The 144,179-nt window shown below is 46.3% G+C and overlaps 1 long non-coding RNA gene across 2 annotated transcripts; it reads left to right on the forward strand.

Annotated features, from left to right (window-relative positions):
• Positions 1 to 18,851: 18,851 nt before the first annotated feature.
• LOC120375494 lies at positions 18,852 to 112,264 on the forward strand. Of its 2 annotated transcripts, none has more exons than XR_005586578.1 (2): positions 18,852 to 18,924; positions 111,475 to 112,264. It is a non-coding gene; the product is annotated as an uncharacterized LOC120375494 (long non-coding RNA). The 2 variants fall into 2 exon arrangements; XR_005586579.1 differs by lacking the exon at positions 18,852 to 18,924 and adding an exon at positions 109,162 to 109,213.
• The last annotated feature ends 31,915 nt before the right edge of the window (positions 112,265 to 144,179 follow it).

Consider the following 144,179-nt stretch of genomic DNA (forward strand, 5'->3'; position numbering starts at 1 on the left):
ACAGAGTCCCGCAGGCATTCTCCATTCTCCACATCTCTTTGTCCTTCCCATTCAGGCGCCATGGACTTTCACACATTCCACCTCCCCGCCCCTCAGCTATCTGTCAAATGGAACAGCCATGAACTTGTTATTTACATAAACAGTCCCTTCTGCAAATGAACGTTAATTACTCCCCTATTGAAAGGCGGATAAGCACTCATTGATTGATTGATTCCCTCCAGACCATCACTTGCAATCATACAATTAGTCATTCTTCAGGATCGTGGTGGGATGTGTAGCCTTCTGAGGAGGTTAGTCCTTTCTCCAAAGGACAAGTGTTAAAACTACAATTAGCATAGGAAGATCAAATATTTCCCAGCAAGCTATGCAGTAAAATAGTGCATGGTATTATTGTATTTCTGGTCGTGCCATGATTCCAAATAGCACCGTGTTCGACAGGAATTGGCTGGGGCCAGTTTGCGTGGTATTCTGAAGTATCCCTGTTGTATATGCCCAGAAAGATGCATCACATGGTTGGGAAGCTGCACAGCTGTTCACTCTTACTCTGTCTGCTGCTCTTTGTCTTTTACTAAAGTGGCAGAAGCTGGAGGACTTGAGTTCTAACCCCACTGCTGCTGTGAAATTTTGAGTGTCTGTGGTGTGCAGAATAATGATAGATTTCAGAGTAGCAGGTGGAAATGTTAAGTGGCCATGAGTATGTTACACTTTGGTATAGGATGATACAACTCTAGCTTAGACTAAATTCCCCAGGTGCACAGTAACCAAACAACTTTCCTCTTCTAATGACTCCAGGCACCTCTTGCCTATAGGCCCATAGGAGCTCACATGAACTGCAATTTAGACCATGCACATCCCATGAGAACTATCTAGGGCTGGTTGAAAATTTTCCATCAAAACTATTTTTCAATGGAAAGTTGGATTTTTGACCAACTACCATTTTTTTGTGTTATGTGTCTGCTTTCTGAGGACAATTTCTACTTTTCATTTTAAAAAAATCATTCTAGGTTTTATTTTGAGCAAAACCCAAAAAAATTTCAGTGTGAACCCCAAAAAGTTCAGGTTTTGTTTTTTGATGAAAAAAAAAATCGGTGGAAAACAAAAACTCTAGCTCTAGCCAACCCTTTCTTGGCTTGAATGAATGCAACACCATGCAAAGCATGGGTTCTAGAAACAATCACGGGTTAAAGGAGGACAGGATTAGCCTATTTCTTCCGTGCGTCATGTTGATCAGAGAACCTTCCTTTGGCATTCCCAGTATGTGTGTTTATTCGAGCCAGACACTTAAGTGTTCATTTACTGCTGAAGTTTTGTATTTAGAACTCTTAAAGAGTTTCTATCTTTGGCTGACTAAAAAGCACTGAAAGGGGGAAAAAACAATTGAGGGCAGCTCATAACTTAGACAGGAAAACTGATTTGACATTATTATGCCTTCATTTATTGGCAGCTCACAATAAGATGTAAAGAAATGTCAAAAAATCCCATGTGCATGTTGGTTCGGTTCAGGAAAAATTGCTGTTTGCCTCTGCCCGGAGGCAACGAGTCACTCCATTAATGCACAAGGCACTAAAATGACCCCTTTGTTTTTCTTACGATCATTTCTGATAGCGCACTCTGCCAGAGATATCATATCTTTGATCTCTCAGCACTGATGTTAAGTCTCTCTTGAGTTCAATAGCATCTCCTTGAGATTAATACTTGATGGCATTCTCAGCACCAAGCTGTCCTAACCCATACATCACAAGATGCCATGCCTAGCGCTAGCCTCCTGCCTCAATGACTTCATGCTGGCGCAATAAATAACCCTCGGCCGGCTCCATTCTTCCTTGTTTGTTGTGTACAAATAGTTTAACAAGGCACATAGAAACACCCCATAAGAAAGGAGAAAGGGAAGTTTCTTCAGTAGTGTGACAATGAACAGACCGATGTAGAAAGCGATGGTTAGAACCATCTTACATTCCCAGGCTTGCTTCTGTCTTTAAACACAGAGAATATTTAACCGCTGATGGAAATTTGCAAAGCTTTATTTTTTTTCCCCCTTCTCAGGCAGGAGAGGTGAAGTCATGCAGTGGTTTCTCCGAGATGCCTTATAGGGAGTGACAAACCAATGTACCTCTAGGGTTCCCATCTGCCAGCTAACTCATTTCATATCTCATCCATTAGGTGAATGAGTTATGAAAATCACTTTCCGCTTTGGCTTTTAGTTTGGCTCGCGTTTCGTTGTTTATTTTCCAAAGGGCTGCCAATCAGCTGTTTCCTTTGCAAGAGTGGCTGGGCTTAGAAACACCTTCCTTGTTATTTTAGGAGGGTGGGTTAGGCAGACCTCGTTTCTGCAGGTTGGAGTCTCTGTCAAACCACTGTGCTGCATCCATGTAAAAAGAGTAAATAACCGCACACTAAGCAATTCCTTAAAAGGAATTCTGGCTGCCATGATGCACAGAGGCACATCTCTCTCTTCCCTCCCAGCTATCTGACTGGAGGATAGCACACTGAGATAAATTAGAGGTAAACCTTCATTTCAGTCTCTGGGAAAATTAAAGGTGCCAAATCTCTTTAACTTCCTGCAGTTGTACCTCCAACTATGCCAAGCTCACAGAGTGATCTAGTTGGATTTCCTAAACTAATGAGGTTTGTGACTTGGATGGGAGACCTCCAAGAAAAGAAAAAAACAAAACAGAGTGTTGCAGGAAGTGAAATGGAAACTGAAGGCTTGAGCCAAAGTCCTATTGGAATCAGTAGGAACCTCTCCGTGGATTTCAATAAACTTCAAATTGAGCCCTAGATCAGTGCTGCTCTGAAACCCTCTGTGTTTATATTAACCCAGTGTACTATTGGATGGTGCCTTTAAAGTCCTAGGAAAATTCCAAATCACATAAATTCAGTGCTACCTAATTTTCCTCTTTTAATTTCAGATATTTGAAGGATGTAAATAGAACTAGATGAATAACTGATTTTTCCAAACCAAAGAAATCATTTTGAGTCAAAGTGAAATCAACAAAAAAAAATTGTTTTGGGTCAAACATTATTTAATTGTTGGATTTTTTTTTTTACCCTTTAAAACACATTAAATCCAGCTAAAGTTAGAAACCATAGACAGTTTTGAAGCAAAATGTCGAAACAAAAGGTCGTTTTGAATATCGAAACAAAAGGTCACTTTGAATATCGAAACAAAAGGTTGTTTCGAAACAAAATGTTTCAACTTTGAAAAAAAAATCCCATTTTTTGAAGCTGAAACTATTCACTCAATTTGCCAATAGTTTTGGTCGACCCTAAACTGCATTATTTAGTGAATAAACTATTCATCTGAAAAACAATGCCCAGCTGTAAATGTATATGCCAAGGAGGAAGAAGGATTAGTTACAGAGAGGAGAAGAGGCATAGTCAAACACAATGGAATTTAAGGGATTGTTTAGACAGAACAACAGAGAAACTTACCAATGGCAACATCTTTTAGAGTGAGGAAGAGCTTCCCAGGAGACATAGTGGAAGCCCTTCTATTTGAGATATTTGAAACTAAGTTTTAGAAAATACAGCACAGAAAACATTCCAGTATGGTCTGTGTCAGGGTGGAGGTGATGGCATTCAGGTTCATTATTCTTTTTCAAGTCTAATGTGGATGAATCCCTGATTCTTCACTTCCTGGCCTAAACTCTGGTGTGGTATTATTGGTGCTGCAAAAAAAAAAAAAAGAAAAAAAAAAAGGTGCTATGTGACACCCGAGAGCTAACTGTTTCAGTGGTGGGGAAGTGACCCATGCATAGTCTGCAAAGCACCGTAGGGTCTGGTTCTTCTGGATGAAAGGCGCTCTACAATTGCAAAGGGAATATCACTGTGGGAGAAATCTCCCCCATTAACTCACACCCACACAAGCTCCCAGTGTGTTTGGTGAGGGGGAAATAACCCCAAAGGGCTTATCAGATTATTGTGTTAATGGATTTGCCTTGGAGTGTAGCTTGTGTGATGCAGCATTACACCACATCCGATGTGTCATCCTGCATAACACAACGCATGGAGGGACTGAACTGCAGAATGCCCTTGTTTTCCAGCCTGATGGGTTTAGACAGATATTCGTCCTGGGAGTGGGAAGTTTATCATTTCTGCAGGACACGAAGGAACTTATTTCACTGTGATAATTGAAAGAGGAAGGATGAAAATCCCAGTACTTGGGCCTTCTCAAATTAACCTAGGCTAGTGTCTAAGCATTGTTCTGTGGAGAACAAGCCTGCTTTGAGAGGCAGACTGAGTAGATGACCTAATAAGGCCTTCCCCATCCCTGATTGAAGCCCTTTTGGCAGTTAATGTCCAGGAGTGCATGTGAGAGGACACGGAGAGCCCTCCTTTGTTGCTGCACCTGCATGGGGAGCGACTGGCACTCAGCTGGCTGTTCAGTGGATCATGGTGTTGGGAGAGCAGGTAGTAGTGCTGTCAGCTGGGAGAGAAGGAACATCTAGGCTGTGGGACCATAGCCCTGCTGATTAGAGGTCTGTAACGGTGTGAAAAGGGGGTGACCGGGAGAGGATGGGGCCCCAGTGAACATGATGTACCAGGGCTTCAAATTTCTTTTGGCAGATCTGTAGATGCCACTGTGGGAAGCACTGGTTACATCTCTTCTGAGATGCTTCACAGCCCATTCATTGCTCTCTTAGATCCCAGAAGTCATTAGGTCTTACCAGACCTAATGCTTCCAGGCACCCCTTCTGGGAGAGTGCACATCTTCCTCCTTTTCCTCCCTAGGACATGGTGTGCCTGCAGTGAGCCAAATTCTCTTCTTAGCTACACTAGGGCAGCCCCTGATGAATTCAGGTGGGGTTGAGCTGTTGTAACTAGGGCAAGGATTCAGCTCACACCACCCACCTGCCAGACATGGAACTTTTCACTGACAGATCAGTCGTGCCAGTTCCCGCGCATGGCAGAGCCTACCACGTTGTGAACAGCCGCCAGCAAGGCTGTGTGCTGTGTTCATATCATTAGTGTGTCAGTGGTGCTGAAGTGAGAGCAGGCCCTGTTGTACTAGGTGCTGTACAAACACATCATGAGAAACGGTCCCTGCCCCAGAGAGCTCACACTCCAAGGGGACATCTGCATTGAAGCTGAGGGGTGTAATTTTCAGTTTGAGGAGACATGCTCATGTGAACCCTGGCGGCGCAGGTGGAGGGAGGGGCTAGCTGTCCCGAGTACAGTCCTGCCTGGCATCCAAGGTACTTATTCTGGCAGTCACCTCTCCAACAGCCAGCACACCCACGGCTACATTTGGATTTTTAGTGCACTAGCTTGGTCAAAGTTAGCACACGTACATCTAACTGAGCCAGAAATTACATCTCCAGCTCCAGTGTAGACATACCTTAAATAGACAAGACAGACAAAGAAAAGCCTGTTTTACCTGTTTAGTTGGTAGTGAAGTGAAGCACAGAGAGATTAGGTGATTTATCCAATATCCCACAGTAAATGCTGTAAATTGAACCCACATCTGCTGTATCCATGCCAGTGCCTTAAGCACAAACACGTTCTCCCTCTTGTAAACCCTGCTGCAATGAGAACACAATACTGATAGGGAGAACGGGCTTGGACGCTCTGGTAGAACATGCACATAACCGACTGGGAGACTGGTAATGAGAGGGGACGATGCAATTAGAGATGAGCTCTGGGTTTTTTTATTTTTTTGTTTTTTGATTTATTTCCACTCACTGGCCTCTGGGGAAAAGGGTTTCAATTTTTAAAGTTCTGTCACAACAGGTTAGAGTATTAGCAATCATGGTTCACTGCCATCTGTATTTGTTCCATTTGTGGCATTTATGATGGTTATCCACATTAATTATTTCACTGCTAAAGTCCCTTCTAATTTCAGAACACTGTTATTTCTAAGAAAGATGGATATTAAATATGCCACACATCAGCGTGGGGTGGCATTACACCATGCTATTAAGTTCTGATGCAGAGGCTTGGCAAAAAATAACTTTGCTATTTGTAATCACCGTGAAGTGTTTTAGTGTTGTGGCTCAGAATAAGAAATAAAGCTGATGACAGGAACTGATTTCTTATTAGTACGCCGTTCAGGAGTTTACATAAATCAGAAAGGAAATCGGAACGTAACCCTTGGCTGGCCGGCTTCCCTTGGTGTCTCTGGGATTGGGGCAGAGCAATGGATGAGTGTAGCATGGTGATGAGTCAAGGGTTCATGAGGATGTCCCAGCCCACCCTTGAAGCCTTGTGATGCAGAGATGGGTTAGAAGACGGGCCTTTGGTCCAGGGTTTGGATAAAATGGGATTTTGCTCCAAAGCAGCCCTGACTTTGGTTTTGCAAAGCCTGACCAATGAGGCCTGTGATGACACCACAAGAACTCATGCCATTATCATAGTATCTGAGCAGCTCCCAAGACCCTTGGGGCATAAGGCAGATCGTTACCCTCCTTCTACAGCCTGGGTTCTGAGACACAGAGAAACCAAGTGACTTGGCCAAGGTCAGATAAGGAGTCAGTGGTAGATGTAGGAATTGAACTCAGACCTCAGGAGCACTCTGATCATCCTTCCTCTGTCTGATCTCCGTACCCCAAAGCTTTGAGGCCTTGGCCCCTCTGAAGCCCAGTGTGTGAGCAGCAGGCCATGGGTTCCCTGCGCCGTCCAGTTCAGATGTGGCTAGTGAATCATTGCCACAGGAGCTCCCCCAGCTCCCAGGAACTGTCCCACTGAGTCACTTGCCACCTCTCCTTTAAACTGTTCCATTGCCCTTCGCCTTCCAGCTGGCTCTCTTGGGGAAGGGCTCTGTGATGTGGGGTATTAAGGATGCGGCGCCCTCTTAAAAGAGCAGGGAGTGGAAGGACTGCAGGATTTTACTCCTCATTGCAAAATACAGTTATAGGAAGGGGACTTTCCCTGCCCACTCAGAGCAGTGAGCCCTTGCCAGGTCTCCTCTGGGCCAACTGCAGGAGGTGGCTCTCTCTATCCGGTATCGCAGTGTGTCTCTCTTCTTCACACGTTATCTGTCATCAGTCTCTGACTGGCACGGTGCAGGGGGCTGGAAATCCTGCCTCATGTGCGGGGAGGAAGAGGAGCTCAGTGTTCTCTCATGGGATTGATCCTGCTGGGCTGGAAAGCTCTTTCTCTGCCCTCTCTCTGTGCCAGCTGTGAGATCCCTGCCTGTCTCTCTTACTGACGGTGTGTCTCTCTCCCCCTTACTGACTGGCAGAGCAGCTGGCCTTTCCCTGCATTTCCTTCCTGTGCAGCTGTGATTCCTCTCGCCTGTCACCATTAAGAGCCCTTCCATCTCCATTTGGAGCCATTTGTCCCTTCCAGGTGACTCTGTCTGGTCGCTGGCTGTCAGCCGGCCCCTCTGAGACACTGGCAGGAATCCACTTTGCTGCTGGAAATGTCAGCGAAGGTCCAGGGGCCAGCTGCGCAGGCCTGGGCTCAGCCCCAGGGGCCCCAGTGCTGCCATCTTGGAACCTGTCGTCCATTCCCAGAAGCTGGGAATGAGCAACAGGGGATGGTGAAGGGGCTGCCTTGTTCGGCACTAAATAGATTTGTAGCCATTTCTTCAGCCTTCATGTGCCCAGGTTAGAGCCAAAGACTGTTAGTCAAATCCAGAGACCAATGCTGGTCCTTCGCCATCACTGGAGGTTTGAACAGCAGCTTCAGGATCTGGCTCAGTAGCTCCAGAAACTCACCTTGTGCTTCTCCCAGCCATCCAACAACTGGATGAGAGGGGCAAGCCCTGGGTTAACAGCCCTAGGCCCCAGACAAAGTCATGGAGCAGCAGTGGATTGTCTCTGGTTGGCCCTTCACCAGAGATGGAAAGAAGTGGAGAGGTGCCATGGTTCAAATGTCTGTGAGCTTCTGGGGTCCAATCAGAGAGGAAACAACGGAATAGCTGCAGCAATAAACACACTCACAGCACACCTCAAATCTGCACTGCATCCTCTGCACTGTGCCCATCCCAGCCCTACACCTGCACCCATATCCACACTGTTCTGCATCCACCCCATCTCTGAACCCTCACTGCGTCTGTCCTAGCCCCACACTGCATTGACCCCCTCCCAGTCCTACACCTACACTAGGGTGACCAGACGTCCCGATTTTATCGGGACTGTCCCGATATTTGCTTGTTTGTCCCGCATCCCGACCGATGTTCAGTTGGGACACTGGACAAACAAGCAATTTTGCCCTCCGCTCCGGTGCATAGACGGAGCCCGGAGGGGCTTTCACCCCCCACTTCCCCCGACCATCCCCCTCCTTCCCCCATTGGACCCCTCCCCAAATCCCTGCCCTGGACCTGCCCCAACCCCGCCCCTCACTGCCCCATTGGATCCCTCCCCAACTCCCCGCCCTGGCCCCACCTCTTCCCCAAGCATGTGGCATTCCTCCTCCCTCCCAGGTTTGCACACGGGCCATGGCCGGGGCTGGGAGCGCAGCACGGAGGCTGCTCCAGCCCTGCAGCCTGCAGGGCAGCGCAGAGCAGGCAGGGCCTGGGTGGGGGGCGGAGACACGTGTGGGGCCGGGCCCGGCTGCCTGGTTCGCCCCCTGCCCGGCGGGGGGGTCCCCGAGTTCCCTGCAGTCGGAGCGGGGCTGCCCGGGGCGAGTGTCCCGGGTGGGGTAGAGTGGAGCAGCCTCTGCTGTGGGGCTGGTGCAATGAAGCCCGGGAGCGGCTGGGCCGGGAGCTGCAAGAGGGGTCCGGAGCGTGGCTCGGCTGCACAGCTCGGGGCCCAGGAGCGAGGGGATGGGGGAGCTGGGAGTGTATTGGGGGTCAGAGCTGAGAGTTGGGTAGAGACGGGGCTGTGCCACTGCCGCCTGGTGGTGGGGGGCACTCTGGCTTTTTTTTTTTTGCCCCCCCGCGTCCCGATATTTCATGTTTGTCATCTGGTCACCCTAACCTACACTTTGCTGTGCCCATCTTAGCCTTATAGCCACACTACACTGCACCCATCCCTGCCCTACACCTGCACTGCTCCTATCCCAGCCCTACACCTACAGTGTTCTGCACCCACCCTGGCTCCGAACCCACACTGCACTGCTCCTATCCCAGTCCTGGATCCACACTACCTTGCCCCCATCCCAGCCCCGAACCCGCACTGCGCCCACCCCAACACTGAACCTTCCCCTTCAATGCACCTCATCTCACCCACCACACACTACACTGCATCCACCCTAAGCCAACACTTGCATTGCACCCAAGTTCACACAGCACCCACACTGCACATGCATCAGCTCCCACAGCTACTCTGCTACTTGGGCTGCCCATGTTTCTCTGCCCTCGTGCTGCACCCACACCTATAACTGCATCCACATTATGCACTGTACACGCCACTGCACCCCCCTACCTGTAACCACACCCACACTGAACACGCAGCTGCCCTGCACCTGCACATGGAATTGCACCCGCATTGCATGACCCCCACACCTTGTGCTGCATGAGGCTCTGATTCACCTTCTGCACCATGTGCAGCCAGCCACATGCACTTGCACTCAGATCACCTTTCACACCAAATCTGTGCCAGCACTCCAGTGCCAGCCCACCACAGAGAGCCCCCATAGCCTATCCTGCACCCACAGCCAGAACTGCTAGCCAGTTCACACCCATGCTCCCTCCTGCACCCAGACTCCAGTCCTTGCACCCACATCCGCACTGCGCCTTCAGCTTGGCTTAATTACTAATTAACAGACTCGTTACAGCTCTCCACTTAAAACAAATGCCTAGCAATTTGTTCCTTGATTCAGGAGCTCCATTTGCATTACCATCTGCCAGATCTCAGGCACCAGCTCCTAACATCAAAAACTGCCCGAGTGATGGCTGACAGTAGCCCCCTCCCTTCCCGGTGGGAGCGTGAGGCATGCACACAGCAGAGAATGACAGGGTAGGAGCTTCTTCTCTATGAATATTCAAAGCCATTTCAGCTCTCCAAGTGCCACCGCCACTCTCGAGCTATCTTACATGTCCCAGTAAAGCCTCGTGCTCTCTCTCTCTACCTAGGAACTGTTGTGGGAAGCTCAGCCTCATGCTGATGACAGAAGAGGGAGCCCAGCCCAAGTGCTGTCCCTTGTCCCACCTCCTGCTCCCCCAGATGTCGTCACATGGAAAGTAATAGATTGCTTCCATCCTGGAGACATGGCTTCCTTGGAGCTCCTTAAGCGTATGCTGCATTCCCACCAGCCACGGCCCTTCTCTACTATCCATTCGGCACGGGAGGAAGCTCAGTGGCTAATCAGATTAGGTGGCCCTGATTGCAGTTGAAGGTTTGTGATGTGGCTGCATTAAGGGACTGGGATGAGGAAGCAACAGCATTTCCCATGCCATTAGCACAGCCATCTCTAGGACACCTGGCGGCGCGGCAGCACCAGCATCTCAGACATTCAGGTTGGGATTTTCTTTTTCTGACACTGTCTTCCCTTTACACTGGGATCTAAAGTGTACACATGGTCAGGCTCCTGTGATCAGCAGTTTAACAATCTGCCTCGAACCTTCCTCAGACCAGAACTGACTCTCATCTCCCTCCAAACTCAGTGGGGGTTCAGAATCTGCCCCTGGGTGTGGATCCAGATTTCTGTTGTGTATGCACCCATCAAAGAGAACCGGGTAGAAAATGGTTTTTCCATCCCTCAAGAATTTTCAAGACTTCAAAAAAAAATACCATCCTAAATCAGGAGAAAAAGTGAAAATCTCAGAAATGTTCATGAACCAAAAACCTGGAGAATGTTTCACATCAGGTCAATCAAAAGATTTTGTTTTGATCATTTTAAAAGGTTTTTTTTAAAGGTTGAAATACCTTTTTAAAACAATATTTTTACATTTTTATTATAAATTACATTTTGAAAGGCAAAGCTGTTTCAAACTAAAAAAAAATACCCCAAACTTGTCATTTCAAAAAATTGTGCAACAGGGCATTTCAAAACGTGAAACAAGGCATTTCAAGTTGTGGTTAACTGTTCTTATCCAAAAATATTGTGAAACAAGAGTTTTTCCCAACCAACCCTTGCCCACAAAGAGGTTTGGCTTTGATGAATCAGCATTTTCTGATTGAAAAAAATGTTTCAGAAAAAAAATCCTGAACAGTTCTCCCATTGGGCAGTGTCGTCTTCTGCCAAGAATTAATAGGAACTGCTTGCAGAGGAAGGTGCCCCTTCATGGGAATACAGCAGGCAGAATATGGCTCAAAATAGTTGGACCCAAAACCTAGGAACTCTGAATTCTGCAGCAGGTTCAAAATCTGTATCTGAGTTTTCCAGCTGAGGATCCCAAAGCTTCACTCTGGAATCTGAGCTGGCAAACCAACACCCAACGCAGAAGGGTGAAACCTGTGCCAGTCAATCCTGGGCTTCTGTGGAGATACAAGATTGGCATATGGGATGCGATCCAGACACCTGTCCACTAGGAACTGTAAAGGAATTGACCAAATCAACTCCCAGAGAACATGGGCCAGCCCTAAGAGCAATGGCGTTCAGTCCCTGGGCTAGCTTCAAAGCTGGGATGGAGCTACAGGGATTCTGTCTCAAGTAGACTAAGCTCCAAACTTTGCCTGCCATAAGCTCGTTGGCATCTGCTGGGGAACACCATCCAGGTTCCAAACTGCAAACCCACCAATTGTCTCCACCGTGCTTTTAATGTAGTCTCTTTAGGTAGGACCTACAATATTTTGAGATTTGTTGCTGCTGATGTAGCCAGTGGAAGGCACTTAGAGGTAGTGTTTCAATTAATGTACTAGATTGGGGCTCAGCAGATGTGAGTTTTCTTTATGCCTTTTCCAGAAACTCCCTGTTTGATCTAGGGCCTGATTTCCAGAGATACTGAGCTCCTACCTCTCCCACTGAGGTCTCTAGTTGCAATACAAATAATACAGAAAATGCTATTTAATAATGAGCCCATTCATCTGCTATCTCAGAAAACTTCATCAGCTCTAGCACTGTTTAGGGAGATGAGTAGTAATATGCTAATGTTACAGATAGGGGTCGGGGGAATATTCCTGATGTAACCTCATTGACTTGTGTGGAGTTGGACCAAAAAGGATTTTGGATCTGGGAAACTGAGGCACGGAATGGATAAGTGACTCACCCAAGGGAACCCAGCTGCTCAGTAGCAGAGCCAGGAATAGGACTGAGGCATCCTGCCTTGCTGCTACAGGGGTCTGAGCCAACAGGTGCTGAGCACCATCATTCTCTGTTGCCTTCAATGGAAGTGGAGGGTGCTCAGCAGTTGGCAGGCTCAGGCCCCTTAATGGAACATCTCTGACTCAGAGGCAGCATGTGAGCTGCGCTCTGCTCCATGTAGCAGTCACATAGTGTGAGTCATATTCAGTGTGCGGAGATACATCAAGGTGCAGCAGTTATTCACTATTAATTTCATGCTAATCAATTATTAAAAGGGTATTTATTGAGCTTTAACAACTCTGCAGTTGAAGAAAAACCTGGCCGTGACAGGGGTTGCACGTCAGTAATTAGGTTCTTTATAATCAATTGGTATTTGTTTGACTTGGAATAAATTTCTTATTAAATCTGAATCAAATCTTTACTCAAGACACTTAATTACAAGAGGGTTATTTCCCCCCCTCCCTCTCTTGGTGTGTTGGGAGTTCAGGGCTCATGCCAGGAGTGAAGCATTCCATGGCCCAGGACACAGAAGAGGGGGTCTCCTCCTTAATAAATCTGCAAGGTGATGGTTATTCATGGGGAGCGCCACTTACAGAGCTATTTCCCCGAGCTCCCATATGCACTCATGTTAACTGGAGCTTTAAGGACTCATTCTCATTTCATTAGGAGAGTTGGCATTCTATGGAGAGTTACTTTATTGATAGTGGACTATGCCTGAGACCTCCATCTCAGTCCTTTTTATTCAGAAGCAGGTACTGTCACTTCTCTGAGTTAGGGGGAGAATCACCAGCTTTCCCTCTGTTGGAGGTATTCCTTAGAAACTTTTTAAATCCAGATTTAGTTGTTCTGCAGCCCCCGAGATTCATGGAGCAAGTGTACGCTAAACAACTGTGTTACCAGTGCCAATGTGACTGTCCCCTTTCACCTAACAGAAATGTCTCTAAAGAACCAAGGCTGCTTCAGTATCTGTGGCCCATGTGATCAGTGTCTTCTCTGCTGTGCCTTATGGTCTGGGGGCCAATTAGTGTCTGTGATGATGAGGATGTATTGTGGAGATGCTCATGCCTGGATTTGGGTCTACTACCTCTATTCAGATGAGTCACTGAATTGCCATAGCGACTGATATGGGTTGGATTTATTCCAGAGATAAAGGGCTCCATATCCTGTTCCCAAGGCCTCTGGGCTCTTCAGTTCATCCAGGGTCATCTTTGTCCTTTAAAATGTTGATTATTTTTAATATATTGCAGAGTGATAGATTTAATCATAGTTTAATTACTTCCCTGTTTATACATTTTTAGAAAAGAGAAATAAGAATCCCAATGGGGCACTCGTTTTAGCGCACACACACACAAAATCAACGACAACAAATGATCTCCACTATTAGCAAATCATTATTCTGATATTATTTATTTCAGACTTTGCGATACTCTCCAATGCTTGACTTCACACGCTCATTTAATTCCTTTCAGACGCGATGCAGCACTGCAATTTGCCAGGGAGAAAATGTGATAACCATTAGCGAGGAGGAGAAAAAAAAAATATATATATATATATATATATATATATATTTTCTGGCTGAGTGTCTAGTGTCTGTTTTATGGCTTCATAGCTGCAGGCTACTGCCGTGCAATCTGGGGCAATGGATCAGGAGGTTAAAGTGACGACTCTGGAGACAAAGGCCAAAAACATTAGTAGCAATTTTTTATAAACAAAACAACCCATTATCAGCTTGGATTGATGACAAGAATCCTGAGATGAAAGCTCTTAAACCAGATGCCCCATTATATCCTTTAGCATCACTCGTCTGGGGACTCCGGAGACACAGAGGTCCCCAGATCTCTCATTTCAGGAAGGCTTGTCAAACATGTCGTAGTTAGTCTTCAAACTGCATCTTGGATCACTTAGTGCAACCAAACAACATTCCTGGGGAGCATGCTGTGGTCCCAATTCTCTCCTGCACCGATGTGAATCTCGAGTGATTCCACTGGAGTCATTGAGCTTGATTCTCCTCCATCCTGCTCCTTCTGTCATCGTTCATACTTGCACCAAGCAAGGAGGAAAGTAGACTGAAGAATGGGAGAGACAGGTCTGATTTGGTAGCATTTTACATTCACTGCACAGGGTTGTAAACCCCAACACACAGTGCAGGGAATCCCCAGGGATTTACACTGGTGTACGACTGGAGGAGAGAAGAATGAGGGCTTGTCTACACTACCAAATTAAGTCAACTTTATCTAACTTGACCTCGAGCCTCCGAATAAAATTATGTTGAGTCTGCGTGGCCACACAATGCTCATTGTCTCGATGGAGTGCATCCTCACTAGCAGTGCCTGCATTGATTCATAAAGGAGTGCATTGTGGGTAGCTATCCCAAAATGCAACTTGCCTCAGTGTGTTTTGGGAAGTTTGTGCAATGCCTCGTGGGACCAAAACATAACCCCAGAAGCATGGAGCCTGCTCAGTTGTACACTCTTGCTGTGAGCATCTCAAACACCTTGCACTTTCTCCTGCAATGTTTCCAGAGCCAAAGTAGGGTCTGCTGTGCGGAACATAGCACTGTCCTGCAAGCAGCCCTGCTGCAAGCCGTTGAAAAAAAACAATTCTCAGTTGCTGCTGCCAGTCACAGAGCAGCTGCACTCTGTTGAGCACTGTTTCTGGTCCCATGAAACAAGCACTGACTGGTGGGACAACATCATTTTGCAGGTATGGGATGATGAGCAGTACCTGCAGAACTTTCGAATGCGGAAGGCCACCTTCCAGGAACTTTGTGTAGAGCTTTCCCCTGCTCGGCAGTTCAGCAACACAAAAATGAGAGCTGCTCTGACAGTGGAGAAGCAAGTGGTGGTCGCTATTTGGAAGCTTGCAATTCCAGAGAGTTACCGGTCAGTGGGGAATCAATTTGGAGCAGGTAAATCAACCATAGGAACTGCTGTGATCCAAGTGTGCAGGGCCATTAATCGATTTCTGCTATGAAGGGTAATGAGTCTGGGAAATGTGCAGGACATAGTGGATGGTTTTGCCATGATTGGATTTCCCAATTGTGGTGGGGCGATAGATGACATGCATAACCCCATCTGGGCACCAGACTATCTTGCCAAAGAATACATAAACCAAAAGGGATACTTTTCAATGGTGTCGCAAGCGCTGATGGATCACAGGGGGTGTTTTACTGACATCAACATAGGTCGGGAAAGGTTCATTCCACACACATCTGTAGGAACTCGGGTCTGTTCAAAAAGCTGCAATCTGGGACTTTCTTTCCAGACCACAAAATGAACATTGACGACATTGAGGTGCCTATAGTTATTCTGGGGGACCCAGCATACCCCTTGCTCCCATGGCTTATGAAGCCATAAGCTGGCTGTCTGGATAGCAGCAAGGAATGGTTCAACTGTAGGCTCAGCAAGTGCAGAATAGTGGTTGAATGTGCCTTTGGTCATTTGAAAGGGCGCTGGAGAATTTTACTAACAAGGTTGGACTTTAGTGAAGAGACCATCCCCATGGTTATAGCTGCCTGCTGTGTACTCCATGATATCTGTGAAAAAAGGGGGGAAATTTTCCACAGAGGTGGGCAGTTGAGACAGATCGCATGGCAGCCATTTTTTGAGCAGCCAGACACCAGGGCAATAAGAAGAGCACAGCAAGGGGCCCTGCATATCTGCGAGGCTTTGAAAAGCCGTTTCAATAAGGAGTCACAGTAATGTGAGCTGCTTTCCCAAACCTTCACCTGCTTTGTAACACTATCTCTGTGAAGCCAACCCCCCGCCCAAGACCACTGCTTCTACTCAATAAAGAACATTTATTTCTCAAATCCATTTACTTTATTTAACAAATATAAGTAAAGAGGGAGAACAGAAAACAAAAGATAACCTCGTGGAACATGGGTTGTAAAGTTGGAACAGGAGAAACATTTTCAGCTGTGTAACATAATACTGTATTCCAGACCATCAAAGGTCTGTGAATGGACGCCTTCTGTTCCTTGTACCCTCCCCCTAAGTTAAGTGAAAGGGATAATGGACTTTTTGCTTACGCCTTAGGGAATACTTCTGGGAAGGCAATACTGTGCCAGATGAAGCTGGCTGGCTGTCCACCAGGGTCTTCAGAGGGACTCTATCCCCCTGCTTCTGTTCCTGCAGTTCAGCCAGATGCCTCAACACGTCTGCTTGGTCCCTCATAATCCGAAGCATCTCATCCTGCACTGCATGCTCTTGCTCATTGGAAGCTTTCCTGATCTCCGTGTCCATGTCTAACTTCTCGGACAGTGAAATCCTTCACTCTGTCAGCTGTCCCAGAGGCGTTCATTATCTGTGTGAACATGTCCTCCTGTGTTCTCTTTCTCCTCCTTCTAATCAGCAAAAGTCTGCTTTCAGGTGTTGATGACACACCGAAGGACACATTTCCAGCTGTCAGTCATGGGAAAAAATAAAGGAGCCATTGTACCTGAATAAAATGTTTCCATAGCAAGGCTGTTTTCAGAAAGAAAAAAAAAACAAAAAAAACTTATTACACTAGGTGCAAACCATAACATAATCAGAATCTGTAACCATTCACTGTGCTGTTTTGCTGCTCCAGCTATGGGGAGTAGGCCCCGCTGGGTCATGAGTGACCACATTTTTAATGGAGTTTGTGGCAGGCTCCTGTCGAGAGCAGAGGTGGCTAGTTGAACAATGGCCCTTCCCCGTAGCACCATGGGAAGCTGTTTACGAATAGGGCGGTGGGGGGGAATGTTTTCACTCCCAAATTGTGGAATCTCTCATGGGGGGCCCCAGTTTGAGACTCTGAACTGGGCTGGACCCTCCCGAAGGAGGCCAGCCTGGCAGTTTGAGAAACCCTGCCGTGCATTAACTGCATGGGGTGTAAGAGAAATGCTGCAAAATTCAAATCTGGACTGTGTGTGTGTGTGTGTGTATTGGAGGGAGTGGATCAGACTTTTCTATCTTCCAACTCATGGTTTTTCAGTGCATGTGTATGCAGCGAGAGTGCCTGAATCCCTTGGCTTTGCACTCTGTTAGGTAATTTACACCTGTGCAAAGTAGGTGTGAAACTGTGCAAAGAATGGTGGCATTTAATTTCCACATTGCACTGCTGTAAATGACTATGCAAGGTGCAAGACAGTGGGGATTCAGCACAGAGAGGAAAAACTAGTGGGGTCTGATTCTTTTGTTCAGCCAGGCTACCAGAGACCACTCTGGCAGTGAAAAGAAGCCTTAACTGTACCCAGTATAATTCACACCCGCTTAGAAGCCACAGCAGAGTCAGGGGACCAAAGCAGAAAGGCTGGAGATGAGGGTGATGTAGTAGTCGAGGTAAGATATGATGATGAGGGCCTGGATTTTCTGCAATGGTGAAACTTCCCCTCTGCAGAGGGCCATCACAAGGTCTGTGTGAAACCACATCCGAGCAGGGTTTGTTATCAGTGGGGCTTGAACCCTGGTCTCTGGATCTAAGAAAATCACAAGCTGCTACTGCTTGAACTAAAGTCACAGTCTCTAGTCCCCTAGCAGCAATAGCAGGCTAATCCATCTCTATACGTGGTTTAGCCACGAGAGGGAGACAGAGAGCCTCCCTGTGTTAGCATGGGTTACGTACACACCACTTCTGCTCTCAGAATAGGCTGTAAGTGGGATTTAAGTGTGCTGGACTTGCTGGGTGAGGTGGGAGAAAATTCACCCTATTGATCCATTCCTGCTCTCTCATGCTTGCATGCTGTTCTGCTGCTTTCTTGCCATCAATCCCCTTCCCTTGCCCCTTTCTATACAAATGTGAATGGTGAGATTTCTTTTCCTTTCTTAACCTTCTGAAACACACAATGAAAAGCTGCCACAGAGAGAGAGAGATGGCTTGTATCCCAAGCCATCCTCAGCGCAAGCTCAGGCCCCATGTCTCCACACAGCTGGCATGACACTTTTTGTGGAGTGTCAGGGGAGCCTCGTCGCTTTATGAAACACCTGTAATCCGATGACAGGATGCTTTGCAATGTCCCCACACAGCAAGGTGCCTTCCCTGAAGCTTTGCAGCCACCAGCTGCTAAATTCTACTCCGACAGTGTGAGAACAAAAGGACTGAGGTGAACTCTGTAGAGTCTCCACGCTGGTCTCTGGGAGCGGGGTTGTCTGGCCTGACTGTGCATGAGATGCACCGGCAGTCAGGATCTCAAAAGTGATGAGACATTGTGACGGGGTGTTCATCCCACTCTCACTCTGAAGGGGTTAACATAGGCACCAAAGGGGGCCAATTAACCAGGCAGACCATAGTGGAGGGGTATCGGGTGGCTTAAGTAATCCCCTGATGGAATGAGGAAAGCCAGGTGAGGAGGACCAAGCTGAACAGGATTATAAAGGCAGGTAGCTGAGAGCAGCTACGCGGATGCAGAGAAGTAGGCTGCAGTCATTCCTGGGAGAGGGGAGGTGTGTCTGGAGGCAAATGGTCTACAGTTACTCCCTGGGAGAAGAGAGTGTGACCTGGCAAACCCAGAGAGTTGAGGGGAGCCAGAAAGGTAGGAGAGGGCTCAGGGAAAGGCAGTGATGATCAGGAGGAAGCAGATCTTGGCTGCTGGCTAGAGGGTCCCTGAGCCAGAACCTGGAGTAAAGGGCAGGCCTGGGTTCCCTTGCCAGCCACTGAGGGAGTGGCACCATGGAGCAGTCAATGGGGAGACTGCCTCAGACAGCTGGAGAGAGACAGTGGAGAGAGACTTTGATAGCCCACAAGGGGGTAACACGCATAGTGACATGGCCAGGCCGAGTCACAAAGAGGAAGCTGCCACTTCTGGAGTGAGAGAGGACGACGGACGGAGAGCCTGCCAGAGCACCTGGAAGGAGCTAATCTACAGAGTGACCAGGAGGAGGTGCCCTAGCGGTGAGTGAACCCGGTGACAGCCATCTGTGTGGACAATGAGAACATCCAGTTGCATTAGCACCATTTGGCATTTGAATTCTGACCAACTTGCTCCACCCTTTTGGTCTCTGCTGAATGTGCCCTATCTTTAGCATCATCATCTTCTTCATCATCATTCTATTGAGTTCTGTATCGGTTCCTACAATACCCTCATCACCAGCGGGTCTGAGCACCTCCCAGTAGTGCATTAAGTGATGTAATTAACATCTAATCACATGTGGTTTGTTCTTCCCCTCCTCCTCATAGTATTTTTTTTATTACATACATATTGATGTAGCATCTAAACATCAAAACCTGGTTGGGCCCCACTGTGCTAGATGCTGTACAAATACATGATAAATGACCTTCCCTGTCCCAGAGAGCTTATAGTCTATGGACTTGATCCAAAGGGCATTGAAATCCGTGGAAGAACTTCCATTGACTTCATCAGACTTTGGATTAGGCCCTGAAAGACAAGACAACAGGTGGCTGAGACAAATAAAGCGGGATGGGTTGGGGAGCAGGGAAGGCAAGGTGACAAATCTAGCATTATCCATGTTTCTGATTTTTCCTTGGGCCTGATTCTGCTCCCCCATTGCTGTCATTCAGGAGGGAGTGAACTGTGCCCTGCCCAGTCATGTACGCCTCTCTGGGCCTGTGTAAATGACAACATGAGCTGGGAGGTGAGGAGAATCAGGCCCAGTGGGTGTCACACTGATCTATAATTGGTGTAAGGAGGACAGTCAGCTCCAGTTTCTGTTGTACTAGGAAAAGGCTTGAACAAACTGACTTGAACAAACAAAAACTCAGAGAGTGAGAGAGAGGGGGACTGTGATTGTGTTGGGTTGTTAAGTGTGGCCTCCATAGGAACACTCCTTATGCTGAAAAGCCAATGGACCACAGCCAACGGTGAGTCTAAGAGAGGCTCTTGGGACCAGAAGTTGAAGAAAATTATGCTTTCTTCCAGTTCCCCTCAATGTGTCCCCAAATTTGCCCCAACTTGACACCATCTGGACTCCCTTTGATGGACTGGCACGCACACACACTAATGTGTAATTGAGCGCTTGTTGACCCCCCGTTTTTCCATCCTTTTAACTAAATCAGTCTAAATGACTTAATTCCATCAGGGCAATCTCTTCTCCTCCCCCACCCCCACCAGTGTGGACACCTGTGTTCATTTCAAAGTGTTAATACGGGTTTAGTGTGCCATGGTAAACTTGCTCTCTGTGAACAAATCCTTACACCCGTTGCTCACATGTGACCTTTGAGTTTCGCCCAAGGAATTGACATGTAACAGGATCCAAAGCAATAGAAGTCACACACCAATGGGCCAAAAGGAAAGACTGTAATCAAAAATGCATCTAGGGCCTTCTGTGTATGGGAAAGTTTTGCCAGTTATCCTGGTGTAGTTATGTGGGCATAGATATACCAGTGTAACCCCCATTAATAGTCTACACAGAGATTAAATTCACACCATAGGTTATACTGGAAACCTTTCCCATATAGGGCACGTGCTATACACAGTCTCAGGGTGTGATTGCTGCTTGTGTAGATGTACCCCAACTACCTTTAATCTAGCTAGCTCAGGTCCCAGAGCAGTAAAGCTGCAGCAGGTCAAGCTTCAGGACAGTTAGCCCCATAAGTAATTACCCAAGGTTCCAGGCAGGCTTGTGCAGTCTGCTGTGAAGCACATGTTGCCATAGCTTCACTGGTCTGGGGCCCGAGCTAGCTAGATTAAAGCTAGCTTGAGTATATCTACTGGAGCTGCAATCACACCCCAGGATTGCCCTATAGACAAAGCTCTAAATTCCCATACACATCAGTGTCCCAGGGTTAAAATAGATCTAAGACTACTAGGGAGTCTAACCCTGTTTGGCCCATTGACTCAGAATGATGGCAGCCGTCAGGCAGATATTGACTTCCATCAATATGTGTCCTTCCTAGCATGAAAGAAGTCCCTCATCTCCTCCTCAAGTGGCTTCTCCTGCAGCATGCAAGAAAATCAGGAGGTCAGTGTTTTTCGACCTGACATCTTGATATTTTGGGTTTATGCAGATAGATGGATGGATCGCTTTTGACATGCCTCACCGAGAAATTCATCATGAAAGGGAGTTTTTAAAAAACCAAATCATGCAATTCATTTATTGTCAAAAGGACCATGATATTGAAAAATTAGCCTTGATGTTGAGAAATGATTGAAATGCATTGAGATAATTTAACTATAGCTATCTTGTTCAAACAGTTCTTTTATGCCCAGTGCAACGTGATTTTTTTTTGCAAAGAGACACTGTCACACATGACGACGTTTTCAAAGGCTATTTCGGGATGAATGTGGCTTTTGTGGGTTATCTTTAAAATGAAATGAACCTGGAGTCCTCTTCTCTGTGTTTCATCTGAAGTTTGTGGGCGAGGGTTGTAGAGCAAAGCTTAAAGGGACCAAACAGAGAAGTCCTCATGTTACACTGCAGTAGAGGTGATACTGACGGGCTCTTGCACTCCTTGCTCAGTTGTGGCCTGGCATTTTGTAGGGGTGGGAAAAGGCATGATTCGCTTCCCACTCCCCCCCCATATAACTCATGCGTAAGTGTCGCAGACTAGCTGGGCTGGATCCTTGGTGTAAACACGTGACGTTCCAGCAAAGTCAGTGGAGTTACTTTGATTTACACCAGCTGAGGATCTGGCCCAAACTGGCTTCCACTGGGACAAAAGAGATGTGAAAGGAGACTCACAGCCTGTTAGCCCGGGGGCCTGGGCGTTGGGAATCATGAGTTCTCCATTCTGCTAACATACTTGCCATGTGTCCTTGCCAATCATGCCACCTTGCCATGCCTCTGTTTCCCCATGCTGCACAGGGCAGAAGGATAAGTTACTATTGGTAAAGACCTTTGGAAATGCCAAGCATTAAAAATTTAAATGTGGAGTATGCTAATTAAGGCATAGCTTTTCAAAGCACCCTAATCAAATTAGGCACTGAACTTCCATGAATTTCAGTAGGATTTGGGACGCTTACTCCCTTAGGCTGCTTTGCATATCCTAGCTTAAATCTTCTGACTTCAGGACCCCAGCCAATCAATCAGTTCTGCTGGGCAGTTATCCCCCAAATCCATGCTCACAGCCTTTTATTTTTTTACTTGTATTTTAGGAAGGGCTAATGAATTCCACTCACCCTCTTTACCAGGCACTTCAACCCTGTACGCCCCCAGGGTTTTGGCACAAGCAGAGCTGGGAGAAAAATGGACTTTTTCAGTTCATTGGAAATTTTAAAAAATTGAGGGAAAAGCTTGTTTTAGGTCAGACCAAAAATGAAAATATTGGAAATTTTCAGCCAATTGAAATGTTGGAAAAAACGATTGTGGGTCGAAGGAAATAGTTTGTTTCTGCACAATCAAAATGTTTCGTTTCAGTTCTGAGCATTTGAAAACAGTTTTGAGTGTTTTTAAAGATAAAGGAAATTTTGAAACAATGTTGGAATTAAATGTTTTGAAAACTTGCAGTTTTTTCCCCCCAAAATGAACAATGTGGCAAAACCAACACAAATTCACCAAAAGTTTTGGTGTTGCTGAATCTGCATGTTTCATGGGGGGAAAAAAAAGTTCTGTCTGAAACATTTCTCCCACGTGTAGTCACAAGGGCTGGCGAGTGGTGTACACTGACTGTATGTTCATTCTCTTTCTGTCCCTCTTTTCCTTGGTTTCTTATTTTCACGTCTCGCTCCTTCCTCATGAACAGCTCCAGTCCCCCTTTGCATGGAAACACCCAGTGCAGGATTGCTTCACCACTCTTCTGAATCCAGCCCTCACCATTATCCCTTCTCTTCCTTGTTGTATGGGGTAAACACCAGCCAAGCCTAGCTACTGTTAGCGACTTGTGCTTTTTCCAGGGCAGCCTGGCTGTGACCTACTGTAGTCAGGGCAAGGGAAGCACAGACTGGAGCAATTTCAGCCTGGCCTAGGAAAAGGAGCAGGTTGCCACCAGTGAAAGACACCCTCTAGACCAGGCCCACTTCTTGCACACACAACTCATGGCACTGCCCATCTCTGCTCTATTCAGCCAATCATGTGTGACCTGATTTGCATATTGGTAAGACATCATTTGCAAGATGTGTGCGTGTTCAGTGAACTGAACATGTCTCTAAAGAAAGAACCCTCCCAGCTCCTGGGCTATTTGAAAAAAAAACTTGTCCTGCTAGTGGCTTCCATTGTGTGTATATATGTGTGTGTATATATATATATAGCTGCATGGGAGATAGCAAAAGGCACATGGCACTTCAGGCTATTATTGATCAGCCAGTTTTGCCGGGCTATGGAGGAAGAGCCACAATAATGGTAAGAAAGGAGAAGAATGAGGAGAAAAGAAAGGGTGGGGAAAAAATAGCCCCTTCCTCTTCCATATCTCCTGTTTTGACACCATAATGGAGCTCAGAGAGATTATATGACTTTTTTAATAGAGTCTTAGCAGGCCTAGAAGAGGGATTTGCCTCTCTTGAGAGCCTTGTCTTTGGGATATGTGTCAGAAGGATTCTTAAATCTTCAAAAAACCTCGTCTCGCTGCGAGGAGGAGAGTGCAGCAGCCGTAAGGAGCTGTAAAAAACCTGCTGATAGACAGATGGAATGGTGTAATTATACGCAGGAGGGGGAGAGGGGAGCATTCTCTGAAATTATTACTGTGGGCAGACAATTAGAGGTTTTTCCAGAAGATTACCCTTCTCCCTCCCATCTGCGCTCCATTTAGGAGTTTTTACGCTCGCGATGCTATTTCCTTTCTCAGCTGGGCCATTTGCCATTTTGCCCAAATTATTATTGTGTTTGACTTTGTGTTTGTTCAAACTTTACCTGCATCTCTCCCCGCCCATACACATGCCCCCCCACACACACTTTCTTTCCAACAAGCCCTCTAACATGTCTGCCAGGTTTTACATCTGCCTGGTGGGTTTTTTTACACCCCTTGCCCCCGCCCCCATCCCTGTCCTTTCTCTGCCTGGGCTGGACATAATCTAATATGAAGCAAGTGGAAGGAGATAAATTTAATTGGTAGCTCTGCTCTCTGCCTGTGGGAGCTGGAGGAAAGCAGGAGTCTGAGGCGATGCTCTCAGGGAAGCCAGCTTGGCCAAGCTTTTTCAGGGTTTCATTTTCCTCACCAGAGAGAGTGAGACAAACGAGTTTGCAGACTTTACCTGAATCCAGACAATGTGAGAGCAGAAGCTCTGCCAGTTACCCAGGGCGGGAAAGGCTGGAAGGAGGATTCTGCCTGTGTTGAGCTTGTGTTTGGAATAATGAGTGATTTTCTCCTGGCAAGTGAGAAGCTGTTATTTACTTCTTCTGACTGGAGCCCTTGGTGAAGGATTTGATGATGATGGAGAGGGCTGTTCTTCAGCTCCAGGGTCCACCATTGCCTTGCCGAGCCAAAGGCATGCGTGTTTGAAAGCACGGTCTGTTCCTCATGCACGCTGAGTGGAACGGTGTCCTCCCCTCACCATCACTCCCTCGGACAGACTGTCACACCCACACGGGCGCACATACAAGTCTCACCGGTAGTAGGACTACAGTCACACCTTTGGAAAGACAGCTGCATTGAGCACACGGCTCCCCCAGCACACCTGCGGAGTTGCCAACCTGTCACAAACAGCCACGCTTGCCTTCTCGTGGCCACAGAGACACGCCTTTACATGATGCACACTCTCACGCAGGGATGCTCGCTCACTCACACAGCTCCAGTCACATCTTCATGCACACCCAGTCACACACACTGACATTCTGCGCAGTCTCTCACAGGCAGAGTTTCATCCACCTGCACACCCACAGAACAGCCTCTCGCATACAGCCATGAACGTTCTCACACACGGGTTTAGACACACATTTACACTGACCCATATTAAGCACATGCACATATTCTTATAGATCCATGTGGGCAGCAGTGTTGCCTAGTGAGTAAGGCCAAGCATGGGCCTGAGGTGCCACTGTTCTGCTGGCAACCATGGAAAGTCACTTCCCTGCTCTGTGCGTCAGTTTCCCCATCTGCAGAGTGAGGTAATGATACTGACCTCCTTTGTAAAACACTAGGTATTGCTAGTAACACTGAGTACCCCATGCACAGATTAAGTGATTCCTGGATTCTCTTAAACCTTCTGCTTTTTTCCGTAGGCAGCACGGCCTTTTCCATTCCCTCTGTCACGTATTTTTATATTTACACAATGCCCAGTCCCCCAGCCAGGTGACATGAACAGGATAGGCCCACTGGAAAGGAGCAATCCACTCAGAAAACCCTCCTATATAAACAGTTAAACAGCTGAGGGAGGCCGCACAGGTTTTGTTTTGAAGACTTTGCTTGACTGACATGAACCCAGGAAAGATCGCAGTGCAGCGGAGACTTTTTTTCATCTCAGACAAGCCTCCACCACCAGGTATGGATTTCCATGCCCTGCTTCCCACCACAGCTGAGACCATCCCTGACTGCTTTATTCTGTGTTTGTTACATAAACCTGCCTGGCTACACATGGGCTAAAAATAAAGGAGTAGGTGGACGCTGTCAGCGCCTGTCTGGGGAAATGTACCCTCCCTGGACTGATCCTGGCTTTGGCCTGGCAATTGCTAGGACTGTCTGGTCTCCTGAGGGCACTTCAGAAATGTATGTAGCTGACAGCCTATCTGGAAATGGTGGGCAGAGCTTACCAGAAAGAAAGGCCTGCCCCTTCAGGTGAGGGTGGGGCCTCAGAAACCAGACTGAAGCTGAGAAGAGGGGAGAAAAAATGAACAGTCAGGAGTGGGGGGTGACAGGGTCCAAACACAAGGAGAGAGAAGGGGACACCAAGCAGAGAGCCTCGGATCATCCCCAGTGCTGTACTGACATCCCGGAAGTCCTCTGTGTAGCCAATGAAGCATGGTCAGTGGTGATGCAAGGCTCCACCACAGGCTTTCGGCTTGCCTTACAAATGGTATCTTTGGGTGGAGAGCAGAAGTCACCTCCCATCCCCCTGTTGATTATTAGTCTCTCATGTACAGCTGATGAGGGGTGACTCTGACTTTTACCAATTGCGGTGGCAGTTTTTGTGGCATGGACAACACTCCGCCAGGAACTGGACAGAGACCCACCTGGTGCATTTCACATATGCTGCTGACCAGCCATGAGTTGAGGGGCATTTAGGAGGAGGAAGGGCAGCCATGTGGTGAAGGCACTGCCTTGTGATTCAGAAAAATGAACAGGAAAGTTAATTCTATAGCCTGCGCTATGCAGGAGGTCAGACCAGATGATCACCATGGTCCCATCTGGCCTTAGAATCAGGGCTGGCTCCAGGCACCAGCGCAGCAAGCAGGTGTTTGGGGCGGCCAAGGGGAAGGGGTGGCACATCCAGCTCTTCGGACGAAGTGCCGCCGATCGCGATGGCGTTTTCCCCCACACACACACCCCCCGGACGCTTGGGGCGGAAAAAACCCTGGAGCCGGCCCTGCTTGGAATCTATCAGGATTCTTGTCTTGGCCACAGAATTCATCTATTACTTCGGGCAAGTCACTTGATTTCTTTGGGCCTCAGTTTCTCCGTCTGTAAAAAAGAGGTAGTAATACATTCCTACCGCAGAGCAGTGTTACAATGATTGATGCATTAATGTATGCCAGATATTATAGGCACTTCGCTAAGTATGGGCTGCTGAATTGGAACTGGTGGCCAATGAAAGACTCCTTAGTCATCTCTTGAAATGATCACAGTGGTCTCTTCTGACTTCGATGAACAGATTCATAGATTATCTAAACATCCTTTGCCCCTTTCTCTTATATCTATCTCTGGCCTTCAGGAAAACTCTCACACTCATTCATACCCTACATAAAAAGATCTTTTGATACATGAGCCCAGTGTTGTTCTTCACAACCCTATCAAGTTCCTTTGCTTCACAGCCACCCAAGCCTAAGAGGCAATCCAAACTCCGAGGGCTCGTTTCTGTCCATGAAAATATATACATGGGGGGATGTATAAATAAATACAAATTCAGTAAATTGCATGGTTTAAGTTGACATCGAAATATGCTGGCAGCAAAGTTCTGGAATGCAGGAGTAATAAATAATCTAGGAAGTGGGTGGGGGGGGGAATTTATGAAGATCTTTTGATGAAGTCGCCTATAGGTACAGTCTGTTTACAGGGTAAGGGTGACCTTTTACCTTTCACCACAGGCTTCGCCGAGCATGTATATTTTTATCAGCCCCGATGATCTGTTTATCAGCAGATTCCTCGTCTGAAAGTCAGAGCCAGCAACTCTCCTGAATATTTCATGGGGAAAAAAGCCCCAAATAGGCTGTTTAAATTGCAGCTCTACTCTGAAAAGTGGCACTATAAAAATGGCATCCTAGGGCTTCCTATGAGCCTCTCAGCATCTCCACAGATAATAGTATCAGTTTAAAACACACTGTTGTTTTCTTTCTAACCACTTGCTCTGCCGACTCAGCATGGGATCTGACAGTCAAGCTGGGTCCTCCCTGGCTTGTGTGCCATCATCACTTATAAACATACTGCAGGCCAGAATCTTCCCTAGATGGCACCTGAGCATCCCCATTGAACCTCAGGTCCTGTCCTCGTGACACTGTTAGGTGACCCCACTGAAGACTGTGTGGTTGCAGGCATGTTGCTTAGGGCAAGTTTAGCCCTGGCAATGAAATTTACTCACACATTAGCCATACTTTTAAGATTTGAGCTGGGATTAAGGGCTCCAGCCCACATCCCGTATCAGGAGTGGGGAGCTTTCCTCTCCACATGAGAATTAACATCCACAGATAATTGCATGCCCCTTTGTTTTTTTACATCACCAGGCTGTTCCTATGTGTGCCTTTCCTCATTTGTGCCATTCCAGGAATGATAGAGAACAAAAAGGCAGCCCTGGGGTTCTGTCCAGTTCTGTCCAGTTGTGTAGCTGTGGGGGGCACAGAGATCTGTAATACCCTGGGAGGATACCCCTTTCCCTCCACCCCCGATTCTGGTGCCTAACTAGGGCTTTGGAGTAGCCAGAGAAGAGACTGCTGGGTCCATCCCAGGAGTTGCACTGAGCCCAATGTACAGGCCTTGGAGAGTTTAGTCACTGCCATGCAGATGCACAGACAGGGCAGATGGGACCAGTAAGGCCTTGCCTACACTAGATAAGGTTTGCTGGGGTAGCTATACCAGCATCCCCTCCTAGTACAGATTATACTGATAACCCAAGCAAAATAAGCTATGTCGGCAAAAGCATTTGTATGCTGGTTTAACTACATGTGCACTAGGGCTTTTGCTGGTATAGAAATGTCACCAGAACAAGCACACCCCTAACCAACATTGCTGTGTCAGCAAACATGGCTAGTGTAGCCCTGATTTAAGTCTCATCAGCTCGGAACTTTGCTCTTGTGACTCAGCACTTTGACACAGGGCCTGACTGCATAACCCTAGGACTCAGCCAACTGTGGGCACCTCTGCCAGGGGTCTGTGGGCACCTCTGCCAGGGGTCTTTCCTCACTCTCTGCGACAGAGGCTGGCCTGGGAGCTACTGAACCTGCGTGGGATGATGGGCCTTCCAACAGAGCAGGGCAGCTGCTTGCATTGCTTGTGTACACGGCCAGCCGGGGTAGCCCCTCATGGAATCCTGAGACCCAAATGCCCTGGGAGCACCTCTGACATACAGGAAATTCCCCTCCATTCCAAGTCACGCTGTCAATGCAAAACTGTTCTGGCTCTATCCACTGCAGCTGGGAGACACCCCGAATGTGGCACAGTGACTGAGTCACGGCCTTCCCCTTCCTTTACAGGTGGACAGAAGGCAGAAAAATGCAGAGAAGGATTTAGCAAGCCCATCTCCTGCCTCCCCTGTCTCTTCTGTCTCTCTAACTAGCTTTCTAAGGTGCTACTTGCCATTTTCAGTTAACAGCAAATGTCTTTCTGTATTTATTCATTTTACCTGTCATGGGGGGTATGTATTCCAAGCGCAGTGGTGTGAAATCTGACTACCAGATTATGCCTTTGGCGCTTAACTGTCAGTCCCAGGATATCCTGTGCACAGGCCTGGGTGATTGCAAAAATGACAGGCAGATAGGTAGATAGTTGCACTGATTCATAGCTCAGCTAGCTAGAAGCAATGGTCGCTTCCAACAGAGTCACTGCCTCGCAAGCCATCTCCTCCAGTCTTGATGCTGAGTCTTGATGGAATGATTAGACGTGTTTACATCACTTTGAGGCCGTAACAAACATACACTGATAGATCTGACTGTGGGATGACATTTCTGGAATCGCAGCGCTAGCATGGACTCTGCCGGCTTTCAGCGTCTGCGAAGAAATACACGTCCCCTTTTCCTGAAATAGAGAGAGCTTAAATAGAAGGAGAGCTGAGACCTGAATGTTATTTCAGGACAGGCTCATTTTGGCATGATTTGGTCTGGCAACATCCAGTTTTCTTTCAAATCCAAGATGTACAGAGGGAACGTAGGCGGCGTTATTTATTTATTTATACATGATGTTATAAATGGATGTCTGGAGTCCGCTGCCATTTTCCAAGAAAGAGAGAATGTCTCGCACATACGTCTCTCTCTCTCTCTCTCTCTCTCACTCACACACAGACACATACACACACACACACACACACACACTCAGACTCAGAATTTGTCAAGAGGAAACAAGTAACTTTACTCTTTCATTCGTTTTGCGCTTTGTTTTGTTCTTTCTTTCTTTCTTGGGGCCAGGAGCATTTTAGGTAGTACTGTATTCAATTTCTTCAGCAGAAATTTCCTCCTGCTATCACCTATGACATTTCAAAGACTTTTGCTCCAGATGGAAAAGCCAACTGCAGCTCCAATAAATCATCCTGTTGTTTATGTCCCCATTGTGGAAGATAGTCTTCCTCTCCCCACTCCCCGCTCGCCCCATCCCACCTCTTTTCTGGTTTTTGTTTATTTTGGGGGCAGAGAACAATATATCTCTAAAATTTAATTAGGGTCAGATGCAAGAGAAGTGCTACTGGCTACTGCATGACAGTTTATAACCAGTCAAGGGCACGCTCCCAGCACCAATCATGCCTGCTAGGAAAGTCAGAATTGTTTTTCCTGTTTATGTTTTGTTTGTTGTTATTTTCCTTTGCTGGGCAGTAAATGTTGTATTGACATTTAGCACCCCAAGGGGTAAGAAAATCCCTCCAACATTTCTAGTGCTGGTTGGTTCAATCCATGAGACTGTATTTCTTTATTTACATTTCTTCTTTCCTCCACCAATCTTTTCCCTACATTTCCACAGAGGCTTGTCTGCCAGTCAGACACGTATTAGCAATCAATATTATAGCGCATGCATGATCATGTTAGAAATGGGGAAAGGGAGGATTTATTGAAAGTGGCCACGTGAAAAGGAAAGGGAAAAAAAACAGTGCGTGATTGCAACATGAGTGTGGGAGAAGTTTGACGGGACAGCCTGAAGGCACGGGAATGGGGGGCAGAGAAGGATATAAAATTATCCCTTCTTGCACACCTAATTTACAACACTGACAATATGATGCCGTTAGGGCACATCCATCTTAAAGTATTTTAAAAAAATCATTACGAGCCTTTCAGCATTGACCAGCCCGGGGAGACAAGAGTTATTCTTAAGAGAGTAATGTATCTTCTTTACCTTGGCATCACCATAAATACAATTATTTATCTCTCCAATTTAAATATACTGTACCTTTAGTACACAGTAAATCCTTTGCTTCCTTTCTTGTACTTTTTTATTTATTTACTGTTGCATGCGTGGCGGAAACTGAATAGCTTGGTCTGTATGAAAGTGACAAAATCCAGCCCTTTCCCCTTCCCCTCTCCCCATGCACAGAACTTAGAAGTAGTAGGATTGATAGATTATAAGGCTCAAAAGCACTGTTGTGATCAACTTGGCTAGGACGCGTTTGTTAATTTCAACTAAAGTCATGTTGGGACAAGAGGGCCGAACTGCAAAAGGTAGCTGGTTCTTTACCATGATTAGGATCCAGGGAGGTCAACTATATAATTTCAGGTTCGGATACAAATGTTTCCCGAAGTACTTGGGGTTCTTTGATTTGGGACCGACTTCTCATTGCACCAAATTGGGCACTAGTTACAAAGACACTGCTTAAAGATAAACAAACTGTTTATTTTAAACAAACCCAGGCTTTCATCCTTCTCAACAGCACAGAGGCTGTCAGACTGGGGGTGGGACCCTCTCCTGTGTCCTGGAAATTCTCATCTGTGCACCCTTCTGTGTCCCTTAGCTCCTCCAGTTCAGCCCCTCTGGTCTCAAGAGCCTGTACTTAGTCTCTGCGGGCCATGAGAATGCACACATACACCACCTGCCCACCAGGCAGTAATTGTACATGCTGCATTCAGTGTAATAAACTGGATAGCCCCACTCTGGTGCTAGACTTCTACCTGCATTATTATTATGTTTTACTCCTGCTGGGATCTGTAGGGGGGGGCGGGTGGTTACTGGCCTAAGTTTAGAGAATGTTTGTTAGGTGTATCTGGATCTCATGCTTCCTCTCTAAACTCTCCCGTTTGCTGCTTCTGTTCATTAGCTCCTCTGGTTGCTTACGAGCAGGCTCTTTAACCCTCTGTTCTACCTGAGTTAGACCTAGCCCCTTGCCAAGGGATGCTAAAGGGGTTAGGAATCAAAGGATGGCAGGCTGGAGCCTCATTAGGAAGCTCTCAGCTTTGCCTAGCAGGCTGCTAGGATCAGCACATGACCCCCCAGACAAACCACACTATAAAATTCAGCCTATAATAATACATTCAATGGCCACCGGTAAGAGGTTGGCATTTTCCAACAATTACTGCACATTGGAATCAGAGATGACCACTATTTTCCCCTATCCCACACTGGGGGTTATTCTTTTGTCCATTTAAGACCTCAGGCATTTCAATGGAGCCTGTCATCGTGGTATCTGGTAAATGGTGCAGAAATAGCCTGTGAATCTGCGCTTTCTAATGTCACTATTTCACAAGGGTGTCGCAGGCCCTAATTAACGGTTTCAAAGTGCTTTGCAATTCTGAGATGAAAGATGTTACAGGCCAGCACCCTTTGCCAGACTTTGCCAGACTTTGCCAGACTGATCAGCTGTATAATTGCATTGTCAAAGATCCTTCACCCCAAACAACACATCTTGTTCCTTTCTCTCCCACTTTCCAAGAGGGGATGCCTAGTTCAGCCACTCCCTTCCTCCCGTGGTGACCCAGCCTCCACTCTCTGACATCCGTGAGCCCCGTCTCTCTAAAATGTGGATTGACAGGATTGGTGACTTCCCCATGCTGCAGGTGATCCGTGACATTTTATCATTTGTGTATTAATTGCTGCTCGAGATGGCAGCTGATGGCGCGTGCTGCCCGAGCGGGGAAGCCCTCATGTTGATGTGCCGGCAATGGATGGGTCTGGTCTGCCGTCAGCACTTTTCTCTTCCTTGATGTCTGCAATCAAAAGGATTGTTGGATCACTTGGGCTGACAGAGGACAGGAATAGAACACAAAAAAAGGCCTCACAAACATTGCATCCAATCTGCCTTTCTCTCTCCTTGGCACTTCCTGGTTTTCAGATATTATCAGCTTTCCCCCTTTGCTTTCTCTCCTGGATTTAAAAAAAATCCTGCAAGTCAATTCATTTCCCTGCCCAGGCAAAATCATAAAGATTTTAATGGTGACCATTGTCTAGGAGGGGGTTGCAATCACCCCCTCTTTAGTGTAGGATTGTGAATTAGTGTGACTATTATTAGCATCCTTCCTGTTGCAAGGGGGTGGCTGGTCTAGTCACTAGGTTGGGAGCTGGGGAAACACAGGTTCAAAAAAATGCTGTGAAGCAGAATTCCTGCTGTGTGAGCAGAGAAGAGTCCAGAAGCCACCAATGCACTGCATGTTGTGCAGGCACATAGTAAGGAAGCATGGTCTAGGGGTTACAGTGCCAGCCTGTGACTCAGGCAACATTTTCAGTTCCCTGATCTGCCACAGTCTCCTTGTGTGACCTTGGGAAAGTCTCTCTGTGCCTCAGTTCCCCATCTGTAAAACAGGAATAATGGCACTGATGTACCTGGCAGGCTATGAGTGAGGATAAGTCCTTTAAAGAGTGAGAGGTGGATAGATGAGATGGTAATGAGAGCCAGAAAAGCACAATAGAAAAATATTATGGTAGCAGTTAGGGGCGCCAGACATGCTTTAAGTTGGGAGTGCCAAAGGGATTTAGGCACCACTGGAAATCAATGGGAGTTGGGTGCCTAATTCCCTTAATCTGCTTTGAAAATCCCACCCACAAATGTTAGGTCATTGTTCTGTTTCGCTGGAGGGCTTTTCTTAAAAACTGCATTATTGTTACTGTGATCACCATAACAATCACTTAGGAGCTCTGATTCAGCTCCTATTCAACAAGTTACATAAGCAGACTCCTAACTTTAAGCATTGGTGCAATCCCACTGGACTGCTTATGTGCTTAATAGACTAGCATCATCAGGGCCTTATCACAGAACTGTGGCTGCTGCCTTGTTCCCAGGCAGAGCCAACTGGAGTTCTGCCATCGGCCTCAACGGGCAGCAGGCTCAGAGTGACCACATCGCTGGATGCTGTATTGTTTGCAGTATGTGCATAGGCTTCTCTGTTAGACAGTTTTGCTTCTCTCTCTTTCATGACTTGTAAGTGCTTCAGCAGGGACTGGGTGACATTTTTCAAGCGAAACTCTTCTCTGTGAAAAATCACCAATTCCGGTTGACTGAAACATGTAGTGAATGTGTGTCAATTTCAGCAAATGTTTTTTGTCAAAATGGGGAAAAAAAGAAAAATAAAATTAAAAACATTAAAAAGTCAAAAAAATAAAATGTTTTTATTTGGGGGGTGGGGGCTAGATTCCAGTGGGGCCAATTAATATATTTCTTAGGGGGGGTAAATTCCGGTGCAGAATTTTCCCCCTCCCCGTTCATTGCCCTTGCAGGGACCCTATGTCTCCTTCGGCCAGGGTGTCCCTCCCTCCCCACTCTTATCCACATGTTGCATTAACTGGTGCCTCCAGGAGTCAAATTCTTGGCAGACTACCCTGCGCTACACCATACAGAAACTAACTCCCCATGTGCCAGGTCATGCCACCATTTGGTCTGCATGGAGGGGTGGCCGGGTTAAAATTCAGTGGCGTGGTGACCTCACAGCTGGAATCATGTGGGGACTGCTCTGGCAGCAGCCATACTGATTTAGTACAGGACCCCTGCTTAAAAGTGGTCAGGCCATAGTCCCCATTACCGGCTCTGTGGCCTATAGAACTTTGAGCAAGTGCAAAAACCTTGCAGGTGGATGGGGGAGTTTGCCCCTCAATCACTCCCCACCCCCGGCCCCCTCCCCCGGCTAAATTAACATGGGCTTTAGGTGCCAATCACAAAATTGAGGATGTGGTGGTGTCTGCCTTTTAGGCAAAATGTAACAGTTTCGGTATTCCGCATGCCATGTAAGTGCGCTAACCACTGGACTGCACAGCATAAAAGATGCACCTTCCCCCTCCTACCCCGTGGTTTTATGAATCTAGCCCTTCATTTCCTTTGCTTTTATTTAAAAAAAAAGAAACAAACCAAATGTTTTCCATTTTGTCTAAAATCCAAAAAAATTCTTTTATTCCAACCAGAACCATTTCCCCCCCAGAACTGCCAGCAAACCAAAATATCAGTTATTCACTCAGCTCTAGCCACAGCCCCTAGGTCTTGAACTGTGTATGCTTTATGGATCTCTCCTGGGCAAAATCTTTCTAGAGTCATTAAGATTGTGTCTGTATTTATGCATAAGGAATAGAATAAATGGCAAACTCTTTGCTGTGTGTAAACAGGCTGAAGGGCCGCTGGAGTTTAGATCCTTCCCTGTTTGATCCCAATAGTCTGAGGAGGCCTAACTGATTAAGGCTAATAAGGCATTCCTTGTAGATATAAAACCCAGCTCCAGCAGTCTGCAGCACAGTGCCTCTTCCAGCTGAGCCCAGACATTGACTGTGCTGCCATTCAAAACATTTCCATGCGGAATTCAGAAGTGCTGTGCTCTGAGCTCTGACATCACCTGAGATGAAAGGTGCATGAAGTGACGATAGAAAGGCCCTGAACTGAAACCTCCCTTTGGAACTCCCCCCAAACTTTGGGGGACCCCAGAGTCACACTATATAACAGTATATCAGCTGCTACCTGAGGCTTAATGGACTGAATTAGAACTGGCTTGAAAACCAAAATTTTTCTCTCAAAGTTTCTAATAAAAAATCTTGGTTCAGATTTTTAAGTGCAAATTTGGAAGTTTTGATTCAGGCTGAACATTTTTATTTCAGATAGATGCTTTCTTTCAAAATTCAAAATTCTTTTTTTTTCATTTTGGCTCGACTTAAAATGTTAATCTTCAGTTTCTCAGTTACAATGATGTTGAGGCTTTTTGAAAGTAGAAATGAAACAAAATTTTGACCTAAAAAAAGTTTTGTTTGGGTTTTTTTTAAACTGGAAAACAGCAACAAAATGTCATTTTGAACCGCAATGAAACAAAAATTGTTCATTATATGTGAGAGTCCCACAATGCATGTGGAGGCTGAAGTGGTGGGGAGGTTGTGGTGCATGATGAGAGATGTAGTCCTACTAGGAACCTGGACCATTTTTAAATAAAATTTAGAGATTATTAAAAAAAAATCAAATTTCAAAATTTAAGCCCCCTCCCGTAAAAAAGGCATGGACATTTTCCATAACATTTTTTTTTAAAAAGGACCAGCTCTGCTTGTGTGACTTTGAGCATTGCTTTGAATGAATGAGTGATGTTCTCTAGTGGCTGACCCACAGAATGTATATGAAACATAGCTACCATTAGTGGTAAGGGAATCCTTTCTTACTACGTGTGGCAGAGGCCTGGGGTTTGGGAGCTAAAGAACTAGGTTCCCAGCCCTTGTTCCATATAGGTGTGAATAACTTATCTGTTGTATCTGTAGCACATGACTGTCTCACACCATGTATCTAATTCCCCTCTCTTATTTTCCCCTATGTCATATCATCAATGGGTCCGCCTGCCCCAACCAGATCGCCATCCCCTTTCCTGGTTGCTCACAGAATTTGGTCAGATTTCTCCTGGTTACAGGAGATTTCTTACAGATACTGGCAGATGGCTCACCAACAGCAGCATATGGGAGACAGAAAACTCCTTTAGTCACTTTTTTCCAAGTGAAAACATTTTGACATGAACTTTCATACATAATATGGGTTAGTTACCAAAATCAACACATTTTCCTTAGTCATTTTCATTTACTACTCTTTTTAAAATTATTTTGCAGCCTTGCAAATCTCCTTATGATAGACAAAGCCAGAGAGAGAGAGAAACTACCAAGTGTTCATTTTTTCATATAATATATTCCAATCCTGTTAGGTGGTACTGGTGGAGGTAATATTTCTGGCATTCATTTAATAAAAATGACATTGATGAATGTTTAATTATACAAATTACATTCTTATTAAATCCCCTGGAATCGGTGCCTTAAAGTCTTAGCTATGGGCTGCTCTAGCTAAATACATATATTATTTTTTTTGGCAAAAATCTTTAATGCTAGCTACTGTGAAACCTTCTTCCGGGAAACCTTGAAAAGCATTAAAAATCCCCTAGTTTAAGTCAATTACTGAGATACGTTAATCTTAATGGGATGTTTAAACCCCTATCCTTGCATATGTTTACCTTTTTCTCCTCTCTCTCTCTCTCTCTCTCTCTGTAAAACTGGCTTCAGCTCCAGATGGGCAGGAGAGACAACTTCTCATGGAATTCATTGTGCAGAAGGGTAAAGAATAGATGGGAAGTGCGGCAGGTTGAAAATTTTCTATCAAAATTGTTTTTAAATGGAAAAATTGCGGGGTTGATTAATTTTTTTTTCATAGAACAAGGTCTGCTTTCTATTGGAATTTCTTTGGGGGGGGTCAAAAAATTGAATGTCTGAGAAAATCAAAATGTTTCAATTCTAAAATGTGGCCACGATGCCTCATGGGAATCATAGTTTGACTGCCTTGTGGTCCCATTCTCCTGTACTGGCCGGACTCCCCAGCTGGACTACATCCCCCATCATGTCCAGCCCAAGCAGCCACTATGGTGCTTGGCCTTCCCTTCCCAAGAAGGGAGACCATTATGCATCATGGAAGATGTAGTCTGACTACAGAATCTGGCCTCTAGACACCTGAACTGCAATTCCAGGAGGCATCTTGACAGCCTTTGAAAATCAAAATACTTCACTGTTTGCTTTTTAATGAAAACTGAATTTTCTGTAAGGGAAAAAAGAATTCCAACCAGCACTAATGGGGAAAGGAGAATGATGTGATCATATAAGCATATTGTATTTTATTATCTTCATATTATACGCTTAATATTTAGCACTCAGCTGGTACTTTTCATCCATGGATCCCAAAGCATATTGTAAATATGGATGAGTTCCAGTATTCCCAGTTTACAGCAGAGGGAGCACAGTCATAGAAATGGTAGGATGACTGGTTCTGTGACAAAGGCCTTGGTCTAGCACTCAAGAGACCTTAGTTTAATTCCAGTGTTTCCTTGGGAGGGTCTAAACCATTCAGCATACCTGTTTGCTTCACATTTTCTATGTGCCTTTGTCCAGGTCACCGTGCCTCAGCTCCCCATCTGTAAGATAGGGACAACAGCTCTTCCATTCTCCCACTATTTGTCTATTTAATTGCAAGCTCTTTGGGGCAGGGTCAGCCATCTTACTGTGTGTTTGTACAACACCAAGTATAATGGACTCTGATCTTGGTGCTGTGCTTCCTCAAGGTCACACAGCCAGTCAGGACTGGATCCTAGGGCAGCTGGCTCATGTGCAATTGCTGTGTCCACCAGACCACAACACCTCCCCTGGTGCAGGCCTAATAATGTGTTGTGCTCTGCTGTGCATGTCAGTGACAAAGCTGGGCACCCTTCAGGTTCTGTAGGCTCTCGCCCAAGCCAGCTTGGCTTTCCCGGTGTCTGGGACGAGAGCTGTCTTTGCAATACCAAGTATAGAATGAGTCTGATGTGGCTCAATTCCTGAGTCATTGCTGCAACCTCTTCCCGCAAGTGGAAGGCACAAACTCTCTCTTCAGAGGTGCATCTGTGGCTCTAAAACTGGATTTTTGCAGCAAAACCCTTCTGCTTTTCCAAGCTCACATCAGCTGCCAAACTACTCACAATACTGTGACCTCCTTCCCTTACCTATATTTTCTTCCATTAAAAGTGGGAAATCTCTCAGTCCTTATACCATACAGTAAAGTCCCATCAATTTCAGCAATTTACTACCAACCTGATAGATTGCTATGTGTGGTACTCATATGGTCCTGGTTACTGTAGTATCTGAGCACCTCCGTCTCTAATGTATTGGGCCTCACAACAGCCCTGTGAGTATTCCCATTGTACAGAGAGGGAACTGAACACACACAAGCTAAGTGACTTGCTCAGGGTCACAGAGGAAAGTCTTGGACAGGCAGAAAATTGAATGTTGATCTTCAAGTAGCACCGTAACCACTGGATCATCCATCGTCTCTGTAGCAGGTAGCACAATGGAAAAATGATGACAAGACTCAGCTATTACCTGGTGCTGTTCATCCATAAATCATAAAGCACTTTACCAAGGAGAATAAATATTGTGACCCCCATTTCACAGATGGGGAAACTGAGCCACAGAGAGGAGAATGCACAGCAGCTTAGAGTCAGAGCACTGAATAGAACCAGGCCTCCGGCATCTGATTCCAGTGCCCTGTCTATCTGTTTTACTAACATCTCTATCTCTGCGGGGCCCAAAGTCTTGCTGAATTCTCTCTGTAGGACCTAAATTCTCCCCACTCTCTCCTTTGATCTGCTATGCTAAGTGGGATCCAAGAACATGATTGGGCCATTGATTATCTATATCATTTGCAGCTTCTCTTCTGTCTTGGACCAGGCCATGTAGCCTCTGCCTCCTTCCCTCCTATTAAGTCCTGCTCCCTTCCATGCCAAGACCTGCTTACACAAGTACATTCCCTAGTTTTAATTCTACAGCATGGAATGAGCTAGAAGATATTAATCGGGCCCTGGATGCTCAGGGAATAAATGTAATAAATAGTCTATTAAGTTAAGCAAGTTTTCAGCATCAGCAGTGAAAGCGCCCATCTATCTTGTGTGGCTTTCTGCATGCTTCATTACCACATGTAACCACACTGGAAAAAATATGCTTTATCCTTTATAATTAGATGATAAGTTCTCTAAGATATACGTTAGCGCTGCCAGGCGCCTGACACTCCTCAGCGGCTCAGCGGCTCCACTTTCCAGTAGCTTCTGATTAAATTTATTACAGAGCTTCATATTAGGCTAAGTTAACATCATTTGATCATCTTACTTGGCAGGGGTATGTATGTCTTGAATTTAGGGACTGTAAGGAGAGTGAGCCATGCCCCGGTGCTTGAGTGGGATCTTGCTTCCAAAGGTACATTCTGATGGGTGATTGTGTGCTGTTGTTATCGGTATTGCAGCAGCAACCGAGGTCAGGGCTCCGTTATGCTGGGAGCAGATGCGTAGAAGGAGATATTCCATGCTCCAGTCTACATAGACAAGACAGGCAAAGGGTTTGAGGGGAAACAGACTAAGAGGGATGTAACAACTTGCCTAAGATTCCATGGTAGAGTTGGGTACAGAATTCAGGTCTCCTAGGCCACTGTCCTGTGCTCTGCCTACCAGACCACATTGTCTCCCTACTACTACTGACTTCACAAGGGTCCAGATTTTTTTCTGGAGGTTCTCTCCCACCGCCGCCCCTATCTCCCATATCGTCATCAATCTTTACCATGGGTTCCTAAACCCAGCACAGGATCAGAGAAATTAGAGATGGGAAAGAGAGAAACTCTCCTAGATCAAAGGGACCGAATCGCTCAGGTGGGTAGCACTGAGTGTTGGGTGGTATTTATAGAGCAAACATATGCAAGGACAAGATACATATTGAGCGGGACAAGATTCTGCAACGAGAGAGAGAAGAGGAAACGAGTGACAGAAGGGAGAGAACTGGTTCTTCCTGACTCCGTTGACAGGAGCGCAGTCTGGGTGTTCTCACTGATGAATGTGTTTTTGCTATAACTACAGTCTGGGACTGCCTTGCTTAATACAGATAACAGCAGCAATTAATAATTAAAAAAACAACCATGACCTCTTCAGAGCGAGAGGAGAACCCAGAACATTATTCAACACAGGCAGAATGTCACGGAAGGCAAGAAATACTTTCCTCTGATGATGTGAACTCGAAGAGCCAGAGCCTGATAGATCAGACAACTGTCCTGACCTTACCTTCCCCTCCAAAGCCAGTCTGGGTTGTGGCCCTGTCAAATGTGGCATGCTCTGTCCTGGTGTCAAGCTGGCCTGCAGTGGCTCAAGAGCATGAGTACCAACCTCAGGGCAGATTAAGAACCAGAGCACAAACCCTAAATTGGTTGTGAGATCTATGCTTAGATTGCACCCACCAGTTATCAAGTGTAAACTCCTTAGGCAATATAACAGCCTAAACATGGAGTCACAGACAGTCCCCTTGGGTACACCAATCTGTCTTGCCACCCAGGTGAGCCTTCCTTTGTGATAGATGGTCCCTTATACCAAGAATCAGAGCAATATTCATGTTATTTGCAGTCCCAAAGGACCAGTCACTTGCCCCAGGACAATTGTATCTTAGATCTGACACCAAAGACAACGCTTACAGCCAGTCCTGTACTAAACTATCTACAGATTTATTATTAGGAAAATGAACTAAGAGAGTTTTTACAAGGTTAAAGCAGGTAAACAGTACATACACATAAGTTTCAATCTTAAATTTCCAAAGTAATAGAAGCTTCTATGATAAGCAAACTTTGTATGTCCTTTAGAGTTATCCCAGGCTAAGCAGCTGGGAATCCCTTTCTTATGCTTAGAAACATTGCCTCAGAGTCCAAGCAGCACACAGATCCAGTTCCTTCTTGTTAGAGGTTTTTATTCCCTTCCCCTGCATGTGCTCTGAGCTGCAAACTCAACTGATGGGAGGAATCCACTTGCATGGCTCATCTTCACGGGGAGGGGGAAAGAGCAGAGCACTAATGTCTTTTGTCCTCTTTAATGTTCCACAATAATCCAGCTGGTGTCAGTGGACCTTCCTTGTTGGCCATAATGTTTGTCTTCTGTCTGGCGATTTATGCAGTTACAGAGGGCTCACAATACAGGTACTTAAGTATCCCCTTATAATATTGGCTACAAATGTTATAAGTGAGATTAATGGATGGAGCAGGTCACAAGCATTCAATAAAGTCTATGCACATTCTTATAATTCTTGTACCTACAGGCGAGTCAGACTGACTTTGGCTATATAGTATCAGAGGGGTGGCTGTGTTAGTCTGGATCTGTAAAAGCAGCAAAGAGTCCTGTGGCACCTTATAGAGAAAGCTCATGCTCCAATACGTCTGTTAATCTATAAGGAGCTGCAGGACTCTTTGCCGCTTTAGCTATATATTTTGTCAGTGTTCAGTTGGGACATGGGGACTTTGTCATGAGGTGGCATCTGATCTGCCAGCATCACACCTGGCCCAAGCACTCAGATCAGGGTACAGTTGTTTGAAAAATGCTTCACATTTTCAGGGAAAAAAAATCAAAATAAAAAAGTTGTCAATTGATTTTTTTTCTCTCCAAATTTGTCAAATTACTGACAAAAAGAAAACCAACTTTTTCCGAAGACTGGAAAATGTTCATTTTTCAGGGACCATTTCTTCCCTTCTTGGTTTTTTAATGGGAAATTTGGACCATAAAATTTTCCAGAGGCTCAATCAGAGACAAAGACAAGTGAAGTGACTTAGATAAGTTCATAGATTGAGACAGTGGCTGAGACAGGAATAGGACCCAGGAGTTCCAAAGAGACCCATATGAAAACTTGTTTGCTTTCAGGGTTTGTTGCTAATGCAAAACTAATCCCACATATGTTGAAAGGTGCAATGGACACAGAATGAAATGTTTGCCTGAATCTCATTATAAAGTTACTTCCCCGCCCCGCCCCGCACAGGTTTTACACAGCTGTAGGCCTGTCATCCTCCTCCCTGTTCTATCCAACAGGTTTCATATCCTCATCGCAATGACTTCCTTCTTCCAGAAGGACAAGAAAAGCAGGAAAAACTTTATGATCAAGTTAGAGCAGGAGACTCCATCACCAGCTAAGACTATTATTATAAAGTATTCTGGAAGTTAACTCAATAAAAAAAAATAGTAATGAGAGAAACCATTTCTCCCTTTGTTTATAGCTTCTTTAAGTGTATAAATAAGCATGGTGGTGATTAATGAGCATGCTTGGAGAGAGGAAGATTTGCAAGCAAGAGCCTGAATTATTACCTTATTGCATGTGCTTTTAAGGCTTGGTGTTTATTGTGCTGCTCAATACAATTTAATACAGGAGGGCTAAAGTTATGAGGTCCTATTTATTCCACCCAGCATTGTCCCCTCTGCCAGCTCAGCCTATGGGAAAGACAGCTCATTCAGAATGAATTCTGGAAATATATTAAAAAGCAATTGTAAACTCCTTGCCTTTATTGTCCCATCTCATTCTTCACAGCACACCCTCCGAATTAGCATAATATCTACAGGCTCCCGGGGAGTTATCAAAACATGATCAGTCTGTATCTAACTTTCGGAGCTGACAGATTTGTAAGTTACAAAATGCCAAAGGTCCTTGTGACTTTTTCCCCCACCTTCCATGCAACTTGTCTGTATCGTCAATGATGCCTTTCAACTAAAATCGCCCTGTCATAAACCACACAATTGGTGGTGGCAGCCCAAAAGATGCTGACGCAGCATGCATTTCTTTCATTAAGCCATTTCCTTTGCTCTTCCCACTGCATATGCTTTATTAAAATTTGATTCTGTGCATGGACTATTTTAACTATCATATTCTGGTTTATAGACTGCTATAAACCTCTCAGTGGAAAGGAAGAGAACTCAGAGAGAGAGAGAGAGAGAGAGAGAGAGAGAGAGCAATTGCTTATGTGATTCTGAATTTTTCTTTGCCTTACTACTGAAGTCAAGAGAGAGAATACCACTGGACACTGGATTTGGCCCTTAATGTCTTCTCTCTCCCTGATCCTACTTGTTCAATTATGATTGGTTTCTGTAGGAGCCAGCTGCTGGACACATCTCTTTAGGAGTTGGCCAGATGTTTGATTTGTCCTCAGATTAGTAACACAGGAGATAGTAGCCAGAGTATTCTATAAGTCTGTATGCGTGTGTAAGAGAGATGGACACAGAGCATATGTGTATAATTGTAAACTTAGCCTGACAAGGAGGCTTCCTTCTAGGCTTTACATGTGTTAACATATGTGTAGTGATTTTTGAGAGCACCACCATGAAGGGATCATATGAACTCAAGTTGGAAAAGACCCATTGGATCATTTTGGGGGGAATCCATGAGGGTACTTCGGTGCCTAAACCCCAGGCTTTGGTTTAAATGCCTAAGTTCTCCAGGCGTCTATATTTCTGCTTCTGAGCATGTGCACTGCTGCCCCTCATGAGGCATCCAGAGGCCTGTCACCTGCCAAAGCCCCAGAGTAATTCACAAACCAAGGGAAGACAGCTCTTCAGCTGCCTTTGTTGCGTATCAGGTGGAAAAGTCTGTATCTCTGAAATTTTCCTGATCCAAAAGTTTGAAAAAAATATATTAGGTCAATGGAAAAGTCTCATTTCAATCATTTCTAAATGTTTTGTTTAGTTTTCAACCATTTTTAATTTTTTTAAACCATTCTTAGTCTAAATTTACTTAAATTTCAAAACAAAAAGTCATTTTGACTCGAAAAACTGAAACATGCGAGTTCAAAAACGTCAGCATTGGCACATTTTTTGAGTGATTGTCCGGTTCCTGTTTCATGGGGTGGATTCCATCCTAGCCCTTTTACTGTCACAAATTGCTTCCCACTTTGCATTGGCTCTGGGCTGTGGGGAAGGGGATAAAGTCCAGGCTGCCCACTCCCCACCTACCTGTGTGGGAGCAATCGTTCTCCCCACACAAGCTCAAGTGATGTGAGTAACCTAGACGGGGGAGTAAGGGAGTGGGTCTTCCTTCCATTCCACGATCCCCCCGCATAAGCATATATCAAGTCCATGATTGAGTGTGTAATACAAAGCATATTTAAAATGCTGCATCAAATACTCAACTGATGAAAATTGGCATAGCTCCAGTGAAACTGGTGGAGCATAGCCAGCCTACACCAGTTGAACATCTCACCCAAATATCTCACTCTTTGTATGAATACCTTATTGCTCAACAATATATTTATATGCGGCAAGTATAAGGTACCATTCAACCAGGTAGTACTTTCTGTTGACTGGTGTGCCTTTAATTATGTACAGTCTTTTCAGATTTGTTCTAACTACATTATAATTCCCTCCTGCAAACCTCACTTAGGATTTTGACCCACTCACAACACACACAGTTCATTTCCTTGAAATAAAACACACACAAAGAGACTCGGTAACTGTTTGAAAGCTTCATAGCCCATCTTTATCTAGAAACTATTTGTCCAGTATCTTAATACAGGACAATTTGTATACTCTGAAAACACATTTACACTGTAAATTGTTTATAGAAAAAAACTGCCGAAGGAAATGGGCTTTACTGCCATTGAATTCATTAGCAGCAAACTACCTGATTGCTTCTATTCCCTTCAACTTTCTGTTCTCTGTTTTATTTGCTTGGCTGCCGGTGTTATGTGTTGGGTTGATCCTGCTCTCAGTTACATTAGTGTAAATCAGGTGCTGTTTCATTGGAAGCAAGCAGAATTATATCAGTGTGCATGAAATCAAGAATCCAGCCCTGTTGCTGCCCATGTGCTGTTTTTGTTTGAATTGGCATGTGGAGGGGGGGGGGAATAAAAGGAGACGATATTGACAAATTAAATTATCTTGTTTATCTCTTCTGAGTCTGCTCCAAATGTTCATAGAAAAACCATTATCCTCTGCTTGTCTGTGCACCCCGGTATCCATCTAAAGGTTGTGAGTCATGTTTGCTTTGAAATGTGGTACCCGAGGGCTGTCAATCATGCCTTTTGTTGAGAGAACCAGAACTTCAAGGAGTCACTCGGCTGTTATTTACCAGATGCAGAAAAAAAACTCTCTGAAAACAGCTTTTCTTGGCGTGTCTTTCACATGAAATGCCATCTAACCCCCCTTTATTCACCCATTGAAAGGCTGTGCTGTAAAATACAATGAAATGTGATACTGGAGCAGACTGTTGCCTACCTCCAGTGTTAATGCTGTCCATTGAGGCATAACAAAGCCAGGGGAGGGCGTAAAGCTAGGCAGCATGAAGTATGTACTTCACTCCTTGGTTGCCAGAAAATTTGGACTTTGAAAAGTTTTTTTTTTTTTTCCGGGATGGCCAAAGTGTATCCTTCGGGCTGTGTGCAGTTGTCCTTCTCTGTAGGGTAATAACATGCCCACCTGTGGAATGGCTGAGTGTTAGAAAGGATGGTCCAATAGCTATGGGGCTAGTCTAGAACTCAGAAAATCTAGGTTCAAGTCACAGCTGTACTTGTGTGATCTTGGGTAAGTCACTTAACCAGTCTGTGCCTTAGTTCTCCATCTATAAAGTGGGGATGCCAACACTTCTCTACCTCATGGGGATATCTGTGGAGACTGTGATGGGCTCAGATGATAGGTGATGGAGACCATATAAGTAGCTATGATAAATAGTATGTTGGGGGTACCAATAACCTTCCCCATTTGTGCCTCCCACAGAAGAGCTATGTAGGGGGACTGCTTCCTCTTATAGCCCCAAAGGAATCAGGGCCCACCCAGTCCACAGAGGTGGCCTTGGAATACAGGATGAAGGAGGATATACAATCCAGAAAGTGAGGCAATTCCATGCTATGAATCTGGGCCTAAGTAGTTCACCACAGAGTTCACCTCTATACCTCTATGTCCCCATCACCTAATATCTAATATTCCCTCTGCACCTGAGTGAATCAGGGTGGTGAATCAAACTCCAGGCCTTGTGTTGCCCATGAGCCAGACCTATGTCTGAAGGCCAAGGCGACCTGCATGCCACCGCAGATGTGGCTCCCAGCCAATGTGCACTGATTTCCATGGTTGATAGGTGCACTGTGAATGGGGAATGTCACACTGTTTGTGCCTCACTCAGTGATATTGGCAAAGCTTTGTGGCCCTGAAGCTTGTCTCATTGAGCACCGAGAGACCCTTTAGTCTTGCACAGGCACTCAGTCTCTTTATCACTGCCGTGAAAAGGCCTAAGAAAGGGCTCCAAAGGAATTAATTAGACCAAAGTTGCGTCAGCCATTGCTGGGGTGCAAATCAACACTGAAATTACAGCCAGTTCTGAAAGCAGAGCAGCGAAATGGTGGCTCTCCAGCAAAGGCTGTGTGCTGTGCCGAGCTAAATGGCCCCACACAGCTTGGATATTAATGGGAAACGTAACAAAGAAACTAAGCTGTGATTTGATTTCACTGCAGGCTGGCTTTGGAATTCCCGCAGTATTTCCCAGTCACCTTCTTGTGCACACACATATATAAAATGGTATTTGCATAGAGGCTTTGAGCTGAAATCCCAGATTCCCTGCCCCACTTGTCATCACAAGGCACTTTTAGCGTAGGGCTCAGTGCCAAGAGGAGTTGTTAAAGACACATGCGTTCCAGCCCTTTGTGTTACCCATTGCTGCACATGGTCTTCCATTTAATCCTGACAGTAATGTCTCTTAGATACTTATGTATGCAGTGTAGTTGTGGCCATGTTAGTCCCAGAATATTAGAGAGACTGGGTGGGTGAGGTAATGTCTTTTATTGGACCAACTTCTGTTGGTGAGAGAGAGAATCTCTTGAGTCACATATAACGTACTAACTAAACAATCAGTTCCACCTTGTATTTTGTTGGGATACTGGGTGTACCTTTCCCAGCCCTGAAGAAGAGCTCTGTGTAGCTTGAAAGCTTGTCTCTCTCACCAACAGAAGTTGGTCCAATAAAAGATATTACTTCCCCCATCTTGTCTCTCTTAAATACTTCGACATTATGGTCACAGGTTAGTCATTGTAAAACCTCATATTGCAGGACAGTCCTTGTTGAGTTTGGGAAGTTTTGAGCAAGTTTGAGTGGTCAGAAGACCTGAACTCTAGACTCAATTCTGCCACTGACTGTTTGTAAGGCACATTAGGTGCTGAATTCTCCAGAAGAATCTGGCTATAAGCACTATAATGGGAACAAGTGGGTGCTGAGCATAGTTGAAAATCCAGAGGCTGAATTACCTTGAAAACTGGGCCCCAACTGTGGGTACTGAGCTCCTGATAATCTTGCCTCACATCTCTCTGTACTTAGTTAAGATCTGAGGTGAATGTGAAGGCTGCTACATAACTGGAATGTGTTTATGATGATGATTATTTATTAAGCCCCAGGTATGCCTTGCAATCTATTGCAGAAATGAATAGCTTTTTTTTTAATCCTAAATTTCTAATGCTTTTCATATATATTTACATGCTGTATACTGGTAAACTGTATATTGTATCTCATGTTAGGATTTACCTGTGGCATTATCCACTGACTCTTGGGTGTAAGGATCCCATTATGGCCCGTGTTCAACAAGCATTTGTTTGTATAAGCACCTAAATGTTCAGATTCTTATTCCAACTTCTTGAGCCTGCAAAACTGGGTTGGGAAGAGATGAGGGTTCCTTCTTCCAGCAGAGCTCGAAATGATACTTTGGGAATTCTAGTCCCGCAAAAGTTTATTTCAGGATTTGGTTTGAGTTTGGGGTCTATTCTTATTCTTGTCAGAACTGGTTAGTCCAGTCTTGAATGATCTCTCAGATCCCATCTTTGTTTTCTTTCTTAGCATGCAGACACATACATAGCTCCAGCCGTCTCTGTTCGGGAAGGAGTTCTGTCCTTGTTTAATGTCTTTTTCATGCTGTACAGAGAGATTTCCCCATGTGAAACACTCATCACTTACCCCTCTCCATTGAGTTAATTTTTTCTCTCTATCATAGACAGACATGTTCTTTTTTATCATTCTATGATGTACATCTTTCATCACATCTGATATTCTTTATTTATATGCATAGCATAGGTAAGCAATTTTAAGAGAAAATCGATGGCTTTGAGTCTGAGTGAGGCTTTCACCTCCGAGAGCTATAGAACAAAGTACCTGGAAAGTCAATCAATCACTCTCTCTTTCCCCATATAGATTTCTCTTTCATTCTCTCCTCTTCCAAGGCTTTGGGTTCCATTTTTTTAGTCTAAATGAATAAAATATACATTTTTGGTTCCAAAAGGTTTTATTGTATAGAAGTTGAAAGGATATAGGCCAGGAGAGAGATGGTTCTATGTCACATGGAACCATACATGCAGCAAGTAAACTAGCCTAGCACAACTCAGGGAGGAAGAGAGAGCCACCATAAGCCTGTGTCTAAAGGCAAATGAGTGGTGTCAACAACAAACCAGAACCTCGGAGCTTGATTCCCTACTGCCTCCTATCTTGTATGGTCCTTTGCCCCCATGCAAAGTGGGTGCGAAATGCAGCCATTCTGGTCTGCTACTGTTTTACATTCATTTTGCACAGCTGAAGATGGCTGTGCCAGGTGCAGGACAGTGTGGAAATCCAGCCCTTAATTTCTGTATTTTCGAGCGTATCAGTTGGTTCTAATCTGCCATGGGTGAGGTGCCTAAAAATTCTACTCCTGTGTGTGTGTGTGCACACTCTGTGGCAGATTGCTCAAGGAACACAGTCACACGAGGTGGTGTGGATCTGGGGGAAGAGAGCGTACCTCTGAGTGAAGCTATACAAATCTCCCTTTGGGGTGCCATTGAAGTCAAAGCTCTCTCTCTCTCTCTCTCTCTCTCTCTCTCTCTCTCACACACACACACACACACACACACACACACACACACAGAGTCTGTGCATGTTTACTGCACCTTTCCTTTTTGTGCTGGGCATGCTTCGGTTTTTCCCAAGTCAGCTCTATGTTCTAGTTATGACAGGTGACATCCTGGCCCCATGGGAGGAAACAGGAATTTTGCCAGGGACTTCAATGAGGCTAGGATTTCATCCAAGATCTTTATGTGCCATATTAAGGATAGGGTCCAACTCCCAGTGGAAAGGATCCCACTGACTTTGCTGTGAGTTGAAGCAGACCCTAACTGAGCTGAGTCCTCTGTCCCTTAGAGGCTCAGTTCTGAGCTGTGCTCATGGCTGACTAATCACAGAAGTGTTAATGGACAGGCTGCACATTTTGATGATCCAGGTCTCATGCCCCAGTAGATGAGTTGTTAGATACTCCGAGCCTGATTCTTTTCTTTCTCGTGCTGGTGTAAATGAGGAGAAAGCCCACTGAAACCAATGGTTCCAATGGTGATCTCCCTCCGCATTTAAACCAGTGTAACTCCATTGACTCCAACTGACTTGCTTCTGATTTGCACTGATGTCCAAGGAGAATCAGGCCCATCGATTGGGCTACATGGCGATTCATGCTTTGCAGACAGCACTGCTCAGCTTTTCAACCAGGCTGTGTTCTTTGCCAGGGCTGCTTCCTCCTTCCCGCTTCACTTATCATGCTCCGAACCTTTTATGCCCCCAACAATTCATGGCGCATCAGCTCCCGCCTTGGGCTGTGTGACTGGGTTGCTGGGATTTCACACATTCTGCAGGCCCACTTGTATAGATGTCTGTGCCACAAAGAGTATGTTACTGAATGCAGACGTGACAGAGAGAGGCACCTTTCCTCTCAGAACTGGGTTAAAAATCTCATTTTGTCACTTATCCTTTGCAGAGTTACAGAATTGAAGCCCCTTCCCTGGCAACGTGGAGCTTTGGGTTTAAGTTGTCTTCTATATACCAGCACAGCCAAACATTTCCCTTCTCTTTGGGCAGAGCCAGACATATTCCAGACATCCAGTTTATGGGGGCAGCCTTAGGCAAAACAGGTACACATCTAACGCTTTACATTTACGTTGCCTAGGGCTCTCCACCTAAGGGGTCCTTAACAGAATAGACTGTTGGGGGTCACTCAGACAACACACTGCTCTCAACATGCCTCTTCTCTAGAGGCGGAAATTCTGCCCTTCCTGCAAAACAGTGCCTCCCCCAACCTCATTTTCCTGTTCAACCGGCTCTTTTGGAACTTTGGTGCACCCCATCATCTTTTTGCACCAGCTGCTGCAGCACCTCTTTGGAAGCACTGATGCAGCTGATGTCAAGAGTTTTGGGGTGTGTTTGATAACAAAAGGCACCAGCTACAGATGGCTGAGCAGAAATGGGGGGCGGGGGGCCTTTTGAGGGATGGAATTACAGGGATGGGGGTGCTGTTTTGTTTACTAAAGAACATGGCACCAAATTCCACCTACACATGTGGAGTAAGTTGAAGGATTGAGCAGAGAAGTGCACTGTATTTGCCTTTATATATCTACACAGGCAGACATTATGGGTCTGATCCAGACCCCACTGAGGTCAATCAGAATCTTTCCATTGACTTCAATGGGCTTTGGAGCAGACCCTGGTATGGACACACTATCCAGATTGCTATGCCTAACACAGTGTGTATTAGTGCAAAATTCTCTCTCACTCCCACCCACTCTCTGAGCAGAGGATGAGAGAGGCTGTGAAGTGAGCTCCATTCTCTGTTGATGCGAATGCCTCAAGAATCAGCAAACCAAACAAGATGTAAATGCCTGTTAGGAAGGTGCATTGCCTGGTAATTAAAGTTAACTGCTGGGAGTGGGAGAAAGAGGCTGGTAAAGTGTGAGAGATCAATAGGTTAAGTAGTAGATGTCTCTCAATCAGATACTCAGCAGAGAACTAAGTGTTCCACATCTACCCTGATCAGAGAAGAAGGTGAGTCTTCCAGGGAGAGGTGTGTGTGTGTGTGTGTGTGTGTGTGTGTGTCGTGGGGGGGTGGGGTGCCAGACTGGGGGAACAAGGAAGGCCTTGGTCAACTCCAGCTCCAATTAGACGAGCAATGGAAGACCCAATGCCTGAAATATAGGCCAATGGAATTAGTTGTACCCCATGCTTGTTAAATTATGCAACTCAGTCATCAAATTATGCTCAGGGTTTGTTATTAAAGTGTGAAGATCGAGTATGAAAAACATACTGAGCAAGGGACTGGGCTGGGGTTGTGTGAATTTCTTTTCTTTCTTTGCTTTTCTCTCTCCTGTCTTGGAGGTGCCCTCCAAGGAAACACCACTTTCTCCCCAACGGGTGTGCATTCTCTCTGGGTAAGGCAGGGTAAACCAGACCAGCACAGGGAGGACATGAACCAGTGAGGAAAAATCTGTCCTTCTTTCAATGGAGGATGTTGGCCATAGCTTGATTTGAACCTGAAACCAGTTTTGTGTTGCAAAAGTTGTGTGTTCCCTCACACACTTACATGCATATGTAACGCCAACAGACCTTAGTCGTCAGCAGGCAGGATCAAACTGGGGACCTCTGGAGTTTAGTGCATGAGCCTCTACAGCACGAACCAAAAGCCAGCAGGTTGTGATAGAACACCACACCCAGAAGGTGTGTGGGTTACACATACACACATTTTTTCATGCATACTCACACAGAAACACACACACATCTCATTCCTGCTGTTGAAAGCAGTAGCAGCCCTCCCGTCAACAGGAGGAGTAGAGGCCCATTAGCAGTTTCAAGCTTGGGGCATGATTATTTTCAACATATCACTTCCCTTCCTGTGAAAACAAAGCACCGGGGTTGGGGAAGGAGCAAGTGCTGCCTGACTCAGCCATCATTGAACGGAATTACTAGAACCAGCTAAGTTCAATGAAAGAAAAAAAAAGGAGGGAGAAAGTTGAATTGTTCAATGAGTCAAAGTTTGCACGAAAACAAGTGAAAAAATTTCCAGAAAGAGTGCAGATCTTTGGTGAAGTGCAGCCTTTAGCACCTTGGCAAGACTGAATTCAGAAGCTTGTGAGTGACCCAGTTTTGGGTACAGGAGCCCATACAGATAAAAGTGAGTGAAAGCAAAAAACCCCAAATCCAAACAACCAGCCTTGCCCTGACACCAGGAAAAATGATCCCGATGGTAGAGACTAATCTTCTTTCTTTCCCCCCTACTCTTACAAAACCCTTATTTTGGCAGCTCCACAGAGCGAGCTGAATGCCGCATCTTCACCTGTCTATTGTTTCGTTGCTCTGCCTTTTCTTTCTTTCTTTCTTTCTTTCTTTCTTCTAGCTGGTAAAAGCTTTCTAGGTATTTTGGCTTCTGCCTTTTCTTCATTCCAATCGCCCAGCAGATTGGAGTGTTAGCTGGAAATTAACATGGGAGCTAACTAATGTAAAATGTGTGAGAGAACCATGTACCGGCTGGCCTGCCAGCTGTCTGGGCTCGGGCAAACAGAGAGATTCCAAGAATCATTCAAGAAAGCAAGTTGGTATGCTCTGAGACTGACTTAGAGAGAGAGTGTGGGAAGGCTAAGGGCCTACATTGGGTTGCCACTTCTGAAGTACAAAATACTGGAACCATTCAGGAAGCTCCTGGGCCCATAAAACAATCACCTCTTTCCAGGAATTGGGGCTTGAAGTGAAACAGCAAGTATCACAAGACTCATGCTAAAATTGCAGGAGTTGGCAGTATTGCATGTAGGGTGGAAGTTCTACTCTGGTAAGCGGGCATGAGTCTAAGTTACCAAGTCCATCAGGGATCCTGCATCTCGAAGCCTGGTCTACAGGGTGCTTAGGGGCCAGTAAGTTATGACCTGCTATTCAGTGACTCACTAATTTGCCAGAACTAGAAACTGAAGTCCGACAGAGGACACCAGTCCTGGGATCTGATTGGCAGCACTCTGGAGGTCCTGATTGGTTCCCTGCATGTACTTAAACCAAGCACAGAAACAGAAAGATATCCCTATAGCTGGGTTTCCTCTGCTTAGGACTGCTTTTTCTGTGCTACCTGTTCCTACTGCCTGACTGATCTCCTGATAACCTGACCCTGCCTAGCTCCTGACCCCCAGACTCTTGGTTGCCCTCTGGCCTGTCTCAGACTCTGGTCTCCTGACCCAGCTTGGCTTCTGAGTCATGCCCATGTCCAGTTGTGATAAAGCCTAAGGACTTGGAAATACATGTTGAAGGTGGGGAAGTTGGAAGAAAGTGATTGCTAGCTGAGTTGAGGGGATGGGCAGTGAGAAAACAAACAAACCATTTCCTATTCAATTACACCTCAGGGTGAAATTCCTTCCTATGCAGAGTGCTGGCACTTAAATTTAAAGTAGTGCCTAATCCTTGTGCTGTGCCTCTGGGCAAGGGTGACTTTCACCCCCAGTGAATAATATTCTATGATCAGGGGAGGCAGAGCTTGTGATTCAGGCCATTAGATTATTGTGGGAAGGATATTATCCCCAACTTGCAGTATTGCCCAGTTGGCTGGGGGCATTATAAAGGGAATGAGTTCATCTCTCTCTGAAGCATCAGGCACTGGGGAAGGATAAAGGACTTGATAGATCATTGGTTTTATCTAGTAGGCCCAGTGGCCAGAAGTATCCCAGTCAGATGTTATAGACAACAGGTCCACAATGGACCACCATATAGTCCTGTCTTAAAGAATAAAGCACACATTTATTTTTCTACTAGTGTTTCCTATATAGTCCACTTCTCTCCATTCCTCCTTTTCTGGAGGTGGAGGGAAGACCATGTCAGAAATAAAAGTTGGTGAAATCTCCTGAAAGAAGGGGCCTGATGTTCCATATGAGGGAGACAGAACTTTCTGCTGCATTCAACTTCAAAGCCAAGTGCTGAGCATTTAAGATATTCATTTTAGTAATTCATGTGCAGCTGCATTAGTTAGGGGCTTCACATTGTTCTATCCACTCATCACGATTAGACTTATTATTATTACTGAAAACAGAGATGGCTGCGAGATATTAATTCTTTATGAACCTTCCGTCACAATTAATGTCGGCTCCGCGCTTTCCCGTCTATTGAGTTATAAGCTAATCATTCCGTATGTGTGTTTCAAGCCTTTAGTCAAGTACAAATAATTTGAACTAATTAGCTTATATTTTTTTTAAAAAGGAAGGGGGAATGAAAATAAATGGCACATGAATGAATTGTGGGATTTTGTATGGAATTAATATCTCTCTAATACACATGGATTTGGTAAATTCATTATGCATCCATAATCAGACCTGATGAATTACCTAGCTAATTCAGGAGTAATTAGGCATGAACTACTGACACTCATTTTTAAAGTGCGACCAAAGCAGTAGGATTTATCCTAAAGACTCAATTATGGTCTCCCGGGCTCCAGGAAGCACTATTGTATGTCTTGTGAAATTGGCCACTGTGAAACCAAGCTCTGGATGACTTTAATAAGAGCCTCTGTGATTTGTGACTGTGATTAGATCAGAAATGAATTCCATTTCCTGTCTCCAAACGTGCTTCAGCATGGCTGACCGTTGCTATGTTAGGCGATGGCATAATAGAACAGTTGGTTGTGGAAACCTACTCACACCCATGAAATGCTCATATGAGGCTCCTGTGGAAGTACTCACATAAGTGTTCACCCTCGTGAGTAAGTGTTCCTTTAGCTTAGTCATCCCTTTTTGAATAGACATAGATCAGTCAATAGCATTAAAATTGTCTTTGGGTTTTATACGGCTGCTCATCACTGTAATATCTGAATGCCTTCCATGCAAAATCGATCTGAATCTGAATCCTTCCTGCTCTGTCAGACGTCACTTCGGGCACAAACATGGTTTTGCCATCCCTGAGTATTGTGCTGTTTGCCAGAATGGCTCTCTTGTTGTGTTTATGTCATTTCATTGTTTTATGAGGATAGGTTATTGGCCTATTGCTGAACCCCCAGGCTGAGCAGCTAGTGGACTGCTCTTCTGGTCTCTACCCTTTTCACTGTGAGCCAAATCCAAACCCAGGACCTGGTCTCAAATTGCTGGGCACTGGGCAGATTTACAGGTCGGTGGGGAACAGCTGAAGACATAGAACATTTATGTGCTCTCCCACCACCCTCACCATGCACACACAACAGGGACAGGACAGGAGGATATGTGTGGTAGCAGAGCCTCTGGTCCACCTATGCTCCCTCCCATGTTCCACATGCTGTGGATGGAGGTCCCATAAAGCAGGGGTGGGCAAAATTTTGGGCCCGAGGGCCACATCTGGGTGGGGAAATTGCATGCAGGGCCATGAATGTAGGGCTGGGGCAGGGGGTTGGGGTGTGGGAGGGGGTGCGGAGTGTGAGAGGCGGCTCAGGGCAGGGGACTGGGATGCAGGGAGGGGTGCGGAGTGTGGAAGGGAGCTCAGGACAGGGGGTTCGGCTGCCTGAGGGAGTGCAGAGTGCAGGAGGGGGCCAGAGGGTTGGGGGCTCAGGGCAGGGGGTTGGGGTGTGGCAGGAGGCTCAGGGCAGGGAGTTGGGGTGCAGGAGGGGTTCGGGGTGCAGACTCTGGCCTGGCGCCACTTACCTTGAGCAGCTCCGGGGTAGTAGCGGCATGCAGCAGGGCTAAGGCAGGCTCCCTGCCTGCCCTGACCCCGCGCCGCTCCCAGAAGCAGCCAGCACCACGTCCCTGCAGCTCCTAGAGTGGGTGGGGGCAGAGAGCTCTGTGCGCTGCCCTGCCCTGCCAATGGGAGCTGCGGGGAGTGGTGCCTGCCGGTGAGGGCAGCATGTGGAGCCCTCGTCTTCCCCCCGTCACCCCTCAGGGGCCGCAAGGCCACTTCCGGTAGTGGCACAGGGCCAGGGCAGGCAGGTAGCCTGCCTTAGGCCTGGTGCGCCACAGGGCTGGCAATCCCGCAGGCTGGATCCAAAGCCCTGATGGGCCAGATCCGGCCTGTGGGCCGTAGTTGCCCACCCCTGCCAGAAAGCCTGTTCCAAATCCCATTGAGAATCTCTCCATCAACTTCAAGGGACTTTGCATCAGGACCCATGAGGCAGGAGAGACCAGATTTTTGGCCTGGTAAATGGATTGGGTGGGTGAGAGGGCTCTAGGGTCTGATTTTTAGGGCTGCTGATAATTCACAGCTTCTGTTGAAGTCAGTGGGATTAGCCAGACCGCTACACCTCTGACAATTAGGTGTCATGTTAGTGCACAGATAAATTTGAGGCCTGAGGTACACAAGAGTCTGTATTGTGTGTGTAACAATCTGATCTTCCCTTACATGAGGGCAAACGATGGGGTAGGGAATAGAACAAAAGTGCAAAGTACGTGCTTTTCAATATTAGGCCTCAACCTGGCACTTTTGCTTGCATGGATTCATCTAGCTGCAGGATTGGGGTCTCAAGTACACATCTCTAGGCTCTTGAAATGCTGTGTATACATCTAAAGTATTGTGTGTATCTAAAGTACAGTACTGCTTCTGCAGTCCACTCACCAACAAAGTGTAAACAGTAGCAATTACTTAATACTTGATGGTGATGGAGTATTGAAAATTAGCACGAGTTAAAGCACTAATGGGAAATACAGCACGCTGCATGCCTGTAGAATTTTGTGTAGCAGAATACAAGGTAAATGAAATTACAGTTTAAAAAAAGGCAGCTAATGATTATCTTGTAGGCAGGGTACAAAAATTTGGAATAACTGCCTAATCAATATACTGTTACAAAATACAACAATGCAACACCTCTGTAAGGTTGTGGGGAAACAGGTAGTTTTAGCAGACAAAGTAAGTTGCTGAGTAGGACATTTAGGCAGATCTCTCTGGAAGGGTGTTATTAACATTCAAATGATATTTGTTGCAGTAGAGATGAGTCAAGCCTCAGTGGTTTTGGATTCAAGGCCTGTAAGAACAGGGAACATTTGACAATCTCCCAGTTTCATTTGCTCATTTTTTACTTTCAAACTGAAAACACTCTTTGCTTTTGCCCTTTAAATTGTGCTTATATGAGAGGAATAAAAGGAGGCAAATAGGTAAACCCCCACCTTAGTAGTGCAAAGTGAAATAACATCACGTAGGAAGCTGCCACCTACCAATATCCATATAAAAACATACAGTCAGATAGGCTTTATATTGGAAATGTGCCTGCAGCAATTCATACCCAACCCAGCAGGGCAAAACTACGTGAGAGCATGCAGCAAACCCTCCCAGCCTAGCAAAAATGCATATAAAAACTAGTGTGGAGGGGATCTCCAAACACATTGGTTCAGAAAAGCTTTCAAAAAGTTCAGGAGCTTTTCCAGATTATCTGAAGCTCTGGAGTTCTCCTCCATTCCCGTGTGGTCTTCTATGCTGACAACCAAATAGACTTCCATTTGGTGTTCTCTTTTTGTGGACAGGCCTTACCGCCCCTGGTATCTTCCAAAGACAGATGGGGAAACACATTTTTCAATGTCATATCGCCACCTGCTCCCTTCCCTATAGGACCCCAAAATTTCAACCCCCGAATCTTGTAGGAAAATACTTCGCTGCTTCCTGGGAGACTATCACCCTTAAAAATGTAGGGCCACATTCTCTGCCAGAGTAAAGTGGCACAGCTCCAGTGAAGTCTGATTTACATCAGCACGGCTTCTTCCATCTGTCAGATGGGATCTCATCTCTTTTGGAACTTCTTGCTTAGCCAGCACTGCATAGACAAGATCCTCAGCTGGTGCAAATCAACATAGCTGTGTTGACTTCAAGTCTACATCAAGTTACATCACCTGAGGATCTGGCCTGCATAGCTAACTGAGATTTGTGACAAGTGCTGTATCCCAGTATGAAATGCCGTCTTTTGGTTCCACACCAATGCCAATCTTCTAAGGGAAAACAGATCTTCTTTGCACACCAGTGTAGTCTGCTGATTTAATTCCATTTGGTATGTCAAATCACATTATCTATTCACGCCGAGGGAAGAGCTAGGTTTTCTTTAATGTTACAACATGTATTTGTCATTTGAAAAGAAATCAAAATCTCGTTTTCTGGGAAAGCAGTGTCTTTGTGTACGTGTCCAGGTGACTGTGTGTCGGGCTAGATTTTTATATTTTTAAAGTCTGTTTTTCATATAAACCCCCAAGTTCTATGGGACTTTACTTGGGGAGATCCCCTCTTCTAGAAGGCAGGGAACCAGGGCCTGGGATACAACCAAGGAGCGCTCAGCCCAGCTGAAGGTGGGATGTAAAGGCTGGTTTGCACTGCTGTGGCTATGGGCTGTCTGGGTGCTGGTTTGTCACTCCTAGAGCTGGGGATCAGCCTAGCAATAAGGGAGCCCAGCCCTCTTTCCCCAGAAACAGCAGAGCAGCTGCTACCCCAGCTCTAAGCTACCTGAGGATTCTGCTACACAGGAGGAGTCCTTCTGTGGCTGGAGCTGCTGGGTTTACGGCTATTCAGTGCCAGCAGAGCATCCTGATGCCATGTGCATACACTGGAGAATCAGGCATGTAGTATGATGAGTGGAACAGGAGAAAAAGTCAGGTTTCAGGAAGGACCTAGTGCACAGTTTCACCGGGGTCTCTGAAATGCAAGCTGAGCTCAGGCTGCTGGCTCCTCTACCTCTAAAGCCTCTGCATGCAACACTGGCCTCTCAGCATGCTTAATAAATATCTCATTCCTACAACTCTGCCTGCCTACTGCATCACTCACTGCTAATGAGTCAGTGTGTGCAGAGTCCTGCCTGTCAGCACCTTGTGAGAAGGCCCAGGTTATGGCAGTTTATATTGTGGCCTGCTCCCAGAGCTCCTGCATTCAAGACCATAGGCTTGACTCCCACAAGCATGGTGCAGCAGAGATCATAGGAGTCCAAGATTATCCCAGCCATCTCCCAGCCAATGTAGGACGGTCCGTGTACATTTCCTAGGGTCATTAATAAGGAGTGATGGGATGAAGTTAAAAGCTGGTGGCGGGGTGGAAATGCTTCCCTCAGGTGAGATCTATTACGTTATGGAATGGTTTCCCAAGGGAATGGAAGTCCCATTGTCAGGGAGACAAGGCAGCTAAACCCAAACAGAATGAAGCCTAGGCAGTATATTGGGCCTGGTTCTCCTCTCGTTCTTACTAGCTATGCTCCAAGGTTTCAGCAGAATTGCCTCTGACTTATATTAGTGTCAGGAGAATGAGGCCTACTGTAGGGAAGAATCTTGCAGCGACCTTGGGCAGAAGCAGATGACTGAGATAAGATTTTCCCATCTCTAGTTTCTGTGAAACAATTTTAATGGCGTCCCAGGGAGAGGATTATGATTTGAGCTGGGGAACAATTAGCAATGTCCTTATTTTATTAAAGTTCTCATTTTCATGTAAATGTCCTTTGCTCGGTGACTCATAGAAGCTCTTTAGAAGTCCTCACAGGCCCAGCCATCTGATACACTTTTCTGGGGCTGCCATGAATTTGCAGCAGATTCTTTCTGAGCTCTCTTTGTTTTGGAAACTAGCTCTCCTGCCCTTGGCAGAGCTCAGAGAAAGAGGGCACATGCATTACAAGGGTCATTAAAAGTGGAAAAGTCAGAGCAGCACTGCCCCTACTTATAATACAGTATATATTTTTTGTTGCATCTGTTGTGATGAAGTGGAATGTTCTTAATATTTTCTCTTACTGTGTGGTGGTGCCTCAGTTTGCCTGAGATGCCAACTGAAGGTGTTGGGGACAAAGAAATCAGGTGGCCTCTTGTGACCTGACAGAGGGTTTTGTTTTTCTGTACCAACAAGCTGTTTAAACAGACCCAGGAAGGTGTAAGCTTCTTGCCCTGGACAGTATGTTAGAGGCCACCTGATCTCTCTGTTCTCCAACACCTTCAGTTGGCACCTTGCAGGGAAACTTTGGGGGCACATGTGTCTTGTGGTTGTGTTGTATTCTTAAAGGATGGAATCAGGGTTTGTTTCTTTCTAATTCGTGGCCGCCTCTCTTATGATGAGTCACAACCGGTGAGTTTATTGCGCTCCTAGATGTGGTAGTGACCGAGAGGGGATGGTTGTGGAAGAATTGCTTTAAGCCAGCCAACATCCCGGATTTCCAAATCTCATTTTAAAGAAAATTACTTCTGCTCTTTAGCACCAACCACCTGCCCTTTTGCTGTGTCTCCTGTTGGAAGGATCAGGGAACATATAGACATTGAAAACATTGATTGCGCAGTGAGGCATGATGCATTCACCACTTTATTGCTGCATGACACACGCCAGGTGCCTCTAGTTTTGCCAACCATCCCAGGTACGTATGGGCAAAAAGCACTTGCTGTGCCACTGAGCATTCCTGGTTAGTCATGGTAGAATGCCTTTGGCTTGGAGGTTGAATGTTCCTGGGACTATCTGTTCGCTTCCCTTTCATGGTGAATCTAAGGGCTAGCTAGTATTGGGGAGCCAAGGGGCTATTTGAAAAGGGAAAAGTTGGGTGGGCCCCAAGAGGCTAAAACCCACTGAATCCCTAGCCTGAGCCACGAATGTCAAGATTTACTTACCTCTCTAGCATTTTCTGCTTCCATTATTGCTGATCTGGAGTGAGACCCGTCTCAGTGACAATGACATGTCCTATCACTGTGAATTAAATCTGCTGTGTACTAAAGTGGGAGTGATGGGAATGAATTGAATTTGTATTCACAAGCATGTCAGAGGTGCTTTCTTGGGAGCTCAATGGTTATTCTGCACCGGCTGAGAACACAGAGCATAGTTACAAATAGAAAGAAAGGCCCCTGGCCTGACCCCATCTTGCCTGCTTAGCTTTATTATACTGAACTGAAAGCATTATCCACTTTATAGTCCGTTAGGTTTCCTTCAAGCACAATTAACTAGATCTGGGCAAAGTGCGTAGAGAGAAGAAGATGACTTTTGTTTTGGGATTTGGGGCTGACTGCTCTCTAGACAGAGCAAAATCCTGTCTCAGAGCTGGGGAGGGCACAGAATCTGCCAGCAACGGTAGGGCATGAGAAGCAATCATGACAGTACATGGCATGATGGCTAGTGGTGATCGGGGGCACTTACTGCTGCTCCGTTAAAGAATAAAGTACACCCTGACTAGAACTCGCTGCTGATTGCCATATAGGCATTAGCATGATCAAACCCTCTCTGGCTGATTGTGCCCCATAAGGGCCATAATTTTCCAGCAGGGGTGATAGCAAGATCCTCCGCCTCCTTTGAGATCACATTAAAAAAGGTTTGTTTGTTTTCTAAGCAGTGTTATTCTGTCATCGCTAGCACAGAATTCTTTATTCACTGAACGGCTGAGAGTCATTGTTGTACTTTGTCTTCTGAGGATCTCAAAGCGTGAGGAATTGATCCACCTCCCAGCACTCCCATGGAGCTCGTAGGAGTTGTTATACCAGCTCTAAAAGGGGTGGCCACTTACGTGATGAAATGAGCCACCGACAGCTACCTGCTCAGGATTGTCTCACGACTTAGGAAAGCCAGGTCCAGTTCCTGGCATTTCCACAGACAGGCTCAGGGACTTGTTATGTGTATTGTCCTAGCCCCTCGAGGCTCTAGTCCAGACTCAGGCACCCACTGTGCTGAGCAACGTACGCACCTATAACAAGTCTAGTCACTGCCCTAAAGAACTTACACACTAATTGGGGACCTTGGCTGGATTGCTAATCTCTCTGCTTCTGCTCCCATCTGTAAAATGGGGGTAAGGACTTCCCTAACTGACAGACTGTTGTGAGGGTAAAATCACAGACAGTCAGGAGGTGCTCATATTCCCTAAACAGAGTCGTCCCTGATGTGACTCTAGTGACTTCATGCCAAGGATGAATTTGGCCTGGGGAGGTGAAGTGAATTGCCCAAGTTCACCCATAAATCCCATGCAAGGCCAAGAATAGTCTCCCCACTAATAGAACTCCTATGCAATCACCATCAAGGCCATCACTCCTCCTAAGCAGATGCCTCTTCTGAGGCATTTGCTTCTGTTGCCATCCAGTCTTCAACTTTGTCACAGAAGAGGAAAGCGAGCCAGCAAGCACTCTCCCTAATACAGAAAGCACGCATTAGCAGAACAGGCCTTCATCATCCATCACATACAAATTACTGCTTTGCTTTGTGACTCCTGGAAAAATAGCACAGAAAAGTGCAGAGTGTTTTTGTTGTTGTTGTTGTTGGAATTTTTCTTCCACGTTTCAACTGGAAATGTCCTTTCAAAGCAAAAGGGACATTTTCCAGTGAGGAATGAAATAAAATGCACTAGGAAGATGGGGACATGTTGTGTCTTATCAGACTGTGGTTCAGTAACATGAGGTAGCTTAATAGACGATGCGAGTGGGACTGTGCCAGATCTGAACACCCCAGAGCCTTTAGTGACAAGAGGTCAGATTACATCAAAGCACGGTCCTTTCCAAACTGAATTCCCAGGCTTATTGGAACAACCCCTGCCACAGATTTGTGACTCCTCACCCACTGTAAGAACAATAGTTAAGCAAGCTAAAAATATACCATTAATAAAGACTATAGATCTGTCCATGCAGAAGAGAGTTTCACCACTGTGTACCAGTCTTCTCCCGTGAGACCTGCGTAATCCACATTCATCTCCTCCTGGTGGCTGGCACACAGATGAGCTTGCCATATCCTTGTTGAAAGGAAGACGGTCTCCTAGCTCAAGCAGCAATCGCACGTTCAGTCCCTGCTGACCTATCTACCTCTGGGCTTAGTATGTGATGGGGCCGTGGGAGCTGATAATGGATAATCCATGGGTTAGTTAGCACGAGCATTGCACGGGGTGTGGCAAAGCTCAAGTACAGTGCTGTTACTTTGCAGGCTAAGAAGATTTCTTCACTTGTGCATTCCTCCCACCCATTGCTTCAAAGATTTACGTCTTCAGTGCTTAGCTTAGCACAGGGGTCTTGGTTTACAGCTAGAGCTGGTCAAAACTGGGAATTTCGATTTTGCTGGAAATTTCTTGGTGTCCCAAACTGGAACAGAAAGTCAAAGTTTTCTTCAAAATAAAACTTCTAAAAAATTTAATTTGCGTAATATTAAAATGACCTCATCATTAGGTTTCATTTCAACTAATTCCATATTGTATTATTCAAATGTACATGAAGCATTTTGATCTTATCAAAACCAAACATTCTGATATTTTGTTGACAATATTGACAAAATTGAAACATTTTGATTTCACTGAATCAGCATTTTTGATGGAAAAGCTGCTGTATCAGAACATTTTCAACCAGCACTATTTACAGCACAATATGGTGGTAAAGCATGGCAGAGTGTTTGAAATATCCATTCTCTAAACCCAGGTCCACACTTAAAATTATTGAGAGCATAGCTATACCAGCAAAACCTTCCTAGATGCAGTTTTATCAATATATCAGTACTTTTGCCAGTACAGTTTATTCTGGTTTGGCTGGGGAAATAAGCTGTACATGCTAAAAGTATTTTAATGCCAGTATAATGAGTCTATGCTAGGCAAGTTTTGCCAGCATGTCTGTGTTACAAAAAAAATCACCCTCCTAACCATGTAGACATGCCAACAAAACCCTCCTAGACCTGACCTAATGCTTAACTTGCAAGGATTACAATGGAACAGGCATGTGTGTCTATATTACACATTCAGGTTTTCGGAGTTACAGATGGAAGTTAAGCATCTAGCTTCCATTGAAAGCCAAAGAGTGTCAGGGTGTGTCAGGGTATGCCTACACTTTGAGCTACAGATGTAAATTCCAACTCAAGGAGACATATCCGCCCTATCTCTGATTGAGTTAGTGCGCTAAAATTAGTACGTAGCTGTGACCGGTTCTCACTCTCCTGGCTACACCTCTATTTTTAGCATGCTAAGACAATCAGAGCTAGCACAGGTGTGTCTCCTTGAGCTGTAGTTTACCCTCTGGCTCCAAGTGTAGACATACTTAGGCACTGCCATTTGTGCCTTTGAAAACCTTGCCCCAACAGCTGGCCAAAATGTGAAAACACATAACCATTAATATATATGTGAAGAAATGGGCTGATTTTGCTGAGCCCCTGTCTTTGAAGTCAAATAATTCATTATTTGTAAGTCTCCAAACCAGCACTATGTTCTCATGAAAATATCCATTAATCCCATAAATTTTACGAATTCTAACATGATTATTTGTTTCGTAATTCATACCAAGAAGTACACGATTAATTATTGGCTATTGGTAATTCTTCTGTTTAAAAAAGTTCCACTCATCCAATGAGGAATCATAAACAAAACCATGAGACTTAGGACCAACTGGACACCACAAACATGGCATGTGAATGACCTCTGAAACAAATTGGGAAACAATCCAACCACTGGAAATTATTCGTCTAAACTGCTCAGCGAATACTTATGAATAGTTAACACTTTTTTGGAACCTTTGGCTTGGTTCTTGAATATAAGAAAGGGCTAAATTAATCACAAATTGCACGTAAAATGAATAATTTAATTAATCTCTATTACATATGAACGCGCAAACACACCCACCCACTTTCAGCCATCTATCCAAGGGAAGGGCATTCAGTTTAAATATAGTCAGTTTTACTTTAAAAATTAGAACTTTTCCAATAGACTAGATCCTTGCAAATGAATTCAATTCTAGAAGATCAGCCTCAATACTCTACTTTTGTTTTTCTCTATATTATCTGTAGAGAGATTATTAATGCCATGTAGCACTCGTCTAGTAGGTCAAATGTGAGACCTTATTACAAATCTAGGGTAAATTGCCTCGTCAGTAGCAAACGGCATGACCTTCAATTCCTGCTAGACTAGAAGGAATTCACCCTTCACCCTTCAGACATTCAGAATGCCCTAATTACTATATACACATACACGTGCATTAGAACTCCCATACCAGAAAAGGCCAGACTCCATTTCCTGCCTTGCATTGTCTATTTTACTGTGCATTATTACTGCTACAGAGAAGGATATTTCAACCTGATCCCCATGCATAACCTTTGGACCTGACCTCTGATGCATTAGGATTAATCATCCACATCATTTTTTCCCCTTAGCGAGTCTAATTTACCTAAACAATAGTTTGCCAGTCCCCTGAAATCAATGGGAGCAGAAGGTGCACAGCAACTGCAGGATTGGGTCCTAAATTATTTGATTCAGTGATATCATGTGGTGCTGAGTTCCACAGACCACCTAGAGAACAGCTTTGATGCATCAAGTACCAATTAACCCTAAAGTCCCTGTTAAACACGTTAGCTATGTACCCTGGGTAGCACTGGTGCTGCTGCAGCTCCTTAGCCATGCAGGAGCAGGAACTCAACTCTGTAGAGTCCCTGTGCTCTGAAAAGCTGAACTTTTTAGTAGCTCCAACGGAGCAGAGATGTAAGGAGAAAAAGAGGTCTGACCTGCTTCCCTCAAGGTCAGACAACTCATCAGGGCTAAAAAGAGCACTTACTAATATGCACATGAGTCCTGCTCAGCCAACCAGCCTTGGAGAATTTGGCTGTTCCCCTGTAATTGAGGAAACCAGGGATCAGCAACCTTTGGCATGCAGCTCGTGCCGACAGATGTGCTGGCTGCCACTTCCTGCAGCCCCCATTGGCCTGGAGCAGTGAACCACGGCCAGTGGGAGCGGCGATCGGCCGAACCTGCGGATCTGGCAGGTAAACAAACCGGCCTGGCCCGCCAGGGTGCTTACCCTGGCAAGCCACGTGCCAAAGGTTGCCAATCCCTGGAGGAAACCCTGATTACAGAACACCCAATTTCAAGTTTTTTTCTGTAATTAAATATGAATGACAGTTGGGTTAGTTGCTTGGCCAAGAAATTAAATCATGGAGATAAATGTCAAGAAACAGGACTCTGACTCTTTAGGCCTGGAGCTGATGGGAGTGGCTGGTTCTCAGGACCTCTGTTATCACAATTCACAAGGACATCTTGTAGCCTGTACAATGGCTTCTGGAGAAAACACTTCTCTCAAGCCTTCAGTAGTAGCGGTTATCAAGGATTTGATCTAATGCTTATTCCAGTCAATGGAAAGCCTGCCATTGACTTCAGTAGGTTCTGGATCCAGTCCCTAATACAGTGTTGCCACGTATTGTGTAGTGGTTTAGAACTCGACCATCATTCAGTGGATCAAAGTCTGTGGTTGGTTACCTGCCACAACCCACACTATAGTCAACAGAGGGCACTGTTGAGTTGCTATTATTTTAGCAAGAGGTGGTGAAGTTTTAAAGGACCAGGGCTGTAATGATAATAATAGTTTGCATTTCAGATAGCCCTTTTCACCTCAAATAATCCCAGAGTACTTTACAAACTACATGTAGGGATCATCACTTCTTCCAGCAGCCACTGCTTAATGCTGCCTAGCAACTCTGCACAGCAGTTTGAGGGGAGGGAGAGAAGGAGCCTGTGTCTAGTTGAATCTATAGATGGAATTCATGGAGGCAGAATAGAAATGAGTAAAGCTGGTTGGGGGAAATATAGTGGGGTTTTTTTTTGTTTGTTTTGTGTTTTTTAAGCCTGTTTTTTTAAAAAAACATTGAAAAATTGAAATTTCATCATTTTTCTTCTAAATCAAAATCATCTCAACTAGATCTCACAAGAGCTGGTTTAACTCCCTCTCCATCCCTTTCCCCCCTCCCTCCCAACACACAGTAAATAATTTCATTTGACTGTTTTTTTCTGAACTTTTGAAATTAAAAAATATATATATAACATTTTGATGATTTTTTTTTAAATTGACAAATGATGGCCATCAGCTAGCATCTAGCCAGGACACTGAGGTCAACATCTCTACTATTGCAAAAAGGGTTATAATCTTTAATGATCAGGTAGGGTCAAGACTTCAACCACTTGAAAGACATCACTGAAAGCCCAGCTCCCTGGTTGGTTGTTGGATTTTCGGATATCTCTGCACTTGGAGCTTGGGGTGTGATCCCCAGCTCTCACAGACATACTCAGGTTAGCTCTCATTGGGCTGGCCCACTAAAATAGTAGTGTAGCCATGGCAGTGGTGGGCAGCAGCACAGGCTGGGTGCCCCAACTAAGCACCCACAGGGTCCAGGTGAGTTTGCACTTAGGGCCACTAGCCGGTGCCACCTCTCACCACTGCTCATGCTACCCCAGCTACACTGTTTTTACTGTGCTAGCTTAATGAGCGCTAGCATGAGTATGTCTCCTTGAGCTGGGAATCACACGCCCAGCTCCAAGGGTAGACGTAGCTTTAGTGACCATTAATTTTATTTATACTGAGGTGCAGGACTCCTTTCTGCTAGGCTCCTGCACCTAACATAGTTATTTTTCCTGGCTGATAGGGGTCTTCTCTATTTTTCATTTTCTCATTGTGGCTAATTCTGGTTCAGCTACACCTGTGCTGACAATATTGGAAGCACTGGTGTGGACAAGTCTTGTTCCAGCACCTGTTTTGCACACCATGTTGCTTAGAAGTTCATGCAGGCTGGTGTTGTCTTTCAAACACAGTCTAAACCTGGTGCTCTGACTATTCACAGTCATTCCCTGTGTTCAGGGACACGTGGCCGTGTGAACAGAAATATTTCCATTTCGGTATTTCTCTTAATTTCAATGAAAGTGTGAGAAAACTCTCATTGACTTCAAAGGGGCTGGGATTTCACCCTTAGCATGTTATGTCGACAAGGACAAGTTGAGTTTCAAAACATGGTAGCTGGTCAGAGTTGAACCTAAGGTCCTCTCCAGGGTTAACCATGATGAGATAAACTCAGCTTCTCCTTGTCCGTACAAAGGGCAAACTCACGATTAATGTCATGTTGGCTAATACATCTTTTAACATGATGCTTTTCCTCAATATAGATTAGGCCTTTGATGAATTGTACAGCAAAAGGTAGTTTGTGCAAAGACAGTTTCTATTTTAAAAAAATCTTTTCAGTTGTATGAAGTTAACTTCATTGAGTAAAAGTCTATGTTATGTGTCAGAAGAGATTATAATATTCCTTTCAAATGTTAATATCTTTGAATTTATGACATTATCATTAGTAACATAGGTAAGAAATAATGTTTTTAAAAGATTTTTATCATGGCCCTTTAACAAAAAGTTCCATCAAAGATCCAAATCTAAAACTGTCCCACTCATCTCCTGTAATAAGTTCAATTCACTAATATTTGATAAGTGCTGATTATTATTGATTGATTGATTGATTGATTGGTGAGAAGCAGCACATGAACCGAGGCCTGGCCACTGGTTGCATTAATCAACTTCTTTAAAAGAAGAATTGGAACAGTCTGACTGCATGAAAAAAAAAGCCATTTGAACAAACTGACTGCCTGAAAAATTCCTGCATTTATTTTACATGGCATTGTGAAGGCAATAAGACCATGTAGTGTATCATCTAAAGGCATAAAAGGTAGAGGATTAATTGGCTTATCATTATGAATTCATTTCATATTCATTGTAGCACTGATCACAGTGAATGTGTTTAGTATTCATATGATGTCACATCATGTTCCCGCCATAGATGTTTTACTGTAATTTAACATAAGTTAATGGACATCTGTATTAAACCATGTGCAATTAAAGACGTGGTCTTTCAATTCTATGGGTCAGATTTGAATGGATGGCCATGAAAAGTAAGTAAACTATTCTACTAAATAGCTAGCCGGAGAGGTCAAACCCCAAAATGAGTTTAGCTTCTTGTGTCTATTTCGCAAGAATACTCATGACTGGAAAATAAGTTTGTAATTGACTGATCTAGACAGATGAGTCGAGGAAGTGGGTGATGGATGTGTGCAATATATTTGAACAGAATCAATGCTGGCGAGAATACTAATTACACAGATCACTTCAGTTGACATATCTATTGCTAAAATACACCTTGGATTAATAGATCAAATCTCCAGTTTCTAAGCCCCTGATATATTCAAAATATTGCCCTGGATTTATACTTCTTAGTGCCTTCTGTAGCACTGCAGGATCAGAAGTTGCGGAGTTGGACATTAGAGATGAGCTGAGATCTGTTTTTAAGGCCTTCATTCACCAAAACACTTAAATATGTGTTTAACTTTAAGCACGAGTGGTCTCTTTGATGTTAATGGAACTAATAAAATATGTAACATTAAGCACGTGTATAAGTGCTTTGCTGAATAGTGGTGGACTTATGCACTGAAAGTTAAGCACGTGCTTAAGGCCTTTGCTGTACTGGGGCCTAGCAGATTAACATCTTTAGATGCATTTTACAAAGTAAACAGCTTTCAATATGTTTTGTTAAGCAAAAGTCTTTTTTTAAGTCACACATTTCAATGATGGAGAGACAAACCTAAGGATTATCACCTAAGTCATTATCAGCAGCAGAAGACAGATTGCTAATGCACCTTATAAAGTGAGATTCTGAGTAGAAACCATTTGGTACTGAAGTAACATCCTACTGGAGCTCTGTCTGCAGCATCTAAACTGCAGGTCCTAAGCCTCCCATTCAATTATTAGTGAAGTGTCACTCTTGATGGGCTACTGGGTTGTAGCATCCATTCCAGGCTTGAAAAGTGTCAAAATAAATCAAACTAGGTCAATGAAACCATCTCCTTGAACTGCTCTGAGTCCGGGAAGGGGGTGACTGAGATCCATCGAATGGATAAATGGGAAACTCCATGTCTCACTGCTCCTGCACTTTCCACGACCTTGATCGTACTTCAGACAAAATTGTGTTTTTGTTGCTTTGCTGCAAGACCAAAATTAAGTGCTGGTGGCTCTTCACCTTGAGGAGCGTTGCAAAGGAGTCTTCTCCCCGTACATTTTCTCAATAATTAGATTAATGATACACTCTGGGTGCGCTTTAATGTATTAAGGCCATTTTAGTTCACTGTAATTCATTGCTCTAGCAGATAATGTCCTCAGAGATGTGTGTGTGTGTGTGTGGTGGGGTGAACTATGCAGTTATATAGTTTCTGTCCTGATCTGCTTGTAGTGGCTAAGATTGCTAAAGTTCTGGCTAAAAGTTGCAGAGTTTCTAGGAGTGTCTCCTACAAACTGTTTACCCTACAGAACAAAACTTGGTGATCATGCACCAAAATCTCATGGAAGAGTAAAATGAGGTTATGGCAAAACATTATTGGGTTGCAACAATGTTCCAAAGAGACACCATCATCTTGCTGTACTGCCATCAAGTCAAAATGCAATATCCCAGTGCCTTGATGGTGCATTGGCACATTATATTTCTTTGTGACACTTCAGTGAAAGGTGTAGGTGTGGCCTGTTGAAAACGGGGTGCTCCCACAAAATTTTAGATGGGTTGAACTTGCAGTCCTATGTTGCCTGCTGTACAGTATGAATACACATGATCTGGATTCAAGATGAAATTGCTGGTGCAATTTACGTAGATCTGGGTGTAATTGCCAGAGTGGGCATTTGGCCAGGAAACAAGAATTAATTCCCTTAATGTTGTGAAAAATGCCACGAGATCTTTAAAGACCAAGGGTGGTCAGTACTTAGATGTTATAAGTCACCTAAAACACAGCATGTCTAACAGCACAGTCCTTTATCATCCTGCTGGGGAGAGGTGGTCGTAAAATGTATTTTTGTGTCCTGTGAAAATTGTCCCAAATTGGAGGCAGCTTTTTTTAAGCTGAAGTTTCAAAAATTTTCATGAAAAAAGGGAACAAAATAACCCAAATTTCAAGTTGATAAATTCTAAACATTTTGTTTTGATTTCAACTGGTTAAAAAACATAAAATAAATTTCAAAATTAAAAGTCAAACAAATTGAAACTTTCTGCTCTGAAAATGTTCAAACGAGAGTTTCATGTTGACATTTTCAAAACTTTTTTTTTTTCAATTTTTTTCAAAACAAAATTTGGTCAAAATCGATGCAAGTTGACAATTTTTTTTTCAGTTTCATCAAAATGGCATTTTCCAACTAAAAACGAATGAACATTTTTTTGACCAGTCTATAGCTGGAATATCAGTTCAACACTGAATAGAGAGCAAAAGTGCCCCCTACTGGCTCATGAGCACCACTCTCTGCAGGACCTTGCATTTTCATTTGTGGTCTCCTGCCTTCTGTGGAGAGATCATTTCATTTTTCTACTTTTAATAAGTGTCAGTTTCTACCGTATAGGGCAGAGATTTTCAAAACCAGGAGAGGGGATTTAACTACTCAGCTGCCATTCAAATTGATGAGAGTTATGTGGCTAAATCCTCTGCACTGCTTTGAAAAGCTAAGCCTCTATCTTTATCCAATTTTGAACATAACCAGTACATGTAGAGCTAAGTACTGGATGTCTGAGTTCCTAGAAAGGTGGCACATATGGGGAATATAGTTCAATTTGAGATTTGCAAAGTGCCATTTTTTACTACAAATATAGAAGTTCGGTAACTGGCACCAGATGCAACCCAGGCTTCAGCACAGGTCTGTTCTGCATAGAGAGACAATGATAACTTGGAATCTAGGCAGTGACCAAAAATGAATCAACAGCTGAGTACCCATGACAACTTTTGTGGGTTTTCAATCATTCTTTTTTCTCTCCTTCCTTGTAATGTGAAAGAACCAGACAAACAACAGGGGAAACTGACAGTACCCCGATCCTGTTCCCATTGGAGCAGGATCAGGTGCTGATTGACTATATGGTAGGTGTGATGGGTCTTCACCCTCATCACCTGCAATGCAAGGGAAAAGATCCAATTAGTCATGCTCTGCACCTGGACGAGGGGAGTACCTAACTGTCTCCTGGATAGAGGAGGCAGAGCTAAGCCATATAATAGACTGAGGGGGAACTCAGCTGAGGAGAGACTGTGGAGGAGACAAGTATCGTTGATGGAGTCGAGTCCTGAGCTGGGGCCTACAAGGGGAAGGGGATTGAAGTCAAGCCCAGAAGGGCTTTAGTTTAGAGCTGAACGTGGAAAGGGAACTGGACTGTTGTATGACTCGGCTGGAGGGATGAACCACAGAAGACCCCAGTGATGGAGTCCAGGGAAGAGATGGGCTGAGTGTGGTCCCCAAGGCCAAGAAAGTGGCCACCAGAGGGGGTGTGAGAAGCAAAGTTCCCTCAACGCCATGTCCAGGCACAAGGGGGACCCCTAAAGGTAAGGATGTGTGCATTCAAAAGGGAAACGTGAAAGGGACAATGCACAAGAGCTGCAATTTTTCAAAGGGAGCTTGGTTCCCAAGTCACACTGAGTTTCAGCAGGAGCTGGGCATCCCTAATGCCCTCAACCTAGGTGCTATCAGGGGCACTATGCAAACAAACTGGAAACATAGGGAGGGGGCAGAAAGAGGAAGAGGTAATAGGAGCGGAGTGGGGGAAGAAGAGTGTTGAGGGGCGCGTGAACTGCCTGGAGGGCAGGGTCTGTGAAGCTAGCAATGGAGTGGCAGAGAGGTGGAAGGAGAGAGGGCAGTAAGCAGCCAGTCAGCAGGCAGAAAATGGTATCCAGGGTCTAAAGCAAAGAAGGTGGAGTCTTTCCTTCATGCTGGCCCTCCTGGCTGGTGCCTCCTTTCCGAGCTGATCTGTAAAGCCGAACTCCTCTCCTCCTTCAGATCCCTTCTCAAGTTCCACCTCTGCAGTAGTGGCTGCATGAGTTATTGTTACTCTCTATTATTTTGTATTATGGTAGCACCTAGAATACTCAGCCAAGATCTGGGCCCTGTTTTTCAAGGTGCTGTAGAAACACATGGGGCTTAGTCTAGGCTAGGAGCGAGGCTGAGTTAATGTTGGGCTTTGCTACCAGAGGCTGGCTGAGCCCCACCACTTTTCCTACTCTGAGCAAAGGCAGCATGAGAGACAGTCCCTGCCCCAAGGAGCTTACAATCAAAGGGGGAGATATTTTTCCAAGTGGCTAGTCATTCAGGAGCATTGTCTCATTGAAAGTCAATGGCATGCAGGCACATTTCGAAATTGTCACCCTAGGTACACAAAAGAGACAGACCAGGACACCCAGGAGGTCAGTGCTCAGTCAGAGAAGGGATCCCAGGTTTGCTGACTCCTGGTACCGTGCCCTAATCACTGGACCTCCCCATCCAGGAAATTCAAGGATAGCCTGGTGGTATGAGCACTACTCCAGTACAAATAAATAATAATAATGCAGCTTGGATTGGACACCCCCACCTATCAGCCTCAGGCAGCTGCGTAGCATTGCTGATCCCTGTTAAATAGCCACTGAGTACCACCCTGATACATTTTAGCAAAGAGCAGGGGAAGAAATCCCCTGCACATGTCTTGCAAAATACTTTGGAATGAGAGGCACCAAATGTAAAAGAGTATTATGATCATTGCCCAGCTATCTCAGACACATCCTTTCCATCTGAAATGGGCTGTACAGGTCGGCAAGAAGGGAAGCTGACCTTTCCAGGGGATAATTACCGTTATGGATACAGATGTCATTTCCAGTCTCCTGCTGCCTCTCGGCTCTGTGTAGGTGCTGCCTGCCTGTGCCACCACCTCTGCCTTCTCAGATGTGCCACACAGTTTGCAGGCACTCCACGCCCATCTCCACCTAAAGGGCCAGGCACTGCCTTCAGCTCTTTGCTCTTATGCCTTTTCCTCTTCAGCACCATGATATGAAAAAGCCACAGAAATTGAATCCCATTCAGAGGCAGCCACTGAGCGGGGATTTTTTCCCCCCTTCCCTTGAAATGAAGTTTCTTACACTGCTCATTAGATGATAAGTGACTATAGAAAAGCCTTTGAGCGAAGGTAATTCCTAGTGTGAAGAAGTGGGTTGCTGCACATTTATGAATGCAAACGAGGCTGGGTGTCCTGTGGGGATGTTTTGTCAGCCCTTTTATCTCTGAAACCAAAGTTCAAACTGACTTCCTGAATCAAGAACCATAAAATTATTCTGCTTAAAGAATTCTCAAATGCCATCTGTGGAGTGGGAGACCTTCATTTATCAGCCTCTGAACTGGCCTGTGCATGGGTGCATGGAAATGAAAGGAGCCCTCATTATCAGGGCCCCATTCAGCTTAGCGCCACTTTCTTATAATTGACAGAATACATTATGCTCCCACGGGGATATCCTGGTGACTCCAATGGAAAGCCATAATAATAGTGACCCGGTGCGTCTCCATAACCTGTTTCATCTCCAGATCTGAAAGAGCTTTCCAGACAATTAAGTGAGAATTACAAAGATCCCTGTGATCCTCCATTGTCTTCACTGCAAGGTGAACACCAGTTATAACCCTAACTCAGTTCCCATCCACACACACAGCCCCTTCACTCAAGCAAGCTGGTGCTTTAACTCAAGTCAGCTGGCCCATCCGGGGAGATGGACTAAATCTTGAGTGTGCACAATTCATCAGCTGCTAACATGCTCACTCTGTAATGTGGACACAGGCTAGTGGCACTTGAGGGCTGCTAGTCCTCCCATGCCCCTTCCCACAATTTCCTACCGCCATGGACCCAGGGAGGACAGACAAGTTCTCCCACAATTCTCTGGCAAAGAATTTTTAGAGCAGCTCAGCTTTCTGCAGTACAAAAGACTGTGGGATGTGCCCGCAGGCATCTCAGCGCCACTTTCCTTGAGTAGCCTGAGTCAGAGGAATAAAGTGACTCACACAAAGTCACACAGGAATGGGGACATTCACTGGCACAAGGTCTAGGCACCACTTGAGTCCCACCTAAGCCTCAAAGTAGGGCTGATGTGGAACATGGATGGTGCATCGCCTTTCTGCATGGGTGAGTTTCACTGGAAGTGAGCCGCTGATCCAGGAATATCCACTTAGCAACCATGGTGTAGAGTAGGAATAGTACAACAACAGAGAATCCCCTGGGCCCTGACTGCCTATCCTGTGCCTCAGCCCCATCTATGCACCCTTTGATTGGTTCATCCTATCATGCATCTGGAAAGTGCCCCTTTGCAAATGGTTGTTCCTTTCGTAGTGCCACAAATAAGCAGCAAGCCTGTTAGGGTTGTCACATGGGTGACAGGTTACTGTCCTCTATACCCACTTTACAGAAGGGTAAACTGAGGCACGGTGATATTAAATGACTTGCCTGAGGTCACATGATGGGTCCTTGACAGAGCTGGGATTAGAAGCCAGTTCTGTTGGCTTTCATCCTCTTGCAGTATCCGCCTTGTTTCAGTGGCACTGGAACAATTTGTATAGTGGGGGTGCTGACAGCCATTGATCAAAACAGTAAACCCTGTATATGACAGAAACCACTTCAAGCCAGGGGGTACTGCCACACTCTAAGTACCCCTGCCTTGTTTCCCATTCCAGCACTGCAGACCATAACAAATGGACTCCAGAGGTGATAAATCATCTGCTGGATACTTGCCATTCCAAGTCTGCAGTATTAGGTATCCTTCTGACCTTATAGAACAATCATAACATTGCCTCGGGATGTTCCAACTCCCATCACTTTCAAGCAAGATCCTCCTGATGGTCTTCCAGTAGTCTAATACAAGGAGACTGCTCTTGGCGTGGGTGAGAGAGAGAGATGGCTGCTATTTTATACTCGGGAAGAGAGAGCCAGCTGTCAGGTGGCTACTGATGCATCATGCAAGAGCCTGAATGCTGCACATATTTGGGCTGGCAGCATCACCCGCCCACATGCAAGACAGCTGGCGGAAGTGTACTTGAAGGCACCTACGATGTTGAGGCAGGTTGCGCCGTATTTATTATGTGTCTGTGGGTGTGGGTGCCATGCACTTCTTGCATTCACACCTCCTTTAAGCTGTATTGGTGCGCCAAAGGAGATCACCGCTTGCTGCAGGCAAGCAGCACTGGCTCTCCTTTCATCCTGGAGAGTGCTCTGATCTTGGCAGCTCTCCTCACTAAGCAGAGTGGGGAGTGGTCAGCATTTGGATGGGAGACCCAGGGGCTGAAGGAATTGGGGAGGGGGGATGTAGGGTGACCAGATGTCACAATTTTATAGGGACAGTCCTGATTTTGGGGTCTTTTTCTTATATAGGCTTCTATTACCCCCCACCCTCTGTCCCGCTTTTTCACATTTGCTGTCTGGTCACCCTAGGGGGATTCAGGAAGGGAAAAGCCCTTTCCTCTGATTCCGTTCTGAATCCAGTTCCCCAGTGTGGTGTTGCAGGGAGGGGAGGGACACAAAATGTGTATGGCCTGATCTTTAGAGGTGCTGAGTGCCCACTTGCAGCGCCCACTGAAATCCAATAGTCCATAATTGAGGTGCAGCCAATACTGTAGTGTAAGAACCGGAATAGACTAGAATAGGGGTGTGTGTGATTAACCAGTTCATGACCACTTGCAATGAAATTCACAGGAAAGGCTGAGTTCACAATGTTTCAGGTTCTGTCAAAACAAGATGCGCTGGGAAACCCCTTGGGAAACACTCATCTTTCATAGTTGCATAGAGTTTAAGGCCAAAGGGACCTTAAATCATCCTCTGACCTCCTGGTCAATTTCACCCAGATTGCCCTATATTGAGCCCAATGACTTTAGATAAACTGAGGCATTTCAGTCCTCAGGAGATTGAACTATTGTGTGTCACAGGCAGAGAATAGGAGTGACATTCCTGATTTCCAGCCCACAAAATTAGGATTGTGTAGAGAGCTTGAGTCAAAGGCCATTGAAGTCAGTGGGGGTCTCTCTTATGGCTTCAGTGGAGCTTTGAATCTTTATTTCTCCGAATCAAACTTCTGAGGTTTCCCCCAACTAAAGGTGGCCCATTTCTGCTGACACAGGGGCAGATCTTTAGAAACACTTCAGCAGAAAGGTCAAAACATGGATAAACACACCAAAGACAAGCACACGGAAGGGAACATTCAGCAACAACAGGGAAGGAAGAGAGAGAAATACAATTTGTACAATTGCCAATGTATCTGTCCCAGTAACTCCTCACACAGGAAAGATAACACCACATTGTTAACGCTTTGCTTGTTACGAGTCACTCCATGCCAAATATTGTGATTGTTCTGGAGATTTTAATTTAATTGCACAATGAATTAATAATCTGTTTCCTACAGTTTTGGGTGGTTGTTTTTTTTTAATTTAAAAAGACATTTTACCCTCATCCCTTTGTAGTGGCTACAACTGCAGCCATGAGTTGCTGTAGATCTGGAGTTAGCATGGTTGGAGACCTCTGAATATGGAACCATTGTGCATGTCTCTACCTGTGAGGATGGGTGGTTTGATTGTTGACCCATGTGACAGTAAGGTCATTTTTTCCCCATGAACTTCAAGGCATGACATCAGTGGAAAGTCTACCATTGACTTCAGTAGGCTTTGGATCAGGTATTAATATGACAGAAATCTCCAAGAGGGGCAGAGAGAACAGAATGCAGAAATCTGCATGCAGCCACAGCCCATCCTGCATCTGGCTACCCAACTTTGTACCCCACTGTGGGAGGAGGCTAGGGCTGGAATGTGCATGTGTGGCAGAAGGCTGGTAGGGGGAGGAAGAGTTAGGAAGATACCTCCCTCCCCTGTCCTGGTCCTTCAGCAAAGATGCCTTCCCCATGCTTTTCACTGTGCAGCCAAAGTGTGACCATGCTGTGCCCTCCATACACACACAGGTTAGCAAGCGGCCTTGTCCTCAGCAAGACACCAGAGATTCTGAGGGATGAAAGTAGTCCCCATTGATGAACCCTAGAAGAACTGTAGACAATTAAGGTGTATCCTGGACAGGACAAGTTCTGTCCACTGCAGTGTATGGATTTGTTTCTCCCTGAGCATGAGGAACTGTGGGTGAATGGGCAGCTCAGTCCCCATTTATTTTCAGTCTTTGCTCTCTCTGCTCAGAATGCCAGCTAGGGTGCCAGGTAGCAGTGGTGGATTGGGCCTTTTGAACTTTTGTCTATTGCGGAGGAAGCTGTGAGCTCTAATCATTTCACAGAAACTACCCCGAAGCTTTGGGAGGAGAGTGACATTTGGTCACTACTGACCTGGCCCAGATTTAACTAGAGTTAGTCAAAATGTTGATGTCTAACCGGATTTCCATCACATAATGCCATTTCAACAAAACCATTTTTTTAAACTCATAAAAAAATTGGCCAAAATTCTGGTTTTGGCCTTTTGGAATGGAAAGCTTTGATTTTTTCATTTAAAAAAAGTGTACTTTATGTAAAAATTTAAAAAAATTACAATCATCAAAATCAAAATGAAATGTTTCAAATGTATCACAACAAAATGTTTCAATTGACCAGAAATGAAATTTAAAAAAATATTTGTTTTGCAAAATTTTGGCTTATCATCCCAATTTGGGATGATTTTTTTCTTTAAATCTCAACTATTTTCACAGGAATGGAAAAATCTGTTTTCCAACCAGCTCTAGGTTTGAAGTGAGAGGTGGAAGTCTCCCCTTGACCAGTCTCCTAAGCCAAAGCCATACCATGCCCTCTTCTGCTCTGAAAGTGGTAGGACTTCTTTATTGTAAAAAATAATGAACAGGAATCAAATATGATTGCTACAAGCATTGGCTAATTGAGAGTACAGAAACAGCAAATGGGAAATGCCATTAATTAACTAAAAATCAATCAAATTATATCTTCTCACTATCCCCTTGAATGATTCTGACTCTGCACCTTGTTCTATCCATGTAAACCTTTGAGTTAAGAGTTTGGAATGTGGAGCTCAGGGTTCTGTAGCCATCAATCTTGAAGCTACACATTCCATCCATCTCCCTATTGACACACGCTGCCTGACTATGGGCAGAGGTCCCCTACTTTAGATCTTCAACAAAGGTTACAATGGCAGCACCCAAAGGAAGAAGAATTAAAACCTCACTTAATCAAAGGGAATTTTACAGCTGGACAGCACAGACCTCAGAATGAATTGATAAACTTAACGGTAACAAGTCACCGGGACCAGATGGCATTCACCCAAGAGTTTTGAAAGAACTCAAATGTGAAATTGCGGAACTGCTAACTATAGTTTGTAACCTGTCCTTTAAATCGGCTTCTGTACCCAATGACTGGAAGATAGCTAATATAACACCAATATTTAAAAAGGGCTCTAGTGATGATCCTCGCAATTACAGACCAGTATGTCTAACATCATTACTGGGCAAATTAGTTGAAACAATCGTAAAGAATAAAATTGTCAGACACATAGAAGAACATAAATGGTTGGGCAAAAGTCAACATGGTTTTTGTAAAAGGAAATCATGTCTTACTAATCTAGTAGAGTTCTTTGAAGGGATCAACAAACATGTGGACAAGGGGGATCCAGTGGACATAGTGTAATTAGATTTCCAGAAAGCCTTTGACAAGGTCTCAATGCATCTGAAGAAGTGGGTTTTTTACCCACAAAAGCTTATGCCCAAATAAATCTGTTAATTCTTTAAGGTGCCACCAGACTCCCCATTGTTTTTGTGGTTACAGACTAACATGGCTACCCTTCTGATACTCTTCACTACCTAGCTATTCTATAATTGTCATCACTGTAGTACCTAAACACGGACTTAAACTGTTGTCCAGTGATGCTGTGCACTGTTATAAAGCCTCTGTGTTCCACCTCAGAGGTGTCTGTATTTCCGCAATTGATGGAGTGAGCCATGTGTATCTGTTGTGGTTGTGAATATTTTGCACATGTCTAGCTGTAGCATTGCCTGATTGGTAGAATAGAGGCTTGGAAGTCTCAATCCTGAGTTGTGTGCCTGGCTGGGAGAAGCAGTGTTATCTAATAGAGCAGAGGGCCAGCAGTCACGATGCCTGACTTCTATTCCGCAGTCTCAGGCAAGCAGTGTTTTTTAATAATTAAAATAGGGGCTAAGGAGCCAGGATATCTGGGTTCTGTTCCTAACTATGGCAGTCTGTATTGTCTGATAATTAGCAGAGGGCTACAAGTCAGCACAGCCGGGTTCTATTCCTGAATTTGTCAGGCAGTTCTGCCTAATAGTCAGAACTGAAAGACACCTAGAGTTTGTGTGACCTTGGGCTAGTTACTTAACCTCTCTGAGTATTTCCATACTGCAAAAAATAAATAAATAAAACCCACAGCAGCGAGTCTCAGAGCCCAGGTCAACTGACTCAGGCTTACAGGGCTCACACTGTAAGACTACAACTAGAAGTGTAGACAGTCCCACTTCAGCTCGAGCCCGGGCTCTGGCACCCACCCCTCTCGCCCTCTGTGCTTTCCTTCCTCTGTCTGCAGTCCTCATCTCTCAGGGATGATGGGGAGGTAAATTCATTCTTCTCTCTGAAGTGTTTTGCAGACGGTGGTGCTGTAAAAGTGCAAAGTGTTATTATGAAACCCCGCTGAGCATGGACTGGAGAGCGCCTCCTTTATCTCATTATTGTAGAAGAGAGTGAAGCCTGCTTTGTTCTGTCACTGTGTCCTCACTCTAGATGCAAGCATGACCGCTGAGGTCAGCACAGCAGCTGCCTTAGTTTCCCTTATTATGACAATGCTCCATCCCTGTTCCCTTAAATAAACTCACCACTATAGCTCCTCATCGCCGAGCAAGGCAGCCTCAGCTCCTGTGCTGGGTCCCAGTGACAGCTGCTATAAACATGTTAGTGAAGCCAACTGCTGGACCTGACAAGATGTGTTAATTAGGATGTGATGTACCATGATATGACACATCTAAAGCACAGCAGAATTGGCAACATCAGTCACCGCGCAGGGAGAGGGGCACACATGACATTTTTAATTAAAGAGAAACGTGTTTTGACAGTGAGGTGTCGGTGCCAACATTTCTGCTCCATTCCCTTGAATGGTTCAACATCTATTTCTGATGTCCCCAAGCTGGTCTAAATGGGCTTTTGCTGCCTGGGAGAAAATCCAGACGTGAGGTTTCTGCCTTCTGTCTCCCCCAAAGAAAGGACAAAGACAGGACACTGCCTTCTGGGAGAAACCCATCTTCACCTTCTGGCCTTCAGCATTTCACTGGCAAGGTCAAGTGCCTCTCTCATTGAAAGACGTTCATCCAACCTGCCCCAAGGTTGCAGGCTCAGGATGCCTGACCCAAAAGTCATTCACTGCTGGTCAGGATTCTTTCTTCATCCCCTTCCTCATTACTGCTACAGTTAGGGATGGCTCCTAGGCTAGGGATACTCCATCCATGCAAGGATGTTGAGTAGTGTATTACGTACCAGACACGCATGATTAAGCACTGTCCATGCACTGATGGACTGACTTGTGTGGATGGGATGGAGAGCAGTGGGGGGCCAGATCTTCAGCTGGTGTAAATCAGTATAGTTCCATGGACTTCAATGGAGCTGCTCCAGTTTGCACCAACTGAAAATCTAGCCCCCATATACACCCAGCCCTAGCCCAAATGTTAATACTGCATTGAGACAGAAAGTGCAGTCTAGTAGTTAGACCAGGTGATGTTGTAATCAGGACTGCTAGGTTCTGTTCTCAGCTCTCTCACTGATGAACCCTATGACCTTGGGCAAGTCATTCCTCTTCCCTGTACCTCAATTTCCACATCTATAAAATGGGGATAATGATACAGGCCAACCTCCAGAGTGACACAATTATTGTTTGTAAGGTGCTTTGTGATTCCTAGATGTAAGATGCTGCATCACAACAGGGCAACTTCACTGAACTGCAAGCTGGAATCTGGATGCTTGCTCAGTGAGTATAGAGAGTCTGTCTAAGTTGTGGCACCTGTTTGTTTATTTGTTCCATTCTTTCCAGTTTTCCTGTTTGCTAACACTGCCTGTGGGCTCCCTGAAATCTGGAAAATCCATGATTCATCCAGGCAGACTTGCATTGAGTGCTCTGCCAGCTGATGTCTGCTGTAGCGCAGGCTACATTAAATGTAACGACTTCTAGAAAGTATGGACCTGATCCTACAACATGCCAAGCAGCCATGACTCTCTCCGAAGTTAGTGTGAGTTGAGGGCCCTTGGCAAAGAGGTGCGCTGCGCCTCACAGAATTGGGTCCTAGGGCTGGAACCCTTCTTCAGAGGGATCTAGTCACCTCTGGCAATAAAGTCCCATTGCATCAACTTGCACACAGTGGTGAGAATAGTTGTGGTGCTGTATGCTGGGGGCCTGGGCGTATTATGAGTGAGGTGATCAGAAGGCAGGCTGCTATTTCAAAGAGCAATGCCAGAGAGGCATTGCAGCCTGGCATAAGAATCTGAAATTCATAGACCGCTATTATTAATTTTAGTCTGGGACAAGAGACACCCACTATGGAAGGAAAGAGACATTGCCTTGAACTTGTCCCCTTGCTGTGCATGCAAAGGTCATAGCAACCTGCTAGCAAGGTAAACCTTTCTGGAATGAATGCAGTGGTCGCAGATGGTGCTGAATTGAGATCTGTAGAGTATAACACTTTTCACCATTAAGTGGGTTTTATCCTCAGAGCACCCCAGGACATAGGGCAGTGCTATCATTCCCATGTGGAATGGAAGCATAGAGACACTAAGTGTCAAGGTAACACAGGAAATCTGCAGCAGGGGAGGGAACTGAACGTGGGTTTGCCAAATGCTAGATTTGTGCCCTAACCTCTGGACCACCCTTCCTCTCTGTTGGTCTACCCTGCCCTCTCTCTTCAGAGCAGTCTTCCCATCTCTTCCCCCTCCCTCCATCACATGGATCAGCTGTGCCCAGCTAGAGGTGCAAAATGGGACTTTCTGCTGTGACCGCCCTGTCTGACTCTGAGACTGCCAGTTGTATAGCCTTGGTTTTGTGCCATTGACACCTGTCCTCTGGGAATTGGGCTGAGACCCACCAACTCATTTCAGGCAGACCACTAGGCTGCTGCCAATGATTTTCAACCACTGCCAGCGTGGGCTGGGTTTAACCCAGCAAGCTAGAAGTCAAGGGCTCTATTCCCATTTCCTGAGCCAGCCACCTAGCAGCTTATTAATGAGGAACAGGTGGCACTGACTCTCCTCTGTGTTCTATCAATTCTGTATTTTTCAATTTCTGATGATATAAGAAATGGCCTGTACCTGGAATTCTAAAATACAGCCCTCACTTTGCATGGCACAGAATGCTGTGGTGTTTGCTGAGGACAGATGTTCATCTCCAAAACCCAGAGCTATTCTTCTGACAGGCTGGAGCCAGACCTGAACATTAAGGCTGTGTCTGTGCCCCGAGAGCCTTGGACTTTCTCCCATCCCATCTACTGACGAGGTGGCAGTGCCTCCTTTTCCATGCATGGTCCCTGATTTCAGTGGAAAGAATCCCTCCCTTCCCTGCCACACCCCTCTACATGACAAACTGTATGCTGTGCAAATGAGGGACGCTCACTGTCACATCGCCTGGCATCTCCAAATTTTGGGGTGCTGAGGATCATTCCCAGGGTACTCTGGTGGCTTAGTTAGATCTTCTTGAGTTCATAGACTGGTTTCAGCTCTTTTGCTGTATATTTCCAAGTAAAGCAGCTAATTATCAGCTACAGCTGGAATGTGCTGTAGTAAGTGTTCACCCTAATGATCATGCTACCTAGGATTTGCCATGCTGCCTCAGACCATTGGTCCATCTAGCTTGGAATCCTGCCATTAGGTGTAGCCAGTATCTGATGTTTCAAGGCAACATGGAAGCTCTCTATTACAGTAGCCCTTTTGTAAGTTTGTCCAGCAGGACAAACTCCTTTTCTGCAGTGGTGCGACAAGAGACAGTGTGATCATCTTTCAATGCAACCTTGTTGCCTTGCATCAAAATTGTCATTCTCCTCTGTGGCAGCCCAATGCTGCTGCATCAAAATGGCATCCGGTTACATGCCAACAGCATCATGCTGCATTGAAACAGCATTATGCTGTGTCAGATAACATTGCATTGCAATGCAAGGCATTTGGAAGAGCCCGGAACAGATTTAGGGAGCTGTAGACATCTTACAAGCAATTTTTGTGGGATGGAGACCTGCTCTGGTAAAGGTGGGATGATCTCAAACAGTGGTAGGGTTAGTTAATCTATCCATCTCTCTCACACCCACACCCACACCCAACCTGTTGTGCAGTGGTGTGTGTGTGTGTGTGTGTGTGTGTGTGTGTGTGTGTGTGTGTGTGATAGAGAGCCTCTAACCTTTTCAGGCAATCAGCTGGTACTCTGAAGCATGAGGTTCAATTACCCTTATAGTCTTCTGACTAAATTCTGATCTCAGCTACATCAGTGCTACTCCATTGACTTGAACAGAATTGCAGCCGTGGAACTCAGGGGAAGAATTTGGCCCTTAGTCTGTAGAGTTCTGAAATATGATTAATGGTCATAATTTCCCCCAACCCATTTTATAATCCAGACACAGTATTTGTCTCCATGACTTCTTGTTGCAATACTACTATGAATCAATAGGAGATTTATTTACCGATACCTGATATACTAGACTACAGGGGCTCAGCTAGAGACATGAGTGTAATAGGATGCAGGTTGTTGATCTGTGCCTGTAACTGCCATTGTTCTACAAGGAGTTTTGTGTGTACAGCAAGTGGAAATAATACCCCTCCTTTATGGCTTTTATAAATGTATACATATGTATTTTTTTCCCCATGGAAGAATAGCTTCCTCCATCTACCAGTTACATAATTACTCCTTCAGATTCCGAGGGCGTGTTTCCCAAGCAAATGATACATATTTACGTTTCTGGGAAAGATTTGGGGATTGTTTCTCTTGAAAGGGAAAGAACGCGAGAAGGAAGGGGCAAGATTTTCAGGAGGCACAGGAACGCTGGAAGCTCCCAGAAAGTGGGAGGGCCACCAGCGCCTGAACCGTGGCCCCACCCTCTGTGCAACCTCTTCCCCCGAGGCCCTGCCCCCACGTCGCCTCTCCCCCCCAAGACCCTGCCTCCCACTCACTCCTCTCTGCCCCCCCACCAGGTTGCTCGCCCTTATGGCTGGTAAAATGTAGGAGGGGATAGCCCCCTGTTTCTGGGTGGCCAACCTGAGACCCTTTAAAGAGCCCTGGTTTTCACCGGGTGAAAATCAGGCCTCTTTAAGGTATCTCAGATTATGCCCTCCAGACCACTAGTTACTTGGGAAAAGCTTGGCCAAAGATAACGGGGCTGGGCAACTGGTTCTGTGCTCTATTTATTATTTGTGTTACAGGAGTATCTGGAGGCTCCAGCTGAGGTTAATATTGCAGCATGCTAGGAGCTGTACATACACATCATAAAAGATAATCCCAGCTCTAAAGAGTTAATCATTTAAATAGACAAGACAGAGAGTGGGAAATAAAAACAGTGCCACTGCCCCATTTTATGGATAGAGAACCGATGCAAAGAGAGAGACTAAGTGACTTGTCCAAGATAACACAGGAAGGTACCGGTAGAGGCAGGAAATGAAGCCAGCTATTTTGAGTTTTGTTCCATACCTTAACCACAAGAACAATCTTCCTCTGGGTCTAGAGTGGAAAATTTAGATCCTGATCCAGACTTGGAGTCCAGTGATCAGCGATGTGCTGTTTTGGATTCAGCCCTTTATATGTGTAAGCAAGCAAATTCTCCTCTCAGTTAATTCCATACAACTCCATTGACTTTGGTAGGATTTCCTTGGTTTAAGAGAGAGGGGAAATTATGCCTGGGATCTGTAATGTCAGATTCCACACCGGATGGCAGGTGTGCAATGTCCTCCATGGCCCCCAAAGTCACAGGAGGCACCCCCAGTCCCAGGACGGATTAGCCCGGTGTCGCTCGCCCCGCCCTGCGCCTCGCCGCAGGGAGCAGGCACCGTCCCAGATTCCAGACCAGAGATTTCCCCCTAGAAAATCCATCTGAGGTTTTGCACTGAACCCAATACATGGACGCACAGGAGTTTAGGAATTTAGTCAGTGCTATGTGGTTACCCATGCAGTGCAGGCATGATCAGCGAAGATCATTGTTAGTGCAAAATGCTTTCAAATCTCAGTGACTTGATTTAAAGAGTAGCCAGGGACATCAGAGGGCACAGCTGTGAAATTCAGAAGTAGGTCTGGGTTTGCATCCTCCTTAGAGATCCTGGATTTTGGTCCAAGTCCATGGCTAGTTAGACGTATGCACCACCCGGTCCCTAATGCTGCCCAAACTGGCTTCTCCTTTCTGCTATCCATAACAATAACAAAGGAAGGTACAGTAAAAGCCTGGATGCTGATTCCATACCCTGCTTGTTATACTGACTTCCCTTCACCCTAATCATGCATGGCTGCCCTCAGCTGTAGCACAAGTGTATCTGACTTCCCTATTCTTTCTCCTCTGCCTTTCTCTTCTTTCCCGCTGGAGACGGGGCACTGGAAACCCAGCAATAAAAGACAGCAATGAGGGTGCAGATTCAAGCTAACGGTTAGACCTTCAGTTCAATGTGCAGAGAGTTAAGCAGGCAATGCCACTCCATGCACAGACTACTTATTTCTGCTGTGCTGGTGCTCGCTCGTCTCTCATGAGTATCAAAACAATTCAATACGCAGTCAAATTTCACCATTTCTGCCAGCCGATATGGCCTTGTGGTGGTGACAATAGTGAATTTGTCTCAAGGGAGGGTAAAATCATCTCATGGCTGTGTGATGGGAGCCGTTCAGTTTCAGCCCAGTTTGGGAATGAACAGTTCCCATCTCACAGCTCTCCGGTGTCATAGGGGTTTGCCGGTATCAGCCCTGGGACCAGAAGAAAGTTGTCTATGGCATGAATCTATCTGTGCAAAGAGAAGCTATTACTGTGGTTATATAAATAGCATGCACATGGGGAGGTGGGACTAGAGTCCTGCACATGCAGTTCCAAATGGCTGGTCACTACCACTTGTGCTAATGAAGGGCCATTATATGTTGACGTACTGAGGTCCCTTAGCCTTTCTTTGGACCAGCCACTGGAGGGCAACAATGCACATAAATCAGTACATTACATCCACAATGCAACTTCCGCCCCATCCTCACGACAAGTGGCTTCTTTCTTGGCAGTCACAGGTAGGGTGACCAGACAGCAAGTGTGAAAAATCAGGACACGGGGTGAGGGGTAATAGGATCCCATATAAGAAAAAGACCCCAAAATTGGGACTGTCCCTAAAAAATCGGGACATCTGGTCACCCTAATCACAGGAGAGAGACCAAAGACTGAATGGCTCATTGAGACTCAACTCACCTCTGACCTTGAGAGAGGATCCCTCCGTGTCTGGTTTGAGGCACCTTGCGGGGCCAGTGTGGGTAATGTATGCCCTGCTGTTGCTCATCCTGCCACTATTTCATGGATAAACAGTCTCCAGGGCTCCCTGTCCTTTTCCCCAAAAAGTCCAGAGACCTCCCTTTTAGCCCCCTTCTGGCACTAGTCTAGATGGCCACCACTGGCCCAGGTTAACCAATGTGCACTAGGTGCACTTGCACTGGGCCCCCATCTTTGGGGACCCCCATGACCAGGAAAAACAACAAACAAACAAAACCCAACCAATTTGCACTGCACCGGTTGTAATGCCACTCGCTCCAAGGTGTTGGGGAGTGCAGTGAGTGGGATGGGATGGAAGTCAGGGCTGCTGGAAGGTATGGAGGGGCTGTCAGCATGAATGGAGGGTAGAGGGCTTTTGGGGTATATATGGGGTGGGACGGGCATTCAGGGATCTATGGGGGTGGGGTATGTGTGGAGTGGGGTGAGAGGGGCATTTGGGGATCTGTGAGTGGAGCAGGGTGCTTTGCTATCTAGTTTATGGAAGGTTAGGGGACCCCCAGATTCTCTAATCTGGGCCAGGAGGAGGAAGCAGGATGTAGGGAGGGGGCTCTGTAGCTGTGGGAACTTTTGCTGGGTCTTCGTCCATTCACCCATCTGTGCAGAACTCCTCTGGGTGGGTCCACTGGTGACACCTTAGACTCCTTGGGGCACTGGGTGTTCTTCGGGGCTCTTTGTTCAGTGTCCCCCTTCTAGAGCCCTCATTTGAATCCACTGATCTGCACCCCCATCTCCTTTTTCCATTCTTGTTCCCCAAGTCTGGGTTCTGTGGCCCCTCCCTTCTCTGAGGGTCAGGGCCTTTTGTTGTTCTGCTGGGCTCTGCCCACCAATCCAGGATTTAGCTAGGCAGGTCCCTTTTCGCAGCACTGAACTCATGCTGGGACATGCCATGTTTTGCTTTTACGCAGGCTTATGAAAATATTGTTTTGAAACATTTGCCTAGGTTTTGCTGCCAGTGAGATAGAGGCTGATTCTTCTCTCTTTCCCAGTGAGTTCAGCTCCCATGTAACTCCATGGGCAAAGCAACTCCTGGTTTACCCCACTCTCCACCAGGCCCAGATGTTTTCATGCCAGCTGTATTGCATACCATGCTGAAAATGTACTGTCTTCTCTGCTCATCTGCCCCCCATCCCAAGTATTTAATCAACCGTCTTCTATTAAACAAAAGAGGAGGAAAGTGCTAGTCTGTGCATCGTTCTTTCACTGGAAAAGGGAAAAGAAATAAATTAGACCCCTGCTATTTGGTTTGGGAAGAAAATGTGGAGGTGGTGGAGGGGAAGTATTTCTCAGTGTAATGAAAACACAAATGAACAAGATAATTATCTTCATAAGGGTTTGGATCCATGACAGTGCATCTCATAAAGCCCATTAGAGTTTGAATTTTATGCAAAACATTAAAAGAAATCTAAATATATAAGGCAATATAGTCAAAGCAAAGGGGATTATTGTTGAAGGAGGGGTGAGTGTTATACTGGAAACAATAAACCCTGGAGACCCAAGAAAACAATGTTCTAGTAAAACGATAATAAATGACTGTGGTTTAATCACTTGGTAAATAACTAGGCTATTTCTGTAGGTTTAATAGTATCACTATAAAAATTAAAAACAAAAAACAAAAAAAAACCCCACCTTGCACATCAGGGGTTCAGCTGGGATGAGTCTTGTAGAGACAGAATCGCAAAATAGTGTCATTTTGGCAATTTATTCTTTTAAATAATAGTATATTATTTTCTACATGGATTCACATTTTCAACCTCTCCTGTGCTTTTAAGATATCGCTTACCATTAGCTGTTTCCCCCCCACATACACACTTTTCCCACTTAGCACATTCTTGAGTCTTTGAACACACAAAATGATATTCTGGGCAATCTTCGCCACTGCATCAAAAAGCAAACACTTAGCGAAACTCCTAGGGGGGTCTCGATTTTAATAATGATTTTTCATGTGCTTGGATCCTAAAAGTGAGAGTTTAGAAAGATGGTTTGGAAAATACAAACACATTTTGTGTGACCGTCTCATCACCTATTTAATAGCTCAGATCAAAAGGGTAGATATTGTCTTTAAAACTAGAGGACCGTCCAGTAAGGTGCAGGTTAAGATAAAATGTCTTAATTTAATAAACAGTCTCTCGTTCTAAACTGATCTCGTGCAACTGAATGCAGCCCAGATCTGGATTTAATTTTTAAGAGGTGGTGTAAGAGTTTGTGGGAGAGACCAAACAGAGTACTCTGGAGACTGAATTCATATGTTTATCCCCACTCCAAGTGTGGTGTAGCCTAATGCAGAGTGTGTTCTGTCCCCCTCTTGTGGCTGTCTCAGTAGAGGATAGTAGCCTACTACTGGAGCTAAGCTCCAGTGGCAGAGGTTTATGCTAAGGTTCCTGAGTTCAAACACTGCTGATGACCTATGCAGATGGGTCCTCACTCAAGGTTCCCCTACATCAGCCTTTGCTAACATGTAGTAAATAGCAGCAATCTTCTCCTAACCCTGCAGGGTGCTTCCTGGGGACCAGCTGCTGCAGGTGTGGAGTGGGTAGGTCATGGGGTGATGGCTCCATAATCCATAAGGAAGCAAACAAATTAATACTGAATCACATGCACTCACCCTCTGTGCACAGAAAGCCCTTCCCCATGGGGAGAGGCCTGGCTGTAGAGTCAGCGGCCAGCTGGAGCCATCCTGTCACAGGGCCAAGAGGAAAATCAGGGACATGGGGAATCTGCATGTTGGTCCTCAGTCACATCTCCTGAGAGTCCTGGCTTTCATCGACTGAATCTCCTTCTAGTTCAGCCCCTCCCTTCCCTACTGAATAATTTCCAGGCTAAATTGTGGGATTTCCTATCCCCTTTGTGGGGACAATCCACAGAAGACATGTTCTGGGTCAGTTGTTACTGTAGATTGCGACAGGATCCCTGCACCAGCCAAGGAGAAGGGTGGAGCTATAGGGATGCTGGAGAGAGGGGGGAGTTCCTCTCTGCTTTATGTAGAGACTTTTCCCTCTGACCTGGCCTCTAATTTACTTTCCATCCCTGGCGCTGCTGCTTGACCTTTCCCACTTCCTCTCTTGTGGGCAAGTTAAACAGGCCTGGTCACTTTCACTTCCTGGTTCTCACACACTCCTCCAATGCTCCTGTAAAGAGTCAGCTGGGTCGCTCCTGGGTATCTTCCCCCGACCGCTCTACCCAGACGTCTGAGCTAGAGTAGCCAGCTGGAGGCAGTAGCCTGGGAGCTGGCTGCAGAGGGGAAGCTGTGTAGCCAGACATCTGGGATGGGAAGGTTGAGAATTGGGCAGAGGCACATCTGGTTATTGACAGAAGGCAACAGTAGCTGCAGCAGAAAGATACGGAGAAGCACGCTGCAGGGAACGGGATAGTGTGGAGAGGTTACAATGAGACACAGTTACCCTTATGCTTTGGAATGGGCTGTCCTTTGGGGCTGGTTTAGGAACTGTTCAGTTGATCTATATCCATTACACTAATTTTGCCTGGGGTATTTGCACCTTTTAGTTTCCAGCAGCCATCGTAAATGAAGTGGATGCACCATGGCACTTGCAGCCACAGCCTGCAAGGGGGTGGGTTATGCTCTTTTGCTTGGGTCTCCAGCTCCACAGGGAACTGTGCTCTTGATGGTGTCCCTTCTCTCCTCTAAGATTGATGTTCTTGGCCTCGATTACTTGACAACTTCCCTTTCAAAGTCTGCAATATTTCATCACTGTAATGAAAATTCTGATCAAAACCCCCCTGCTACATTCGCTAAACAGCACTGTTAATGCAATAAGTATGTGATGGGGCGTAATGAGAGAAAACTGTAAAGCCTTGTTCCTCCAGAAAACCAGCCATGCATTTTACTCCTGCTTACTCATTTAACATCTCATGTGAGTAGGCTCCTTTGTTGTGTTTTTAATTCCCTCCGTCAGACAATGAAAATATCCTTTCAACTCTTGCACACAGCTTCCATTAGCAATAATGGGGAATCCAGTAGGGAAGCTCTTGCAAGGGAGAACAGACGTCAATAAATCAACTAGAAAGTCAGCCCCCGCCCCCTCAAACTCCTGTTGTACTGTATGAAGAATTATTATTTAGTGTTAATCAGTGAGTCATTTGCCTGCCCCCACATTGTCCCAGGCTGCGTGACTTTGTAAGAGCTCAGAAACTAAATTGTGTTGGGGATTATTCGTACTGGGAGGGGAGACAGCCGAGGAAAGCCCTGGTAGTGTGGGGAGTGGGGTTGGTTCAATCAGTGGCACGATTCCCACTAAGGACCCAATTCAGCAACGTATTTAAGCTCCTACCCAACTTTAAGGCCCAAGGTGGGGACTACCCATGTGTTTAACATTAAGCAGGTGCTTAAATACTTTGCTGAGCTAGGACCAGAGTGAGCACTACAATAGCTGTAGTAGGTGTCTGGGTGCTGTGCTGCTGGAAGTGCTGCCATTTGGATGCAGTGTCTCTTTGGGACACCGCAGACCTGAGTACTTGTGCTTGCTAGGGATCCTATGGAATTTTCCACAAGACTGATGGTGGAGTCCCCAGAATCCTGACCTACTTACATGCTGCTTTGTTAAATTCCTTCGGCATTTTCAGTTTGGATACAGGAAGCTTTCTCACTTCACGTACGTTTAGTGTAGCGCTGCTGAGTGCTGTTAAACAGCTCTTGCGTTCTGCCCCAGAGGTGGCTGTGTTTGAGTGGCGAGTAAAGTGCTACAGTACAAATTTTGCAGAGGATGCTTTGCCTACACTGCCATATAAATGGGCTGCAGAAATGTTATGGGAGAGCAACTGAGATCCAAAATAGTGAAGTGGTGCTGCAGTGATAGGGTGAATGCCCTTGGAGATGTATAGCTAACCACAGAGACTGTGGTCCTGACACCACTCATTCAGAACCCAGATATTACAAGAGAGAGCTGGCAAGTGCGGGGGTAGGATCCTTTTCCCCCTCACTTTTATGCCTCTTCTCTTCCTCGGCTTGCAAATCCAATATTTCGCTCTCCTTTGGGCCCTCTGGTTGTTTGACTTCTTTATAGTTCTTCTTGATGGTTAGGGAATATTTTGTTCCTGTACGCATCTGATATCCTGTCACAGTGCTTTGAGAGCGTAGGGCTAGGGGAAACGGTGTAGTCTAGTGAACTGAGCACAGGATTTGCTCTCAGGCGATATGAGTTAAATTCCTGCCTCTGCCAAATGGTGTGACCTTGAGCAAGTTGTTATTCTCCCAGTAGCTCACTTTATGCATCTGCAAAATGAGGGTAATGATACTGCCCTCCTCTGTAAAGTGCTTCGAGATCACTGGATGAAAAACACTATGTAAGAGCTAGGTATTAGTACGTGTGCCAGAGATAGACTGAAAGAGGCAATTTTTACACTGGATGTTGGCTGGAGTTTGGGTTGGAGGCAGACTCAGGCTTAGGCACCAAGTCTGATGGCTCAGAAATCTCACTAGCCACATAGCCACGGCTGTGAGCCCTCCAGGTGGAAATCTTGTGAGCTGGAATGTTCGTCTGAGGTTTGGGCTGCCTCCGAAGCAGAAGTGGAAAATAGGCCTTGTTTGTGTTTTGATCTGACCTGGAATCCGGAATCCCCCAATGAGAGATTTCTATCCAGACACACTCACCCATGGAATCTAAGGGGAGGGGAGCTGAGTCAAAGATCTGGCTTTGACTCATGGCAAATAGCTCAATCTATGCTACGAGCGAGGGGGCGGTTCCCCTGCTCGTGCGCACACGCTTGCGCTAGCTTTCATTAAGTGTGCCTGAAACCAGTGGGCATGCACTCAGCACAGCTGAACTGTGCCTCTGCTGCCACCACCCATGCTACCACGGCTACACCAGTGTTTATATTCACTTGCACTAGCTCCGTGAGAGCTAACCTGAGTGTGCACACGAGCAGGGAAATCATACCCCGAGCTCATAGACATAACCTGTATTCAGTGTATTGTAACCAATTCCTCTGACCCTGCTGCATATTATGGTCACTCAGAGGTCCATGGCAACAGTGGGGATAGAGCTCAGCTCCTCCTGCTCCCAGGCTCCTTTCATTTCAGCTCAGTTAGCACACAAACCTGTTCATTCCAATATGCAAATAAAATGTAATATCACTGCTGAAGGAAGGGGGAAGAGGACGCAGGAGGGAGAGAGAAAGACCGTTTTGAAATGCATGATGGGTCGGCTTGGCAGAATTTGATTTTTTTTATCATTTCAGTGTCGATGTTTATTTTTAAGCATTTTTATCTATATACATTTTCACAGCTGTGGGGAATTATCGGGGGGAAGGGGTGTTTCAGAAAATGGAAGTCAAGATTAGAAGATTTTCCCTTTGTAATAGTGCACAGACTGTTTTCAGCCTTCAAGAGAACAAACAATTAAGCTGGTCAGAAGACTCTAGACTGGCTGAACCCTGGAACATCAGGAGTTCAGATTTACCATGGAAAACCAGGCGGTTCTCAAAAACGTATTAAGTAGATAAGAAGCTGTTAACTAACTTATATACTCTAGACGCTCAGAGTACCCAGCCGAGACTTACATTAGTTATGATACTGAAATAATTGTGCAGAAATAAGTATGTAGTAGGGGATTTATACTTAAAACTCAAAATATGGATCATGTACTTAGGGGAAAATCTCACGAACTCAGAGCATTTATTTTTCCATCCATGGGAGTGAATGTGGCCAGGATTCGTGCTCTGAGTGTGGTATCGATAAGAAAGTTATGAGTTGTAGGAATGTGCATGTTTGACACCAAGGTCAAACCTCAAGGTCCCGCATTTGAGTGGTAGAGAGAGTACAGAAGAGAAGTTGGTAATGTTGGTTTTGGAGGAGATGTGGAGTTCGGCTCTGCCGTGTGCGGTTCAAGCGGTGGCGGCATTCACCTTGCTGCAATTGTCACGCCCTCTTCTCTCCCTCCTTCTAAACCAGGTTTTGCTTCATGTCTGGGAAGTGCGAGGCACTTCTACTCCAGCTCCTCTTCACTGGCTGCTCTGGGCTCTCGGTGTCAGTCTCCCCATCTGTAACTGCAGCTAAGGCAGCTGCTGCTGCTGTCCCTGGCATCCCAGTCACCAGTTCCCCCTGCAAGTGGTCCAGAGCCAGGCACTGGCACTGGTTGCCAGCTGCTATAGGTCGGTGCCCAGGACTGGTGGGATGCCGGCTGGGGCACCTGCCACCCATGTACTTCACCAGCCCAGCCAGCTGCTGCCAGATGTGCCGCTCCATTTGCCGGGCCTCCAGCACAGGCTCCACAGCTGGCCTCCCAGCGCTGCCTGGCAGCCCCGCACCACTGCCTCCAGGTCAAGGGGCACCTCGGAGAATGCTGGGGCCTGGCCACTGCCATGTGGGGACCAGACAGGACCAAGAGTGATGTCTTGGGGGGGACCTGGGCAGAGACCCCCTACATCCTCCCAGCAGTGCCCTAGCCCCAGTATCTCCCTGTTCCTAAAATTACCCATGGTGTGAATCACAGTGGGAGCAATTTCCATTATCATCAGTGAAAATATTTTTTCATCAGTTTGTGACATACAGTAAAATCAATGTTTACTGACATTTACTGATGAAAATCAAATCCTTCCAGGCCTGTTGTGGACTCAGTCCTGCTGCCACTGAAGATAGTGGCTTCTGCCATTAACGTTCGTGAGTGCAAGATCAACTCCGGTATGCCCTGTGCAAGAGTCTAATGGAGTGAAGGGTGATTGAGTAGTGGTCAGGGCACTTGCCTAGCACTTCCGAGAGTGGGGGGTCAAGGCCCTGTTCTACCACAGATTTCAGGGGTGCTAGTGGAGTAATCACTTGGCCTTGGAGCGCTGCGTTTTCAGTAGAGCTGGTTGGGAAATTTTTGACAAAACATTTTTTCAAGAGAAAAATATTGATTTGTCCAAACTGAACCTGTTCATGAACCAAGGTCCGTTTGGACAAATCTCCCGATTCGAAAAGATGTTGGGAAAAATAAAAGTTTTGACATGGTCTAAGTGTCCCATTTCAACATTTTCTAAATAACTTTTTGTTTCCAAATTGCACTTAATTTACACTTGAAAAGGTTAAAAAAAGCTAAAATTGAAACAATTCAAAATGAAACGTTATGATTGACCCAAACCAAAGTTTTATTCAGTTTGTCGGTTCCTGAACATTTTTGAGATTCCAACATTTCATCTAGATTCTGGAAGGGAAATTTTTTTTGAAATCTCGAAAATTCTCATAGGACGGGAGAACCATTTTCTGCCCAGCCCTAGTTGTAAGATGTTCAGACACCCCAGTAATATATATATAGCCACAGAGGTACCTAAAATAGCTAGCATGACCTTTATCCACACTTATTACCTCTCTTCTATGGTGTTGACAGCTCATGTGATTTTAGTTTGAGCTTTGTGTAGCTGGTGGTTTTCTTAAAGCCCCAGGTCCTGAAGCTATGTGATTAACTGAGCTTTCATTTCTTTTAAAAAGTTTCAAGCTCTTGTGAGTCCAGAGAAAAGCTTGAAAACCTGATCCCTAAAAGCTCAAAACCCAGAGCCCCCAAATAAAAGGAGCCCCCACATTTACTATTAAAAAACTCCTCATGATTTTTAAGCGAGTCTCATGATTTTGGGGGGCAGGACAAACTCATGATTTTTTAACACCTGGGGTTGGCAGCGGTTCATCTTTCTCCTCATAGCTGAAAAGAATTGGGTGCTGCAAATCTTCTAAACCACCTTAAAATTTACTTCTCGGCCTAGCCCAATGAACCTGAAACACTCCGTATCCAACTGTCACATCCCCTGGGAACAGAGCCCCAGCCCTCCCCGCCCCTACCCCCCAGTGTCAGGGCCCTGTCTCCAATGGAAAGATAAGCTCTGTTTACTACCTGGGAATTATTCTGCAAAAAGGAACACTGTCGTAAATCAAGAGCCGAAAAGCAATTCCTAAAACGAAATTAAAGCCCTGAACACATTCTTTTAAAAAGTAATCTGAAATAAATAAGTGGTATATTTTACAGGCAAGGATAATGAAAGAAAACCTATATATGTAATATGTATTTCCTCAATACGATCAGACTGTTTTACATTTTAATAAGTGCATATTTTTGAAGGGAATAATATAACTCCTGTGATGTGGTGGGGCTTATTTGACCAGATAATATATGGCAACTTGTCAAGAGCACATTGGGGGAGCGGAGCGGGGGAGATGTTTGTGTGTTTGTTTGTTTTGCTTGTTTCTTCCATTTAATGAGAGATGATTGCAAACAACTATCCACTGAAATAAATGTGGGAGAAATTGAGGTTATCTGGCACAGAACGGCAAAAGAAAATCTAAAATAACAAGAGGGGAGTAATGGACAGCAAAGTATTTTGGAGATAATTGCACATCAATTGGATGATTGTGAAGTGTGTAGAAAAAATTAAGAGCGCTGATTGTCTGTCTGATGAGTGCTCTGTCCTCATGTTTGGATGATCAAAGCACTCAGCCAAATTCAGCAGACTTCCTTCTGTCATACAACACCCACTGTACTCAATGGGGCTTGCTGGAATGAGCACTGAGGAGAGATTTCGAGGGCCTTTGTCTGTGTAAAATAATCCCCACCAGTGTGGCCATCAGTTCAGCACTGCTAGTGTAGACAATAGGTATGTCTAGAGTGGAGCTGGAAGGGGTAATTTTTTCTTTGAGTAGACATACCCATGCTAGCTCTGATTGCACTAGTCTGCTCGCAATAGCAATGTAGCTGCAACAGCAGGAGGGATTAGCTGTCCCTGAAACCCTAGGTACGTACTCAGGGCTGCTCAATCAAAGCTAATGCAGGTATGTCTATCTGAGCTAGAAATTACACGGTAGACATATTTTAGGAAAGCCGAGAAATCCAGTGCTAGGATCTGCCACCGCACCGAATAGTACAGTGCTCTGCGAATCGTTTCACTGAATACTGTAAAGCGCCATTAAAATCAGTGTTACTCAGGGTGAGTAAGCATGGCCAAAGCAGACAGTAAGAAACAGAGCCAGCTGATGAATAAACAAGCTAATTCATGAGTAGTGTCCTGATCAAAAGCAGCAAGCTGGGTTCACCGTGAATCATGGCATCACCTGTTCCTTGTTCAGGAGTATTTGGATAACCAAAGGATATCCATTGCATTGCGCAGGATTCCCAAAGAAATCATGAATGTAACACCAATGAGCCAGCCAAAAATTAATCCCAGGGATGGAGTTATTTGCTCTTCGTTATCTCCTGTTTTAAATGTTTCAGTTATCCAATCAGGGAGCAACAGTGATACCATGTGATTTAGCTGACCACAGCCATGAACATCTTACAGGTAGAAAATTCTTCATCTGAACTATTTGGCAAATACTAGGGATAGAAAACACATTCAAAAATCAGGTGCAGGCTGCAAACTGAAAATTCATAATTAATGTTATGTGCAATGAACGGTCTGAACAACTTTGGTAAGAAATACAAAAGAAATTAATTAGATCACTTTTCATCTGTTTTCCAAAGGCGTGTGAACAGGGGATGAGCTGGGTCCCTACATGAGCCTAACGCTCGTAAATAGTTCTGAAAGTGCCAAGTTTACAGTTCCTGTGACTTTGCTCTTCGAGAGTGACCAGAGAAAGAAAAATGAATGTACTCAAATGAATAGGACTGTGCACACTAGAGGAGTTAGACATGGAGGGCCAGATGCTGAGCTGCTGTAAAGATCTAGCTCTGAGAATGAAATCATTTTAGATCTTTTAGGGCACAGTCTTTAATTATTGTATGCCCCTGAAGTCATTGGCACTTTAGAAAAAACAGTAATAGACAGATAAGCATTCAGTCCATACCTCTACGCCTGTCACTGTGATATCTCAGTGCCTCAAAACATATAGTGTGTTTATCCTTACAACACTCCTGGAGGTAGGAAAAGGCTTTTATCTGTGTTACAGAAAGACTAAGTGACCCACCTACTGTCACACAGGAGTCTGTTGAAAAGCAGGTGATTGAACCTGTGTCTCTTAAATCCCTGGCATGTGCCCTATTCACTAGACCATCCTGTCTCTCTATAGCTAGGCTGTGTCACAGCAGCCTGAAATGCTTACTGTCATCTGAACTTCTTCACTCTATCTCAGACATGGTTAGATACCATCTGAGCAGTGGCAAGTTAAAGTTCTCTCCATTACTCCCCTCCCTGCTTTGTGCACCGGTGGACAGATGGAGCTTCCATATTGGTTCAGACCTTGGCCTGACTGCCGACCAGAGGCACAACTGCAGCTGGAATTTCAGGGTATACAATCTAGATTTTTCCCTACGGAAAGTCCTCAAACTCCTTTCATGTAAGCCATTTTGCTCTAAGCAGTGATGGTCAGTTGGTGCCTCCTGGCTCCATGTTTGAATCCGTGATTTACGGGGAGAAGCTGTGTATCCTGTTCCCAAGCAATCCAATCTCCCATTTGTAACCATTCCAAATTAAAACAAAACAGCAACAAAATCCCATCTGGGCAGACAGAACTTGTTTGCTTGTCTCTCGGCGCCTTGAAATAGCTGAATTATAATGAATCCCATGAAGAAAGAGGCTTTATAGTGGAATATACCAACGGGCCTTTATCTGTAGCTGCGTGCCATCATAGAACCAACATAGTGCTGTAATTACTGGGCATCATGAAGCGATGCAGTAATTAACAAAGCTGCTGAGACAGTGGAACGGTACTTGCACCTGCTTGCAATGACACATCCAGCGAATATGCTGGCTGCTTCTTGTTATCAGACAGAGGTGCAAACGGCTATTCTGAGACCAAAGCTGCAGCAGGCATTGCTGGCTTTAATGAGCTCACTTTCATGTTGATAGCCATGGGTGGGTGGGAGGAGCTGAGGGTTTGGCACAAAAGGGGTGCAGGTTTAGGGTTGAAGTGCTTTGCTAGCCCACATCTTGCTCCAGCTGGACCTGCCCTGTAAGTTGCCCTGTTTATTATGTATATTATTATTATTGGGGTAGTGTATAGAAGCTCCCATGTGCCAGGTGCTGTATAAAACCCAGACAAAAAGATGGTCCCTGTCTCAAACATCTGCTTCCCACACCTCTCCCGTGCCCCAGCTCCTCCTCTCAGACTGCATATCTCTGCAGTATGACTCTTTACAATTCATTTTAGCACAATCATGTGCTGCGCAAGACTTCTTGCCTTTTTTATCCTACCAGGGTGTGGAGTGTCTGAGGCTCCTACCCTGATAATGGGCCACAGCTGCTTTCAGTTACCCTCTGGTGACTGCACTGAATTGTTCCACTGAAGTTACAATGGAGTTAGCCATCTTGGCCCATTTGATGTATGCCTAAAACTAACCCTTTTGTTGTGCTAAGGATTGAAGAGACCAAGGAAACTGGAAATTCTTGTAGATCTGACTTTTCAATTTGATAGGCATCTCCTGGCGCACGTCACTCTGCTCACTTCTCTTCATTTAGTCCAGGCCTTTCCTGTTCTGTGTACAAGTTTGTAGTTGAGTTTACCATTATCCTGTACTGTTGAAACCTAGGTACTTGAACTTCTGTACCTTTGGTAGTGGCTGGCCCCTGCAGACTTACAGTCTTGTTGTCTTCCTGCAAAGTCTCATTGAATCCACTGCCCATCTACTCTGTTTTATTTCTGCTGATTTTCATGCCATTTCTTTCAAGTACACACCTCCAGCTCTCTACATTTTCTTTCACTTCCTCTTTGCTTTTCCCCACGAGCATGACATCTGCTGCAAAAGGCAGGCACCAGGATGTCAGTCGCTGGATGTCTTCTGTACATGTATGAACAACTGACATGAACAAAAAGCAACTGGCATACTAATAAACAACAATAATTGCATGGGCTGACTTTGATTAATACTTTTTAGAGGCTGGGGTTCCTTATCAAAATGATGCCCAATGGGGTAGCCCCAGGACACCACAGTAAAGGTAGGAGGAGTCATTGCCAGACTTGACTCCACCTGCAACCTTGGCTACCTTCACACTAACAAGTGGTCTTGTCTCTAAGACTCTTGGCTAAGCCTGTCCGGCGTTACCTGGAGAAGAAAACTGAGATTGACGGCTTGAGAATGCATTGTATTTATTAAGTGAGACCGACCATTTTCATTAATATCAGTCAACATTATTAAAGTCCCTAAGTTGTCTCCCGAAGATGAAGTGCCCAGTGCAGAATGTGTGTTTAGCACAGTACGTTCTCCCTTAGCTTGGACTGAGACTCCCAAATTCCATCCGTCAGCCCTGGACACGTGCAAGCTCTTTTTTTTTCTGTCTGTAATCCCCCAGCAGGTGAGTTTTATTTGGACGGTGCTTCTCTCTCCCATGTTCAGTATGGTTCTAGGGACGCAGGTGGATTGAGATATGGGGGACGAGGGAGCTTCATTGCTCAAATTCCCTGTACCTGAAAATTACATTTCCTGCTGGCTTCCAAATGGACAACATTAAATGTGATGCATTAAACCTCAGAAATATGGAAATGCCTAGGAAGGATTTAAGACTCTTTCAGACCATACCGGATTAGTCTAATAGATATGAGTAGTATGGGGGTAGGGCCAGGGAGAGCTGGAGAGAGATGGCTGGGACGAGGGTGAAAAGAGGAGAGTCACATGGGGCCAGGGTGAGAGGGGAAGCTGTATGCAGCTATGGGAAAAGCAGAAGAGCAGGACTGGATCTAACACAATACAAATCAGGGCTCAATCCATATCCAGCTGTACATTGGTAATGATCACAGTAGGTATGTGCGGTGACATTAGCCATTGCTGGAAGAGGACTGTCTATTTGTAACAGTTTCCAGCACAATCGGGACCAAATCTTGGTTGGTCCTGAGACACTACCATGCTAGTAGACATAGAGGATAGGACTGTCTTTCATGAGACCTTTTCTGCCACTTATGCTCAGGGTGACATTGGAGATCATAGCATCATAGAATATCAGGGTTGGAATGGACCTCAGGAGGTCATCTAGTCCAACTCCCTGCTCAAAGCAGGACCAGTCCCCAACTAAATCATCCCAGCCAGGGCTTAGTCAAGCCTGACCTTAAAAACCTCTAAGGAAGGAGATTCCACCACCTCCCTAGGTAACCCATTCCAGTGCTTCACCACCCTCCTAATGAAATAGTTTTTCCTAATATCCAACCTAAACCTCCCCCACTGCAACTTGAGACCATTACTCCTTGTTCTGTCATCTGCTACTACTGAGAACAGTCTAGATCCATCCTCTTTGGAACCCCCTTTCAGGTAGTTGAAAGCAGCTATCAAATCCCCCCTCATTCTTCTCTTCTGCAAACTAAATAATCTCAGTTCCCTCAGCTTTCCTCATAAGTCATATGCTTCAGCCCCCTAATCATTTTTGTTGTCCTCTGCTGGACTCTTTAAAATTTTTCCACATCCTTCTTGTAGTGTGGGGCCTAAAACTGGACACAGTACTCCAGATGAGGCCTCACCAATGCCGTATAGAGAGGAATGATCACGTCCCTCGGTCTGCTGGCAATGCTCCTATTTATACAACCCCAAATGCCGTTAGCCTTCTTGGCAACAAGGGCACACTGTTGACTCATATCCAGCTTCTTGTCCATTGTAACCCCTAGGTCCTTTTCTGCAGAACTGCTGCCTAGCCAGTTGATCCCTACTCTTTAGCAGTGCATGGGATTCTTCCATCTTAAGTGCAGGACTCTGAACTTGTTCCCATTGAACCTCATCAGATTTCTTTTGGCCCGGTCCTCTAATTTGTCTAGGCCCCTACCTTCCAGCGTATCTACCACTCCTCCCAATTTAGTGTCATCTGCAAACTTGCTGAGGGTGCAGTCCACGCCATCATTAATGAAGATATTGAACAAAACTGGCCCCAGGACTGACCCTTGGGGCACTCCGCTTGATATCAGCTGCCAACTAGACATGGAGCCATTCAGGGGCGACTCTAGACATTTCGCCACCCCAAGCACGGCAGCATGCCGCGGGAGGCACTCTCCCGGTCGCCGGGAGGGCGGCAGGCGGCTCCGGTGGACCTCCCGCAGGCATGCCTGCGTAGGGTCCGCTGGTCCCGCTGTCCGCAGGTCCTGCGGCTTTGGTGGACCTCCCGCTGGACCAGCGGATCCTCCACAGGTATGCCTGCGGGAGGTCCACCGGAGCCACCTGCCGCCCTCCCGGCAACCGGCAGAGCGCCCCCCGCGGCATGCTGCCCCAAGCACGTGCTTGGCATGCTGGGGCCTGGAGCCGCCCCTGGAGCCATTGATCACTACCTGTTGAACCCGATGATCTAGCCAGCTTTCTATCCACCTTATTGTCCATTCATCCAGCCCATATTTCTTTAACTTGCTGGCAAGAATAGTGCAGGAGACTGTGTCAAAAGCTTTGCTAAAATCAAGGAATAACACGTTCACAGCTTTCCCCTCATCCACAGAGCCAGTTATCTCCTCATAGAAGGCAATTAGGTTAGTCAGGCATGACTTGCCCTTGGTGATTCCATGCTGACTGTTCCTGATCACTTTCCTCTCCTCTAAGTGCTTCAGAATTGATTCCTTGAGGACCTGCTCCATGATTTTTCCAGGAACTGAGGTGAGGCTGACTGGCCTGTAGTTCCCCAGATCCTCCTTCCCTTTTTTAAAGGTGAGCACTACATTAGCCTTTTTCCAGTCATCTGGGACCTCCCCCAATTGCCATGCGTTTTCAAAGATAATGGCCAATGACTCTGTAATGATATCCACCAACTCCTTTAGCACCCTCAGACGCAGCGCATCCAGCCCCATGGACTTGTGCTCGTCCAGCTTTTCTAAATAGTCCTGTACCACTTCTTTCTCCACAGAGGGCTGGTCACCTCCTCCTCATGCTGTGCTGCCCAGTGCAGTAGTCTGGGAGCTGACCTTGTTGTCACTTCTCCTCTCTGTACCTCATTCTCCCCATCTATTGAATGGGGATAATGATAACGATTTTCTTTTTTTAAACATCCATTGAGATCTGTGAATGAAAATCACTATGGGAACCCTAAGTATTATTATGTAGCACCTCTCCTCTGAGAGTGCTTTACCAGAATGAATGAACCAAACTGTGATGTAGGGATGCAGTATTATTCCCATTTTACCAGTGGAGAAACTGAGGCACTGAGCAAGAAAGTGACTTGCCCAAGGTCACATGAGTCAATAGTATAGCTAGGAATAGAACCAAGGTGTCCTGAGTCCCTACCTTGAAGTTAGTCACAAAATTAGGATCAGTCTTTCTTGGATTTGTAGCCATTGCTTGTCTGACCCAGTTATTTCAATGTTATACAGTTTATCACTAATGATAGCATGTCAGTATCTCCCTGTAGCACTTTTTTTTCATTGTCTAATATTAAGGATGGCAAAAATGAACCAAGAGCATTTCAGTTTGGATGAAATGTACAAATTGCTGTCAGATTTTGTGCCATTTATTTAGCACGTTTCATTAGTCATTTTTGATGAATCACTCAGTGCTTCGTAAGCATCATGAACTGATTTTACAACAGTCTTTTTTTATATACTTTTCCACTGCTGAAATGCAGCCATTTCTGGGGTGGAACACGTCAATTGCATAATGGCGTCCTGTGGTTCTACACACCCATGTAGGCCAGATTAACATATTTAGTTAAAACTGTTAGCGAATTAAATTAACTACAATTTAGCAAAGACACTACATTTAAGATGCCTATTTTTACAAAAGTCTCATGGGATCTCCAATGACCAATATTGGTCAGGACCTTGCTTTAAAATCTCCTCCGAAAATGAGTCCCTTCAGAAACACAGCACCACCTGGCTAGCACCAGAGTTCTTCCTTCCCTTAGAGGGAAGAGCAGCAGTTAGTGAACCTAATACCATTTCCAGCCATCCAAAAGGGAACACCACTGGACTCGGCTTGGTTGGTGAAATCTGACCAAGCCCAAACACATGGCTTGTGTTAAGCAAAGCAGAAGGAAGCCTCTGCTTCTCGCCAGGCAGTGCATTCCCTTCCTCATTCCCACCTTGGCTAGAGATTGGCCATACATGGATCCAGATTTTCCCCTAACATCCAGTTTTCAGCTCCATCCCTGATTTTACTGTGCAGTTTTACCTCCTTTAAAGCCTCTCCCAATCAGTCTATTTCCCGTCTCCCTGCTGAGAGAGAACAGTTTGGCTCCCCTCCCTCGTCCCTGCGCTGCCCTTTCATGTGGTTTGGCATTAATTGAATATTATATTTTAATGCCGGCCTGGCATCTCATTGTAAAATAGGGAGGATTACATTAAATACAAAAAGAGAGCCGGGAGAAGATGGGAAACATAAAATTTTATGGTCTGATACTGACAATTAGAGACAGACTCAGGCGTGTTTTGGAGCAAAGACCCCTGAATCACTACAACACGCTCTGTGTCTTTCTCTTTTTAAAGGGGCTGCTTCATTTTCAAGGTGTCTCAGGAGGGATCTCCCTCATTTAGTCACATTCTTCCCCCCACATCCCTTCCTTGCCCCCACCCCCACCGTGGCATCAGCATTGGTCCCTCACCTGGCACATGGCCACCGGAGGGATGCCTGGGACGGGGCAGGTGGCTGCACAGGGCACACACCTGACTGGAAGGGAGAGCTGCTTCTGTGCAAGCGGCTGGGCCTGGTGCAGAGGGGGCTGCTGGGAGGTTGGCAGAAGCAGGCAAGTGGCAGCAGATGCGGGCTGTCAAACAGAGCAGATGCCTCATTAGCCACGCTGCCGCACAGCAACAACACAGCTCAGGGGAGGGGAGCGGCCTGCAGACCCAGCTTAGACTCATTTGCAAAATGAAGTTGTTGAGCACTCAGCCTCGCTTTCTTTGTCTCTCTCTGTCAGCCTGGCTTTTTCTTTCCCTCTGTCAGCTGGCCTGTCTCACTCTTTCGAATCTGTCTGTCTTTCTTCCCCCACCCCCTCTGTCTGTCATTCTTTCTTTCCCGCTGTCTCATTTTCTTTCTTTCTGACTTTCTCTGTCTAGTTGTCTGATTTTCTTTCCCTCTGTCTTTCTGTCTCATTTTCCTCTTTCCTTCTGACTCTCGCTGTTAGCTGTCATTTTTTTCCTTTCCCTCTGTCTGTCTCTCTTGCTTTCTTTCCCTCTCTGTCTGTCCATCTCTCTAAGTACACGGTGCCCCCGGCTCCCTGTGTAACATTTGCAGTGCCATCCAGACATCAGCCCCTCTCACAAACAACCCATCCCGAGTGAGGCAAGCCAGCCTTCTCCCTAAGTCTCTGTCAGCATCTGTCCCTTAACTGCCAATAATAATGATCCTGCCATACAAAGACAAGCCATGTCTCTCTCTGGGAGGCGGATGTGGCTCCTTTATATGGGCACGGTTTGCGCTCACTGTAGCCCTGACTCTGAATGGGGCAGGCGGAGAGCTGTGTGCAGGGAACTGCAGTGGCGAGGCCCAATTTGTTTCAATGCGGTCAACTTTATGGTGAAAAAAGTGCCTTCCCTGCACCCATCCCAAGGCAGAACCATCCTCAGCCTCCTCATGAAGAGGGGGTCTGTCCCACACTGCTGTATTTGCAGCTCCACAAGGGGAAGTGTCCCTACAGCACAGGCAGGGGGGCACTGTGACTGGTACTGATATGACAGGGAGAGAGTGGGCAGCCTAGGGGAAAGAGGGGGCTGCATGGAAATACATCTGTAGGGGATCTCTGAGTGGGATGGGGGGGAAGAGGTTGGATGGCGTGGGAGGTTGTGAGCAGGCCTGAGGTGAAAGGGGGGAGCCAGACTGGGGAAGGGGTGGATGGGAGCTGAGGAAAGGGGGGATTGTAGGGTCAAAGGGTAGCATCTAGTCTCGTAGTGGAAAGGAGACATGTTGGCAGACAGATGAAAGCAGCATTCCTTCCCGCATGCGCCATGTGTGCAAGCTGATGTGCCCTGAGCTGTCGGGGAATTAGGCACCGCTAGGGCTCTCCAGAAGGAGTCTGTGATACTGCGCAGGGAGCAGGTCTGCACTGGCTCGGCAGGAAGTGTGTTAGCTGTGACCTTACTAGATACTCGCGCGGCAGCCATCACTCATCGGCTTAAATGAAGTCTAATAGTGGGCGATTCAATTAACTGCGCGTAGGAGTCAGTAGTGCAGCTGAGTCCGCATGCTGCTTTCCCTGCCGTGACTGAGCCAGAGGAATCAAGCCACTGCACTGGCACCTGCCTGTCAGGGACTCTGTTCTGTTAACCCATTAGCACACCCGGACGAGGCTGTCTGCCAAAATCAGGGTCTGGGGACAAAGTCTAGTTCAGGGGAAGAAAACACGGAGAGGTCTTAGCTGCTGTGTATGTCCATTCCATTGCCCTGCTCCCTGTAGTCTCCCTCGTGGTAGAGAAGAGACCGGACATGGCTATGATAAATGTTAAGTCTGCTGTGGTTCTCTCCAGTTTTCTAGCTGCCAGACTGTTTCATGCAACCTGGGTTGCCCCTGCCTCTGATGGAAGAGGCGCTCTGCCTGTGGCTCACCATTGTCTTGTCTCCTATGGGCTGTAATACTTTGGTCTCATTTTGGTTGTTGGGTTGAGCGTGTGGATGCTGGGTGGTGCTGGTGGCCTGTGATATGCAAGAGGTCAGACCAGGTGATCTGGTGGTCCTTTCTGGCCTCAGCTCTGTGGCTCTACTGACTACACTAAGCTGTGTAATTAGTTAGTGACCACTTCCCCCTCTGCTAGTGGGAGGGCTGGAAAGAGTGCCAAAGCCCTAATCCGAGTGACAGCTATTGGTGATTTCCCTGTAGCCCACGACAGAGAGACCTTTGTGTCTGACTAAAGGTGCAAAGAGGAGGCCAACCAAGGTAGGGATGGTGAGATGTAGGGGAGGAGTAGGGTTTTCATGAGAGGCAGGGCCTTCCTGTCAGCGATGCTTGTGCAGGGCAGGGGGTTGCTATAAGCTATGATAATATCTTCACGGAAATTACTGATCTAAACCTCAGAATGGCCATACATTCCCAAAGCATAGATAGAGAGATAGTATGCGTGGTGGATAGATAGGAAGGAAGGAATATATGATAGAGGGTGGATAGATTACTCCTGAGGGCATTCTGCGCCCAAAAAAATGGTAACATTCTGTGCACATTTTAAAATTCTGCAAGTTTTATTTGTCAATAAATAAATGCAGATGCTCCAGCATGGCAGTGGGGAGCACAGGCCACTGGCTTGCTGAAGATGGGAGATCACCCTGTAGCCTGCCCACCCCGGGGCATGGACTCAGTGGTTAGGTTGCACTCAACCCTGACACAGCACAAGGCCTGGGCCTGCCCCAGAAACACCCTGGTGCCCTGCCCCTCTGTGCCAGGTGTACCAGGTGTGGGGCAAGCAGGCTCAACCAGGCAGGATCTAAGTGTGGAGGGATCCAGTTGTGGGGTGATAGGATTCTGTGTGGGACAATCTGGATGCAGGCAGCAAAGCGGGGTGAGGGGTCTAGGCATGAGGGGATCTGGATGCACAGAGGCTCGTTGGGGGGGGCGTTTCCAGGTACAAGGGCAATGGGACTCTGCAGGGGCTTCCAGGTGAAGGTGGTTGGGACTCAGCAGAGGGGTCTGGGGGTCTCAGTGGGAGTTTCTGGGTTCTGAGGGAGTTGGGGTTGGTGGGGTGGGGGGGTCTAGGTGCAGTTAGTTTGGGATCAGTGGTGTGGGGTTCTGGATGGTGCAGGGAGTGGGGAATCAGGGTGGGGGGTTGAGTATAGAGAACTCAGTGAGGGCTGGTCTGGGTGCAGGGGTGGGGGTCCGGAGGCATGGGGGTTCCAGATGAAGGGGTTGAGGTTCAGTGGGGTGGGGTTTGGGTATGGAGGGGTAGGGGGGTTCTGGATGTACCCGGTGAGGCTTGGCAGGGATGTCTGGGTATGGGAGGTCCAGATGCATGGGGGTTGGGTGGATGGGGGAGCAGCTCCCCATACAATGAGCCCTCCCCACACAGTTGAGCGAAGGGGACAGGAAGAAGGGGAGGATGCTGAGCTTTCTGCAGCTGGGGGAGGCTTTGGGGAATGGGTCTGACACAGTCCAAGACATTGCTTGCAGGGGAAGAGGAAGTCCTGTCCTCTCCTGCTTCCAGCTCAGCCGCGACTAGCAGCTGATCCCAGCTCAGGGTAGGAACCACTGGCTGGGGTGTCCCCAGCCCCACAGTGATTTAAGTCTCCGCCAACTGCTCCACGTGCCCGAAACGATGTATCTGCTCTGCTAGGGAGTGGTGCGTGACTGCTCTTGCAGCTTCCCTTTGCTTCCCTGTCAAAAAGTCATTTTTCTGCGGGAAAGCAAAAAAAACTGTGGGTACATGAATTCTGCGCACACGCAGTGGCACAGAATTCCCCCAGGATGGATGGATGGATAGATAGATAGATAGACAGACAGACAATCAGGCACTATCAAGCTGGGCTTGATTTGAATGGGCAAGTTAGGGAAAATTCTCCATCTCCCATTACTGAACTCCCCAATCATCCTGCACACTTAGACTCTGATCGTGTTGTCCGTCTCCATTGAAAGTACTTATCATTCTCTTTTTATAGATCTACTTTACTTCTCAAACCTTATGAAATGTACAAAGATCCTCAAAGCTTACAGCTCCCTCCTGAGATCATTTTTCCCCAGAATTACCTATCTCCTGAGCCTTGCTAATGAAACCCCTTCAAAGGTACTTGTGAAGCTACTCCCGTGTTTCCTTGGGTGTGCTTGTGTTTTATAAAAAGACCTCATCATTCCAGATTTGTCTTGCGTGAGCTGTCACAGGATTAGTGGTCTGGAAATCGTTTCTGAGTTTTCTTTCAGAAGCTAGTCCCCTGGGAGCGTCGCTTTAGTAAGTGGTTTTTCTGTTCTAGCCCAAGGAATTGGATCCTCATCCGGTAGCCAAATTGAATTCACTTGGGCAAGGTTAAAAGCCATTTGATACAGTTTTAGATTAGGTGAAGGCAGCCATGTATATCTCAGATTCTGTGCTAACAGTTACAGTGCTACAAGGGAGGGTCCAGTGTAGTAGTGCTTATTGACTGCTCCCCTGTGAATCCAGTGTCATAAATGGATGTTACTAAACAAGGGAACAGAAACTAAATCTCGCCCTTGTAAAGGGTAGGGATGATGTCCCTAGCCTCTGTTGCCAGAAGCTGGGACAGGGGACGGATCACTTGATGATTACCTGTTCTGTTCATTCCCTCTGAAGCATTGGCCGGTCTTATGCAATGGAAGGAAGACAGAACGGTGGACAAAAAATGGCTTTATGTTTAGTAAGAAGTCAATGTGGTTGTAGAGATGGTCATTGGGGACTGTGATCACTTTGGACATCTGCTGGGAGCTTATCTGAACTCTCCGGGATATGCAAAATTGGGAGAGACCCATATAAAAAAGCATTACAGGATTCTATGGTAATTGTTCCAAACACCACAGTGTTACCATAGTGATACTTCTGTGTTTGGAGTCTCCAGTGTAGAATACTGAAAATCTTGGGCCTCAGCCTCAGCTACCATAAATTGGCGTAGATCTGTTGACTTCAGTGAAACTATGCCAATTTATGTCAGATGAGGGTCTAGCTTTTTATTTTAATATAAGGACAAACCTACCTATTTATCTTTCTATCTGTGGATGTGGGGAAAGCAGTGGATGTGATATGGTCTCCCACAGTATTCTTGCCAGCAAATTAAAGAAGTATGGGCTGGATGAATGGACTATAAGATGGATAGAAAGCTGGCTAGATCGTCGGGCTCAACGGGTAGTGATCAATGGCTCCATGTCTAGTTGGCAGCCGGTATCAAGCGGAGTGCCCCAAGGTCAGTCCTGGGGCTGGTTTTGTTCAATATGTTCATTAATGATCAGGAGGATGGCGTGGACTGCTCCCTCAGCAAGTTTGCAGATGACACTAAATTGGGAGGAGTGGTAGATACACTGGAGGGTACAGATAGGATACAGAGGGACCTAGACAAATTAGAGGATTGGGCCAAAAGAAATCTGATGAGGCTCAGCAAGGACAAGTGCAGAGTCCTGCACTTAGGACGGAAGAATCCCATGCACTGCTACAGACTGGGGACTGACTGGCTAGGCAGCAGTTCTGCAGAAAAGGACTTAGTGGTTACAATGGACGAGAAGCTGGATATGAGTCAACAGTGTGCCCTTGTTGCCAAGAAGGCTAACGGCATTTGGGGCTGTATAAGTAGGGGCATTGCCAGCAGATCGAGGGACGTGATCATTCCCCTCTATTCAGCATTGGTGAGGCCTCATCTGGAGTACTGTGTCCAGTTTTAGGCCCCACACTACAAGAAGGATGTGGAAAAATTGGAAAGAGTCCAGCGGAGGGCAACAAAAATGATTAGGGGGCTGGAGCACATGATTTATGAGGAGAGGCTGAGGGAACTGGGATTGTTTAGTCTGCAGAAGAGAAGAATGAGGAGGGATTTGATAGCTGCTTTCAACTACCTGAAAGGGGGTTCCAAAGAGGATGGATCTAGACTGTTCTCAGTGGTAGCAGATGACAGAACAAGGAGTAATGGTCTCAAGTTGCAGTGGAGGAGATTTAGGTTGGATATTAGGAAAAACTATTTCATTAGGAGGATGGTGAAGCAATGGAATGGATTATCTAGGGAGGTGGTGGAATCTCCTTCCTTAGAGGTTTTTAAGGTCAGGCTTGACAAAGCCCTGGCTGGGATGATTTAGTTGGGGATTGGTCCTGCTTTGAGCAGGGGATTGGACTAGATGACCTCCTGAGGTCCCTTCCAACCCTGATATTCTATGAAAGGGCCACAGTGTAAATGAGATTAAGGTCTGTAGAGCTTAATATTCACTTTGCCGGTGTCTCCTCTTGAGATTTTATCACAAATCTCTCAATATTTGGTGTTTTTCTCCAAGCCCCAGCTCCCAGAATCATGGGATCAGGCAAGAATCTCAGCTTTCATTAAAAAAAAAAATTCTACCCCCCATGGTTGTGGAGAAAATCCAGAAAACATGAGCCTTAAATTTTGCAAGTCCAGAAGACAAACAAAGTGATTTTTTAAAAAAAGTTCTTATGGACTTTTAAACCAATCTCATTATATCAGGGGGCCTGAATCATGATTTTTGAATGTTCGGGGTCGGTAATGACTGTGCAAAGCACAGGGCAATGGTGAGTCAGGCCCCCAGTCTTTTGTGGTGGTCTCCAAGCCACTCCAAGACAAGGCTAAAACAGGATGCCCAGGGATCTGCAGGAATGTCTGAAAGAAAAAGATGAGCACACAGGCTCTCCTAGAAATGAAGGGGATAGAAGCAAACTGAGAATGCTTGAACTGAATCTTTGTAGCAGAAGAAGAGCTCTCTTCAGAGGCAGGAAATAGCACAGGGTGGAGGGATACTAGAGAGACGGCTGAAGCTGTTTGGAGGCTCTAGAAATATGGTCAAGTGTCAATTCCTTCTCCATGGGGGCCCTATCAGATTGTCAAGGCTTTTCAGGGCAGCTTTGCAAGCCAGCCGCTGGAAGTACGTCTACGTTGCAGTTGGAGGTGTGATTGCAGCTTGCATAGGCAGCCCCATGCTAGCTTTCATCTAGCCCGCACAGCTAAAAAGAGCAGCAGAGACATGGTGGCATGAACCCAGGCGTTGGCCAGGAATGTGCGTAAGTACTCAGGATCCCAGGCAGACTTGTACAGCCTGCACGGGAGCCTGCATTGCTGCGTCTTCACTGCTGTTGGTACCGGAGCTAGCTAGATTGAACCAGTGCGATCATGCCTGCCTGAGTTGCAGTCACACCTCCTGGACAAGGTAGAGCCTGACAGGTGTGCAATGTGTCACCCTGGAGAGGGTACAGGATGCCATTATGGCAGAAAACCAGGCAATCCCCAAGTGGCTATGGGCTGCCTCAAGGACTGAAGTGGGATTTGAGCAGTGTCTAGGGCTCGGGCTGGCCCTCTGCCCAGGGGGAATGCTTCTCCTTCTCAATACAATGTAAGCACCTCCTCCCCAGCTTTACCCCTCTTCCTACCTGCCTCTGCTTTCACTTCCTCTTCCACACCATTTGCACATGCAAACTGCATAACTAACCTCTCCCTCCATATCCTGTCTCCAGGCTTTCCTCAATGGTGCCCCAGTGCCAGGAATTGTCTCTGCCTCAGAGCTCCCTTGCTTGCCTTGTTGTGAAAATCGGGCCTACACATTTACTCTAATTATGACCTCAACAGTCAAAAGTATGTGAAAGTTCAGAAAATGCCACAATAATATGTAATAGCAAACGTTGGTGGGGAAAGGTACGAAAAGGAGCCAGAGGAACAGAATGAGTCTAAACAAAAAGGCCTGCTGATATAACTCAAAGGCTGTGTTAAAATCGTGATTGGCAAAAACAGATGATATGGAACTGGAAATTAATAAACCAGAATTGGCATATCAAATGTAAGGCCTAGTTGGTGGACAAAATAATGAGGGAATGGGCCATTCCACCCACCACTCCCTTTTGGGCACTTAAACAAGAGACTTTGGAGGGAGAATATGGAAGAACAAGTGGAGTCTACTGGAGTGAGCTTCACCTTCATGGCTGCCATCCCCACCCTCTCCTGGGACCTCAGACCTTCATCATCTTAATCCTGAGAGATGTCCTGACCAGACTGGGCCAGAGAGAGAGACCCAGATGGCATCGCCCCATCAGCTCCAGCTGAGATAAAACAGGATCAGACTTTAATAACAACAGCAGCTCTGGCTCATCTCAACTTGCTTCTTCTCTTTACCCCAATAGACACCTAGTACCATCTTCAGTACCCTCTAAAAGACTGTCAAACAAGGGAGTTTTCCCTCTAAATCTCTCTCCAGGGAAAGGGAACAAAAAATGTTGTTAAAATAAAAGTCGTACTTAATACTTCACATTTCAAAGGTTTTAACTGGTTTTCCCTCTTTTCTGTATATTTTATAAAAGGTTAAGAGAATTTTTAATAGTGGGTTTGCTAAGCAGGGTACTAAGCATGCAGAGGTTTCTGTATACCAAACCCTGACCCTTGTTGAACACGGTTTAATGTTGGACAGTGATTTAGGTATGTTAACACCTTTAGCCCATATATTCCATCTAAATTAACACAACACGACTCAACCCTGTCTTCTGTCAGTGGTGTGCAAAGCGTGACCTCATATGTGACCTCAAAGCATGAGGTCACACTGCACAGAGGACATGGTTTTGTTCTACGAACGATATTATCATTATTGCTTGAGCCCCGGCACTCCTTTCTTTACAAATTAAGCACTGCTCTCCCGCTTCCTTCTCCCTGCACCCTACTTCCTCCAAGTCCTCTCTTGTGAGGTCTTCATACCCTACTCCTCCTCTCCATGAGTTGTTAACTCAATAGTGGGTAGTGGTATGGTTGGGGGTAGGCGGGTGGATGAGGGAGGCAGGCCAGGAGCTGGGGCAGGGAAGGATGGTCTACCAGTTAGGGAATGCACCTCTCAATTTCAATTTCCTGTTCTGTCACTGCTCCATCAGAGACCTTAGGAAAGCCTCTTTGTGCCAGGGTCTGCCCAAGATAAACAGAGTAGCATTTTTTATTCCTTTCCACCCGCCATCCCTCACGGATCGATCGTGTCATTAGAATGTAAATTGGACAGGTTGAAAAATGGAAATTTCTAACAAAATGAGAAAATCCATTCGATTCGAACTGAAATGAAAAATTTTCCTTGTGAATCATCTCATCAGAACATTTCAACCGAGATGAACATTTTTTCCATGAAAAACTAGTCGGAAAGGCCAATTTTGTTCCAAAAACATTTTTGATGAAAATTTTTCCACCCAGCTCTAAATGTAAATTCTTCGAGGCAGGGGCTGTGTCTCTGTCAGTGTCTCACCCATTGTAGCAGTTATATAAATATTAAATGGCAGTGATACTACTATTCAGGAGACCTGCCAGCGATTGGGTTTTATACAGTCCTTAAAGTATTCTGTAAAATGCATATGGTGGGGTGGGGAGGGGGTATCATAATCCCAGCTGAAATAAATGTTCATGCACTTGGTAAGACAGTGCTTAAAATTTTGCTGGGTCTGTGACCTCCCCCTCACAATTCCACCCACTTTAAGCAGTGCTCCTACACTGCCAGTTGTAAGTGCATAGGAGTATAGCCCCACACCAGTATATGTGCAACTAAGTACCAGTCTCAGAGTTAAGCGTAATGCCCATCACTCTGGTATCTAGCCCTGAAGGGATAATATAGCCCAGTATGAGGAAGAGAACATTATATCATCTTACTGGGGAACAAACAAAGGGCAAACTCCACCCACCACCTGGCCCTTTCCTGGTGCCAAAAAGGCGTTTGTTAAAGTTGAGTGGGGCCCTCATTTCTACACCAATTGAATTTGGACTCTCAAAAGTCCATCCTCACTGTTCTTTTGGATCCGTCACTTTTGAGGGCTCCATTCCCATGATCGTTTGAGTGACAAGCCTCCCACCTTGGAACTCTTGACTCGGAATAACTCCGCACATCAGCGTTCAAGGGGACTGTGTCATCCGCGACCTTTCAAAAAGACTGTGGGGGCTTAATTAAAAACTAAACATGGGCACTTAATTCAGATGAGATAGTCAGCTCCCCTGCACTGACGGGAGCTCAGGCTTGTCAGCTCGCTGGTGCTTCTGCAGTTCCATGCCGCTGTGAAGGTATCTGCAGCTGAGACATAGGCCTTGGACCAGTGCAAGCTGAGACCCCTGTGATAATGCTACAGGCAGGGGAGAGCCAGTTAGGGTGACAGCTACACTGCTGTAAGGGCAGAGAGCAGTCAATCAATGGGGCTTCATTAAAACAAGCGTTGAAGACAGCTGCTTGACAGAGCAGGTCTGTGGAGGTGACAGGGACTTGACTTCAACAGCTAATACCTCAGGGAGAGAGAAATCTGCATTTGCTAATCAAGCTGCTTTGGTCAGAAGTCGCCCGCTGCCAAGTCAGTGTGGACATTCATGAGTTCTGAAGCAGACAATTAAATAGTTATCACTGCCTCCCGCCACTTGAGATTTAGTGGAGATATAGACAAGGACTCCTGCCTCTCCAGCTCCCCCCAACTGGTATGCATCCATGGAAATTGGTGGGGGAGAGGAGATGATCACGCAAATCCGAAGGACCATGAAGTCAAAAGGGGATACGTATGGGAGGGGGTTGTTCAAAGGTGACACAGAGAATGCAGGATATTAACTTAGTAATAGCTTGTGAGTCCCAGCTAAGATGCAAGCTGGGAATTGAAAATCAAGCCTATGTGTGTTTGTGCATTTGTGTGATCTCTATGCTGATGCACATGCATGTGTATCTGCATGGTGTATGTGAAGGGCATGCTTGGGAGGATGGACTTATGGCTCATGCATGAGGATTTATTGTATTTCTAAGTATCTGTGTGTGTCTGTGCAGGCACACAGTGTGTACATGTATGTGTGTACTGCTTACACGCTAGGCTTGTATATGTGCATATGTTTATTGTGTGTGTGCAAATATGTGGCATTTATCGGTTGTGTTTATGCCTATGCGTGCATATCTGTATAGTGTGGGCACTTGTACATCAAAAGCCTGGGGGGCGGGGGGGAGAGCGTGATTGTAACTAGCAGGGAGATGGAAAGAGCAGTTCCCAGCAGCCTTGCCCCATGATCCTGTGATGTCCATCTATTCACAAACCTCAGCTGTGGAATAGCCCAGTAGCAAATCTCCCCATATATGTCCCACATCCCAGGCACCCAAGGGAGAAATTCACCCCTGTGCAGATGCCCAGAACAAGGCCTAGGTGCTGGTTAAGTCCCACTTTAGGCCTTGTACTGACCTTCTGCACAGGAGTGGGTCATGCCCACTATCTTTGAAATACAGCCATCAATGCAATGGTGATGCTTCCTTTCAGGCTGGCTGTGGAGTCAGGGGGAGAGAGATCTCTGCTCTCGTTTCTGAGCAGTGCCTTCCAGGCATTGCCACAGGTCAGTCCCTGTTTGCACCAGGGCCGTCTAGCTATAGCACTAGCCTTCCAGCAGGTAAGTGCTTTGTCAGCGCTTTGGACCCATCTTCCCTGACCTTGGCATTGAATACTAACATTTACGTCCATTTGTCATGCCTGCAGCCCAAGCCGGAGGCCAAGGAATTGTTCTAGCTCTGCTGCCTGTTCTCTGTCAGCATTTCTGAGACAGACAATCTCCGTCTTCTCCCTGCCAGTGGGTGATGAGGCCGGCCTGTAACGCGAGCCCAGCTTGGCCCTTCTTTTATTAGTTTCTTCCCTGTGACTCAGAGCCATTGCAGCACTGGGTACCCAGAGCCCCATGCTGCATCGAGGCACCTGGGCAGCACCGTGGGAGGGGAACTGATGGCACAAACCAGCTGGGCTGGAACCATCTGTTACTGACAAGGATGTCGGGAAGGGCTTGTGAGAAATGTCCTCAGACACGGGGGACCCAGAGTTGGCAAACTTGATCTAGAATTAATTAGGGCTGGACGTGCTGACAGAGCGGCAGCTTGGGGAGCTGTTGATGGTAAGGCAATGTGTTAATTCCCTGCGAAGGCTGGGAGAGGGGGAATGGTGGCTCCATACAATGGGAGGTTTATATAAGATTCCCTAGGTTTGGGGCAGTGATGGTGGGCAGGGACAATGCACAGGAGTTTTGGAGTCAGGGCGCAGGATAGAGAGGCACATACTCTTGAGTGGCCCATCTGGAGCCTGCTGGGTTGGGTAGCAGGTGCCATGAGAGCCGTTCTCCCACAGCTCCCATCAGTGCCAGGGACAGCACCCATTGGAGCCTCTGGGACTTGCCCCCATTTCCCATCACATACGTTTCTGTGGCAATCGATCACTGCAACTGTTGGCATGGAGAAGTAGCACTGGGGAAGAGTTTTGTGAGTCCTTAGCTTCTTGTTTTGCAATTTATTAGCTAGAAACAAGTGGGAGGAGCCAGCGTCATCTGACAGCCAGCTCTCCATGGACCAGCAGTGGTGCACAGAACACAGGCTGAGAATGGCTAGATGAGAGCGTTTGGCTCTCAGGAACCAGACATGGGACAGATCTACAGAGCTCATTGCAGCCTTTCCTGGGGAATGGAATTATTTGACTTCAGTGAGCTGTTATTCCCTGTTCCGAAAGGTGTGATGCAGCAGTGAAGTCCAACTCTGTGCCATGGCAAACGTTATAGACCAGATCCAAAGTGGCTGAAAATCAGCCTAGCTCCATGCAACTCAATGTGGCTATGCTCATTTACGCCAGCTGAGGATTTGACCCTGCATCTTTAATGGTGACCCCTGTATGAGGTCATTTGGCACATCCACTGCTCATCAGCTAGGGAAGCCCCCCGCAAGCTGCCTGCCAGGAAATATGCGTTGCCTTCCTCTTGCTTTATAACAGCAAGCAATGGTCCGAACCGCTTCCAGGGTTTACTAAAAGAAACATACTGGTTCTTCTGCTAGAGCTGTATCCAGACTGGAGTGCTCCCCAAAGGGACATGTCCCGGTAGGTCTCTCCAAGCCAAAAAACCAAATCTGATCCTTTTGAGGTTGTGAGCACCACAGTAATAACAGCCGACTGGAGTCCAAAGCTCTGCACATGGTCCCATCACAGTCTGCTGCTGTCTCGGAACGATGAATCCCCTCCCCCCAACACTTCCACTCCCCCTCCAGCCTGCCGGTTACTACTCCTCTCTCTGAGGAGATCCCAGCTGCTCTTAACACTCCATCTGCAGCCTTCAAACAGTTGCTGTGAAAAAATATTGAGTTCTGGTGCAAAAAAAGTCAGCTGTCCTGGCAGCCCATAAATCTCAATTTATCTGTCCCTTTCTTTTTATACAAGCGAGATGGAAGGAAAATCCTCCTTGGAAGCAAACGAGGCCTGGTCTCTGCTGAACACGGCGAGTTAGCCCTGCTGCATTGTTCAAGGAGACTTAGAAAAATGACCCCAAGCCCTGCTTCCTGTCTTGGCTGTAATTGTGACTGGAGGTGTGGGGCAGGCTTTTTCCAATTGTCCTTTGACTTGCGTCTCCAGCAACAGGCTCCTTTGACGAGGAATCTGGCAGCATTCAGAAATGGTGTGGGGAGAATCCCATTGCTCTAGAGGATGAGGGGACAGGAACCCTGATGTCCAGCGTCATTGTGTTAACTAGGGCCGTGTTGTTCCAGAGTGGGCACTGGCCAAGGTCTCCGGAGAGCTGCGTTCAGTTCCTGGGTTTGCCACAGACTCCTTGCCTGACTGTAGAGAAGCTGCTTCATCTCTCTCTCATTTCCCCATCGGTAAATTATTTCTTCTCTGTTAGGCAGTAAGTTCTTTAGCGCAGGGACTGCCTCTCCCTGAGTGCATGCAATGCCTAGTGCAGTGCGGCCGCTAGGGGCTAGAGTCCTGCAAATCATCACCATGAAATAACGTCGTGGTTCTGAGCCTCTGACAGGCTCCCTGCTGAAAGCAAATAGGTCCTGCTTCCTTCTTAAAGAGCGAACAGCAGCCTCCTGCTGAATGAGACCAGCATCAGGAACAAGCCAAGATTCCCACATGAAAGGGTCTGGTCTCACATGCTGCAGAAAACAACCTTTTGGCTTTTAAACAAATTCCCCTCCAAACATTCCCTCAACAAGCCTGTAGCAAACACCAGACCTACCCCAGCCAGCCAGCCAGCCCCATGGAGAAAGGCAAACTCTGCTGCCTTCTCCATGCTTAGAGCATTTGTGCCATGGACCCAGTGCAGCGACACTATGCAGGGGTTGAGGGTAGGGGCTGGAGCAGCTGATCATGGGAAGGTAAAGTAAGGAGAAAGGGCAAAGTCACCAGGAGAGTTTCAGTGGGGAGAGCAAGGAGAGGATGGTGTGGGTTACAAGGGACATGCGGGGTGGCCTGGCTAAAAGGGTGTAGGAAAGGTGCAATCCAGAGCTGAGTAGCAAAGCCCATCTGAATATTGAGCTCTCATTGTGATGTTGCTATAGAGTGCCAGGGTGGTTGTGAGGCAGGGGACAGGGTCAGGTTGAAATTTCTGCTGCTCTGGGGCTGGACACAGGAATCACACCCTTTGAACAGGAAGCCAAGTCATCTGCAAATCAAAAGCCAGATCTTCTGGTCGTGTCCAACAGGATGCCTCCCACACACCAGCTGAGGAGATCATACTTCAAGCGCTTTTTAAATGCTTTCTAGCCCAGATACCCCTCCACTCCCTCCAAGCATCTGCAAACTCATGCATATTTAGCAGCCACCCGGAACCAAGCATGACTAGAAACCTCCTGACAATCTCCGCTGCAGTGAAATCAAAACAAAAACTATGGTGTTCCTTGGTACAAGTACCACAGACTTCTCTTCTGCCACATTAAAGCCATATTCCAGCTAATAGAAATGGCAGTAAAATGGCAGCCTCTCCAGCATTCACTGCAGTGGGGCCTACGGGCATCATAGTAGTTAAGAGCTTGTCAGTTTCCATTCAGGTTAGGGGTCTATTTCTGGAGTGAGTGGTTGAGGTTCTGTGGCCTGCGGTGTGCAGGAGGTCAGACTAGATGATCATGATGGTCCCTTCTGGCCTTAAAGTCTCTGAGTCTAGGAGCAGCCTCTGTGCTAGAGAGCATGGTGGCTCAGAAGATTGGGCCTTCAGAGTCTAGGTCACCCGTTCAGATCTGGCCCAGGGAAATAACGGAAAGCATCTGATGGTTGTTTGGTGGCCAGTGATGGAGGCTTGAGCTCAGGTTCTTCTTGGGCGGTAGGCCACATCAACAGACTCTGATGGACAGTCTCAATAGAGATGCTGTGGATGGAAGGGGCCATAGATTGATGGACCTCTAGAGGGCACACATTCAGGCTAGTGGCAAGGCCCAGTGTGGGGGAAGTTTCACTGCCACTCTATGGCTGGCATTAAATTCCCCCTCAGTGAGTATGGGTGCATACTCAGCACTGGGGATATGTTCTCAGGTACCACAAAGCTGGGCAAGATATGAAGACATAGGTAGGTGGCTGTAGGAGGAGGGCAACCTTGCCAGGCTCTCAAGCCAACAGATGGAGAGATGCGGATAGGTAGAGCCCTGTGAACTTCTTTTAATTTTTATCATTTTTCATGTTATTTGGGGGGAATTTTTGCATTGTTTCATTTTATCCACACTGCGGGGAGGGGTTCGCATCCTGCCCCTGAGGGATAGGAGGCCGTGGGTTTGCAGAGCAAGCCTACCCTGCACTCACCCACAGTGGCGGCTCCATTATTGTGATGGGGGGGACGTCCTGGCCAAATCTGCGGGAGTGCTTTAGAGGGGTGGATGTCACTGCAGGGAGTATTGAGGGAATCAGAAAGGGGTGAAGACACAGAGAATGCTGCCACCCAGCTATGAGCACCTCTGAGATCACCTTGCTGCAGGCCTGATCCAGAGCCTGTTGAAATGGCTCCCATGGACTTTGGTGGGATTTGGCTCAGGCCTTGCGTGGCTGTTGTTAGACCTGAAGGGCAGATCCTGTGGTGATGGGGGCTGAGGATTGAAGCAGGGTACTCCAGAGCAGAAAGCCTCCGGTTCTACAGCGTGCAACTGTACCAAACTTACATGCGCTATGGATGGGGGATACGTAGAATATACCAGGTTCAGGGTCCATTTCCTGCTTTTCTCTAAAGCTCTGCCTACCCGCCTGGTGCTGAGAGGACATGGGCATGCGCAGGTCCTGACATGCCAAGCATGCGAAGGAGTGAGAGCCCTGTGTGTTCCCCTCATTCCTACCCTTCCTGGGAAAGGCCTTTACTCGCCTCCTGCATTATACATGTGTTTTGCCTCCCTGGCCTAGCCCAGTGGGCCGTCTTCACAATTCACACAGTCCCTGTATGAGCAAGGCGCCTTCCAGCTGTTACTGCCTCATAATTTGCTTTCCCTAGATCCTCCTCTGTCCCTTTTCCAGTCTGATGTTCTCAGCCCCGGGCTGTAAAATGCTGGATGATTGATAGCCACGTTGGGATCCCAAAAGCTGCTTTTTAAATATGTATTTAGAATAAAATGCCCCCCTGCTCCCTTCCCTGCTTCACACCACCTCATGACCTACAGAAAGCCACCTACAGAGAAATGCCTATCTCAGATCAGTCCTGTTTGCCATACATATTCAACTATGCCAGGGATCAGGTTACCAGATGGCTCTCTTTCATCTCTGTTAGACCCACACTGAAGATGAGGACTAACTGGATTTTAACCAAATCCCCAGGCTGTGCTAAACCTTTCTGCATGACCAAGGCTTTTAGAAGCATAACTCTATCTAGGGGACTTACACGGCCCACCTGCCTCACCATGGCATCTGAGCACCTCACAATCTTCAAATTATTTATTCACACAACTAGACCTGGTTGGAAAATTTTTGACACCACTTTTTTTGGTAGGAAAATGCCAATTCATCAAAACAAACTTTTGGTGGAAAAAAGTCACATACTTTTCGACTTGAAAATAATTTAAGCTGGTGATATTAAAAAAGAAAAGAATTGCAAATTAAAAAATGGTAGAAATGGAAAGAAAACATTTTAAAATTAGGCAGTGAAATATTTTAATTGACCTGAACCAATTTTTTTTTCACACTTTCCAGTTCGTGAATGTTTTGGGGATTTTGATTTTTTGTCCTGGCTAGGCTTCAGAGTAAACATGGCACTGAGAGGAGTGGAATAATTCACAGCCATGATGTGTCTGCACTGCAGACTCGGAAAGACAGCTGGCATTCAGAAGGGTTTTGTCATAAACATAAGAGCTAGCAAGTATTAAGAAAGTTGTGTCTGTGTTGCGGGGTGAGGGGTTAATGGAAGTTTCATTTCTGTATAAGTTGATGGACCCATTCAAGTAATACCAAATAACGGAGGAAGCCTGACTGATATACAAGCTCAGTGGACATTAGAAGTTCTGCGTTGTGCATTTAATCTAGCAGTTTTCCCCTTGTTTGCAAGTGTCTCATTTCTTAATCAGTAAGCACTCTGCAAAGTGTGCTGTAAACCAAGACAGTAAAGCCGGTAACATCCAAGCTCGTCTGTCAGCAGGCTTCTTAATGCAAATGTTAACATGAGCCTGACATTACCAGGGGTTTGCGCAATGTCACCGGCTGAGGCGGGAGAGATTAGTGGAAGTCGCCCATGCCCTGTAGTTTGGGAAGCGTTACATGAACAAGGAGGGGGTGTCAATTAATTGCATTACATTGCCGTTTATTTGCACATCCATAAATTCTATTGTTCATGCATGAGTAGCCTAGTGCTGCCTGCGCTGCCATGCAGGAGACCCAAGGTTGATTGCTGGCCTTTCAGGATATGGCTACACTGCAAAAAACAAAACACAACAAAAAAACCAGCCCCACAGCACCGAGTCTCAGAGCCCAGGTCAGCTGACTTGGGCTCACAGGGCTTGGGCAGCAGGGCTAAAAATAGCAGTGTCGATGTTCCCACTTGGGCTGGAGCCCTGGCTCTGAAACCTGGCGAGGAAGGGAGGGTCTTGGAGCCTGGCTACAGCCCAAATGGGACAGTCTACACTACTATTTTAGCCCTACAGCCCAAGCCCCGTGACCCTGAATCAATTGACCTGGCCAGGGTAAACCTATCGTGGATCCCCAGGACTGGGTGGGCTAGGGAAGCTCTGCCCCAGACTCCAGGGCACTGGGGAGGGAGTGGCATTGTGTTGCTTTGCTGCTCTGATACCATAGTGTTAAGTGTGGGTAGGTTTTTATACTGTGCCCATCTCTGTGGCATCTGGGCACCAATCTGAGATAGGTTAGAAATAATATTTAACACTCCAAGTGCACTTCTCATCCATAGATCTCAAAGAAGCGCTTGATGTAGGCAGGTGGGAATCATTGTCTCCATTGCAGAGATGAGGAGACTGACCTCCAGTGAGGGAATGTGACTTATCCAGAGTGAGCAGCAGAAATGGAAAGAGGACCCAGGTCTCCTCCTTCCGAGTCTCTCCCCATCCTCTTAACCACACTGCTTCCTTGAGGAGCCATGCTTGCTTAGCATGAGGCAGAGTCACATCCAGCCTTCTTTGCCAGCAGGAATGCGCCTGTAGGGGCCCAACATTGGATGGAGGTCAGGGAAGCTGGCAGATGTGTTGAGGAGAGAAGGGAGTCCTCTGCCTTGACACCATCTGATGGGATGTTTCAGACTCACTCGTGGGCTGGGGGAAAGTGGAAACTCCTTATCTAAACTCAGATACCAGTGGGATCCTTGTTGCTATGTAAGGCTTGCTGTCACCTATCCGCTGAGTCAACGCAGCCTTTGCTGTGACAGCCCTGTGCTAAAATTCCAGCTAATAACTGCTGAGTTTTATTGATAGGTGGGTCCATTTAGCTCCAGCCAGCCTGTGGAGGTGGTGAGAATGTGTCTGGACGTTGATGCAGGGTCTGCTGAGGATTTAGAGACTCAGCCCATTCACATTCTCCTCTGAAACAGAGGCGTGGCAAACACGTTGCACGGTGTGTACATTATGCCTTGCATTGCAAATCCTGTTGCGTTGTGTTGCAAATAGAATGCAATGAGTCCACAGGAGTAAGCACCTTGACTTGTGTTGCGAACAAATTCCATTACACTGCACATGTATTGCACTGGGAATGCACTGTGTGACTTGTGAATTTGTACATTGTAAACTAGTTGCATTGTGTTACCGTTGATCCTCAACTGATCCTACAGATCCTGAGGCCGAATTAGTCATTAATTGTGCGGGGGGAACAGAATTAGTCTCTATAGAGGGACAGTCAAAGACTGCAACATACAAGCCATGTAATCTGTTTAGTTCCACAAATCTAAGGGCCAGATGCTCAGTGGGTGTAAATCTGCATTGCTCCTCTGAAGTCAAAGGAGCTGCATCCATTTGCACCTGCTGCAGATCTGGGCCTGAGTGTATTCAGGAAATTCCTGGTCACAATTCCGCCAGACTAGACTGAGGAGAGCTCTTGTTGTTGGTGCAAAACTATAACAAAGGAGCACGTTCCCAGAGTAAGTGTTCGCACGTTTGGCTGGCCGTGTGTGCTGCACTTAAGTGTTGGCTTCTTGTGACATCCCTGGTTTTCTCGGGAGGCATTCGGAGGTTTGTCAGCCTCGCAGGCTGTTGTGATGGTCCTGCATCCCACGGCTGGACTGAAAGCAACTGGAGTGGAAAGCAGAAAGGCTCTGCGAGCTCCTGATAACAGAACTAAATAAAGGCAATTTTTGAGTCACCAGTTCACAATGGCTGAATAAGGCAGGAGGTGACTGATGAGTCAGGAAATTACCTAGTGAACTGCTGGGGAGACGCTGTGATGAGAATCCCTGGACGCAATGGGGAACCTGTAAATATGACAGCTCCAAGCCTGGCCTGCACCAGCTCCTCAGCCTTTTTGTTCCTTGCAAAATAGATCTTTTGCAAATTGGGCCCTAGCTTTTTTGAGTCCTTCGTGCACAGCTTACCTGGCACTATTGCATGGCTGGAAATCATGGACCAAATTCTCTTTGGGGGTAAAATGGGCCCTGCTTAATTGATTTCTATGGATTTTTGCCATTTACACCAACAGAGAAATTTATCCTTGCAAATGGGAAACCAAAGAAAAGATGTAAATCTCTAAATGCCATTGTGAGATGGTGTGTGTATGTGTTCACTTTACCTGTGTGTGTGTGAGTTGCCTAGAATTTGTATCCTTTGTTTGCTTCACATGGATTAGACACACCATGTAATAGCAGAGAGGTGCATTTGGGGTCATTCTCTGGGGGTCCCTAAACTTCTGACTGCCAATAGCTGGGACTGGATTACAGGGGCTGGATCATGTAATCATTGCCCTATTCTGTTCATTCCCTCTGAAGCATTTGGCATCAGCAACTGTCGGGAGACAGGATCCTGGGCTAGATGGACCATTGATCTGACCCAGTATGGCCATGCTTATGTTCATTTCTAACATTGCACAATGGGAAGCCATAATACATGCAGCCCAAAAGGTATGTGTTGGGAAGTCAGGGGCACTCAGTGAGGTCAGGTTCAGCTTTTCTTGCTCCATGGGTCTCAATCATCCAGCCGCAGATACACTACCCCAGCACCATTGTCAGTTAAATGAGAGTGTCTCTCTGTAGCTGTGAGGGAACATTCCTACCTTAAGCTGGAGTGAGCTCTCGCTAAGTACATTTCTTTCCTTTCCAAGTAGCCTCTTTTCATTGCTGTCTCCCTGGGAATGGACGGAGGAGTCTGTGATGGTAAATTGTCACCGCGTTTACCCCTTTAGCATGGGCACCCAGAAGTGCAATAGCAGAGGGCTCTGCTGATCATGAACTGAGGTGCTTTGGCTGGGCTGAACTGGGGGCCGGGGAGTGGGGTGCCTTGGGCGAGCTCTGTGCGGGAAGCCAGGGCTGGAATAGCAGGGCATGTTGCAGGCTCTGAGTGAGATGCACTGGCTGAGCTGTGGTGTAGTGAACTCAGGGGTGCAATAGCAAGGGGTCCAGCGAGTTGGGATTGATGGGCTGGGTTGTGAAGGACCCTGGCTGGAACAGCAAGGGTGCTGCAGGTTAGGTCTGTGAGGTGCTTTGGCAGAGCTGTGGGGCTTGCACAGGAATTACCATGGTGCCTAACTCTAGCAAATACTAATACTAATATTCCTTCCTTGGTGCTGCTGTCCATCCCTGAACATAAAATGCTTGTCTGAGTTCTGCTCTGAGTGACACAGCTGAGTGACACAGCTGCTGCAGGAGCAGGTCCATCCATCCCACACTCACATATCCTCGTGTCCTTTAACCAGCCGGATGTGCCATGCTCAGGCTACCATGCATCTCCTCAGACGTCTGCTGCAAGTGCACTGAGGACTGAAGCCAGGTAGCCTCTTTCTCTCTCTCCTCCCCACCACTGCTAGAGCAGGACTGGGCAGAGACCGTCCACTGGAGACGCTTCCCCGCACCGTGCCTGTGTCTCAGGCTTCAGCTGCTTGGAGCCAGGACACTGGTGACTTGTGAGTAATTATCCCCTCCAGTACTTTCCCATCAAGGCAGAAATGGCTGCAAATCACATCCCAAAGCGCCAGCGCTGACCTTCATTTCCGAAGGTTACAGTCACAGTCAGTTTAGCCTTAATCCAGCCCTACCTATGCCCAAGATTGTATCATTCCCTCGTCCTGCAAAGTTTATTATGTGCCCCTAATGAGGGACAATTACAGGCAATTAAGGCAAGACAGTAAAAAGAGTGTGTATGTAGTATTGTGTATGCACATGGTACTCTGTGTGTATGCTGAAGGACTGTGGTACTCTGTGTGTGTGGGGGGGTGCGTGTGCGCATGTGCGGTACTTTGTGTGGATGTGGGTATATCCATAGCTGGGTGTATGTGTGTGTGGTAATCTGGGTTTGTGGAGAGTCATGTGTGTATGCATGTGTGGGTGTGTTACTTTGTGTGGGTGTATGCAAAGCTGTGTGTATGTGTGAGTGGTACACTAGGTTTGTGGAGAGCTATGTGTGTGTGTGAGTGGACTTCTAGGTTTCTGGAGAGTCCTGGGTATATGTGCATGTGTGTGTATTTGGGGCTGTGGAGGGTCACGTTGGGGGCAGGAGGTAGCTGGTGTGTTTGTATGTGACTAGTACTCTGTGTACGAAGTTGTGTATGTGTGTGGTACTTTGTGTGCGAGGGGATAGGCTGTGTGGTTGTGTGTGTGTATATGGAAGGGTACTCTGTCGGGGGGAAAGGAGGACTGTTCTGTGTGGGGGGGGGAGTGTATTGTGGAGAAATAAATTCTCGCTGCCAACATGCCAGATAGGATGTACAACGGTGTGTGTAACACAAGCTGAGTCAAAGATCCTCTCTGCACATTCCCAGAGAGAGGGCAGCGCATCAGAGGTAATAACACCCAATGCTGGTTTCTAAGCAGCAGGATGGATTGGGATAACCCGATCCTCTGGAAAAGTGCTGCAAATCCTCTTAGTCTGCACCAGCCCATGACAGCCAGCACTGGAGCCATGCCCACCTTGCTTTTGCCTTTGCCTTCAGTATTCAGGGCCCGCATGGGGGAGCCCCCTTCAGCCCTTCCAGGGGGCTGCTGCTGGCCCCATGCACCTTCTGATCAGCTTAGTGCATTGCTAACTAATGCACTGTGAGCCCATCTGTAGCCCGTTGATTGCAAGAGCTGTAATCACCTTCAGTTTTATCTGCTCTCCTGCTTAGGAGGTGTTAATGGTTTAGTAAGTGGTAACTTATTGGGGTCCCCCGGAGGTCACCCATTTACAGTTCATTAAGTCTGTGTGTTCCCTTTTTGCAGCCTAGTGGAGCTCTCTCATCGCCCGTTTTTCCCTGAAATGTCATCTTTGCCCTATGTGGTTCTTCATCTCTTTGTAAGATGTTCCCTAAGGTGCCGCGCTCGGCTGGGCTGTAAAGGGAAGTGTGCTTACATGGAACCATGGAAAGGAAAAAAACTTAATGAATGAAATTTCCTAATGATAAGAGCTACCATGGTGTGAATAATCGGTGTATGGGAAGAGATGGAAGATCTATTCAGCTTCTTGCCACTAACCCATCTAAACTCTTAAGAAATGATGTAAAGAACAGCACAAAGGAAGCCATTGTCAGGGCACAGCAACAAGTTTCAGTGTTTCTAAAAAAACCCAAAGTGATGTTACATATTCTCTATACACATATTCTCTATAGAGCATTGCCGTAACACAACCCACCTTCCCCCCTAACTGAGTAACTGATTCCTCACCCCATCATTGGAGTCATTTAAAACTAGACTGAGAAAGGTGCTCAAAAATATATGCTGAAGGGATCCATCTTGCACTGGCCTGGGGCCTCTGGGTAGACATTCATAGCCTCATAGGTCTAATTTGTATGGTTCCATGAAGGTAATGACCAAGGCATCAAAAAATGTAAAATGTATCGCTAGCAACAGGAAAGATGTATGCAACATGTAGTTCTCATAAACGGCTGGGACCTGAGGTTGGGCAAACACATTGCTCCTCAGGTGATCAACAGTGCTTGGGTTTTAAATCATCTCCTCCAAGATCTCCAGGCCTACGAGCTTAGCAAAGACACCAGCTGGTTTTTGAGCATGCTGTGGGCTTTCCCTTTACTACAGCCCCCTCTCTTCCTATGCAGGTAAAGCAGCTGAGCTGGATTGTATATGGATGATGGAACAGCCAATGGGGCACATACAGTGGCCCACATGAGGTGCTCAGGGGGCTGATTTGGGGCTTGTTTGCTAGCCGGCTCACCTGGGTTCATGGTTTGTTATCTAGTCAAAGCTCAGCCTAAATTGCGAAAAGTCTACTGCAAATTTGGACTTCTTGCAGAACCTTGGGCTTTTAATGAAGGTCTCCTGTCCAGATGCTGACTAGAATCAACCCTGTTTAGCTTGTAAGACCTGGTAAGATCTTAGCCCCATGAGCCATGGCTGCATCAAGTGACCCTCCTGGCACCGTCCATTTCCAAAGGCAGGAGAGGCGGAAGGAGCATTCCTATTCCATGTACAATTCCATCCCAGCCTTACAGGGCCACTGTTCTCCTAATGGAAGTTGTTCATGTTGAACATACTGTAAGATGGGGTCCCAAAATGGTTGAAAACCCATACTCAAAGAGTAATTACTAATGGCTCGCTGTCAAACTGGGTAGTCATATGTAGTGGGATACCACAAGGGTCAGTCCTGAGTCCCATACCAGCCGATATTTTCATTAATGACTTGGCTAATGGAGTAGATAGTATGCTTATAAAATTTGCAGATGACACCAATCTGGGAGGGTTTGCAAGCACTTCGGAGGACAGGATTAGAATGACCTTGAAAAATTGGAGAATTGTTAAGAAATCAACAAGATGATTCAGTGCAGACAAGTGCAAACTACTACACTTAGGAAGGAAAAATCAAACGTACAAATACAAATTGGGGAATAACTCGGGAGGTGGTAGTGCTGCAGAAAAGTATCTCAGGGCTACAGTGCATCACAAATTGAATATGAGCCAAAAATGTGGTGCAGTGGCAAAAAAGACAAATATAATTCTGATGAGTATTAACATGAGTGTCATATATAAGACACGGGAGGTGATTGTTCTACTCTACTCGGCACTGGTGAGGCCTCAGCTGAAGTATTGGGCCCAGTTCTGGGTGCCACATGTTAGGAAAGATGTGGATACATTGGAGAGAGTCTGGAGGAGAGCAACAAAACTGATAAAAGGTTTAGAAAACCTGACCTAGGAGGAAAGGTTAAAAAAAACCTGGGTATGTTTATTCTTGAGAAAAGGAGACTGAGGGGCGAACCCGATAGTCTTCAGATACGTTCAGGGCTGTCTGAAAGAGCATGATGATCAGTTGTTCATGTCCACTGAAGGTAGGACAAAACATATCTGGCTTAGTTTGCAGCAAGGGAGATTTCAGTTAGATATTAGGAAGAACTTTCAGACTATAAGGATAGTTAAGCACTGGAATAGGTTACTTAGGGCGGTTGTGGAATCCCTGTCACTGGAGATTTTTAAGAACACGTTGGGCAAACAGCTGTCATGGCTGGTCTAGGTTTACTTGGTTCTGCCTCAGTGCAGGGGGCTGGACTAGATGACCTCTCGAGTCCCTTCCCACCCTGAATTTCTCTGGTTCGGTGTCCTGCAATAGGCAAGTGAAAGCCTCATGCCTATAGTCCTCGTCCAGGCTGGTTCTGCTGACAAAGCCCTCTGTTCCTCACATTCACTTTCCGTCTTGCAGTACGAAGGGGAGGAAAGATAGATGGCTATAAGAACTGTGTTCAAACTATTTTATTTAAGTTATAATCATGCCTAATCTAAATTTGCAGGGACTGTATTACACAGCCTAATGAGTCACATATATTGTACTGTGCTTTCAATTTAGTGAAAAGAAAAAGCCATTCAGAAGGTAGAAATATATTAAATCAACATCTCTTAGACTATGCCCCTTCAGATAGATAAAGTAGCGCCAGTATTTTTGATTCAGTGGCTTGTGTCAGCTGCTCCCATTGGTGCTATGTTCCCCAGCCCTGCATGCTGTGAAGTCAGCGATGGAGGGAGGACCATAGGTGAATAACTAACAGGTTTGTGACTGCCAAGGAATAGCATTGAAGTCTGATTCTGCCCCCTCTACAGGCAGTGTAAAGGGGCTGTAAATGTGGCAGAACGTTCCCTGCACCCAGGGTAATATCCTTTGCATCAAGGGGTTTCCCTCACTAACGGAGGTCTGTTGGAGCAGCCCATTCCACCCACGGGTGCAGGCCCTCGCACAGGGCTGACCTGGGCTGTCAGGCAGTTCTGGTGTGGCTGGAGCACAGCACACTGCACCAATGCTGGACCCCAGAGCAGTCCCCAAGGGGCAAGCATAGCACACGTAACTTGGAGCAGTCCCTGGGATTGGTGTAACTTGCTCCAGGGACAAGGAGCAGAATTCAAAAGCTGCTCTCCCCCAGAATGGGCTGTAATTCTTGTGAAGCATAATACACCCTAAGCTCTGATGTTTAGAACAGGGCTCTGGGAATCAGGACACCAGGGTTCTAGTTTTCTGCCACTGAGGCCATGACTGTGCTCCAGGTGCTACAGCTCCAGTGCTGCAGCTGTTCCACGGTAGGACCGTAGGGTAGATACTTCCTACTGCGAGGAAAGAGGGGTTTCCATTGACGTAGTTAATCCACCTCCCTGAGTGGCTGTAGCTAGGTTGATGGCAGAAGAAGCCTTCCATTGACCTACCTGCATCTACACCAGGGGTAAAGTCAGTCTAGCTACTGCGTGGCACCCAGGGGTGTGAATTTTTCAGAGTAGCTATGCTCACCTATCTGGAGACCAGGCCTGATGCACTTGGTGACCCTGAGCAAGTCACATCCCCATGGCTCGTTTTTCCTCCTCTGTGCAACAGGGCTGATGGAACCAAGCTGTCCTGACTCCCAATTCAGCATCCTGCCTTCTAGGCCATGCTGCCTCTCTATGTTATCCATGCACCCCTAAGGGCAATAGCGAAGAGAAGCCCACTGTGCCACAAGGTGCTGAGGAGAGGGATTGAAGAATCCTGTGTGCACTTGACGTGACAGAGTGACTTTAGAGAGGAGAAATGCTATTAGGCAAGTTGGAATCAGGCCAGGCTTTATGAGATCACATTTATTTGCCAAAAATACACCTCCCTGATTTTTTTTCCAGCCTATAAAGGCTGAAAACCAGATGCCCAACTTGTATCATGTTCCATCAGTAGGTTTCAAAGATGCAGAAGGCATTTAATGATTATCATCACCATTTACCTTAATATAGTGCCTTTACTACAGAAGGACTTCCAAGCACTTCCCAGACATTACCCAACTGATTAGGCTGATGCAGCTGTCTGTCTACTTTATTTATTGAGATATTTATCCATTTCTGTTTGAAGACTCAATTCAGGGCCGAGGAGCAGGCAGCTCCGAGCTGGAACGCAACAGCTGTTAGACACGGCACAATAACACCACACGACAGCTAAGGGGAGGCGAGGAATAACAATCCCTTGTACGTTGATATCATTTCAAAGCGTTTTACAAGCACTCAGAATGGAATGTCTAGGCCCCTTTGAGAGGAGATGAAAAGTGTTGCACCTATTTTCCAGAGAGGTGTGGAGAAGTGAGGTTACTTGCCCACTGATGTAGAAAGAGTCAATGGCAGAGAGAGGAGAAGAGCTCACATCTCAGAGGTAGCATGCTAAGAATCGTAGTAGTGCCAGGGTAGCCCTAGAAGCAGTGAGTGGCATTATGGGCTAGCCGCCCCGAAGAGCTGTCCATGGCGCCTGGGCGGATTTGTACTCAGGGCAGCTAGCTACTGCAGCTACGCTATTATTTCTAGCATGCTAGCTCGAGGAGCGCTAACACAGATGTGTCTCCTCCCTCAAGCTGGGAATCACACCTTCAGTTCCAAGGGTAGACGTAGCCTTAGATACTCTAGTGATAGGTGGCAGTGTAAACCCGCTAGGGAGTGGCTGTGCTGCAATCACAGGGCATGACTGCAGCTTGTGTGGACGTACCCCAGCTAGCTTCAATCTAGCTTGCTCAGGTACCAGAGCAGTGAAGTCGCAGCAGCCCAGACTTCGGCATGGGCTAGCTGCCTGAGTAATAACCGAGGGCTCTGGGCAGGCTTGAACAGCTCACACTGAAGCCCGTGATACTGGGGCTTCCCTGCCGTGGACCCAAGCTAGCTAGATTAAAGCTAGCTCGGGTGTGTCTACACAAGCTGCAGTCACACCCTGTGACAGCAGTGTAGACAGACCCTACGTTTACACGGACTGAGAGCTCTGTGTTCTGTTCTTAGATCTTCCACTGTCTTAACCTGGACACATCACTGCTCTATGCCTCAGTAACCCTGAGTGGGGACGAGGATACTTACCTGTCTTTATAAGTGCTTTAAGATCAATGGATGAAAGGCTGCTATAGAAGGGCGGAGTGGCACCGTTATTATTCCTCCTGTGAACAGTGCCATAAGATTTTTGATGGCCACAGTGGGTCAAGACCTCGATTTCCGTCTCCTTAAATAGACAGGAACGGGACAAAAGTCTTTTTACTGCAAAGGATGGGAGTTCTCGTTACACTACCCTGTCTCAGAGATAAAGCAGAGAGAGCCTCAGAGAGGTCCACGAATGCCTTTCAAAGAAGAGGCGAGAGCTCTTTCCTCTATTCTGTGTAAGAAGCGTCTCGCTGTAAGGTCATAACAATATTTAACATTCCCTTCACAATGATGTCTGCAAGATCCTAGCATAAGGTGCGCCCCCCGTTTTCTGTGCATGGAGTCCTGCTTTGACCTCTGTGCCATTTTTGTGCTTTCCTTTCCTTTCCTTTCATTTCCACATTTGCTCGTGAAAATGTCATTGTGACGGAAGCAGCTGCTCCTTTTCCTGAAAGGCCTGCGGGGCCAGCCAGCAGTTTTCACATGCCACGTGTCAGCTACATTTAACGAACACATTCAGATCACTGGAAATCCCTATTTACACATCATAAACAGGAGGATATCAAACACGGAGGAAATAGTATATTATTGATTAAAACAATGTCCCCTGCCAGTCGATCAGCATTCCCAGCGCATCTTCCTTTGCTTTTTGGAAATGCAGTGGAAACCCCTCTCTTTCTGTAGGATTTTTAGAGGCCGACATGAGAGAGAAGAAAGGAGGGCTCTAGTTACCTGGTACATGATCGGTTATGTGGTGGTATTACTCCATCTCCTAAAGCATCTCTGTTAGCTACTGTCCCAATAGAGGGACCAATGGTCCAATCTCTTCTGTTTGTTTGGGTTTTTTTTTTTTCCATTTAGCAACCAAAGACTTTGGGGGAAATATTTCCCACAAATGGGAATGAGGCACTCAATTCCCATTGGCTTCCGTGTGGATCAGGCCTCTAACTGTCCTTTGTGGTTTTGGATATCTAACCCTTTTTGTTCTCTCCACACTCAACCAGTAACTTGCCTCTCTGACCCCTAGTTCATATGCCTCAGAAAGAACACAAGTAAATTGCCAGTGAGAGAGAGCACAGTGTGTGTGTCCCTTCTGCAGCAGTCTGCACTGAACTGAACACAAATAGCTGTCTGTCTCTGCAGACAGAAGAGTCCTTAGTGATTTAAAGGTGTAGCACGCAGAAAATAAAGCCATACGACGTACATGGGTAAATACAGCATATAATCCAGAATGGAAAATCCTGTGTTTATTTTCTTAAAGGTGATCTGATATGTTTATTTTTAAACCAAGGATTGACTAGTTAATTTTAAACTAGAGGATTTGAGGTACCAGCTTAGCACAGTACAAACGTCAACCCAAAAATGACAAATAAATACATTCTAAAAGTGAACAGAGAGGCTTGCATTAACCCTCCAGGACCACAGCTCATAAACTCTGCTTTTCCCTTTCAGCATCCCCAGCCCCCAATGCAGCATGTGAGATTCAATCCATTGTGTCGTTTGAGAGGTGCTTGATGGGCTGAGAAAACACAGAAAGGTGAGGTCCTGTACTCAGGTTCAGGCAGGTACTGGGAGGAGAGATTTATTTTAAAATGAGTCATAAAGTTATAGAAAGTATATGCTAGTTTCCTGAAATGTTATACAGAGGAAGCAGTGAAGTTCAATGGTTAGCAGTAAGTGCAGTTAAGAACTTTGGAATAGAATAGAATTCTCCAAAACTTGGGATCTATTCCCTGCTGTGTGATCTTAGCCAACTCAATTCTTCTCAGTTCCTCCATCTATATAATGATACAGACCCTTCTCTGCAGTGTGCTTTGTGGTCTACCTCAGCACTAACTATTATTGACCGCCTAGTTTCAGTGGAGTAGTTAGCATCAGTTTTCAGTGGTCTACATCCTTCGCACCTTATTCAGTTCTTTCTCAGTCTTTATGTGGGCAACAACCCCCCACTCCTGACAATGTGCAGAAGAGTTAACAAAGCGTTTGCCTGCTGGGATCACATGGATAAGGGAACTCTCTCTGGGAGATCTCTCCTTTCTCCCATGGAAGCGCTGATGTCCGGGTCCTGTTGTTGAATTGTGACAAAAATCGTAGCCTCTCCTGTGCTTGGAAGAGTCTGGAGGTAGCAAAATATTTATGTGTAGGCTTGGCAGGATTTGTTTTCAATCGATAGAAATCCGCAAACGTCAATTTCTGCTGACCTACTGAAATTGACAAAAGAAATATCCATTAATAACAGTTAGGGCATAGTGCAGCCTCATTCCTCCCCGCTCACCGCCATAGACCTTGTGCTTGCAGGGATCGGGTGTGGAGCCCTTTGCAGCCCCACAGCCAGGGACTCACACTCCTCATGTCATCCTTGGCTGGGGGTCTTTGCTGTGCTCAGTCAGAACCACAGCCTTCCCTGCATCTTGTGCCCAGGTGTCTTGGGCCCCTCGGATATGCAGGAAGCCCCCTGCAACACCAGTGTCAGCACCACCCTCACCCCAACCCTAACTCCTCCCCTGTTAATTTCCTGCAACAGTCAGAATTAAAATGGTTAAAAATGGATGGAATTTAAAATAAAAATAAATATTAATCATCAAAATTGCAAAAAAAATAAAATTAAATTAAATCCTGTCAAGCCTACGTATATGCAGGGCATTCATCTGGCCTTCCTCCCAGGCTTCCCCATTGTGTGCAGAGGAGGAACGGGTAAATCAGTTCTAAACAATACACATCATCCCATGTCCCAAGTTTTGCTTATTTTTAGAAGCGAAGACACACAGGAGTGTCCAGATCAGTTCCTTTTTGGAGAGTTTCCACCACTTAGTCAATTCTGGGGCTCCAGGCAGGACTAGCCATGCTGAAATACAGGTAGGGAAACTCATCCCGGGGTGCTTGTTGCTGAATGAAGAGTTCCAGATGGCCCAGAGGAACTCCTGAAGGCTGAACCCCAAACCCTGCAGAGATATGTTCCCTGCTACTTCTGAAGTATCCCTGATTTGCCCCAGATCCTCTTGTCTGCTTGGAAAGTTGTGTCATTCTAACAGAATCTGTTTGGGAATAATCGCAGCTCTCACACAGGAGTTTATTTTTGTTGGTGTTCTTTTGAAGATAGCTCCAGGAAAGGTCCTAAGTCAGGCTTCCTGCGTCTTATAGATAAGATATGTCTTACAGATAACATCATTATTCCTTCAATGCCACCTATGTTCTTAATCCAAGCACTCTGCACTGGGTCAGTGTGACAGCCGTTAAAACACACTCTTAAACCAAACCTTTAAGAGAGTGGTTTTTGCTTGTACAATATGTTCCTTTTTTTTTGTTTGAAGATGACTGCAGTTAGGAGATTTGCAGATCAGGGTGCCCAGGGTCTCCACAGCACCATGAATTCTGGGAAACTTTTTTTTTTTAAATTAGATGCAGAACAGAATCTCAGAAATGCTTTCAGCTCACACCCTTTCATTGCCAGTGTAGACGGGGATAAATTATTCTTCCCCCTGCAAGGGTGGTAAAAACACGCTAGATTTTCCATGCAGGCAGAACATGGGTGCCCAGCCTATGTGCAAGACCAGTGACAAGGCAGGAGATTGTTATGGCTGACTATGACACTATGGCAGCAGCTACTCAGCCCTGACTTCTGCTGCGGTGACTCCTCTGCAAATTCCATTATGCTTGTGGGGGCGCGGTGACTCTTTCCATGAATGAGAGGCTGGTGACCCTACGGCATTGACCTACTCGGCACCTTTTGGTGGTGGTGGTGGGCGTTTGCAGGAGGCCAGCCAAGGGACATTCATGCTGACTGGCTGCTTTTGTGCAGAGAAAGGACTAGCTGGTTTACTACCACTGGTTTAGCCTCCATTGGGTGGTATTTTTAATAATGTGGCCGGGCGCCATGACCCGGGGTTCACATCCTTTGATGTTTATGTGCGTAGGCAGTGGGTGACAATGTGCTTTGGGAAGGCTGAGTGAAACTGAATAGCTACTGTGCTAATAATCCCCAGGCAGGGTGTGCTTGGAGAGTGACCCACCCCACACTCACCTTATTGTGGCAGCTGCTTTCCTGCTACCCTGGGCCCGGCTCCTCACTGTGGCCCGTTGGCTCTCGCTCCTTGCAGATTTCAGAGAAGCCCGCCACAGCATTGCTTGATGCACACCTTTGCGTTCAGGCGGGATCCTGCCCCCTGTGTTGTCCCGCCCTGCTCCCTTTCTGGCCCTTGCGCCACCAGATGTGGAACTTTGCCCACCAAGCTGGGCATGCGCGTGGGGTGGCACAGCCAAAAATGGAGAAAAGATGGTGAGCTGGTAGATTGTGAGGGGAGGGGCTGATCCTCCAGCAGCTCTAGCGCCACCTATGTTTACATGATGAAATCAAAATAAATAGGGACCATGGTGGGGGTGGTATAGTAGGGACGGATGGATGGTTTGTAAAGTACCATAATAACTAGCTTAGCCAATGCAGTCCTTTAGACAAGCTCTACAACTGATGGCTCTCAGCTATTTCATGGGAGACGCCTAGAACCATAAGGTGACCACCATATCTCAAATGTCACGGAGAATGGAGTAGAGTTCACACCTCAGCCATGTAGGACACAATGTGCATGAGTCCAGGAGCTCTGAACAAAGGCCCTAAGCATGTCTTAGCATTTCCTTGCATGATACATAGCAGTCCAGGTGGGGCATCTGGATTTTTAAATAGGCTGGATAATTTCATGAATATTAATAGGTGTTCATGCCAGGATAAGGTCAATCAAGCCACAGGCTTCAGGGCATAAGTGGCTGTCCCACTGCAGTCAGGACCCCCTGACCCTTTCATGAGTACCACAGTTGTGTACTAAAGGCACTTTATGGAGAAGTCCCAACTTCCTCTGAAGTTGTTGGCAACTACTGGAGGCAGGACTCAAGAGCAGACAGACCAATGCTCTGATTCATTAGTCCAACTCTGCTCCTACCCCTGATTTATTTCACCTTGTATCCATATGGTGTTTCCACATCCTTCCTCCTTGTCTCACTTTGGCAGGGATGGTGGGTGTTTCCTTCCAGGGCAGAGACACCAGCCTTATGGCGTGCAAAAGGTTGAAGGTGTCTCAGCTGTCAAAGCGGGAGAGAAACTTTTCCAAGTCAGGTCCCTTGAACTGGCACATGCGGAAAGCTCTTTCCACAAGCCACCCCCAACCTCCGACTTCAGATCTGAGCTGTTTGTTCATTCATGTGAACTCGGCAGTGAAAAATATTAAAGTTCCCTGTTCCTGTGGCTTTCTCCTCTAGGTATTTAATCTTAGTTTACAGATGAAATGTGCAGTGGAGAAAAAGATGCTAATCCCACAGTTACTGCACTCTGCTCCAGCAGCTGAAAAATGTATTACCTCCTATCCTGGACTGGACAGAGGTGAGAGCTTCAGGACCTTGACATTTTTGGGTAAACTGGGCATCATGATGGGGGCAAGCCATGGGACTTGCCTGAGTGACAGGTCCAACCAGGGTTGTGCAGGCAGCCTCCCTGGTCTGCTACAGCAGGGAAGTGCTGCTTTATAGCTAAGCCTTGGGCTGAGAGAAGTCAGCAGCAGCCATTCAGCCTCAGAAAAGTACCTTTTAAGAGAGTGAGGCGGTGTATGTGTGTGTTTTCCGCCTCACTCTCTTAAAAGTACCTCACTCTCTTAAAAGGACTTAGGGTTGTTTTTGAAGAACCCATTACCCTGAAATTTCTTTTCATGCAAAAAAAAAAATTGCTGAGCAAAGAAATGTTTGTCAAAGGTGTGAAGAATATATGTGCTTTTCCTGGAGCATTTAGGTCAATCAGTCACAAACCGGGCGGTCTCTCCAATTAAGCTCTGGTGATTTGGAGTGCGTGAATGTGATAATGAAGCAGAGAAGGTTGGAGCCACCCAGCTTGCTATTTTGAGGATACAGGCGCTTGAGGCTGTCTGGCTGAAACGGAGCCATTGAAAGTAATGGCCTGGACGATCTCACTCCATTACTTTTAATGGGATTGAGACTGTGTGTGCTCAGTAGCAGCACACTGACACCAGGAGAAGCAGGGGAGCTATTGTCACATATCATTCACATTACAGCCAACACTGGGAAAATGGCCCCCTGGCAATGGAAGCCAAAGTACCTGCAATAAGTTACACGGGCTGGCAGCAGATGTGAGGAGCGGCTGCAAGTAAAAGGCACATAAAGGCACCAGCTCCAAGCCGGGAGTTTAACTTAGTCAAGGCCCGTAACGTGCTGAGGCAGGGTAGTCCATAAAAGAGACATCCACTGCTCCCCACTCCCCCTGTGTGTTGGATCCCTCAGTCTGTGCTGCAGCCATCAAGGAGGGTGATGATCAACACTTCAGCCTCTGAGCTCCCAGCCCTTATGCTGATTTTGAGTTTCCCAGGCTGCTTTTGTACTTGTCTCCCCCACTGTGATCGCTGCAGCGCTGTGTGATAGGCTGATGCTGTATTAGCCTCCTTTCAGCCCAAAATGTTCTGCAAACATCACGCTAGACCCTTAGCTGGTGTAAATCCACATAGCTCCAATGGGATCTGGCTCTTTGTGTCTACGGGAATCGCTTTGCTCTGCTACTGACATGCAGCCACCTCTGGGGTGCGATGTGGCAGCTGCTTATCAGTGGTGCTGCACTGCTGCTTAGGAGAGGAAGTGAAGAGGAGTCCTGTCCCCAGCTGAAATTGCACGGACACTGCAGGAAGGCTGCATGTAATTGCCCCAACAGAAGTTTAGTTACGAGAGTGGAACTAACACCCCAGCCTTTGTGAAAACACCATGGGCTGACAGCCAGATCAAGACCCCAGTCTCGTGTCTCAACCAGTGGACAGCATTTGGGCACCCCTCTGTGACTGGTCGCCCAGAGAGACTTCCTAGTTCTGCACCACTCCCTGCAGCACTTGAATTTTCCTTGGACGTCTCCTCGCCAAGTCCGGACCCAGCCACCCACTGTTTAGCATGTGACTGCTGACACCCTCAGCCTGAGGCAGCATGGACCTATGAAATCACAGCATTCTCAAACGGAGTGAGAGAGACCCGGCAGTGAGGGATGCCCCCTGTCAAGCCACCCTGCCCCTCTTCCCCAGGCAGCAGGAAGAGTTTCTCTGCTAGGTTGCTTTGCGAAACGCAACCTCTGCACCGCTGGCAGTTTGTCCAGCGCTTAGCTTGCACAGTTAGTGAACAGCAGGAGGCTGCTGTCTAGGATCTGACTGATGAGAGGCTTTTGAGGCCAAAGGTGGCGAGTGTCATTAACAACGTTGCAGAGAGGGAGAAAATGAGGCACAGCAACTTGTCCAAAATTATGCAGCAAGCCAAGCAAGGACTAGAATAGAGGTCTAAGCCCCCCTAGCTCTGACTGGAGAACCCTTCAGCTGGGCTTTGATCTGGCACTATGCTATTGACTTTGATGGGAGCAGAAGCATAGCAGAGTGGGCAGTGCACAGTTGGGATAACCCAAACCTCCGTCCATCCCTTGCGCTGAACCCTAAGCCCTTCTTATGTCTGGAAAAGATTTTGTGCTTGTGGGATCTGAAAGCTCAAGTGACAATGATGCAAATCCTGAAAGGTTTCTAGGCACTAGAATCTGGGCCAAAGCTCCTGCAGAATGGCTGCTCTTGGGAAATTTTAGGTCCATCTGAAAGCTGACAACCCAGGGGAAAAGCTGGAATACTTATGGGCCCAAGCTAATTTTGCAGAGAAGTTCACTTAAGCACACTGGACCTGATTCCCAGAGCAGCTCCCATCAACTTCATCTGGCATTGTGGATGCTCAGTACCTTTGCAAACCAAGCATGGGGTGTTCTGAGCGTTTATTCGAACTGAAGCAGCAAAGTCTATCACCAACTGCAAGTCTCTCTTCCTGTACTGTAGCAGAATAACTATGGCCTGATCACCATAATGATAGTGTCATTTCTTTTGGCTGGATGGAATCTTCCACTGTTGGGTGTTTGGAGAACCCATGCTATGCATCTCAACAATCAACATCCAGCAGTGTGGCCCTTAAATGTTCACCGACCATTCACTTTCCTGTTCTATCACTGCTCAACATCGGAATGACCCTCCCTGCTGGCATGCTGCAATGCTTCAATCAAAGCAGTATTTCTTCAGGAAAGGGATGGAGCTGGAATGAGCAGAAAATCCCTTCATTCATGTAGCTTTCACCCCTTATGTGTAATCAGTGCCTTCTTCATTCCCAGTGGGTGGGGCTGTGCTTTCCGGCTGCCCTTTCCAATTCATTTCTGCAGTTTGAGCGAATTTTAGTGGACGCCAAAGAGCAAGAACGTGCACTGCAGCCACTGTGCCAAAAATGGGCATCCTCCTCCCCACCCTCAGATCTGCTAGTGTGTCCTGGTCCTGCAGCACCTCCTTCTATGCCCCCAACACAGCTGATCCACTCTGCCAACCTGACGTGTAGCATCCATGCTTCTCAAAAGCTGTGCTCCACCAACACAGCTCTGGGTGCAGCTCTGTTCTTCAGCACCGCCTGCTATTCAGTCCGATGTCCCACAACACAGCTCGGCAGATGCACTTCGATCCTGATCCACTACACCCACTGTTACTCCAGTCATTGGTCTCTCCCGAGCAAAGATATCCACTCTTGCTAAACTGTGCCATGATTCTGTGATACTTTCAAGGGGTCATGAGTCACTACGTTTTCACCATCAGACTCATTTTGATCCCAGGTCTGAAGTTTACAGGCTAGTAAGTGTACCCAGTGCACCGCCCTCAGCTTCACCCCAGCTGTCCTTTCATCAGGACATCCTACAACCAAAGTCCTATCTAAAAACCTCGAGACTCCAAGTCTCATGAAATCAGAGAGAAAAACAAGAGAGATCCCGGTGCCTTCCTCCGATTTTTCATAGCACACACACTCTATGTGTGTGTCTCTTTTTATCTCTCCAAGAAAAAGCCAACTTAGGGAGTTTTGTGAAATTGCTGAGAGTTGGGAAGGGGGAAAAAAAACAAAATAGAAGATGAAGATTGAAAAAAAAAAGGCTTCGGATGAACAAGAATTGCAGACATGCTGTGAGGTAACCGGCAAATACAATTTAATTATAAGATACAGAGTAGTAATGTCATTTGCGAGGCTGGAGCATGATTTCTCCGTAATAGAAGGACCACAGGGTTCCCTGCCTCAGACTGCTGTGCCGTGTCATCTTCAAATGATAGACTGAATGCACTTCGATGCTTTCTCTGTTTTGGGATGGACTTAAAGGGCCCGTGGCAATTGGGTTTGAAGGACTCAGGACAGCTGGGTTTGAAGGACTCAGAGCAATTGGGTTTGAAGGCTCCAGGACATCTGGGCTTGAAGAGACCAGTAACCAGGGCAGTTCTCCAAGCCAGTCAAGGGAAAAGCATACTTCACAGTCGTTTCTCAGGTTTTAAGTGAGGGATCTGGGACTCTGGAGCTGGACTCTCCCCACTTTGGTCTGAATCTGCTGACTTTCAGCCATGCTGCAAAGTCTCTCTGTCACTCCGGCTTTTCCTAGGGGGGAGGTGATGGCCTGGGTGGGCAGAGGTTTTAGGCTAGTGCTCTGGGAGGAGCGTAATGGGGACATGTTTCCTATCTTTGTACAGGAGCCTAGAGCTGCATTTGGGCACATTTTCATATCCACTGAAATAAATAAATAAATGACTGCAATCCCTGGATACTAGACTGTCTCATTGGGCGTCTAGATAATACAGTGCTGTTTGCATTACTAGTGGCACAAATTCAGTGAGAATACGATATTCAGGGCACCTGAAACTGACACTGGGATGGACACAGTGACTTTGGAAGAAATGAGAACCCCACACCACTCCCTGATTTTAGACCTGGCTTCAAAACAAATCTTTTTTGTTGTTGTTTTTTTTCGGGTTTTCCTGAGCTAGTTTTCATCTGTTCCACAAAAGAAAAGAGAGGAAGGTTGGCTTGAAATTCCTTCCTTCCATCCCTGGGAGTAAGAGGGACCTATTCAAACACTATCAGAGTAGACTCATGGAAAATCTTCCCCAGAGCTGCTGCCGTTGTGGCCATTAAAGAGCCAGCACACTTTTCACAAGAATAGGAAAGTTACCGTTGGCATCCTGGCCAATCCCCAGTTTGAGCCATTCCATTTTATCCCCTGTAACTTCCCCCTGCAATCCCAATTGGATACAGGTTTTCTCTTTCATGTCCCGTCATCCTAAGCTGCTGCAGAGTGTTGCTGCCTATTGGTAAACAGCTGTTGTGTTCTGCACCAGAGGTGGCTGCATTTCAAGTGGTGGGTGAGGTTTTCCCAGTGCACAGAACCTGATAATAGGGATTTGTCCATTGACTGCGATAGGAACATTGTTTATGAAGTGGTTCGGGGATCCTTCAGGTTGGAGGGCATTAGAGAAATGCATACTGCTTTTCTAGTAGGCTCAGTGTGTTTGACACACACCCTGTTTTGTAGCCCTCTCCAGTAGGATGACTCCAGTTTCCTGGCACGCACACACACACGCACACACACACACACATACACACCACATATCCTTGGTGACATACTGAGTGGAAGCTCTTGGTCCTCCATGTCAGAAGCTGAGGCAGGGAGGGGAGCAGCCAGGGAGACATCAGTGCTGCTGCAGCCCTTGTCAGGCTACTCCCCAAGCAACCAGAAGTTCAGGACTGAGCTGCCAAGCAGATGAGGAGGCAGGAGACAGACAGCTCGGGGCATGTGAGACTCCGGACACACAAGAGGAATGCCCACGGGAGGCAGAGCAGATGGACGGAGCAAAGAGACACCGAGCGAGCTGTCTGCGCAACCTGGCCTGTCCTCGTTCTTTCTGCCTTGGAGGAGTCGAAAAGGTTCTTAGGGTGGACACAGTCCCTGTTGGCTGGCAAAGCACTGCCACTGAAGTGTGAATGAGACAGATGTGACTATCACCTGGCCTCCCTCTGCTGACCCAGTCTCCGCTAACACAGGCTCCTCTTTAAAGAGACAGTGAACTCTCAGCAACCTGCGTCCACTCCAGCAAGGTGTGGATGGCTCATAGAGGGAGGGGGACTGCAAGGTGTCTGGAGTGGTCCCTGCAAAGTGCCAGGGAGGGGCAGGTGGGGTGGAAGGAAAGGTCTCATACTGCCTTGAATTGCTCTTGATCATGGACTGGAAGAGTCAAGAGGCCACGGAAGAAGAAAAAGGGCCACCAGTCCATCTAACCACAGTGGCCAGTGCTTAACGCTTCAGCATTTTGTCCTGGGCTTGGGAATCAGAGGCCTTCTCCTGTCCTCCATGCAGTGAGCCAATGCCTTGAAGCACGAGACTTGATTTGGGGGCTGACTGTAGAAACAAATACAACAAATCCACAAGAAATTCTTTAAATGCAGGCCAAATCATCTGATTGTGTAGAAAGGCGTAGCTTTATGGAAGTCAATGGAACTACCACACTTGGCTCTTGATGAAGTACTTGAAGCAGGAAGACCACAAGGAACTTTAGAGGGCCCTAGCTAAGCTAGATGAATGAGCAACACAATGGCAGATGAGATTCAGCGTTGAAAAATGCTGTGAAAATAATGCCGCTTGGGAGGAATAAGTTGGATTATTCCTCCACATTGCTAGGTTGTAACTGAATTTTAACCACACAGGAAAAAGATGGAAGCATCACTGGGCACAATTCAGTGAAAAACTCTGCTCAGTGTAGTCCAAAAGCAAACAAACAAAAATGTTAGGATGAATAAATAGGATAGAAAATAATATCATTGTGATATCGTGCCATTATGGAAATGAGTGGCATGCCATCAACTTAAGTGCTGATTTCAGTTCTGAGAAAGCATCTGGGGAAAGATACAGCAGAAATAGAAGGGGTCCAGGCAGAGGTGATGAAAATGATTCGAGAAGCGGAGAGACTTCTGCATGCAGAGAGATTGTAGAAGCGTGCGGGAGAGGTCCTCTCTTCAATTTACACTGGGTAGAAGGGCCTGAATAGCACGAAGAAGCCGTAAAAGCCCCAGTTCTGGCCAGGCAGGATTCCCCCAGTTCAGGCATTGCAGAGAGACAGCCATAAGGCTGTCCTTCAAGGACTCCCTCATAAGCCTGGCATAGGGGGCATGCCAGAGGTGGGAGGGGCACGTCTGGGGCAGCACCACAGTATGCAGAGCCCAGGGAGGCTTCCATGGCTTAGATAGACCCCCCTAGGCCATCAAAGCATATGTCTACACCTCCATTTAAGGTGTAACATGGGTGGACAGACCCACATGAGCTTAATCGAGGCAACATGGCTAAAATAGCAGTGAAGATGCAGCAGCACAGACCCCGGCATGGGCCAGAAATGAGAGCGCATACAGAAAGCCCCAGTGGACTTGTACGGGAACGGCTGTTACCTGCACTAGGTAAATTAAATCTTGCAGGGATAGCAGGGGCAGCTTCGATCCCTGGTTCTGATTCTGGCTTGACCGCTGGCTCTGGTACCTGGCAGTTGACTCTGATGCTGACCCTCCGCTTTGTTCCCTGACCTGGACACCTGCTCTGCCCACTAGACTTGACACCTGCTCAGCTGTATTAGGCCAGACTGCCTACAGTCCCAGTCCATAGCAGCAGCCACTGAGGAAGATGGAG

This window comes from Mauremys reevesii, linkage group 12, assembly GCF_016161935.1.
Source record: "Mauremys reevesii isolate NIE-2019 linkage group 12, ASM1616193v1, whole genome shotgun sequence".
NCBI classification, from domain to species: Eukaryota; Metazoa; Chordata; order Testudines; family Geoemydidae; genus Mauremys; species Mauremys reevesii.